This window comes from Sciurus carolinensis, chromosome 7 (genome assembly GCF_902686445.1).
Source record: "Sciurus carolinensis chromosome 7, mSciCar1.2, whole genome shotgun sequence".
NCBI lineage: Eukaryota > Metazoa > Chordata > Mammalia > Rodentia > Sciuridae > Sciurus > Sciurus carolinensis.
In genome coordinates, this window is record NC_062219.1 from 135171297 (window position 1) to 135303582 (window position 132286).

The 132286-nt window shown below is 41.8% G+C and overlaps 1 protein-coding gene across 2 annotated transcripts; it reads left to right on the forward strand.

The window, feature by feature from the left end:
• Positions 1–28536: 28536 nt before the first annotated feature.
• Positions 28537–102801, forward strand: Fam50b (family with sequence similarity 50 member B). 2 transcript variants are annotated; one of them, XM_047559143.1, is made up of 2 exons: positions 28537–28876; positions 101534–102801. In XM_047559143.1, the coding sequence occupies exon 2, from the start codon at positions 101616–101618 to the stop codon at positions 102606–102608; it is 993 nt and encodes a 330-aa protein (XP_047415099.1). In that variant the 5' UTR covers positions 28537–28876; positions 101534–101615; the 3' UTR covers positions 102609–102801. The 2 variants fall into 2 exon arrangements, with proteins under 2 accessions (XP_047415099.1, XP_047415100.1); XM_047559144.1 differs by lacking the exon at positions 28537–28876 and adding an exon at positions 76660–76754.
• The last annotated feature ends 29485 nt before the right edge of the window (positions 102802–132286 follow it).

Here is a 132286-nt window from a genome sequence, read left to right on the forward strand (position 1 = left end):
TGATCCCAACGCCTTTTGAGAGCCCGAGGGTTTTCGGAAGCCGAACTGGGAAATTTGCCCAGACTAGGTAGGCTTTCACAGCCGAGCTTTCCTTAGGCGGTCCCTAATTGGCAGATAAAGTCTAAGGGTAGTTTAAGTGCTGGAAGTTGGGTTCGTAAGTGATTTGAGTGACGACACATTGCCTTGGACGGGTGGGAGACCACGAGAAGCCCCACAGCCTTTACACAATTCTAGGAAATCTACAACACCCAAATGAGCCCAAATGCAGAATAGAAACGTCAGAGCTGGAGACAGGTGTCCTGTCTCTGTCCCCAGTCTGGACCCAGATGTCTGCTCATCCATCTTTTTCAGAATGCTCCAGTGACTTGTGAATATATATCTTTACAGTTCTGTATCAGGGTTTGTCTTTACCCCCCCCCCCCGTTGGTCAGCCTCCCCCTTTACCATGTAAACCTGGAGAAGGTGTTTCCACAATCTAGATCTACCCCCAAACCTCTCCCCCCGCCGGAGGGTAATCAGTGTTTAGTGACTGATAACTGGCCAGAGGAAGGGTCCTGAAGACAGAAGCACTCAGGGAGCTTCCAACTTCAAAGCCCTGTGGAGGCACTCCTGTCTCCCCATCCTCCCTGGATACACACCTGCTTTCTCTCAATGCCCTCCCTTCCCCCAGCAGCATCTCCAGGACTTGCAGGATTATGGTGCTTTTATGAATCCCTTGCTGTGTGCTGTCTTTGCTAGGAACAATCATGTCGTCATTCCCCTGTTGCTTAAGAGGCCTAATTTTGTGAGTCTACCCTTCAGTTTGTACCAGGCATTCCTGGTCACCAAAAAAAAAAGTGTTTTCATGTTAGTGACACGTGTTTGTTTAAAGAAACCTGAAACTCGAGAACCACTAGATGGCCAAATAAAAATAGCAAGTACTGAAAAGTTGCTCAGATTGAAACACCATGAGTTGCCATCTGATTGGTGCATTTTATTTAAATAAGAGAAATTATCCAAATTCTGGAAATAAGATGAAAAGGTTTTCGATGTCATGTTGAAGCATTGTTTAAAAGTCCAAAGATTACTTAATTTCTTAGGATAATATACCATTCTTTTATTTGCTATGTATTATTAACAAAGTGCTAAGACTCTTTGAAGTCATGTTAATTTGTAGATTTGTGCCCAGTAGAGACGCAAATAATTTTTGTCCAGAAAAAAATAAAGTTTTTCTTAAAAATTATCTTTTATTGCCAAACCTGTAGGACATTAACTGTTTTTTTTTTTAATCTAACCAGTGAGCTTTTTAAAAATAAGGATTATATAAATGTAGGCCCTCAAATGGTCTTTGAATCAGCTTTATCGTGTTACAAATTCTCATTAATTAACAAGTAGACTACTTGTTTACACTTATTTGTCAAACTATTTGAGTCATATTTTAACCTGTAAAATATTTGCATGTCCAAGTTTGACAAGAGCAAGTGCTTTGCCAGGGTGTGGAGAGAGAAGGACTTTTATAGCCTAATATTGGTGCATCAGTTGGAATAGGCTCTTTGGAAGGTAGGTTTGCAGTATTTGTTAAATCGAAGTATGTGTCTCACTTGTGTCCCAACAATTCTCTTTTGTATGATTTGATCCTGGAGAAACATTTTCACCTATGTCCTAAGAGAAACACACAAGAACATTCATTGTTGCACCAAAAGTGAGAAGTTTACCAAAGTGAGAAATTGGAAGTGATTTAAATGTTTATTGAAAGGGAAATGAATAAATTATTGACACATAAGGATGATGGTCTACTACACAGCCACAAAAATGAATCAGTTATAAAAGCATGGACTGCTGTCAGTTACAGAATGTCAGTGGAAATGGATGATGGGTATAGTATGGTAATAAAGCTACACATGACCAAACAATAGTAAATTTGGAAAGGGACCTACCAAATCAGTAAAAGTGCTTCAGAGGTGGTGAACAAGCCTGGATGGGAGGGTGTCAAGAGGATTTTTGTTTTTTCTATAATGTTCTTATATACATTTTTAATGAACCTATTCCTTGTGTAATTTTTAATAGGGAATGGGGAGACTGGATGTACATAGCCAAAATACTAGTAGTACTTGACTCTAGATGGTGGGAATAAGTGCTATTAATATTTTCCTCTTAGTATTTTTCTGTTTTTTAAATATTTTCTGAGGATGACGAAGAAAAAGAAGAAAGAATCCCTGAAGTAAGTACAACCCCTGATCCCTTATCCCAAATGCTTGGAACTAGAAATATTTCAGATCTCAGAATTTTTTTGTTTTGTTTTGTTTTGTTAATTTTAGAGTATTTTCATGGGCTTTACCAGGTTGAACATCCCTAATCTGAAAATCTGAATTCTTCAAAATCTCTTAACTTTTTGAGTGCTATCTCGAATGAAGTTGGGAATTTAAAACCAAAATTTATAAGTCTTCAACTGTTGTTAAGAACAATAAAAAAGTTTATGGCAGAAAGTGTGCTGTAAACACCTTTGAGGACCTGTGTTATATAAATGTCAGGAAGCAATCCGGAGGAGCTGGAGTGGTTTCGGGTTATAAATCAAGCTGATTAGCTAGTTCAGTGCCTGGGGCTACAGAATAGAAGATGAAATGGAGAACAAACAGGAGCTCTCTGGGTCACCTGTCCCAGGGCCAAGACCAGTTTAAAATTACAAAGGTGTATCCAAGGAGGAGCCCTCGTCCTAGGTAAGAGCCTTGGAAACCCGACACTTCGGTTCAATTAATAAGAGTAAATAATGGGAATAAAAGTCTTCACAAAATTCAAGACCTTCACTTTGGAAGGGATGTGTGAATGTTAGGTTGATTTTTTTTCCTCTGGAGTTGTTTTCTCTTGGTTTAGTTGTTTGGGGTTTTTATTTTGTTTTCGTTTGCTTGTTTTGACCCTCTATCCTTTCTCCCCAGCTTTCAATGTTAAGAGAAAGATGACACAAAAGTTGACAGTCATTCCTCCAGTTCACCCTCCGTGACCCATTCCTCTGGCATCTAACACAATAGCAGCTCAGTGCTGCTCGAGTCTGCAAAATAAGATTGAATGCTCTGCCCAAAGTCTAGAGCTAGGAGGTGAGACTAGGAGAGGCTGGCCGCAGAGGGACCCACACCCACAGGTTTCACCATTTGTAACCACCCCCACTCCCACTTCACTCTGTCTCCCTCAATGTACAAAGCCTGAGCTAAAGATAGTCTTTTTTCGTGACTACCTGTGCTTGGGGTGAGTTGGAGACTCACAGGATTGATAAGATATTCATAGGTGCACCATGATTTCCATTTCAATGTTTGTCTCTCTGGTTGTTCTAGGAGCAGTAAAATAATTCAGTAAGCATCCCTCAAAGTGCAGCTGGTCTGTGTGTGTGTGTGTGTGTGTGTGTGTGTGTGTGTATGTATGTGTGTGGGGGGGGGTGTGGTGTGTTTCTTCAAAACAACAGGGATAGGATCTCACAGTTGTGAACAGTTTTTCAAACACACTGATGTGATCCTTACAGCAGCCCAAAGGGACAGGGAGGAGATCATTGTTCCTTGGCAGATGTGGAAACTAAAGGTTCCTAAGGGGTCCAGAGTGGTTCTGAACAGAGGACTTGCCCCATACCAAGGACCTCCAAGGCTCTGCTTCATGCATACTCTACCACTGTCTCTTGGCCTTGATCCCAGTCCACCAGCCTTCCTTTACTGTCCCAAAGCACAAAGCACCTTCTCACCCAAAGCCACAAACAGGCCTGGCAGGCCCTCAGTCTCGAATGGCCTTCCTCCCAGATGCCTGGACAGTTGAGTCCCACTCATCCTTCTGACCAGTGCTTCTCAAACTCTAAAGTACCTGGGAATTCCCTGTGACCTGTTAGGCAGATTGTGATGCAGAAGGTCTGGGTTGGGGCCTGAGTTTCTTCATTTCTAAAGTAATATAAGAGCATGTCCTTCTGCAATTTGCTGAAAGTAGCAAGGCTAATCCTGGTATAAACCTCATTTTGTCTAGAAGGCATCAGAGATGTTGTGGTGCAATCTCATAGTACCCTGCGTAGGTTCATAATGATCATGAAATATCCATCAGGTTTTCCTGGTTAGAATGTAATCTCCAGATGATCACTGTCTCATCCATATTTGTATTCACAAGGCACAATGGCTGGCACTCAGTGTGCTCACTAAATATCTGTTCAATAAATAGGTGATTGACATACCTGAATGAATGAACCAGAGAGATCAAACTTGTCACAGAAACAAAGCCATCCCTTGATTTCCAATAGTGAAAATTTCAGAAAGTTTCAGAAACCATCATCAACTCCAGATTTTCCCAGAGACTCAAACCCCAGGCAATGAACCATCTTAAAAGGGACAAAGGCAAATGTTCATGGTGATTATCTCTCAAGAATGTGATTACAGACTTTTATCTTTCTTTGTGCACTTTCTGTGTCTTCCAAATGCAATGCAGTGATTGAGTATTTTGAGTTAATGGAAAAGGATTTGAAAGTTCATCCAAACGTATTCTGTGATTTACATGGTCACTTCTCTTGCATCATTGCTGTTGGTGAGCTAGCTGTAATGGCCACAGTCTATCTCTTGTGCTTAATCTGTCTCGTTTCCTCAACTACTATGTTAGCTTCTGATGCTGTGACAAAATACCTGAGAAAAAGGGGTGAAGTTTTACTTGGGTTCACAGTTTCAGGGCTCCCTTAGCCGTGTTGCTTTGGGCCTGGGGCAAGGCAGCACATCATGATGGAAACGCGTGGCAGAGGAGGTCTGTTCATCTCATGACAGCCAGAAAGCCAAGAGGGAAAGGAAGGGGCTAGTGTCCCAGTATCCCTTCAAAGGGCACGCCCCCAGTGACCTAACTTCCTCCCACTAGGCCCCACCTCCTGAAGATTCCATCACCTCCCAATAGTGCCACAGGCTGAAAGCCAAGTCTTTAGCACACAGGCCTTCAGGGGGCATTGAAGATCCAAACCATAACAACTCTGAAGTGAAGCTGGGCCACAGGTGACCACCAAGATTCTCCCCAGTGTGAATTCCCTATGAACCTGTCTTTTTATGTCTTCTCTTCCTTCTCAGCCTCGCTACTCCAAAGCAAGGCAATCCAGCCCCATTCCTGACTGCCTCCTTTCTACATGCTCCTGCCAAACTGACTTGTGATTCATGCCGCCCCTTTTCTGAGAATGGAATCTCTGATTTAAGGCGTAAATAACAGACTTCACCCTTAGTTGCCTCAGAGGTGTTTGCATGAATTTAGGTTCCTTTTTTATTTTTCTTATTTCAAAACTTCTATTTATACATGGTAGGATAAATCAATTAAGAAGTTATGCCAATAAGAATCAAGACTTTCTGTGAAAGATAAATATAAAATCAAAGAACTAAAAATCACAAGTTTGAATTAGTGATATTAGTATGAAATAATTATTCCCATTTCTGTTTTTAAAATAATCACTACAGTTATCCCTCAGTATTTTTGAGGGGGATTGATTTTAGGAACCCCCAAATCCTAAGATGTTCAAGTCCCTTCTATAAAATGGTGTAGTATTTGCAAATAACCTATGTACATCCTACTGGATATTTTAAATCCTCTCTAGAGTACTTATAACACCTGATATAAGGTAAATGCTGTATGAATAGTTGCTGTATTGTATTGTTTAGGGATGGTGACAAGAAAAAAGCCTGTTCATGTTCAGTACAAATGCAATATATTTTTAATACTTTGGATCTGCAGTTAGCTGAATTTGTGAACATGGAAGGCCAACTGTATTGTCTAGCTTTATTCATTGAAAGGCTTAGACACAACATAAGTCACCATTCTTGAACATCAAGACTCCTAAAAATCAATGAAAACCTGAGAATGTTTAAGACTATCAGCACTAGTCACAGTGTTAAATAATCCCATTGGGAAGAGCTGCTGGAGTTTTACACTTTTCCTATACTGGCATTCCAGTAAACAATCTTAAAGTAAACACGTAATCCATGAGGTTATTCTGCAAACAGCTTTTGGACCGACAAAACTTTTGTACCTCCCCCACTCCCTATAGATCCTAAAGGCAGGAATGCATGAATGTATTAAATGATCAGCATTATTTTTTGGTTTGAAGCTAAGTTTTCTCCCCACCTTTTAGCTCACTGAAACATCTGTTCAACCTACGTGCCATAAGTTGCCAAGAGGAGAGTAGAAACTATGTAGGAAGAATAAAGTCTAAGGTTTAATTTTGAAATATTTGTGAATCAACGTTGTGACTTAAGACATAGGGACATAGTGCTTGCCCATGATATTTGTACTAGGATTGTCTGTTATATTAGGACAAACATTGTGTCTCTTTGCATGGTTAAATAAGAGATCATTGTTACTGCTAGATTCTGCATTTCCTTATATTCTGAATAGAAATAAAACTTCCATGCCTGAATTTCATTCTTACCTGTTTTGAGATAACATAGTGCCTCATATTAAACACTAATATTAAAACAAAGAATACAAATTATTACCACATAGTTAAACTGATAAAGAACAGTGGCATACGTATAGAGATAGAGATAGGTCTTGTTTGATTACACAAAGAATTAAGAGAACTTGCCAAGACATATATACAATAAAAAGTACATAAATCAGAATATAAGGCCTAGAGAAATGTCAAAAAATAAGGAAATGCTCAGCATGGTGGCACAAGCCTGTAATCCTAGTGGCTTGGGAGGTTGAGGCAGGAGGATTGCAAGTTCAAGGCCAGCCTTAGCAACTTAGTAAGCCCTAAGTCACTTAGTGAGACCCTGTCTTGAAGTAAAAAGAAAATAAAAATGGCTGAGGATGTTGCTCAGTGGTTAAGCACCTCTGGGTTCATTCCCTGGCACCAAAAAAAGAAAAAAAAGAGAAAAAGAAAAAGAAAAGATAAATAAGGAGGTGAGGAAAATTAGTTCTTGCATAATGAGCCATACAATTACTAATATGATTTTCAAATGACTTCCCTCCAGTGACTTTCTGTATCAGAATTAAACTCCAGAATGTTAGCTTAGCCTACAAGACTTCCCTGTGACTGCGTCTCACCCTTCCGTCCCCATGTTCCCTGACACACTCACATTCTTAGTCTGCTCCTTAGTTATGCCAAGAAGGCCTCACCTCAGTGTCCTGCAGTTACTGTTGTATCCAGCTAACACTCTGCCCTGTGTCCTCCTGGATTTCTCTCTCCCAGATCTCTGCTTAAATCCACCACCTTATCAAAAGTCATCCTTGACCTCCTCCCTGAAGGGGCATGGTCCTGTCCAGCACTCTTTCTTTGCTGTGTGTCTTTGTCTGTTTTCTGCTGCTATCAGAAAATAACTAAGACAAGTTGTTTTTTAAAGACTAGAGACTCATTTCTTACAGTTCTGGAGGCTGGAAGTCCAAGAGCGTGGCTCCAGCATGTGATGAGGGACTTCTTGTTGTGTCAAAATGTTGTGGAAGGAATCATGTGGTGAAGAAGCAAAAGCAGGCGAGACCAGATCTCTCTTCCTCTTATGAAGCCACTAACACCATCACGGTGGCCCACCTCATGACCTCGTCTAAACCTAATTACCTCCCTAAGGCTTCACCTCCAGATGCCATCACATGAATTTGGGGATTAAGTTTCCAACACATGAACATTCAGGAGACACATTCAAACTGGGTTTTACCTTCCTTCAGAGGACATGACTTGTGTGTGTGCATGTGTGTGTGTGTGTGTGTGTGTGTGTGTGTGTGTGATGTCTGTACCCTGTCCTCTAACTACCAGGTAAACCCTGTGCAAGGAGGGGCTTTTTGTTTTATAGACCTTCCTAACCCTAATCTAACCCTGAGAACAGCAAATGGCTAAGGTCATGTTTGCTAGCCTGGGGCAAAGTGCAGGCATTCTGTTTTGTTGATTGGAGGCATTTCCATGTGCTTTTTAAAAATAGCGACTGAGTATACAGATTGTACAGGCTTCCTTTCATATGGAAAACTCCTGTCTGAATCTGATTACTCCTCACAAGGACGTCTGAGGAGCTTCTCACGTCTGTATGGTGGTAGGGCAAGGAGCTGCCATTGAAAGTTCCAGAGCAGTCCAGCAGCTGCTCTGATGTACGGACAATGGATCAAAGTGGGTCATGGTGATTTGGGCCTCGGGAAATTTCAAAGTTATAGTTATTAATTTTTTTCACATGTCTACAAATATAAACAAATAGATAATACCCAACATAGATTTCTGGTGGCCTCAAATATTTTATTTGTTTTCAAATAAAATATGCCTTCAAGTAACTGAGTTTAGAAGTATAAATGACAATTTCAGCATTAGAATAGTCCCTTAAGCCCTGCTTTCTGGCAATAGTTAGAATGATCCACGTGTCAATATAGTCACTCCTGGTATGTAAAAATAAAACCATATAATGAGCATAAATAATAAACCTTAGATCACTAGGAAAACAAATATAAACAGGATATTAGATGATACTTCAGAATTTTTGTTTATATTTCTATGTGTATGTTGTAGTTTGGGCCTAGAATGTCCTCATGTGTTAAAAGTTTCATCCCAGCCTGTGTTGTTATTGAGAGATGGTGTAACCTTTAGGAGGCGGGGCCTAGTGGGAGGAAGTTAAGCCATTGGGGGTGCACCTTAAAGGGGATGTCAGGACTCTGGTTGTGTTGGTCAACTTTCTATCACCATGACAAAATACCTGAAACAAACAGCTCATATGGGTAAAAAGGTGTTTTGGCTCATGTTTTCTGAGATTTCAGTCCATGGTTAACCCAGTCCCTTTTGGGTCTCTAATGAGGCAGAACATCATGGTAGCAGAAACTTATGGTAGAGGAAGCTGCTCATCTTGTGGTAGTCAAGAGGAGAGGCCCTAAATCGCCTTTAAGGGCATGCCCCTAATGACCTAACTTCCTTCCACTAGTCCCCACATCCTGAAGGTTCTACCACCTCCCAATAGTGCTATGAATTGGGGACAAAACCTTCAACATGGGCCTTTGGGGGACATTCAAAAGCACTGACCCCTTTACATCACTCTCTGCTTCCTGACCACCAAGAGGTGAGTAGCCTCCTCTGCCATAAGCTCCTACCATGATGTGCTGCTTTGCCACAGGCCCCAAACAGGCCATGAACTGAATAACCAGTGGCCATAAACTGAAACCACCAAATTGTGAACCAAAATACACCTTTCCTCTTCAAAATTCATTTAACTCAAAGCAGGACATGGTGACACATGCCTATAATTCTGGTGACTCAAGAGGCTAAAGCAGGAGGATCACAATTTCAAGGCCACCTTCAGCAACTTAGCAAAGCCCTAAGTAATTTAGCATTACTCTGTCTCAAAAATAAAAAATAAATAAATAAATAAAAGTGGTGGAGTTGTGACTCAGTGGTAAAGCACTTCTGGGTTCAATCCCCAATACCAAAAAAAAAAAGATTTATCTACCAGAGGTATATGTTATAGTAATGGAACACTGACTAAGGCAGTGTATCAGTGGTATTTTGTAATAGAAATGTTTTTTAAGGCTTTGTAGGCTGAAGTACTTAATATTAAAGATGTTGTATTGCCTTTCAACTGGCCCTTCAATCAATCAGTCAATTGATCTATTGATGGATAGATAAATACAGATAGGTAGATATATAGATATATGAAGAACTATAGCAAAATGTTAATAATTGTGGTATCTGAAAGAAAGGATTCAGGCCCCATTGTATTATTTTATTCTTTCACCTTTTCTGAATATGTGAAAATTTTTATGCAAAAAGTTGGGGAAGAAAAATAATATATTCTGTTGCATATGGTTTTCCAGTTTTCCCAGCGCCATTTGTTGAAGAGGCTATCTTTTCTCCATTGCATATTTTTGGCACTTTTGTCTAGTATGAGAAAATTGTATTTATTTGGGTTTGTGTCCATGTCCTCTATTCTGTACCACTGATCCACCTTTCTACTTTGGTACCAATACCATGCCGTTTTTGTTACTATTGCTTTGTAGTAGAGTTGAAGATCTGGTATTGCGATACCCCCTGCTTCACTCTTTCTGCCAAGGATTGCTTTAGCTATTCTGGGTTTTTTATTCTTCCAGATGAATTTCATAATTGCTTGCTCTATTTCTGCAAGGTACATCATTGGGATTTTAATTGGAATTGCATTGAATCTGTATAGCACTTTAGGTAGTATGGCCATTTTGACAATATTAATTCTGCCTATCCAGGAACATGGGAGATCTTTCCATCTTCTAAGGTTTTCTTTAATTTCTTTCTTTAGTGTTCTGTAGTTCTCATTGTAGAGGTCTTTCACCTCTTTTGTGAGATTGATTCCCAAGTATTTTATTTTTTTCGATGCTATTGTGAATGGGGTAGTTTTCCTAATTTCTCTTTCTGAAGATTCATCATTTATGTATAAAAATGCATTGGATTTATGAGCATTGATCTTGTAACCTGCTACTTTACTGAATTCACTTATGAGTTCTAAAAGTTTTCTGGTGGAATTTCCAGGTTCCTCTAAATATATAATCATGTCATCAGCGAACAGGGATAGTTTGAGTTCTTCTTTTCCAATTCGTATCCCTTTAATTTCTTTGGTTTGTCTAATTGCTCTGGCTAGAGTCTCAAGGACGATGTTGAATAGAAGTGGTGAAAGAGGGCATCCCTGCCTTGTTCCAGTTATCTCTCACCCTACACAAAACTCAACTCAAAATGGATCAAGGACCTTGGAATCAGACCAGAGACCCTGCATCTTATAGAAGAAAAAGTAGGTCCAAATCTTCAACTTGTTGACTTAGGATCAGACTTCCTTAACAGGACTCCCATAGCACAAGAAATAAAAGCAAGAATAAACAACTGGGATAGATTCAAACTAAAAAGCTTTCTCTCAGCAAAGGAAACTATCAGCAATGTGAAGAGAGAGCCTACAGAGTGGGAGAATATCTTTGCCAACCGTACTTCAGATAGAGTGCTAATTTCCAGAATCTATAAAGAACTCAAAAAACTCTACACCAAGAATACAAATAATCCAATCAACAAATGGGCTAAGGAAATGAACAGACACTTCACAGAAGAAGATGTACAAGCAATCAACAGATATATGAAAAAATTTTCAACATCCCTAGTAATAAGGGAAATGCAAATCAAAACTACCCTAAGATTCCATCTCACCCCAATTAGAATGCCGATTATCAAGAACACAAGCAACAATAGGTGTTGGCGAGGATGTGGTGAAAAAGGAACACTCATACATTGCTGGTGGGGTTGCAAATTAGTGCAGCCACTCTGGAAAGCAGTATGGAGATTCCTCAGAAAGCTTGGAATGGAAACACCATTTGACCCAGCTATCCCACTCCTTGGCCTATACCCAAAGGACTTAAAATCAGCATACTACAGAGATACAGCCACATCAATGTTCATTGCTGCTCAATTCACCATAGCCAGATTGTGGAACCAACCTAGATGCCCTTCAGTTGATGAATGGATAAAGAAACTGTGGCATATATATACAATGGAATATTACTCCGCAATGAAGAATGATAAAATTATGGCATTTGCAGGCAAATGGATGAAATTGGAGAATATCATGCTAAGTGAGATAAGTCAATCTCAAAAAACTAAAGTACGAATGATCTCTCTGATAAGCGAATGAGGACATATAATGGGGGGTGGGAGGAGTTAGCATTAGGTTTAGGGTTAGGTTTAGGGTTAGGGATAAGGAGAGCAGTAAGAATGAAGGAAAGAAGGACTGTATAGAGGGAAAAGAGGGGTGGGAGGGGTGGGGGGGAAGGGAAAAAAATAATGAATCAAACATCATTGCCCTATGTAAACGTATGATTACACAAATGGTATGCCTTGACTGTATGTACAAATAGAGAAACAACATGTATCCCATTTGTATACAATAATAATAAAAAAAGAAAAAAATAATAATATATTCCTACTTCTTATAGAATTCAGATAAGATAAGCATATTTCAAATCATTAAGCTGTACATTTTTGAAAAGAGATGGAAAACTTCCTACTTTCTGCATTGAAAACTCTTTTATTTCTGCTGATATTTTCACTGTAATATTAAGGCTGAAATTTTCTATGAGCACGAGTCATGGGATTTTATCCATCACATTAAAATCATTCTTAAACCAATGGCTATTCATTGAGTCAAAAGTCAAGGAAAAAGAAAAACAAAGTCAATCAATACTGTGTCTTCTATGTAATACAAGTTTATAGTTATGAATTTGTAAGATAACTTCAGAGTATTTATAAAATATGAACAATAACTTAATAGAAGTGAGCTAGACTCCTCTCACCAGTTATGAAGATCAACTCAAAATGAATGAAAGACTTAAACGTAAGACCTGAAACTATGAAACTACTAGTAGAAAATATAGGGGGAAATGCTTCAGGACATTGGAACAGGAAGGAATTTTTGTTTGAGACCCCTAAAGCACAGGAAACAAAAGCAAAAATAGGCAGATTACATAAAACAAAACAAAACAAAACAAAACTTCTGCACAGCAAAGGAAACACTCAACAGAATGCAGAGACAGCCTACAGAATGGAAGAAAATATTTCCAATGTTCAACTCTGACAAGAGACTGATATCTAGACTATATAAGGAATTCTAAAAACCCCATTCAAAACAATCCAATTTAAATGCAGGCAATAGATCTAAATAAACATTTCTCAAAGGAAGTCATTCAAATAACTAATTGGTACATGGGGGAAAAAAGCTCAACATCACAAATTATAGGGAAAATACAAATCAAAAATGCAAAAACATATCACCTCACTCCAGTAAGAATGATTAAGATAAAAAGGTCTAAAGAAAATGACTTCTGGTGAGGAATGGGAGGAAAGGGATCCCCTGCACGCTGTTGGTTGGACTGTAAATCAGTACAGACATTACGGAAAACAGAATGCAGCTTCCTCAAAAAACTAAAAGTTGAACTACCACATGATCCTTCTGGGTAAATATCTGAAGGAAATGAAGTCAACATGTTAAAGAGACATCTACACATCGATGTTCATGGCAACACTACTCACAAGAGCCAAGAAAGGGAAATAATCTAAGTGCATATCAGCTGCAAAGTGGAAAAGGTGTTTCATAGGCACAATGGAGTAGTACTCACTCATAAAAAGAATGGAATTTTGTCATTTGCAACCACATGGATGGAACTGGACAACATCGTGTTAAATGAAATAAGTCAGGCATTGAAAGACAGGTCCTGCATGGTCTCCCTCATCTGTGGAATTTAAAACGTTGATTTCATAAAAGTTGAGGGTAGAATGTGGTTACTGGAGATAAACCACAATGGAGCAGGAGGTGGAGGGATAGGGAAAAGTTAACCAATGGGTACTAAGTTACAGTTTGATAGGAACAGAAGCACCGGGGTACTATTGCACAGTATGGTAATTATAGATAACAATTATACAGTGTATATTATTAAAAAATCAGAAGAAAGGAATTTGAAAGTTTCTACCATGAAGAAATGATAAATATCTGAGGAAATAAATATGTATAACTTAATTTAAACATCATATAATATATATATGTATCAAACATTACATGGGTACCCCCATTAATGTATATAATTTTTTAAAATTCTGGGGTGTCAGCTGGAAATTTTTTAAAACACACAGAAATTTCAAAAAAATAAAATGAACTTTCCTTAAAAATATTTCATGCAGTACTCATAAAGCATGTAGGACAACTTCATAGAATATTTACAGAGCAGGTATGACAATTTCCTAAAGTACTCATGGAGCACGTAAGACAGCTTCATAGTTAGCCACAAGGTGATAGATGTGGCAGCTGCTGTATTTCAAGCCTCTTTATTCCTGATAAGTCCAGGATTATTGCACACCTTCCTCAACAAAAGAGCCCCCAATAAATTAAGTCTAGAATATTACATTTTATACCAAAATCCCCCAAGTTAGACAGTCAACTAAACTTTAACAGAATCACTTAACCTTCTAGCTGAAAGGGACTTTAATCATCATTTAACTGTAGTAAATGTTGGTTGTAAAATTATTCATGCTCTGCAGGGCAGAGATATTGTCCTGAATGCATTAGTTGTATCACATAACTTGAAGACTTTTGAGGCTGGTACTCAGTAAGCTTTTGATTCTATGAGTCAATGAAAGGGGATGTAGTTCCTTCAGGCTTGTTCAAGGAGTTATGGCTGGAGATTTGGGTTGATGCTCACTTCATTTGACATATGCTCATGTCTACACACAAAGCATCTTGTCCATTGAGCGCAGTCTCAGTCTAATCACGTGGTCAGACACTTAGGACTAAGTGAGCAAAAACTCATGGTGTGGAAGACCAAGGATGCATCCCAGTGCCTCTCATAGAGTAGATGCATTACTGAAAAGATGAGGATAGATTTCATTCTTTTACATATATCGGAATAGATAAGTATTTGCAATAGGTGTGTATTTTACCGCTTAACCCCTCCCACTTAAGAGGGCTTGGACTTGTCCCCAACAGCATTACTGAATAGCAAGAACCCATCGTGTTGGAGGAATATATTGTTTGGGCCATTCAAGGGAGGTCATGTGCAGCCATGCCGGGTGTGCTCCTTGAGGCATTTGAGCCATCAAGATCTTGGCCCAACAAGGACAGGAAAGCAGATCCTGGCCATCTGCAGTGCAGGAGAGTGACTGGCTTCCACGGAGCAGCATGGACAGTCCACCAGTTGGTCCTCTTCATTCTTATTTCTAGAATAAGAATGAAGCACCAAGGGCACACCTGCCACCATGTTCCCTGCCACACACCCCAGGTACCTCTAGACATTCCCTTTCCTTTCTTTCTAAGGCATAACTCTTGTTTCTTGATCTCCTGTGATCTTCATTTGGGAATCTCACATTCCAAGGGGAGAAACTTCGGTTTATTTCTCTCTCTCTCTCTCTCTCTCTCTAATTTGGATTATGTATTCATTTATCACTTTTGCAGTACTGGAGATTGAATGCAGGACTCTCTGCCATGGAGCTACATCCCCAGTCCTTCTTTTCTTATAATTTTTATTATTTTTTAATATGTTCTAATTTGTTGTACATAACAGTAGAATGCATTTATACATTTTGATAGATCATACATAAATGGAGTGTAATTTCTCATTTTTCTGATTGTATATTGTAGGATCACATCAGTTATGCTGTCATATGTGTGCATGAGGTAATAATGTCTGTTTCACTCTACTTTCTCTGTATTCCTGACACAATAATTCTGATTCTTTTTGAAGTCTGGTCTAAGGAAGTGGGGAAATTTTACATCAACATAATGCTTGGAGATAGCTTATTACCAATCAAGAGGACTTTAGAGTTCCAGGTGACCCTCTTATGTAAAGAAATAATCACATTCTGATTTCCATTTGGCTTTCATGTATACAGTAGTCTCCCTGTTACCAGGTGGTACCAGTACCAGCCCAGGGAGGAAGAGACTAGGTTTGCTGCTCCAGAAATATTCAGTCTAGTTGGTAGGGAAAAAAAAAGTGTTATTCAAAGCCATCTTTGAAGGGAGATAGAAGAAAATTAATTGCTTCAGAAATTCCAACCAGAAATCCCTGAAGTTAAGCAGAACTCTAAAAGAAGAGACCAGGGAGCAAGACCAATGGCAAGGGGTGTACACATGCAGAGTTAATCAGCTGGTGCTGTACGGGCAGAGGCCGGGGGCAGTTTCCATTTTCAGCTTCTTTGGTGCCCATCTGGTCCCCCACCCAGCGTCTACTCTCAGCATTTAGAAGCCATTCCCAATTTCAGAGAGGGATCCCCAAATTCAGTCTGTTTACACCTCTCCTTACTGCAGAGGATACATTCCAAGATCCCAATGGATGTCTGAAACCACGGAGAGTACTGAACCTGATATATACTATATTTTTTCTATACCTGCGTATCTATAGTAAAGTCTAATTTAAAAATTAGACATAGCAAGAGGTTAACAATAGTAAATAATAATAAAATGGAACAACTACAACAGTATACTGTAATACATTTACTAACTTCACTAGTCTTATGTTTTGGGGTCACTGTTAAGTAAAATAAAGGTTACTTGGACACAAGCACTGTGACACCTTAACAGTCAATCTGATGATCCAGATGGCTACTCAGTGACTAATGAGGAGGTAGTATATACAGAATGGATACACTGAAAAAAAGGATAATTCATAGCCCAGATGGGATGGTGTGAGATTTTGTTATGCCACTCAAAATAGAGTACAATTTAAAAGTTTGCATATTTTTTTTGAGTTTTCTATTTAATATTTTTCCATAGTTGACTATGGGTAAGTGAAACTGAAATGCAAACTTACAGATGGGGAGGAAACTACTGTATTAATATATCTGTACCTGGGTTTGCTCAATGCAGATGACTACATCAGGAAAATCTATAATTTTACCTTTCTCTCCTCATCTCTAGTTGGCCAGAATATTTGTTTTGAAGTATGGCTCAAATTACTTACCTTAGTTGTCTGCATATCCCAAATATCTCAGCTGTTTGTCAAATTTCTGCTATACATTGTCTTGTGACTACGTAGACCTTCTCGGTGGAACTTACATTCTGCTCAGGTGAAGGGTTTGGTGAACTGAAACCAGAAAAAAGTTAAGGGCAATGAAACAAAATCTAGTGTCTTATTCAAGGAGTGACTTTCCTGGACTCCGGTGCATTTGTACTAGTTGTCATGATGAATTGTTCTGACAATTACCCAGGCAGCACAATAATTGAAATTTCTTTTCCCAAGGGCTTTGTAATTCAAACATTCAAAACAACTTGGCCTCGGTCCAGAACAGAAGTCATAGGCCAAGATTGAAAAAATAAGTGAATAAATGTTTAAAGAGCTAGAGAAAGCACTGTCTTCTCTCCAAAAATCCAATTTGGGTCCCAGATTGAAGGACAACTAAGAAAAACTGGAACATCTACTTCCTATTTATCTAATAAAATTAATTGCTTATAATGTTTCTATTGGGCCCCTGAGTGAAGAGTGTGTGAGTGTGTGTGTGTATGCATGCATACAAAGTTTATGCTTCGGGATCTTTATTGCCACTACTCTTGCCAATCCCAAATGTGTGTGTATGTATACATATATTTTTTTCTTTTTTTTTTTTTCCTAGAAAATGAATGCTGGTTTTCATAACCAATCTTGGACTAAACTACAGCTATCGTTTAGAGGCTAAGCATTTGCAGACTACTCCACAGATTTTGTTTTTTGTTAATAACCCATTTCGAAGTTCAGCAGACTGGCATCTCTTTTGATTCTGATTATACTTCCGACTGAAACTCCACTCCAAATTCAGCATCAGCAAATCCCTGTCTGACAGTATATTTTCTTGGTCTGCAAATGCACTGCATTTGAAAGACTGACAACACAAGAGTAGCTGCCTTGACAGAGCCCAAATGCCCCTTCGAGCCACATGGAAAAATGGTTTTGCTTCAAGTCAAGCCTCTGCCGTAGCCAGTCTACCCTAGGCGGCTGTGTGGGAGTGCTTGGCCAACAGCCAAGGTTCACACACTCTCCGCATCTCACACCCACAACCACACCCAGGTACAGTTTAAGCCTGTCTGGTCTTCAGAGGTCTTTATGTAATTTATACTCAATGATAAGAGCTCTTGGTGATGAATTTTGCTGTTTTGGGCCTCCTTGAGGGAAGCAGATTTTGACCCATAGTCAGTATTTTTCAACAGAGAGAAATGGAATTGAGGACAGTATTTTCAAATAAATTAATTCCAGTGATTTTGAGTCCCACATTAGAAAAATGTCATTCTTCCTAGAATGTAACTGCACACATACTGTTCAGTTGTAGTTGTCCCTTGGTGTCCTCTGAGGATGGATTCCAGGATGCCTCAGGGACATGAAAATCTACAGACGCTCAAGCCCCTTTTATGAAATGGTGTAGTATTTACACAGAACCTGTGCCCATCCTCCTATGTAGTTTAAATAATCTCTAGGTGACTTCTAATACTGTGTAAATCATTATTATACTTTATTGGTTAGGGAATAATGACAGGAAAAAATATACCTCTTCATTACAGATGCAATTTCTTTTTGAATATTTTTGATCCTTGGCTGGTCAGATCCTTGGATGCAGAACTCACAGATATGGATCCCACAGACATGGAGGGACCACTACTCTTAATTTCATTCCAAGAAGGAATTGAAGTAGCTTCAAAAAAAAAATGAATACATTTAATAGCTTGGGATATTGGACAGAAACTAGTTCTGTTTGCTTTTTTTTTTTTTTTTTGCAGTACTGGGGATCGAACTCAGGGCTTTGTACTTGCAAAGCAAGCACTCTACCAACTGAGCTATCTCCCCAGCCCGACAAGTTCTGTTTGATTCATTTCATGTCCCTATTGTTGGGTTTCCCATTTCATGTCACAGTGTGTAAGAAATGAGGAAGGGTGACTGGTCTGGGGAAAATAACACTTAAGTCTGGGAATACCCTGTTCAAATCAGAGACTCAGGAAAACAAATAGACCTAAGGATATTCTTCAGGCTATTTTTCCTGCCATTTAACTAATTCATGTAAATATTGGATTCAAAGCATTTTAATAAGGTGGATGGAAATATTTCCACATACTCCAAATTATCCCAAATTAGATACTTGACTGTACAGGTGCTCTTGAAGCCTGCTACTGGCTTCTGCCTCGTGAGGTTTATTCCTTGATAGCTGCGTGTTCCTGTGTGGTGCACTGGTTGTGAACCATGAGGGGCAGCCAGTGTTTTCAAACAAAAGGACTTTCCAGGATCTCTTCTGTCAAAGGAAGGACATGGTCTCCCTGCTGGGGGGCAGTGAGGTGGGAAGTACAGTATGAGGGATGCTGGTGGCCTCCCTGGTTCCTCTGTGGAACAACAACATGGCCGGAGACCAATATTTTTAAAAAAGGTTCTAAGACATGTGTGAGCAGCACACTTCCTAGGGACATGAGATTACTAAATGCCACTGTAACTTTATTGCTAATCTTGAGAGAAGTCTGGTTTTTGTTTTTTTCTGCTATAAATGCAGACACAAAACCGATGTCTATTTTTCCAAATAAGCATATGTATTTTACATGTGTATTTTCCAATTTTTCCATTTAATCTAAATATATTTGTCCAGCACTCTCTCCTTATAAAAGTTTGTTCACACCTTCCCCAAACTTTCGCCACTCATTCATTCATTTATTCAACCAATTTTTATGACGAGGTGGCTAATCATGCGAGAGCAATGCCCATGTTAGTGGAGAATTCTTTCCTATTGTTGGTTGATCCTTAAAGAAAGATAAATGATCGCTCTACCCCTTGAGCAGAAACTGTGGAGGTCAGGATTATTGTTGATATTTTAAAAATTTAGATTTGTCAGCAGATGTAGTTGGGCTCTGGAACGTCTCCTCCCCAAGGTCCATGTGTGAAAAGCTCATTCTCCAGCTTGGTGCCACTGGGAGATGGTGGAGCCTTTAAGAAGTGGGGTCTAGCGGGAGGTCTTCAGGTCTTTGGAGGAGGACCCTCAAGGGGGATTGCGATCTGATCCCTTCTTTCTCTTCTCAGTCCTGACCATGAGGGGACTGTTTTCTCTCTATCACCCTTTGCCACTACGATACACTGTCTCACCACCTGCCCACAGCAACCGGGACAATTAATCGTGGACTAAAATCTCCAAAATGGAGACCAAATAAAGCTTTTCTCTCTATAAGTTATTTCAGGTCTTTATTTTAGTGACATAAAACTGACTAACACATCAGCCCAAGAGATCATGAATTACCTGGCTCTTGGACGCTGCAGGAAAAGAAAGATGATATATTCTAGAAACTGATCATCTGATGTCTCTGATAAGTTCATTATCAATGTTTAATTCCAGCATGGTTTTGTTTTCGGAGTAGAAGAAACTTGTAGTGCAATGTAAGCAATAGCTACTGCATCCCTGACGGTAATCAAAGTCAGTTCTTTAAAATTCTTTCCTATTGTTGGTTGATCCTTAAAGAAAGATAAATGATCACTCTACCCCTTGAGAAGAAACTGTGGAGGTCAGGATTATGGTTGATCTTTTAAAAATTTAGATTTGTCAGCAGATGTAGTTGGGCTCTGGAACGTCCCCTCCCCAAAGGTCCGTGTGTTAAAAGCTCTGACCCTAGGTTGGGGCCATTGGAAGATGTTGCTATCTCAGAAAAATTATTAGTATATATATTTTTGAAACTGTAACTTGTCTGTTATTCTATTCTTTTAGGTATGGATGGTTTATTCACAAATCCAGCCAATCTAGGTACCCATACCATTTCACTCAGTTGGTGCTTCAATCATTAAACACTCTCTCCAAGTTTGGAAATTATTATTCTTTAAATGTTGCTTTACGTTTCATTGGTGTCTGTGCCAGCTTTACTTTTTATAGAATGCTATTACTTGAATAATTAGTTTGGAGGGGTGTGTGTGTGTGTTTACACACCCAGACATCATAATATTTATTTCTATTTTTTGGTTCGTTTTTTGGAATTGAAGCCAGGGCTCCACACATGCTAAGCAGGTGCTCTGTACCACGGGTACCCCAGCCACGCCATTTATTTTGGCTTGAATCTTCTCACCCATTTTAAGGCCTGCTTTCTCCGTGGTAAGGAGCCTACTTATAGATTGCATTCACGATGTGAGAAGCACTCCTTTCAGATCTTTCTAGTAAATTTCAAATAGCACATTGGATTTGTCATAGCAGATCTCTCACGTTCTCCTTATAAAATCCACTTACACCTTCTGTCTTTCAATCAGTCTATCCACTAGGAGGAAAAGAACCATCAAGGAGAGAAATCTGTGGATACATAACTTTATAAACAAGAATGTCCTCAACTTCCAGTTTCATTCCTCTGTCAAGAAGACTATCACCGTGTAGCACGGGTCTGTTGTCAGAATTTCTGCTGAAATATGCTAATAGTTTTAAGCAGTTAAGAGCATTGTGTCTGTAAGGAAGGTAGAGATAGGAAAATATAATCAGCTCTAACAATAGATGGAGGGTAACCATGTCTCACCACAAGGGACAAAGAGGAAAATAATCATTTCATTCTTTTTCTTCCTTTTCGCTTGATTGCCGCAGCTCTGTAGGCATCCCAGGTGCCCTGGATGCTCAGCAGCCAGGCGGGGGCTCATTTGCATAAGGCTTCCCAGAGCTGCACTTCCAGTGGGTATTCTTCAGAGCCAGACTGGACGGACAGGAGGCGGAGGCATCTCTCAGGGGGCAATGCTGAGCCCGTCACATCTTTTCTTTAAGGAAAAGAGCCGTCTGGAGATTTCTTTCTATTTTCATCACTTCCTTGACTAATACATACCCACTGTATTTGCATAACATCTACTTGGTTGCATGTCCGGGCTTCCTGAAGGGTAGGGGAGGGCATTTGAATATGTATTTTATTCTGTGTGATGTCTGAGAATGGAGCCTCTAATCTCATTACCGGCCTGTATGCTTCCAGTGAGTTATTCTACAGCCTTTAGAATCCTACCTCCAATTTGTAAGCCAAACTAACCATTACATTTCCATTGCTGAAGGATGTTAAGTAGAAGAACGCTTTCGGTGAGAATAGAATGAAAAATCTCAGCATAGGGGGTCTCATAACCCCCAAGTTGGCTTTTTAGATTACTCCATACAGGTTTATGTTATAAGATTCCCTTTCTCTAGAACACCCATCTTCTCCCATAAAACCTCAGAGAAACTGCATTTGGAACATAACACTGATTAAACCCAGTCACCAAATGCTCTAACTTGACCACCTCAAAGAATAATAATTTCCAAACTTGGAGAGAGTGTTTAATGATTGAAGCACCAACTGAGTGAAATGGTATGGGTACCCAGATTGGCTGGATTTGTGAATAAACTGCCCATACCTAAAATAATAGAACAATAGACAAGTTACAATTTCAAAAATACATATACTAATAATTTTTCTGAGACAGGACAAAGGCAGAGTCAAAAATCACTCTTCAAAGCTGTTCCCAGCCTCTCTTCTATGGTTCATTGCTGTAGGTTCAAATGCTTTGCCTGGATGCTTTTGTTTAAACCTTACCACAATTCTAGGTAGATGATTTTTTTAAGTCCCCATTATACAGATGAGGAAACCGATGCCAGTAACTATCCCAAGGTCACTGGTAAGAGATAGATCTGAGGTTAGTAATTGGGTGTGTCCAATTGTAATAACCTGCATCTTTTTTTATTTGTTCTTTTTAGTTTTACACGACAGTAGAATGTATTTTGACATGTCATACATACGTGGAGGATAACTTCCCATTCTTGTGGTTGTACAAGATGTGGAGTTACACTGGTTGTATATTCATATATACATAGGAAAGTTATGTCTGATTCATTCTACTGCCTTTCCCATTCCCATATCCACCCCCCACCTCCCCCCACCCCCGCCTATTGTGTGTCAGCACCTGCATATCAGAGAAATCATTTGACCTTCGGTTTGGGGGACTGGCTTACTTCACATAGCATGATAGTCTCTAGTTCCATTCACTTACTTGCAAATGCCATAATCTCATTCTCCTTTATGGCTGAGTAATATTCCATTGTGTATATATGCCATCTTTTCTTTATCCATTCATCTGTTGAAGGGTACCTAGATTTGTTCCATAGCTTAGCTACTGTGAATTGAGCTGCTATGAATATTGATGTGGCTGCGAAAGTATAGTATGCTGGTTTTAAGTCCTTTGGGTATGTGCCAAAGAGTGGGATAACTGGGCCAAATGGTAGTTCCATTTCAAGTGTTCTGAGGAATCTCCAGAGGGATAACCTGCATCTTTAATCCTTGCCTAATTTCTGATCCTTTCCTTCCAGGTCTTCTCCTTTTATTCCAGCTTTCTAGGATCCTCCAGGGTAGCACTACTCTCAGATCTGGACTCCTTCTGCTTTGCCAGCCAGCAAACCCGCTTTTCTGGCTTCTTCTTGCCTAAGGGATCTGCTTTCTGACAAGATGGGTGTTTCCCACGCCAGATTCATCCTCATTATCATCTCAGATGCTTGTTAAAAATAGAGGTGTCCAGCATCTCTCTTGGAGACTGTTTCATGAACCTAGTTGAGAATCAGAAGTCTCCTTGTTTAAGAAGCTTTCTGTGTGATTCTGGTAAGTGACCAAGTGCTATGGTTCAGAAACGATTTGAGTATGTACCCCAAAAGTTCATATGCAGAGACTTGGTCCTCAGCGTGGCAACAGGAGGTGGTGAGAACTTTAAGAGGCGGAGCCCAGTGCAAGCTGATTAGGTTATTGGGGCTGCGGCCCTGGAATGAGTTGGTTTCCATGAGGGTGGGTTTTATAAAATTTAATCTGACAGTGTGCGGTGGTGCATGCCTATAATTCCAGTCACACGGGAGACTGAGGAAGGAGGATAGAAAGTTCGAGGCCTGCTTTGGTAACTTAGCTAGACCCTGTGGCAAGACAAAAAGTATAAATTAAAAGGGATGAGGATGTTGCTCAGTGGTAGAGCACCCTGGATTCAATGCTCAGGACTGAAAAAAAAAAAAAAAAGGAAAAGAAAAAGAGTGAGTCTAACCCCTCTCTGGTATCTTTCTTCCTGTCTTCCTGTCTGATCGTTCTTTCTTTTTTCCTTTAGTTAAATTTTTTTTATTTGTTCTTTTTAGATATACATCACAGTAGAGTGTATTTTGACATATTATGCATACGTGGAGTATAACTTATTCTAATTAGGATCCCATTCTTGTGGTGTATGTGATGTGTAGTTTCACGGGTGGTGTATTCATATGTGAACATAGGAAAGTTATGTCTGATACATTCTACTGTCTTTCCTATTCCCATTCCCCCTCCCTTCCCTTCATTCCCTTTTGCCTAATCCAGTGAACTTCTATCCTCCCCTCCCCACCCCCCAATCTTATTGTGTGTTAGCATCTGTATATCAGAGAGAATCTTCAGCCTTTGGGTTTTTTGGGACTGTCTTGTTTCACTTAGCATGATAATCTCCAGATCCATCTATTTACCAGCAAATGCCATAATTTCATTCTCCTTTATGGATAAGTAATTTTTCATCATGTATAGATACCACATTTTCTTTATTGATTCGTCTTTGAAGGGCACCTAGGTTGGTTCCATAGTTTAACTCTTCTGAATTGAGCTGCTATAAACATTAAAGTGGCTGTGTTACTGTAGTATGCTGATTTTAACTCCTTTGGGTGTAAACCGAGGAATGGGATAGCTGGGTCAAATGGTGGTTCCATTCCAAGTTTTCTGAGGAATCTCCATACTGCTTTCTATAGTTGTTGCACCAATTTGCAGTCCCACTAGCAATATATGAGTGTATCTTTTCCCCGACATCCTCACCAACATTTATTATTATTTGTATTCTTCTTGTATGTGTTCATACCTTTGTGATACCATCTGCCATGAGGCCCTCATCAGAGATAAGAAGAGGCTGACAACATGCTCTTCAGCCTCCATAACTGTGAGCTAAATAAAGCTCTTTTCTTTACTAAGGACCTAGTCTCAGGTATTTTGTTATAGAAACAGAAAACAGATGAATACACCAAATTAGGGGAAAATGTTATTTCCAACCCATGTACCCCTTTCACATACAACACTAACCAAACATTTTCCCAACTTTAGTACTTGCGTTAGATCAATAGTATATCAAAGGAAGTCCTATAAAATGTTTCAAATATATTACGATGATCAGATTTTGATGCATTTTGACTTTTTCTCATTTGAGTGGCTTGTGCTTTTAAACATATTTTAATTTTATATGAAAAGCAATTTAATGATCTCTTATATTGTGCAGGGTTTGGACAAACAACAAATGTTAAAATGAAGGTTGAGAAATAAACCATGTTTAAGGTGTGAAAAATGGACTATGAACTCAATTTTTTTAAAAAATGTTCATATTCGATTTAAAAATGGTAACAGAAGATTACTTTGTTAAATTTTTTGAAAGCAATCAGATAAATAGTCACTATATTTTCTCTTTTAGACAATGGTTTTGAGGAATGACGACCTAGATATCCTCTAAGAATTTCAGTTCTATGGATGTGGTTGGTAACATTTTTTGAGGCTTGTTTGAGGAATGTTTTTTAATTCATACCCTTGCATTTAAAGGTCAATATGCCAAAGGCCTTGTTCCTTTTGCCAACAGCCTACTCTGGGTCTGAGTTAAGCCATGGAGAACTGTGATCGAGAATAACGTAAGACCCGTGACCGTCAGAGGCCCTGTGGTTAACCATGCTCAGCAAACTGAGTGGCAGAGTCTGAGCCCTGCTCCACAGAGGCCACTAGGGCTCACTCGTGACAGAATCTTCATCCAGTCGCAGGCAGGGACGTTGGGATGACAGTCGCTTGGGAAGAGTCGTAGCAGAGATGCCAGCAGGGAGTCAGAGGATCAGCATCTGAACCCTGAAGTCCCCAGGGCAGATGGCCTGCGTTCTGACGTGTGTGTGTGTTGTGTGTGTGTGCATGTGTGTGCGTGCTGTTCTCCTGTCTTCTGCCCAACAGATAGACACAAACAGGACGTACACCATTGAAAACTTCTTTCTGTTTCAAGTGATAAGCTTGTTTCAAGTAGTCCCTGAATGGGTTGTCTTTGGGACAGGGACTGGAGGGAAACCTGGCTAGCGAACTAGGTTGGAGTTACCTGAGCGTGTCAGATGAGGAGTGCTGAGAGGTGTTACCCTGAGTACCCTGAGTAGCCATAAAGAGCTCGTGTGTGTGTGTGTGTGTGTGTGTGTGTGTGCATGCTGGGGTGTGTACAATGTTCTGCATGTACCGTGTGTATATGTTAGGTGTGTGTTGAGTGTGTATGTGTATTGTGTATATGTTGTGTGTATATTGGTTATGTATGTGCATTGGGAATGTGTGTGCTGTGCATGTGTGTGTTTGGATGCATGTGCTGGATATGTATTGAATGTGTTGTTGGTGTGTGTCGAGTGGGTGTATGTGCTGGGTATGTGTGTGTATTGGGCATGTGTTCACTGGGTGTGTTGGTGGGGTTTATATTCTGGGCATGTGTGTACTGGATGGGTGCATGTATGTGTTGAGTGTGTATTGTACGTGTGCTGGTGTGTGGTACACATGCCCCTATGTTGGGGTGGCTGTGACAGGAGCAGACCTGTCCTGGAAGGCCCCTGGTGTTGTGTGGAGGAGGTGCTGTTGGAGATAGTCCTCGGCACGACAGGACAGTGGGCAGCAGCTGTGGACTCAGGAAGTACTGGTGGAAACAGAGAGAGGAGGGACACGGGAAAGGAACCGACGTCAGTTCTGGGCACTGACTAGATGTGGGGATCTGAGGAGGACGGGAGTGACTGTGAGATTTCCTCCCACCTGGTGGTACCTCTAACCCAGGCAGCCGGCTCAGGAGCAGAGCGGGGAGAAGCCAAATTTTGGGTTTGGCTGAGTTCGAGGCACAGAACTTTTGCCCAAAGGAACTGGAAACTCAAGACTTCAATTCTGTTTAATTAAAATACCAAAGAAATACTAGTTGAAATGTTGTCTAAGAGAGTGGGACTCAGGGGAGAAACGCTTCGCTGGGGCAGGGAGGAGTGTCCATATGGAGGTCCCTGGTGTGGTTTCTCTGGGATCTGTGCAAACCCTCCAGGACCCTGGACCAAACCCTGAGGAACTGCACATGCCGGTCATTCTCACCCTCACACTCACACCGCTGCTGGTGGCCACTTCTTTTCTGGGCCTGCAGAGGGTGGCTGAGGAGGGCGGTACACACAGGGTCCTGTGCCACTTTGTCCTATGGCAGAGAATTCCACGGACAGCCTGTTGTGTCTGCTCTTTTCTGCTCCAAATAAATACTAGATCCATAAGTAGTAATTGGCAGCAAAGGAGAAAGAGATGATTTCCAACTCCACAGCACACCCCCTACTACTGAAAACTGGTCAAGAAAGTGGCTTCTCTGTTGTTATTTTCTTTTTCCACCACTAATGTGTAATTTTCATGCACCAGCTTGAAGTCCCTTCCAGGAAAACAAAATGAGATGAAATCAGCAAGGATGTGTAATGACATGCATGGCTAAGCATGTGCCAAAGCGTAAGCTCATCTCCTCTGAGGCCGCTGCTTGCAAAGAAAAGCAGTGTGTGTTTAAGTGAACCCAGCTCGGCTGGCAGGAAAAGCATTCCAGCTTTTAGTCTCCTCCTCATAGTTGAAATCTACTTTTGAAACCACACTTACTTTATTATTTTTACACATCAGTAATGTACCTCTCGTTATGTGTGTGTGTGCGTGTGTAAGTGTGTGTGTGCATTGTTCCGTATCTCCTTCCTCCAAGGGTACTCAAACTCTTCACAGCTGCAGACACCAGAAGCCCAGTCCTGCCAAGCCTGCTGAGATTTGGACAACAAATAACAGCCCCAAAGAGGCAGCCTCCTGTGGGCTGTGGCACTGATCGCTAGCCTGTGATGTTATTCCTCTCTGCCTAGCACGGGGTCATGGAGCGCTGGTTCCCAGCCCCCACCACCTCTGCCATCTAAAAATTAGCAGGAAAGGCAATGTCCTAGTATCTGACAAATTGCACTGACTCACACCCTAATTAATCCCGTAAATGATTTTACTGTTCTCTGCTTCAAATCTTGCATGTCCCAACCAGCTTGAAGTTACTCGGGATGTCTGCATTTGAAGGTAAATAGCGAAGATTTCTTTCTTGGAATGCTAAGACATCCTTCCTGCCCTGCTGGGGGGAAAAAAAAAAGGTATAATTTTGGCACTACCTGAAAAAGTCGCTGCATGCGACATGTCTGTCTCTCTGCAGGCTGCTCGGCAGGCATATGGTCGGGTCTGCTCCATGTCCCGTGGGCTCCTTCCCTCGTGTTTGCTCAGACTCCAGATCACGTTTGTCAAAGCTGTCCTGGGTGTTGAGTAGAAAGCTTGCCAAAGTTGTTCCTTCCTGATTGTCACAGAGCCAAGAGCACTTCCGTGCCCTGGAGGCTGCTGCCCACTCTTTCTGCATGTGCCTCACCTTTGCCATGGGGCGTGAGTGCTTGCCATTCACCTGCCAGGGCACCCGGCACACACCACCATGGAAGGGCCTGCCGTCTGAGGCCAGGTGTTCTTTGCCTTGGATCCTGGGGTGGTGGGCACACGCTCCTCTTCTGTTTACTCCTTCCTGAAACTATCAACACACAACAGGACTTCATCACAAAATACAGGCACATGCTGCCTGATGTCATTTTGGTCAACAAAAGACTTTGTATATGTGGGCCCATAAGATTATAGGGGCCTTGAACCATTCCTATCTTCCAGTGACATTGTAGCCTTCACAACATCAAAACAGCACATTCCTCACTTGGTCATGGAGACACTGGTATCAACAAATCCCTGTGCCACTAGCTGAGTAGCATACACACATGCAATCAGACACTGCGTGGTGCTCAAGAATGCTAAGAAAGGACAGCATAGTTGGCAGTGGGTATTTATGGTTATTGTGGAGTACTCTTACTTAGAAAAAAAGGTTTACTATAAACCGGTCTGTAGTGGGACTCTGGTTGCTACCCTGTCCATCTCGTGTTTATCACTTGTCTTGATTGCATCACGAGGCCACGTGGAGTATGGACCCAGACCATGTAGGTGTGTTGCACAATTCAAAATCGCTTAGCACTGTTTACTGATGTGTATGAGTATATGCTTGGGGACGTGCTCAGACTGGGCAAAGCCACCAGAGGACAGACTGGTCGTTTGCTGAAATGCTGGAGCAGGACCCTGGAGTCTGCCTGCTCTGCCCAGGTCACACTTTGGATGTGAGATCATGGAAGTTTTGGGGATGCTGGGAGGCCCTGGATGTCCAGGGCACAGAAAGGGGCATTAGGGAGAGACCCATGGCTGATTGCCAACCTGCCCGAGAGCACTGCAACCTTGTCACTATTTCCATGGCCTCACTGGGAGGGGACATGGGAGATCTCAGTCCCAGCTCTCACCAGGCCTCTGGTTTCTTTGCTCTCTAACCCACTTCCATTCAGAAGATGTTTGCTGAGCAACTGAGATGAGCCCGGCGCTCTGCAAAGGACAGTGGAGAGGTGAGTGACAGTGTCCTCAGCCCTCACACACCGGGAGGGTGGGGTCTCACACTCCCTCCCTCCCTCATATGCTGGGCTGGTACTGAGTGCAGACCAAATGCCAGTGTCCTTGGGTCACAGCTGCCCTGGAAGTGGAGGCAGGACCCTAGTGGGCAGCAGGTGTGGTTTCACTGAGCAGAAACCCAGAGAGAGGGCAGGCAGACCAGGGAGCAAGTCCTGGAGGGCAGCACTTCTGGAACCTTCTGGAGCACTAAGAACAGTGGGTAAATTAACAGCGATAGGAATCACAGCTCAGAGCCCACTGAGATTGGTCAACCAGAGTGACAAGGGCACCTGAGGCGGGTACCCCAGAAGCAGAACCTGAGGCCGGAGCTTTATTAAGGAGGTGATCTTGGGGAGACTAGCTCACGATAAGCCTGTTTCAGTTCATTTTGTTTCCATAGCAGAATACCTAAGACTAGATAACTTAGAGAAAAAAAAAAAAAAATCAGTGTATTTAGGCCCACAGTTCTGAATTCTGGGAAGTCCAAGATAGGTGGCCTCTTCTGGTTGGCTTCTGGCGAGAGCCTGTGCTGCTTCAGCTCAGGGCGGAGGGCACACATGTTGAGACAGAGCAAGCCATCCACGGAGAGAGCTTGCTGGATAACAAAGCCACGCCCCAGCCGCCCATTAATCCAGGAATGGATTCGTCCACTCAGAATGGCTCCACTTGCTGACACTGCCACAATGGACCCACTATGAATCAAAGGGGACACACCATAGCAGAAACGCCGGGACACCTGATGACTTTTCGGCAAAAGCAAAGGGAAGAGGAGAGTGGAAGGAATGATGTGGGACTGGTTTCCTGCAAGGGTGGTGGGGAGCCAGGGAAGCCGAGGGTACAGAGTGTCTCAGGAGTGGCTCAGCCGTCAGAGAAGACAGCATTCCCAGGAAAGGGGTGGTTACCAGTTCCGCGGGTTCTCACGCTCTCCATCGAAGAATCAGAGGCACAACTGCAGGGGCACAAGACTGTTGGGATTTCTTGCTCCAGCAAGGAAGACACAGCATTGGCCAAGAGTGTCACGCTGGCTCCCAAGACAAAGGACAGAGCTAGTTTTGTTCCTAGGAAAGGTTGACAGGGGTGAACTAGAGTTTAGGAATGTTAATTGACTTTCGATATATTTCAAAAGTGTTTTTCTTTTCTTGGGCGAGCACTGTTAGCTAGTCATCTTGGTACCACGTATGCCATCTCTCGTATTGATGCTGCATCCTGTATTGCGATCCCTGCCTTGGGGTAAGGATGAGCTGTTGTAGCTGTTCAGAGAACACCTAGGTGGGGGTGGAAAGCACAACCATGCCAGTGACACGGTCAGGGTCCTGGGAACTTGCTGTTTCATTGAGTCCTCAGCTGCTTTATCTTCTATGTTGCTGTCCTTGGAGAGTCACGCAAGGGTCTCCTGGCCTTAACCATCTACCTGGTGTGTGAGTTAGCTTTTCATCACTTTGACCAAAATAACTGACAAGAACAACTTAGGATCCACTTAGACTTGCCTCATGGTTTTAGAGGGTTCAGCCAATGGTTGGTTGGCTTCAAGGCAAAAACATCATGGTGGAAAAGTGTGGCAAAGGAAATCTGCTCCTCTCATGGTAGCTGGGAAGTGGGAGGAGAGGATGAGGGAAAGAGAGGAAAAGAACAGGCAGGGGAGAAGATAAGCCCTCCCATGATGTTACCCCAGTGATCTACTTTCTCCACTAGGTCCCACCTCCCAGTGTCCGCTCAGCTATCAATGGATTAATCCACTTAATGTATCAATCCTCTGATGAGGTCAGAGTCCTCATGATCCCCTTATTGCCTAGAAGCCCACCACTGAATCTTACTGCATGGAGAAGTCATGCTTTCAACACTTGAGCCTTTCAGGGGACATTCCAGATCCAAACCAGAACACCTGGTTTCTCAGGTCAATAAGACTTGGTGGTGAGTGAGACGGTTAGCAAGCCAGTCATGGAGAGAGCTTGATTGTCTAACAGAAAATGAGACTTTGGTAGTGAGCAAGAGGGTAGGGAAGGGCACATATCATGTTCTTAATAGCTAACAAGCCATGAGGTAAGGTTCCTAAAGTGGATTTGTCCTTTCTGAAGTGTGGCCAGGGGTTGGGGGCCTGACTCCCGCATTCCCCCTCAGTTTATACTCTTTAATCCTAAGGGATGCTGGTTTTCATGGGGGTCCCTGACTTTTCTCAGAATAAGGCAAGTTGTGTGCTTTTGCCAGATGTATCCCGTGGAAGCAATTGAATGACACCATGTGCCCCTCACAGTGCCAAGAAAGCCCTGCGTGCACGTGATTTTGCCTCAAGGACATGGGCATAGCATTCCTGTTCTAACTCCATTGATGAGAAGGTCAGGCGGGTGACCAAGTCGATACAGCAAATAAGTGGATGAAACTTATTCTTTAATTCTTCAGTTTTATTAGTGATCCCTAACAACGTCTCTTTAGGGAAATATTGCTGCCGTGAAAATATCACAGGAGCCTTTGTCTAGTTGGTTTGTTGCTCTTCCTGCTCTTTAAACTAGTAAACAGTGGCTTGCCTCAGATCTGCAGCTTGTCCTCGGAGCTGAGCTATTCGGTCTTCCTACAGCAAAGCATACAGTTTACTAAAGCAAAGGTAAGGGCATGCACTCAGCACCTTCCACAACAGGAAGTCATGCGTGCCATGGTCTCTTGTATGCCCTTGAAGAGGCATCTTTACGTACCTAAATGGCCCCCAGTGCTGCCTGGCCAGCCCAGGTACGCACATGGAGGCCTCCAACATGAGGTCTCTGCTGTGAATCATTTCCTGAGCTGTGTGTGCAATGCACCTGGACATCCTTGAGAGACAGCAGCCTGACAGTATGGTTCACTTTTAAAAATTGGTTCTTTTAAGTAATACATGACAGTAGAATCCATTTTGATATAATTATACAAACATGGAATATAACTTATTCTAATTCAGACCCCAGGACCTCTCCTTTCACTTCCCCTTTTCCACCCCCAACTTTCTTTCCCTTATTGATCTTTCTGCCATTTACCCATAGTTATTTATTTTTTAAATAGAATTTTTTGTGGATGTACACTGCTGCTTGCCGCCTGCCGCCAACCAGCGGGACAAAGGACACGTACTCTTCAGAAGTTCATGAAGCAGCTTTCTTTTTATTCGGATAACACCCTCAATATATAAGCAGTCTCATGCATATGCAATTGTAACCAGATATGTCCATCCAGTCCTATTAAAGGTCAAGCGATCACAGCTCAAGCACACATGTAAGATATATCTGTCCACGCGCTAGGCGGCTGAGCTAATTATCATTCAGCCAATGGTAAACGCCTCCTGTTTTTCTCAAGGCGCACTCAGCACGCCATTTGACTCTCTGCCAGTCGCCATCTTTGGCTGCATGTGGCGTAACCCTGGGCCACGGGTCTCGCCCGCCACAGTACACAATGTGAGATTCAATCTGGTATAAGCATAGACGTACACATGAACGTTATGTCAGATTCATTCCATGTCTTTCCTATCCCCCTCCCTTCCCTTGATTCCCCTTTGTCTAATTCAATGAACTTCAATTGTCCACCCCGCCCCCTTATTGTGGGTTAGCTTCCATATATCGGAGAAAACATTTGACCTTTGGTCTTTTGGAATTGGCTTATTTCACTGAGCATGAGAGTCTCCAGATCCTTCCATTTACTGGCCATTGTCATAAAATCATTCTTTATGGTAAAGTAATACTCCATTGTGTATATACACCACATTTTCTTTATCCATTCGTATGTCGAAGGGCACCTAGGTTGGCTCCATAACTTAACAATTGTGAAGTGTGTTACACTTATTATTAATGAAGTTGCATAGAATAAGGTGGGATGACTTTCATATGGCACAACAGATGTGTCAAAATAAGACTGTTAGAGAAATACATACATAATCAAAGTCTTGTGTTTGTTTGATGCACTACCTCCTGGCCAAATCAACACACTCTGATTTCTTTATTCTGCCAAAAGACACAATGTGAAATGTGGCATTGGGAAGTGGCATGGTCACTGAGTGACTGGCTTGTCCAGAGCAGCTCCAGTGTGTGCCTGTTGTTCCAACTTGGATGATGTAGCCCATGGTTACCTCTCTTTGGGTTCCGATTGTTTTTCTCATGCTAACTAATTTCAGGGGAGGGACACCAACTTCCTGCTCAAAGTCTTCAAGTCACTCCCAATCCCAAGCTTGGAAAATAACAGGCCAGGTAAGTTTTCCAAAGTGAGAACATCCATAGCCTTCATTTTGGGCTAATTATGCGACTGTGGCAGGAAACTTAAAGTATTCCATCTGTGGACGTGTAAAAGAACAAAGCCAGCTCTCCAGAAATAAACAGGCTAAATTCATGGACGTTATTTCATGAATGAGCAGGATAGTTAGAGGCTTCACTGACTGATTTCAGAGGCCCAAAGGTGTGTCTGAGCTAAAGACCACAAATCAGACCATTGGTAAATAAGACCATCTGCCAGTGAAGCTGAATGGTTCCTTCCCAAGGTGAAGGGGTGGGAAATGTCTTCCTTTTGTACTATTGCATGGTTGGTTTTGGGTGTAGATTTTAGGTTTGAGGGAAAACCCAGGGATTCCTGATTCCATCCTCATCTAAGTTTCACAGAAATTCATTCTCAGGTTCCATTACAGGCGGTTTATGTGTCACCACAATGTCACATTACTGCCTCTGGGTTCCCCATTCCACAGTGAGAGCTTCTACACAAATTCCCTATTCAAATACATTTTAAGCTCTAGAGGATGCCTTGCCTTTGGTGGTCCTCCCCACCAACAAATCGAATGACTGCAGCATGTGCTACGTGCCTCCCGCCTCCGAGGAAATTTCAGAAGGACTCCATCTGGTGTTCTGCGCCTTTATGTTTGTTCTTTTTATGAATAAGTTCTGCGATGCTGTTGGGAGTTAGGCTTTCTGATCATGTGATTCATCTGACTTGACAATCACCCGTTCTTTCTGGATTGATGAAATCTAAGTATTTCCAGGTTCCCCTTAAGCTAAATCATAGCCCAAGATTCTTCCTCCTTGTGTGACTCCGCCTGGCTCCCAGGTTTCTGTGGCCTCCCTGGACAGGCTGTGAGTGTTTTAGTCAGCTTTTTTGCTGCTGTGACTAAATGACCCAACCAGCATAACTGTAGAGGAGGAGGAGTTTGAGAGCTCATAGTTTCAGAGGTCTCAATCCATAGACAGTTGGCTCCATCTCAGGGCCCCATATGACACAGGAACATCAGGGCAGAAGAATGTGGCAAAGGGAAGCAGCTCACATGGTGATCAGGAAGTAGATAGAGAGACTCCACTCTTCAGATACAAATTATATACCCCATAACCACATCCCCAATTAACCACTTCCTCCAGCCACACCCCACTTGCCTCCAGGTACCACTCAATTAACCCCATTAGGTATTAATTCATTGATTAGGTTAAGAGTCTCACAACCCTATCATTTCTCCTCTGAACCTTCTTATGTGGTCTCATACATGAGCTTTTGGGGGATACCTCATATCCAAACCACAACAGAAATCCACATAGAAACTAGCTCCAGAGAACATGAATCAGCAGAATAGACCTGAGGGCTGCCCATGTATAAATAAGCGTAATTTCTTTTGCAACAGGCAGGCCACGTGTTTTGTAGAGCACTTTGTCTTCCTGAGAAGTAGAATTTTTGTTATTGCATCATGAATTGGATATTTCATGTGCCCATCTCTATAGATTATCAATTCTGGCTGTTTGGTTAGAATCTCCTGGGAACTTTTAAGAGTTCTAGTGCCTGAACTTTACCCAAAATGAGCATCTCTGGGCATTGGTTACTGACGTTAGTCAGCTTTTCATCCCTGTGACAAAATACCTGAAAGAATTATCTTAAAGGAGAAAAGGGTTGTTTTGGCTCATTGTTTCAGAGGTTTCAGTCCTTGGTGACTGGGTGCCATCACTTTGGGATTTTGTCCAGGCAGAATGTCATGGCAGGGAACATGTGGCAGAGCAGAGTTGCTTGCCTCATGGTGGCAGGTAAGCAAAGAAACAAGAGGTTGTGGGTAGGAAGGGGCTGGGACAATATATACCTTCCAGGGCATGCCATGATCTATTTCCTGCAGTTCAACTTACCTCCTATAGTTTCCTACACCTCCCAGTAATCCATCCAGTTATGAACCCATCAATGGATTAATCCTCACTATCCAATCACTATCCAATCACTTCCCTAAAGTCCCACCTCTACATATATTGCTGCTTTGGGGAACACACTTTCAACACATGAGCCTTTAAGAGGCATTCCAGGTCCACAGTGTAACAGTACATTTTTAAAAAATTTCCCCAGGTTTCTCCAATGAGCAGCCATACTTGAAAATCAGGTTCTAGGACAGCACTTCTCAAACTTTGATTTGTGCTCAAATCGCCTGTGGATCTTCCTAAGATGTACATTCTGACTCAGTAGATTGGGGAGGGGCTTGAGCTTCTATATGCCTGGCATGCTCTCAAGTGATGCTGGGAACACACTCTGAGTAGGAAAGGTGAGTGTGTAGTGTAGCTTGGTACCAGCTGCTTGTTTTTGTAAAGAATTTTATTGAGACACAACCATACCCTACCCATGCTGCAAAGTCAGGAATGAGCAGTAGCAACAGATTTTGTGGTCAGAAAGTCTAAAATATTTACCATCTTGACTTTTCATAGAAAAAGTTTGCAGGCCCTGGTTTATAACATGCTAATACTGGCATATGTTGGAAACAAAAACCTGGGCAGGTAGGCTGCGTCACTGCAAGAGGATGTGAGTCAGAGGGTCTCCCCCTGCCGGACAGAAGCAGCCACCTGCCTGTCCCCATGAGAGGTAGCACTGCTCATTCACCACATTTCCTAATGGGCAGCAACATTATTGACTTGGCCATGGCAATGGATGTCCATCTTTGAGAGCCTCCTATTGCCTGTCAAAAGCATTGTAGGAATCTTCAGAAGTCAGAAAAGCTTAAAATAAAGTAAAGCTCTGTGTCACTATAATGGACAGAGGGTCAGGGTAGATCTTGAAGTCCCAGGGATTATCAGCATTTCCTACCTCCTTTGGAAATGTTCAGACTTGATTTAAATTTTTTGGTAGTGAACATTATTTTTTTTATGTGTCTAGAATATACCAGAAACAAAGAGGGGAGGATGGTTTATCTAAATGCCTCTGAAAGTTCTTTGACAACTGTTTTAAGTTGTTCAGTCTATGTCTCTGAAATTCATATTAGTTGTCATTTAAATATTTTTACCATTTAAAAATCATACAAATAATGTATGTTTGCTGAGAAGACATATGTGTACACAGTCCTTATAGTCTAAACATCCAGAAATTACCACCATCATGCTTCAGTGTATTGCCTTTCAAATTATTTCCATAAATACATCTTGTGCATGCCAAGAGTGGGCCTTATCTCTAGCCTCATCTTGAAAGTAGGGAAAATAATACCTGTCTCAAAGGTTGTTGTCAGGGTTAAATGAGATCCTGTTTGTAAAGGGCTGAGCACATGTCAATAGCTCTATATATTCTATGTTTTGGACATAGGATTCTATTGTTTCATCAACTGCTCCCAGAAGGTTGTAGAACCAGACATAAAATTTGTACACACCACTTCCATCATCCTTAACTGGAGAGAATATGGTTCTGAGGCCACCCCTAATTCCAAGGAACACAGGAAAACATAGTGCAACTGCATAGGCTGACCCAGCACAAATCCAGGACTGCAGAGGAGAGGTGGAGCTTGTTGGAGAGCTGATCTCTTATCCATTTTTCCATGGGAAGTATTTATCTTTTGGTTTTTGACACATGGGCTCTTTATACATCAATGAGAATAATCTTATGACTTATGTCTATTACAAATTATTCCTTGGTATAAATTTTCACTTTGAATTTGTTTATGGGACTTTCTGTTGTAAAAATAACTATGGGCCAGGCACAGTGGTGCAAACCTATAATCCCAGTGACTTGGGAGGTTGAGGCAGGAGGATTTCAAGTTGGAGACCAGCCTCAGTAACTTAAAGAGATACCACTTAAAAACAGAAAAATAAGAAGAATTGGACATTGTGGCTCAGTGGTAAAGAGTCCCTGGGCTCAAGTCCTAATACTGCAAAAATAAATAAATAAATAAATAAATAAACAAATAAGTAAAACTTTGGAATGTGTATGCACACATACAAAATAGGATGAACTGAAAAACAAATATTACTCAGAATTCTAGAAGTTCAGAGTACAGATGACAACCTTGAGTTCTTGATGTGTGTGCTTCTTACACACTTGGGTTTGCACTGAATAATTTGTATATAGTTTCATATCCTCTTTTTTAAAAATACATTGTGAGAACTTTCCTGTGTCACTGGACTTTATTGAAAAGTATCATTTCAATCACTGCTTAATATTCTATGATATGTTCAAAGTTTTAAGCATTTTTTCTAAGTGTAGACATTTGAATTGTTCTCAATATTTTCACTGTTACCCGTAACGTCTCAGTAAGCATCTTTCGTCACGAATGTTTAACCATGGCTTGCTGCGTGCCGGGCAGCCCAGTGTGAAAAGGAAGACAGATGTGAGCAAAGCAGATGTGGCCTCCCTCCTCATCCTGAGATTTTGTTTGGGTTCTGCTGGTTTTCTAGGGGAATCACTTGTGTCAAAGATGCAGAGAAAGAGGCTGAGGTCAGGGACCTAAGAGAGCATCGCCAACGACAGAGCCGGAACGGGAATCAGTCAACTCCTGCTTCTGAGGGGGCCAAAGAGTCCATGAGGGCTCTGCTGACTCTAGAATGAGTTTCACTGAACTACGCTCTGACGTGCGGGGCCGGCTCCTGCTGCAGGCTGGTGTTTCTTTAAGGTTTGGTCCAAACTTCCCTTGAGGAATAATATAAAAAATAAGCCCGGTATATGTGCCTCTCAGGCCAGAGTGGACTTTCGTGTCCACCATGGAGTCTTCAGTAGAGTGCTTGATACAGTGAAATATATATGCTGTCACTTCTGCCCTTCATGTTTGTGGGGTTTCAGATGAGAGCACAAATGGAAGTCCACACCTCATAGGCCCAAATATTTTATCAAGCTGTTAAAATGGGTTCTTATCCTCCTCCCTTTGCAAACTGACTTACATAATGACTTCAAAAGCAGGTTCAAATTTAGAATTTCTTGCCAGGCCTTGTGGCACATGCCTGTAATCCCAGCGGCTCAGGAGGCTGAGGCAGGAGGATCTCGAGTTCAAAACCAGCCTCAGCAAAAGCCAGTCACTAAGCAACTCAGTGAGACCCTATTTTTACAAAATAGGGCTGGGGATGTGGCTCAGTTGTCGAGTGTCCCTGAGTTCAATCCCTGAGATACACACACACACACACACACACAAATTTAGAATTTTGGAACACTTTGAGGTTAACAGCATAGGTAAGATGTAGGGTGAAAGAAGACAGCTCTCGGCCTGTAGTCTGCTCACCTCTCCTCCACCACCTCAGTGGCCTCTTGTACATAGATGTACATAGACATGAACTCACCGCCTCATGCCCACACTCCATGCATAGCCCCTCAACCGCCACCTGTCTCACCCCTTGGGTTCAGGGGTACAATCACCTGGAGGATGGACCCCAGGGAACAGACCCATGTGGGCCCTTACAGTGGGAACAGCTCAGTTTGGGCAGGAAATCTGGGTCCCAGTTACCTGAAATGTGGTCTAGAGAAAGACACATGGGCCCTGGTGTGGTCCAGATGGGGCCCTATAAAGCCTGGGGCCAGGCAGGGGCCCCTCGTGTGGGTCAGAGGTTCCCTCCCAACAGCTGCTGTTCATGAGCAGGCACTCCGAGCCAGGCTCTGTCCTCCTTGTCTCCATGTCTTGTCATTTCCACATCACAGAGGGTGCCAGGAGCTGGCTCAGCTCACAGCAAGTAAGGGCACAGCCAGGGTTCCACCCTAGCCATCTGACTCCATGACCCATGCTCCTCCCTGCAGGAGTTTATTGCTTCCCATAAAAGGACAGGAAGCACTGGATCAGATTATCTTCGGAACCCACTTCCTTCCCAGTGATGCTCTTCAGCTGTGTGAGCCGACGGGCCCCAGTGTCGCCAGCTCGGAAGAAGAAGGTGGTCCCGGGCTCCAGGCTCAAAGGCTGGCATCCTGTGACTGTAATTTCAGACCTGCTCACTCACATTAGACATGGTCTGGAGACAAATTGTGTCACTAAATATTCCCAGGCTGGCCTCATGGATCATTCATGCCCATGGGTGATGGTGTCATTGTCTGGATTTTTCTCTGGGTTACAACTCTAAGTGGGAGTGTTGAAATGGCTCCAGAGAAGGACCCTTCCCTTGTCCTCGTGGAGATCATGTGGTTCACTTCTGATCTTGGCAAATCACAAGCGTGAAATAAATATATTCCCTTGGAAATGCTCCTAATTCTAAGTTTTTCCAAGATGAAAAGTATTTTATCAAAATAATACTTAGAGGACATGAGGTTTTCGTTTTTGTTTTGGTTTTTTTTCCCCGGAGTTTCAATGTCCTAACTGTCCAGATAGTTTTTAAGCTCCTTCCTTCATCTCTGATTAGGTGCAGTAACAGATCATTAGAAAGATTTATTCTCTGCAGGCCAACTTGGGAGCTGTGATAAAGAACCCAGGAAAAAGATCACCCCATATGGCCCAGGTCAGCAGTAGGTCTCCCTACTGCTTGTGTGCTGCAGAGAAACACAGGATAATTTTTTTTCTAAATTAAATTTGTAAGCTATTTTATATCCCTGGAATTGCCTCTCCCCAGACAGAGTTAGCAGGCAAAGGGCTGAATGTGACCAATGGATGGTGGCACAGCTTTGAACAGTGAGGCTGCAGAGGCAAGTTTTAAATAAAGGCCAGAGTGGGAATGTTTTCAATATGCATGCTTGACTCATGGACTGACAGGAAGGCTCTGATTTACTGTTTTCCCTCACACAGTCGTGGAAGAGTTTATTTCACTGTTTTTGCTTGTTAACATCTTCAGCCCCATAACAACTAACATGGAGGTCTGTTCAGAAAGCCTGGTGAGACCAGAGGGGCTGCATGGGGACTCTGTGCACCTGCTGCATGGGTCTTCTGTGTCTGCTCTAAGCTGAGTTAGAGGCCAAGGTGCTTATTCTCTCAACCTCATTCTTGCTTTTCCCCTCTAACATACGATTCAATGACCATTTAGAGCCTCCCTCAGGATGCCATGAGGAGGATGCTCTGATACTTCAAGCTCTGAGTTCCTAAGTCAGGAGTTCCAGTCCTGTTTTTGCTGTGTCCAGCTTCCATCAGCTGGAGAGATCTGCTTCTCTGTGCCTCCGTTTCACTGGGTGTCAGTTGAAGGTAGCAGTGCTGGCCTCGCCTACCTGCAGAGTCAGGACCATTCCAACAGACATGATGGGCCAACAATGATGATAGGAAGGTAAGCAAGACACAGTCCCTCTCTCAATGAAAAATCAACATGTAAATGACTACGGCCTGGTGCACGGGTGAAAGGAAGAACACAGGGACGTCGAAGTACTTTGCATGACAGGTGATTATTGTTTGACAATTATGGAAAGGCTGTAGTTTAGCAGATTATAAAAATCCCCAAAAGCATTAGTCTGGGACTCTCAAATGCCTAATCAGCCTACGTTAGTACTGTCAGTGGAAGACATTTGCACCAGGCACCAAGAATAAAATCACAGTCTGATAGGAGCTCCTCAAATTGCAGACAAGGTACTCAGGCAGAAATTGCCTCTATGGGTTTGATTTTCAAAAAGCAAATCCATTTAGTCTGAATTTTCCCAAATTGTACTTCATACTCTTGAACAGTATGACATAAAAACATTGGACTGGGGTTCAAATAATTTTGGTAAATATTGTCCACTATGTGCCCCTTGACAATTCCTTATGCATTTTTACAGATTAAAGACCCTAAAAACTGAAAAGTCCTGCATTAAGTACATCTGCTTAATTTTAATTTTGCTTAAGTTCATTTGTGCAAGACTTTTTTGGAGTCCCATTTTATAATATCTGGTTGAGAAATATTCTACAAGTCACCTGTTTGAGAGATGCTGAATGGTAAATGTTAGGTCATGCATGCTGGGTATCAGAGCGATTAGATGAATGATGGTAAATATGTTGAAATGAATTGAGTTCTAAGTAGCAGGAAACACAATAAGCTAAAGCACACGATTTAGAAACTGTGTGTCAGAAAATCAAAGCACAAACCTATATGATTACTGTAGGATTATTTATGGTTGATGCAGAGTAAATCCATCCTGAATTCTACATCTACTTCCTTATTAACTCTCATGGATATTTCTCATTAGACCTAATAATTTTATTTTACTGCTAGATTTGACTCTGTTAACTCTGTACTTTTATGTGAGTCATGGTCCAATGACCTCCTTCAGGCTTCACTTTTCCTTCATTTAACCTGAATGAAGATAAAATCTAACATACTCCTACCCAAGATGTACTTAGCAAAACGTTAACTTGTGTGAAAATGTTAAATATAAGCATACCCATGGATTTTACTGCAAACAAACAGAAACCACAAAACAAAACACCTAATTTATAGCTACTGTGGGGAAGAGGGAAACTACCTGAAATACCAGCCAGCTTTGTGCTTAGTGCATGGTAGGCCCTTTGTAGATGGTGGCTCTCTTCTTCCCTCCAAACTATCACTAAAAATGCCTGTGGTGGCTGTATGTAAAGTAGATTTTGAAATGAAGCTACAACTAATTGCCCAAGGCTGTTGCAAGGTTGAGAAGGAAATTTTGTTTCATGTTTATTCATCTTGTACAGTCAAAAAAGAAAAACCTAAAATGGGTCTCTTGGCTTCTGGTGCCACTTCCTTTTTAACCAAGGACAGGAGACCGGGGGCGTGAGTGTGAGCTCATCAGAGAAAGCTGAAGTGGCTTTGTCCTTGTGGCTACGGCCCACACTGGAGGCTGGTGATAGCTTCGCCTCTGCTGTGGCCAAGGCTAATGTCATCCCAGAGTCTCACTTCCTTCATCCAGGTTTTCCTTTTACGTACGTGTTTATGTAACTCTTGGGGGGAAATTTCTCTGCCAAAAACCCAAAGGGAAGTGGTCTCTATTTCTGTACTTACAGTATCTCCATTCTATATTATTTCCACTATTGAGGGACTTGGGATCATCCATTCATCCATCCTTCTATCCATCTGTCTGTCCATCCATCCTTCCATCCTTCCATCTACCCATCCATCTATAAGCAACACCCAATATCACCATTTACTGAGCACCAACCATGGACTGAGCTAGAAGGTCCTTTCCCTCAGGGAACTTGGGGTCTAGAAGGAATGACTTAGCATCTAAGCCACTTGATGAAGGGCCCAACTCACATAGCTATTTATAGGCTACCATCAGGAACACTTTCCTAAGTTACCAGCAGTCTACATAAGACATGACTAAATCATAGCTCTCTTTAAAAATCTCAAAGTTCATTTTCAAGAAAGTAAATAAATAATGATTGACTACCTATTAACCACTGGTGGTCACTCAGATTTTTTGTCTCCACCTGCCAAGCAAAGTTTTAAGTTGCGAGTTAAAACTTAAACTCTAAGTTTGGAGTTCTCTAATACTGGAGATCTTCTAATACTTAAGAAACCATCTCTGATTTCAAAGACATTTGGGAGGCACCAAGAATAAAGTCACAGTCTGATAGGAGCTCCTCAAATTGCAGACACGTACTCAACACAAGTGCAAATGTTGTTCAGACTTGTGATTTAACATCAGATATGAGACATGGAAATCTAATGTAGTATTTTTTTTAAAAAGTCCAAAGCCTTTATGTAGGCATTTTCTGCAAGACAGCGAAAGTGTCCAGGCTTCCTGTCAATGCCCATGGGAAAGAACTCCTGAAGCATTCCCTGGAGGGTGTGGGAAGTACAGACCTTCTGGAAAAAGGAGAAAAGAAGAGAAACATGTGGGGATGAAAAAGAATGGTTGGGCACTTAACTTCTGGGCATTAAGGGCATTAGTTTGTACAATTATGTCATTTAATCCTCCCAAAGATTCTACAAAATAGGATGTATTCCCCAACTATGAGTCAGAGACTCAGAGAGGTTAAGTAATTGACCAAAATTCCCATTTAAGGATCTCTGCCTCCCAGCCTTCTCTTTGGAAGCTTGAATAAAGGAGCAACATTTGATGAACTAGGCAATCCAGCAATCATACCCCAATCGCTCAACATCTTTGAAGGCTGTAACCCTACTTTTTTGTAGCACCAATCATCTATCTTTAGCCTTGTGGTAAGGGAATAACAAGTGTTAGGTGATTGCCTTTTACCAACTGGTGACCTTGGATTAACTACTCCCAATTATTAGATCTCAGTTTACCAAAAGTTGGAATAATAATAACACTAATCTAAATAATAACTAATCTAAATAATCTAAATAAATAATTAAATAATAATTATTAAATACTATTTAATAATTATTATTATTAAATAATAATAAATATTACTAGAATAGGAGAAATAGAAACAGATTTTAGAGTGAGACACATATGTGTTTGAAGACAGTGTCCACCATTTATAAGCAATGAGACATTGGGGAAGTTACTAAAGTTCTTTAGGTTTCAATTTCCTCATCTGACAAATGGAAAACAATAGTATTTCCCTTGGATTATTGAATCAAGAATTAAATGAATACATGTGAACACTTAGAATAGTGTCTAGAAGACCATGAATTCTCAACAAACGTTAACTACCATTATTACCCATACTGACCAACTCAGAAGACTGTTGTCACTCTTGAAACTTAGTGGTGACATGTATACACAGGTGTTTTGTAAACTGTGAAGTTTACTCTCTATTGTTACTTATCATTAGCAGTGGTAGTAGTTGGGATTGTGACAAGTGCTTACTATTAACAATTTTCTTTCCAGTTATATGCACTAAGAAGGGTCAAATGACTCAGCTACATTTTGGCCTGTAATACATACATTTAACCCAAATGTCCCCGGTTCTCAAGAGCAGACACTGGGTGAGATAAGAGCAAGTTCACCCAGAGAGTCCACTACAGGTGAAATAAACATTTGAAGAAAACTTCAGATCTTCCCACAACACAGGTGCTTTTCTCCCCTAGCCAGTACTGGCACAACCAGCATTCATGAGTCAAGGACTCATGCCAATCTTTTCAGCTGGAAAAGTGTAGCCAAGGAACAGCATGAACATCAGGAACAGAACAATCCAGGTTGGTGTGTGAGTGAGACACCAGAGAAGCTCAAACACTGGAATTGTGCTGGTTTGCCCAGCTCTTCAAGAGCAGATTGTAGTGATTTGTAAAGAAATAAAGGGTTCATAAAACAGGGTGGTCCCTCTCCAGGTTGGGTATGATAAATCATGGCTTACCTGGCAACACTTCCTTCTCCCATACCCATGGAAGACATCACTAGCTGATGATACTCTGTGTTTCTGCTGCATCCAGAATCCTTCCCAACAAAGAAGACCAGGCAGGTGCTACTGAAAAATAGGAGTTTCCACACATGATGAAACCTAATATCCCCACCCCATATCAGCCTGGTACTCACCCAACAATCCCAAGGATGGTGATGATGGTGGACCCTATTGAATAGCTACTATCCTGCTCTTCTTCTCTTTTTTAATTTTTAAAATATGATTTTAATCACACCAATGAAACTTCACGTAAATAAGGAATTTTTAAAGCCCCAAAACAAAAAAAAATAGAATAAAATGGATCAAATTATATTATATTAAATTATATTAATGCTATGGAAAAAATAAAGCAGAAGGAAAATAAGGAAAGTCACAGAAGTTAAGAACAGATACCTTTGTTAGGAATAATACTTAAATTGGAAGAAATGCTTATATTAGAAATATATATTATGTTTAAAAAGGAGTTTGGTGTTTCTAAAGCTGATGTTAAAATGAGAAAAGTGCTCATGTCCAAAATGTTATATCTTAAAAGATGCTTATATTCTATTTATATTAGAAATCATACTTATAAAAAACATTCATTGCCTTGGATACTTACAGTAGAAAAAGAGGATAAAAATGAGGTGTGTATCTAATTTAAGAAAAGGGATAAAGAAAAAAATAAACTCAGAAAATTAGAAAGCTACTAGTAAAGAGAACAGCATAAATCAATAAATAGAGAAGAAATATTAACAAAAATAGATAAATGCCTTTTAAGATTCAGCAAGGTAAAGAAATAAGGCAAAATATTTTAAAATATTTTTAAATATTTTAAGCTCAATACAGATCAGCCCATATTTTAAAAATAAGATTATACTATCATCAATGTTATATAAATCTACTTAAAAAGTCAAAATGGAAAAATTCCTAAAAAAAAAATTATTGAAACTGACTCCAGAAGAAATAAAAAGGGAAAATAATCCTATAACCAATTGCATTGTTAGTTTCTCATTACTATAATGAAATACCTAAGGCTCAGAACTTTAAAAAGAAAAGAGGCCTATTAAGGACACAATTCTCAAAGTTAAGTGCCTGATATCAGCATCAGTTCATGGCGGATGGCATCACAATGGTAGGAGTGCTATGTAAGAGCATATATTGACAGAAAGGAAGCCAGAGTGAGGGAAGAGGTCGTATTTTCTCCCTTTTTATTTGTTCTAGTTAGTTATACGTGATAATTAAGTGCATTATGACACATCATACATAAATGGAGTATAACTTCTCATCTTCTGCCATGCTCTTCTTCTTTCTTGACAGCATCTACATTGCACTATGGAGGCTTAGAATGCCATGTGTTCCACTTTCCAGCCTCCTCTATGGTTATGATGATCACATGTCTAATTCCAACCAGTGGGACACAAGGGGATGTCTGCTGCATAACTTCTGGTGATGGTTTTCTCATGTGTGAGAAGAAACAGCACTTTTTGCAATTGGGACTGACTTATGTGAGGGTGTAGTATCTGAGCTGTTGCCATTGTTATGGTTAGGATATGAAGTATCTCCCGAAAGCTCCCATGTTTCTGCAGGAGTATTCAGAAGTGACAAGATTTAATATGAGAGCTGTAACCTAATCAGACTACCTGAGCTCAAACGAACGGTGGTAGTTGTAGGCAGGTGGGACATGACTGGAGGAAGTGGGTCACTGGGGGCATGCCCTTGAAGGATTATTCTTCCTGTAGGCCCCTTCTCTTTCCTGACTCTGCTTTCTGATTCCACCATGAGCTGAGCAGCTTTCCTCCTCTGGGCCACTTTCCCCACAATGTGCTACCTCACCTTGGGACAAGAGCAATGGAGTCAGTCATCGATGAACTGAAACCTCTAATACTGGGAACCAAAATAAACTTTTTCTCCTCTAAGTTGTTCTTGTCGATATATTGGTCACAATGATGCAAAAAACTGACGAAAAGAGCAATTGTCTTGTAGTATAATAATCAAAGTCTAAAGATGAAAGGCATTGCTCTATAGATGGTGGAGCAAAAAGGACACATCTCAATCTTTAATAACATTATTTGGTGCTAAAGTTACCATATTTGGAAACACCTAATTCTGGACTTCTCATTATATGAGAAAATAAGTCCTTAGTACTTTTTGGTTAAACCACTTTTAGTTGGTATTCTAATTCTTTGCAGCCAAAAGCCTATCTACTGATCTGGATTCTTTTTCCTATGTTTGTGGTATCTTTTACCTTAAATGGTAGAGCACACTTTCCGGTGCCAATTGCTCACTTTCCCAACTTCCTGTGCAATTCAGAACGGGCATATTACCTAAGTCCTGCCAATCAAACACACCCATGCCAAACCTTAAGTCAGAAACTAGTGGTATATAGAAACAGATGATGCAGAATCCATTCTAGTGAAGGAGGCAGGAGCTATGTCCACTTTACATGGGAAACAGTGGAAGAGACTATGGGCTGCAGTTGCAGGCAGGAACTGATAATTCCCCAAATCAGAAATGTGACAGGAGTTGGAAATGTCCAACAGTAGCCATGAAAGTAGGTGGCAGTATTATTGACAGTAGGTGGCAGAGAGGGGTTCCTGACAGCATAATATCTAAGCTTGAATCCCCACCATCTAAGAGTTTGGGGGTTCAATATCCTTTTAATCATTTCCCATTTTGTTTAAGCTAGCAAAATTGTTTTCTGTTTGTTTAGTCTGTATGTGTTACTATAGCAAAATTCCTGAGATTGGGTAACTTGTAAAGAACAGAAATTTATTTCTCAAAGTTCTAGAGGCTGCAAAGTCCAAACTCTGGTAGTGGCAAGTTCAATTGTCTGGTGAAGGCTGCATTCTCCAGAGTCAAGGAGTGCTGTGTCCTCACATGGCAGAAGAGCAGAAGAGCACACTAACTAAACATTGTGCCTCTTCTATAAGGACCTTAATCCCATCCACCAGTAAGAAACTCATGGCTTAGTCACCTCTAAAGCCCGCCTCTTAACATATTGACAACACTGAAATTTGGAGAGGACACATTCAAACCATAAGACTGTTGCTTACAACTCTGCATCCTGACTGAATCAAAACCCCAAATCCAAAGGTCATGATGGGTGATACTATCTGAAAGAAATCCACTGTTAGTAAACTTCTTCCTTGCTATCTCTTCTGGGTATATATACAGTTACGACTCTAAGACCTGGTATCTAAAATAATCAGAACAAATTTCCTTTTATGAATTTAGATTTTCCATGATTAGGGGAGTATAAAGTCAATTAAATGTTGTAATAATTCCCTAAAGTGCACACAGAACAATCTTTTCTACTTCTTGGGGGCTAATAAGAGCTTAGCTCATCTCTCCTTTCTGGTTGCTCAGAATGTCCAGAGTGACCCAGTTCCATAGTTAAGCACTTCCTTTTCAAGGTGCAGCAGTGAGCAGCCAACTCAGAATGTGTTCATCGTATGACTCATCCCTGCTTCTACAGACATCAACTTCACTGTAAGCTCCATGTGTCATTACCCTCTTCCTTTACACCAGCCTTATGCTGCAGAGGTTCTTGAGAACTTGGTGGGAACCAGTGGAGTAGGTTTGGGTAAGAGCTGTTCCTCTTCTGATTCTATTTTAAGTTCTTTGATGGATGAGGCTGTGTGAATGAAGCCTGAAGTCTCAGGTGATGTGAGACTCAAGCAGAACCAACCTCTCCTGTCCAGGTTCTTAAGCTCTTTAGGCTTTGATGGTAGACCAGATGCCTGCCACTGCCCCCTTGAGTTATTTGATGGTCTCTAGACTAAAACCACTGTTTTAAATTTTAGGTGTCTGCTACCTTTCTCATCCCTGTCCCCTATCTACTTCAGTTAATCAATAATAATAATAATAATATCCATCTTTAATAAGTGCATACAATCTTGTGTAATTAATCTAGGTGCATATAATCTAGGTGTAATTTATACATAATTTAATCCTATCTTCTCTGCAAAGTAAGTATTATTATTTTTGTCTTAGTCTTTTTTCTGTTGCTATAACCAAATGCCACAGACTGGTTAATTTATAAAATATAAAGATTTATCTAGCTCATGTTCTGGAGACTGGGAAAGTAAGAGCGTGGAACTAGCATTCGCTCAGCATCTGGAAGGGCCTTCATACTGATTCATGATTTGCTGGAGGTACTGCACGATGAGACAGAGCAAGTATGCCAGAGACTTAATTTTATAACCAAGGTGCTCCAGAGATAACCCATGAATCCATGAATCCTTGAGTGGATTGATCCATTTATAGTGGCAAAACTGTCAGGACTTAATTGCTTCTTAGCAGTCTCACTTTGTCCCACCTCTTAATACTTCCCAATGGAGATTAAATTTCAAATGAGTTTTGGTGGGGACATCAAAACCATAGCAACTTTCATGTCGTAGATGAAAAAACTGAGATGCAGAAAGGTTAGGGGGCTTCTAACTGAGATGCAGAAAAACTGCATGACAAGGAGGTAATCAGTGGTGTGCTAGGAAGTGTTAACCATCAGTCTTCCAGATCAAAAGCTCCAATGCCTACCACTTACCTATTTCCATGTGTCCCTACTCCCCCCATCACTGACTTCAAGCCACCAGTGTGAAGTCACTGGGAAGAGATGTGTGCAAATGGCTCTTACTCCATGATAAAAGTCAGTTCCTGCACCTAACTGGCTTCTGTGGTTTGCAGATGAATATATTAGGAGTCTAGCCCCAAACCTAATTTGCCTACTTGGGTGGAATTTTGTCTTTGTGATCCTCTGACAGTTTGATAAAAACACAGTGACAGTGCTGGACTGGGGATCTGGGGGTGTAACTCAGTGGTCGAGTGCTTACCTACCATGCTTAAGGCCCCAAGTTCCATCCCCACATCACCCCACCCACCACACACACACAGAGCAAAAATCACAGTGTCTTGAGTTTGCTAAGTGGTTGGTGGATAATCTACCCAAATCTTACTGTGACTCAGAGGTGCATCCTAGCTCTGGCTGTGCTCACCCAGTGTGGGACACCCGAGCTCCATGCAGCCCAGAGGAGCAAACATCAGGTTATGCTTAAACAGAGGAAGACTGAGCAGCCCCTGGCAACCCTTCAGTACAAAAGCAAAACCCTTTTACTGTGACTTAGAGTAATTAGGTAAGGATCTTCTTTCTCCCAAGAATGAGTAACCCTAAAGGTATGCAAAATATGTCTGACCAAACTCCAAGTTTAATGATATGATAGTCTTCCTGCCAGCTGTAGACCTTTTCATCATTCTCCTATGTCTGAGATGCTCTTGTTTAAACAAAAACAAAACCCTTCTTGTTTGAGCCCTGATCCAACTTACCACACTTACCCTCATCAAGAGGAATGTGTTGTAAAATGCCACAATTAGAGATGCTGAGTTCTTTCTCCAATGACTATGTGTCGAGCAATAAGTTAATATGCAGATTGTACTGTTTGAAGGGAGTCAGACTTTTTGTAATTTACAGTAAATCTCAAAAGGTTTCACACTTTTTTTTTTTTTTTTTTTGGTACCAGGATTGATCCCAGTTGCCTTAACTACTGAGCCACATCCTCAGGACTTTTTAAATTTTTTTTTAGAGACAGGGTCTTGTTGAGTTGCTTATGGCCCCACTGAGTTACTGAGGCTGGCTTTTAACTCGAGATCCTCCTGCCTCAGCCTCTAGAGCCACTGGGATTACAGGCATGTACCACTGCACCTGGTTTCTAAATCTTTTACCTCAATAAAATTGGAAATATCTTGCAGCTTAGTTATAGAATGGTATCAGAGGTATGCATAGATGGCTAGGGACCTCATTCATTCTTCCAATGCACTTTATTTTTGAAGTCCACCTGCCAAAATACAGGTTCAACGTTTTTTGCTTTTTAAAATTTTTCTAATCATATACATGATAGTAGAATGTATTTTGACATATTATACATATATAGAGTATAACTTCTCATCCTTCTGGTTGTACATGATGTGAATTACATTGGTCATGTAATCACACACAGGATGTATATATAGGATAGTAATGTCCGATTCATTCTATTTTTACCATTCCCATCACTTCTCTCTTCCCCCCACTCCACCCTGTGCAATCCAGTGAACCTTCCCTACCCCCACAACCCCTACCTATTGTGAGTCAGCATCTGCATATCAGAGGGAACATTTGGTGTTTGGCTTTTTGGGATTGACTTATTTCACTTAGCATGATAGTCTCCGGTTTCATCCATTTACTGGAAAATGCCATAATTTCATTCTTATGGCTAATATTCCATTGTGTATATATACCACATTTTCTTTATCCATTCATCTATTGAAGGCACCTCGGTTGGTTCCCTAGCTCGGTTATTACGAATTGAACTACTGTAAACATTGATGTGGCTGTGTCACCGTAGTATGCTGATTTAAAGTCCTTTCGGTATAAACTGGGGAGTGGAATAGCTGGGTCAAATGGTGGTTCTGTTTCAAATTTTCTGAGGAGTCTCCATACTGCTTTCCAGAGTGGTTGTACCAATTTGCAGTCCCACCAGCAATGTTTGAGTGAATCTTTTCCCCAACATCCTTGCCAACATTTATTGTTGCTTGTATTCTTGGTAATTGCCATTCTGATTAGAGTGAGAGGAATCTTAGAGTAGTTTTGATTTGCATTTCTCTAATTGCTAGAGATGATGATCATTTTTTCATCTATTTGTTGATTGATTGTATTTCTTCTTCTGTTAAGTGTCCAGTTTCTTAGCCCATTTATTGATTGGATTATTTGTTTTTTTTAATGTTAAGCTTTTTGAGTTATTTATTTATTCTGGAGGTTAGTGCTCTATTTGAAGAGCAGGTGGTAAAGATTTTCTCCCATTCTGTAGGCTCTCTCTTCACATTCTTAATTGTTTCCTTTGCTCTAAAGAATCTTTTTAGTTTGATACCATTCCATTTATTGATTCTTGATTTTACTTCTTGTGTTTTTGGGGTCTTGTTAGGGAAGTCAGTTCCTAAGCCTACATGATGTAAATTTCGTCCTACTTTTTCTTCTAGTAGTTGCAGGGTCTCTGTTATAGTGCCTAAGTCCTTGATCCACTTTGAGTTGAGTTTTGTGTAGGGTGAGAGATAGAGGTTGAATTTCATTTGGCTACATAGGGATTTCCAGTTTTCGGGCATCATTGATTGAAGAGGCCATCTTTTTTTCCAATGTATGTTTGGACAGCTTTGTCTAGAATGAGATTACTATATTTATAGGGGTTTGTCTCTGTATCTTCTATTTTGTACCATTGGTCTATGTGTCGGTTTTGGTGCCCATACCATGCTGTTTTTGTTACTATAGCTCTATAGTATAACTTAAAGTCTGGTACTGTGATGCCTCCTACTTCACTTTTCTTGCTAAGGATTGCTTTGGCTATTCTGGGTCTCTTATTTTTCCAAATGAATTTCATGACTGTTTTTCTATTTCTATAAAGAGTTATTGGGATTTTAATAGGAATTGAATTAAAGCTGTATAGTACTTTTTGTAATATGCACTTTTGTTGAATGTCTCTTAGGTGCCAGACACTCTGTATAGGCCTGGGGAAGTAAAACACAGGCCAACATCTGGGTTGAGGGATGCTATTCAGAGGTTGGTGAAGTTCTGCCTGAGACCCCAGCCCACACTGAGGGGGATTACCAGAACACAGCCACACCTGTTCATGTGTCCACAGTCTGTTGTTGCTTGAGTAGTTGGAACAGGGGCCATGTGTTCACAGCTACAGTCATGTGCTGTTTGATGACAGGGATCCATTCTGAGAAATGCATCTTCGGTGACATTGACATTGTGCAAACATCGTAGAGTTTACTTACACAAACTGTTTTACAATGAGCTTTTTATGTTTTGTAGGTAGGAGAACACTCTAAAATAATGATGAAAATATAGCATTGAAAATACACAAACCAGTAATTTAGTTGTTTGTTAAGTCAGGGATTATGAACAGAACATAATTGTATGTGCTACACTTTTATGTGACTGGCAGGTGTATTTCTACCAGCGTCCCCACACACTCGTGAGTCATGAGCTGTGCTCTGGTGTCAGGATGACCACAACAGCACCAGGTCATAGCAATTGTTCAGTTCTATTAGTCTTACGGGACCATCGCCACGTATGTGGTCCATCTTTGACTGGAATATCATTATTCAGGGCATGACTGCATTTATCTGGCCCCAGAGAGGAAAAGTTTGCCACCCACCACTCTAGGGAGAGACGATGCAGACCCAGACTAAGATGCCCGTGGGAATAAAGAGGAGGAGACAGAGTTGGATGAAATTTAGGAAGTGGAATCCACAGGGCAGGGAGGGGGCTGCAGAGGTGGGTAGGACAAGGACAGTTGAACCTGTTGCAGCCCAGAGGGCGGGACCTCCGCTTCCATCTGTCTCCTTCCCAACCCGGGGCCCTGAGTACGCGGCAATAGGACAAACTATGTATTTTTCAAACGTACCCTTCTATACATATTTATGTTTTCCCAGAACACCTGGGACAATATGTTTCAAATGTACATCTCTTTTTTTGAGTTAATTGTTTACCAGAATATTAACTGTTCTTTTTAAAGCTGCCCTAGGAATCAAAATGAGGACATCCCCTTAATAAATAGAGCAACATTTAACTTGGCAAGTTAAAACCTATAAAAATGTTTTTCATGATCATTATCATGATTATACTTGGCCAAAATAAAGTCCTATCAGATAATTTAATCTTCTAATACATAAAAAATGAGCAAAGCAGCAGCTAGGTGATTTGACAGTAAATCTTTGCTTTATCTCTTTATCTTAATTAGAGAATTAACGATAGGTTAAAGTTAGGTCAGTAAAGCTGTTAGGAGAAAGATGACAGCGGGTACTTGTTAACTGTCTCCCCTTTAAACCATTCCTCCGAAGTTCAGTGAGAATGTGCGAAGAACCCAAGCAAAACAATCTTTGTGAATTGTGTCCCTGGAAGTTCATTAATGCCAAATAACCTTAATGACTATACTATCCAATAAATATTATTGAGGCCTACTGGGTATAAGGCATTGCTATGCCCATGCCTTGCTCTGGGGTGGCAGAAGCCAAAAAGACCTGAGGGTGATGGTGTTTACCTATAAACCCAGTGATTTGGGAGGCTGAGTGGAGAGGACCACAAGTTTGAGGCCAGCCTCAGCAACTTAGCAAGCACCTATCTCACAAAAATAAAAGGAACTGGTGTGGTCACTCAGTGGTAGATCATCTCTGGACTCAATTTCCAAGACAAAATAAAAATTTTTAAAGAGAAAGGAACTTTAGCAACAGTAAATGTTAACCCTTTCCCAGACTCACAATCCAGTGAAGAGAGGACGAGTTCAATGTCCAAATAAGTCAAATGTGATCCCTTTTCAGTAGCACAGAATCATCCTGCCATTGGTAACCGATGTTTCACTTTGCTTCACACCTTCCCAGTTCTACCAGTGGTCCCAAGGCCCTCCTGCACCCCTGCGCTGCCTTGCTGTTGGAGTGGAAGCTGCTGCTAAACACCCAGTGTCCCGGCCTCGCCCACTCAAACCGACTGCCTCCTGCTTCCAGCCCCAGGAGAGTCCAAGGGTCTTTCCCAGGGCTTGTTACACTGATGCTGAAACTGCAAAGCCCCCGACAACCCAGCTGTGAAGCTGTAGACTAGAGTCTGACTCTGCCCCGCTTGAGCTTTTCCTGTGGACAGATTGAGACAATAGACCAGGGATGTTCAGAGAGAAGTTGAGAGAGTTGACAGATCCCTATTCCTGGTGTCCCTGCTCTTCCCAGTTTGGTTCTGAGAATACAAAATTGCCCATTTTTGCATAAGTGAGTCTGAGTTGGATTCCTGGTCTTTCAAAAAAGAAAGGAGAGAGAGGGAGAAAGAGAGAGAGAGAGAGAGAGAGAGAGGATGGAAGGAAGGAAGGAAGGAAGGAAGGAAGGAAGGAAGGAAGGGAGGGAGGAGCTGGAATTTTCAGCTGAAAACTTGAAGGCTGAAGAGGGCATCCACCAAAAGGCAAGAAAGGGCACACCTGGCAGCTAAGCAAGGGAAGGAGAGGTGTGGAGGGTGTGGAGGGTCAGGAGAGAAGGCCAGGCTGACATGATGGGACCTCTTACAGAGAAGGAGAAGAAAGAGAAACAACTCAAGAGGCAGACGGGAGAGCCCAGAACAGTTGCCACAGGCTTTGACCGCAGGTGGGTGCTCCTGGAGTCCAGTGCAGGCGTGCCATCTGTTTAGCCTCTCCTGGGGCAGAAGTCACGTTCGGCTGGGTTTCCTCACTCATTCCCCAACTCCCACTTCATGGCCTCTCTGTAATTAGGGCTCACTTACCTGTTCCTGATTTGCTGAGGTCAGTGACAAGATATTCAAGAGGAATGGGCTGTTTAACAAGCTCTACTCTGAAATATGGTATTTGGGTTGGGTTTCATTCGCCCAGGGCAGCTGCAAAAGATTTAAAAAATATACATGCTGGCTCTGGCCCTGGGAATAGAGAAGCTCAATGTGAAAATGCAGTTAGTTTTGTAGCACGTTCACAAATGAACGCAGGCAGTCGCTCAAAGAGAAGCTGTCTCAGGTATCTGGCAGGAAGGGATTTTCTTCTTTTTTCTGGAAGCAGAAGACCTTTAGTAAAAAGTACTGTGTAATTCTGAATGTTGTAGAATCCTACAAAAAACTACAACAAAAAATAGGAGTGGGGCTCAAGCCAGGACTTCCCTACTGTTTTTGCAACTTCCTATGAGTCTATAGTCACTTCAAAATAAAGGTTTTGGGCTGGGGAGATAGCTCAGTTGGTTGAGTGTTTGCCTCAGAAGCACAAGGTCCTGGGTTCAATCCCCAGCACTGCAGGAAAAAAAGAAAAATTACTCTCAAAATAAAGGTTTTGAAGTGGGGCAAGATCTGTGGCTAAATAAATCCGGGAAACGCTGGGTGCTCTATCCCACAAACCACAAGCTTATTCCAAAGATTCAGAAAAGTCTTGTAGCAAAATAACAAGATTCCTGTTTTGGGGTGACTTAAAACTCACTTCTATAATAGCTACATGCCATGTGATTGAATTGCTTGATTTCTCAAGGGAATCCGTCTTTTTTTTTTTTTTAATCGTTCGTTCTATATGACAGCAGAATGCATTTTGATTCATTGTACACAAATGGGGTACAACTTTCATTTCTCTGGTTGTGCACAATGTAGATTCATACCATTTGCATAATCATACATGTACATAGGGTAATGATGGTGGATCTCATTCCACCATCTTTCCTTCCCCCCGCCCCCTCTCTTCCCCTCGTTTCCTTCTACACAATCCAATGTTCCTCCAGAAACCAAAACGTAATGCAGGGAGACCACGGGTGGAAATCGGGATTCAAGCAAGAGTTCTTGGCTATCTCTGAGAAGGGTTTTGAGTCAGCCTGTCCTGTCCTGTGCTGGCCAAAGTGCATCCACAAAACACCTAGCACTCTTTGCCATTACAAATTCTGCCATTTGTGAAATTCCCAAATGCCATGGCCTGCTGTACCCCTGTGAGGTCACTGGGTTAAAGTGAGCCTGACCCAAGCTCAGGACAGGGAGACCAGAGCAGAGAGAGCAGCATTCCAGAAAAGTAACGGGAATCCAAATCAGACCAATGACTAACCTCTTACATAACGCTGAGCATTATGGCGGAACAGGGTAGCTCCTGACTTTAAGAAGCCTTACATCTAAATGAGTGGAAGTGAAGGGCTAGATTAACCCAGGACACAATTATCTGCATTATAAAGATGCATATGAATTCCCCATCAGAGACATAATATGCTGCAAGGATTCAAAAGGGAGAAATCATGATTGTCTGAAGCGGAACTATCACAAAAATCTCCTTAAAGGAAGTGTCATTGAGGTCTTAAAAAGGGATGTCCATCCTAACATCAGTTAAAAGTTACTACTAACTATAAGGGATGGAAACCATCGCTGACAGGGTTAACCTAACTAAGCATTCAAGATACTTAATTATCACATATGAAGTCTGGAGGTCAATGGATGAATCTCAAAAATACATTAAGAGATGAAAATACACCCAAAACATTGCATTCTACATATCTCCAATTATATGATATTCTAGAACAGGCAAAGCTATAGTAACAGCGTGACAGAGAGTAGTGGTAGCCAGGGCCTGAGAGAGGCAGAGGATTGACTGTTGTAGGGTAAGGAGAATTTTCCACCACCCTCTCAAGGCAGGTTTGCTCAGCTGAACTGATAATAGACAGATGAAGAGGAGAAAGGGCATAGAAAGTCATTGATGTGCCTGAGGGTGTCACAGGAAGGCGATTACCCACTAACCCAGTGAGATTCAGAAATGTATATGCCCTTCCTGGTAGAAGTGGGAAATGGGAGAATGTAAGCATGTTTGAAGAAAGTAAATAACTTTCAGGAGAGCTGAGTGGGCCCAAAGAACAGATGCATGTTTGTGAACGATTCTCTTTGGAAGTTGTGTGGACTAAAGAACAGACCATGGATGGTGACCAAGTGTGTCTTGATAGGACATTCCTTAGCCTCCTGTCCTGCAGCAGGAGTTGAATTTTAATGAAATCTCAAGTAGAGGATCAAAGACAATTGTGTCCCTTTGGGTGATCTTTGGGAGAAAAAGGAATTTTAGAGAAAAGCCCCACCCCCATGTCTTGGGGAGGGGAAGAAACAAGAGGAAATCAAAGAGATTTTACTTCTAAGCCAGCTTCCAATTTTCTTTAATTCAAATGATGTCAGCATCATATTTTGGAGTATCATATTTTTTTCTTCTTCTTTTTTTTTTTTTTTTTTGGCACTGGGGATTGAACTCAGGTTCACTATATCACAAAGCTGTATCCTCAGTCCTTTTGTTGTTGTTGTTGTTGCTGTTTTTGTTTTGTTTTGAGACAGAGTCTTGCTAAGTTGCCAAGGCTGGTACCAAACTTGGTTCCTCCTGCCTCAGCCTTCTGAGCAGCTGGGATTACAGGCGTCTGTTACCACACCCTGCTTTGGCATGGAGAGGGAGGTGATCAGGGTTTTCTGAATCCACTGCCACGCTGTCATTATGACTCAGCGCCAGGGTGTGGAATTCACCTGAAAGGAGCAACTGCTCATCTTGGTTGGGAATCTTCCCATGGCTCACACCGTCCCTACCTGGGGTGAGTAAGCAGGAGGTTTAAACTCCTGAGCATCAGCCCCACATGAGCTGTTTCAGCCGAGGGATGATTCTTCTCCAGTGCCTAGGTTCTTGGTGCTGCTGAAACAAATTACTATAAACTGGGATGCCTTGAAGTAGCCGAGAGTTGTTCTCCCATAGTTCCAGAGGCTAAAAGTCTGACCTCAAGGTGTCAGCAGGCCTCGCTCCCTCTGGAGGCTGCAGAGAAGGCCTAGCTCCTGCTTCTGGAGTTGGCTGAGCTTCCTTGGTTCTCCTCAGCTTGCCACAGGGTCGCCTGGATCTCTGCTTCTATCTCCACGTGGCTTCTTCTCTCTGTGTCTCTGCCTGTGTCTCTTCCCTTCTTGTGAGAACATAGGGCACATGGGACTGAGGACCACTCCAGTAAAACCTCCTCACTCGATGAACTCTTCAAAGACCCTATTTCCAAATAAGGCTGCCCTGACAGGTACCAGAGGATAGGACTTCAGCCTACTTTTTTTAGGAATCTTAATTCAACCCACAACAATGATTTTGCTCTCTCTGTCCCAGACTAAGCCAACATTTCACAATGACTGTTCATAATCACAAAACTTTATCACAAAACACACATCAAATGCCGACCACCTGATTATCTAAACCACTGATTCTTAACCGAGGGGATGCTTTCCCCCTCAGGGTGCATTTGGCAAAATCTGGAGGTTTTTTGATCGTCGTGATTGAAGGCTCTCCTCTAGAGGGTGGCAGCAAGGATATTGCTCACCCTCCAACGATGCACAGAACCTTCCCCAAACACAGGAACATGTAGTCCATAACGTCAGTAGTACCGAGGTGGACAAAGCCTGATCTAAAAAGAACATCTGACATTGATGAGGACTTCATCATATCTTATTGGAGTATATCTCTCAACCCATTGTTAATTTCATTAGCCGATTTAATCTCCTTCTGGTCTTACCTTAAATTAGGCATCTGAATCATTACTGTGATGATAATGGCTTCTCCAGTGCCAGGAAGTTTTTTTTTTTGGGGGGGGGGAGGGGGATGAGTAAGAACTTGACATAAGAGGAAATGAGAAGCTTTTATTTATTTGTTTGTTTGCTTATTTATTTGTTTTGGATACTGGGGATTGAACCCAGAGGTGCTTAACCACTGAGACACATCCCAAGCCCTTTTTAAATTTTTTTATTTCCAGACAAGATCTCACTAGGTCGCTTAGGGCCTCACCAAGTTGCTGAGGCTGACCTTGAATTTGTGATTCTCCTGCCTCAGCCTCCTGAACTGCCACATGTCCCACCATGCCCAGCCGAGAAGCATTTATTTAAAATTGTGAATATCAACCATTGATTTCTGTCAATACCTACAGCAAACAAACTAACAGGGCTGGGAGCAGAAACAAAGACAAAATGCCATTCCATGTTGTGTAGTTTGGGAAATGCTGCTTCATCTGGAATCCTGCGGCATTCTATGCTTTTGGGGATTGAACTTGCCTTTTCACTACAGTATCACCTGTACCCAGAATGGTGACCCAGGAGGTGCACACCAAAGGCTTGTTGAGTGAAATAACTAGTGTCTCAGGGAGGAGTTCTGAGGAAAATTCTTGACCCTGAGGACCCCGTACTGTTCAAAACCCTTCAGAACGACTTGACTCCATTTCTTCCAGGAAATGGAAACAGGGTTTCTGAGTATGAATTGCTGTGGGGCAGATTATAGAGTAGAAGCGTGTGCATGTGTGTGAACTGTATAAAATACTACTCAGGTCACATTTAAATGTATACAAATAATTGCATAATGCTCACCCTATAAACTTCCTAAGGCAATAGTGAAGAGGATGTAAGTTACATATGAGAAGCCGGAGCTGATGGGGCAGGAAGTGCTACCCTGCCCTCATCCTGTACTGCCCAGGTGACCCAGCTAAATGTCTACCCCACCCTAATCTTGCTTAACCTTGGGGATGGGGAGCCCAAAGCCCAGAACTCCCTCTTCAGGTGGTTGGGCTGAAACTGGTCAGATCCAAGGTGGCTGCCAGAGTATTCACCAGACAACCTCCAGCCTCATTATAATTCCATCTGCACACTAAATGACACCTCCCAGTTCCGTGACCATTGACCATCACCACAAGATGTCCAGAAAGAACCATAAAAGGAGCCAAAAGAGATGGTGCCCAAATTCCCAGAAAATCTGTACTCAGGGGCAGAAAAGACATGAATATTCTTCCCCTTTTTGAGCCTATACCTCCCCGTCATTTCTTTTACCATCTATCTATAACCTCCCAGTCCCTGGTGGGTTGAGAGATGGATTTGTGTTACCTCCCACTTCTATTCTCGACCAAGAATAAAATTCTCCTTCACTGCACAGTCAGCGCTCAGTCTCGATATTAGTTCCCACAATTCCAAGAGGGAAAAATGACCCAGCTTTGGGGGTCAAAAATTAATAACAATAGTGCCTAGAAGAAAATATCTACACCAGCAAGAAGGACGATTTGTGAGGACAGGCCCTGTGGTGCAGACCAGGTGGCTCAGGGGCCACAACTGACTGACTATGGAACAGAAGTTCATGTTCCTGGCCATGGTCTTCCTTCCCACCTCCTGTCCTGGTGGAGCCTCTCCCCCTGTGCTCTCTTCCCTGGGAGACTCCCTCCCTGCCTGTCTCCTTTGCGATCTCTTACACATACAGGTGGAAGGAGAAAGTAAGGGCCATACAAGAGACTTGGGGAACCCAGAGGTCTTTGCCTGTTTTCAGTAGTTCTTAGCTGGCCGTGGGTAGATCTATCTGCAACCAACTGAGGTAAAGAACTCTCCTACTGGGCCATGCAAGGCTTTTAGCTTTGGGGTTTTGTAAAGCACGGATGGGATAAGGCCAGGGCAACAACCCTGGGAAGACAGCCCTGGTCCCCATGCCCTTCCAGGTGCCCTGTTGATCCCAGGAGCGCCTGTGCTCACACTCAGCAAGACCAGCTCTCCCCCCATGCGGGAGCATCTTGTTCTAAAGTCCCTGACCAAGATTGGCCTCCCCTGGGAGTCCAGGAGGACTCCGCCCTAGGGACATGACTGGCAAATGGCCCTGGCAGGAATAGCCACTTCTCTCTCAGTCCTCTTTACTGCAGCCTCCTCCTTAGCTCTGCCTCAGGACCTGGTTGGCTGAGAGGTCCAGACCCTGGCCCTCAGCATGCCTTAGACCCAGCTGGGTTCCAGGGGCAGAACAGCTGAGGCATAGCATATTGTTGCTACAGATATTAATAATAGCAATAATTGTGACCCTGATTACATGCATAAACCCATGTGAAAGTTCATATGTGGAGCTTGGTCCTCAGCATGGGAATGCCAGGAGGTGGTGGAAACCTTAAGAGGTGTATTTTAATTAGATTGTGATGTGCTTCCCTCAAAAGCAATTAACATGGTTCTTGTGGGACCCCAGTTCATTCCCTAGAGAGTGGGTTGTTATAAAAGGGCAAGATTGGCCCCCTTTCCTGCTCTGAGACTTACTGTCTCACTATGTAATCGTGTGATCTCTCCTTGCTGTCTCATATATGCTCCTACCATGATGTGACACAGCCGAGGGACCCTCACCAGAGCTGAGCATGTATCAGTGCCATGCTCTTGCATCTCCAAAACTGTGAGCTGAGTAAACTCTTTTCTTTAAGCATTATCTATCCTCAGGTATTTTGTTATAGCAAAAGAAATGGGTTAATACACCATATCACTCCTCAAGACCCTCTGAGACAGGTGATGGCACCACCATTTTACAGAAGAAACTGAGGCACACATCAGCCTTTTTTGACACAGTAATTGAGTAGTAAAAAGAAGATAGTAATAAATGTAAGACCAGGTGGAGGTAACCCAAGGACAGGTAGGCCAGATGTAATTTAAAAAATAATTTTATTGGGAAGACTCTCAGGCGAGGTTCACTGGTCCTCTGGGGTGAGGGTGCGGCTGGAGGGCTGGAAAGTCGCTTCAGTGGAGCGGCATTTTTGTAGTACGGGATGGGTGGCGGTGAGGGTTTAGTGCCCTCCTGGAGTTGACTGGAGACCCTGCAGGGACTTTTGTCCTTTTAGGATTGGCTGGAGACTCTGCTGATTGACAGGCAGTTGGGAGACGCCATCAGGGTTTATCTGTCAGCGCCTGATTGGTTGTTCCCCGCACATGCGCGGGCTGCCTGATGCCCTGCCTCCGTCCAGCCTCCTCAGACTGCCTTAACAATGAAAGATAATTAATAAAAATAGACTAAATACATTTCTGTGGGTTTGTTTGAAAAGTTCAGCCTCCATTTATGTGATACTATCTCTAGGGAACAATACTTATTTCCTAGCAAGTACTTCCTAAGAAACTTTGAATCAAAGTCAACCCCAGGTCTTTATACTCTTACTATGACTGTGATTTGGGGGCTCATAGACCCACTGCCCTTCAGATCCCCCCACAGGGCCATTACTTCCTCCCTCATGTCCTCCCTGTAGCTCCCCCACCCCCACAGTTTCATAAGGAACAAAGTTCTGAACTTTCTCACTCAGATACAGCTTTCAACAGGCATATCTTTCTTAATGGAAGAAATTGCCATAAAGAATATTCCTAAGTTTGCCAAAATGATGAAGTAAGAATGACTTTTCTTTTTTTAAAATAATAAATTCTGGAATCAGCAGCCCTACCTAGGAAGTTGTTAGTAAAAGGAACGACCATTTCAAGAGGGAAGCGATGGCAAGATTCCAGGAGAGTGGAGGTGAAAGAAAACAGATTGAAAAATGCATCCAGAACAAGTGGGCTGAGGAGTCTTGAGCTGGGAGTGCCCAAGATGGTGAGGTCATTTTACATGAATGAGTCAAGTTATAACCCCTAGGCGGGGTTATAATATCTCATGTTAGAAAGTGTGATTTATTGTCTCTAAAGGAATGGATAGAAAGATCCATTGCATCCTGCATTGGAGAGACTTGGTCTTCTTATGTTACAGGAGGACTTGGACCACTCACCATTCTTTGGGCCATTTCAGCTTAGATTCTGTGAGTTGGAAGGGTTTGCCAAGGAGCAACATAGAACTGAGCCACAGATGAAGGAGTTTTAATCATGTTGTAAGAATGCACTATTTATATATTACGGCTGTCAGGTCAAACAGAACTCCAGAGGACGAACGATTTAGTGGAACCATGAAAAAGCAACTGAACCAGCTGCAGGACTGGGATGCATTGAGCAGAGGCCCTGTCAGCTCTTGCAAGAACAGTTGCTTGGACAGGGAGCAGGGTGGCTCTGTTCAGGTGGTGGTACCCAGTGCTGGCCAGAGTTGACTTGTGAGTGTGTTTGGGTACATATGTGCAAGGGGGTGCTTTCTCATAGTTAATCACAATGGCACCTGTTTTGAACATGTGCTCAGCTCCTGGAGATGCCTGTGGAGCAAGTGTGGTCTGTAGATGGCTTTCCCAGGTCTGAGCTCCTGGGGCTCCAGTTGTACCAAACTAGGGTACGGCTGGCCACTGGCGACTAAGCGGGAAAGAATGTCTCAAGCTGGATGTGCCTCTCTGGGCAGTTGCAGAGAGAAATATGGTTGGCTCTCCATATCAGCAGGTTCAACATCTGTGAATTTAACCAATCACAGATTGAAGATGTAATGAATTCTTTAATGATCAAATTTGTACTGAACATGTACAGAGTTTTCCCCTTGTCATTATTATCCCAAACAATATAGTATAACAATGATTTATGTAGCATTTACTTTGGATCAGGCATTATAAACAGTCCAGGGATGATTTAAACTACACGGGGGAACGTGCGTAGGTTCTATGCAGACACTACATTTTATATAAGGGACTTGAGCATTCACAAAGTTTGTTATCTGTGAGGGATCCTGGAACCAATCCTCATGAATACTGAGGGACAACTGTATACAACTTTAATCCAACAAGAAAAAGTACAGAACAATGCACATAGTATAGGACTTTTATGTAAGAAAGGGAACAAATAAGAACATGTATTTGGCTGGGGATAGAGCTCAGTTGGTAGAGTGCTTGCCTAGCATGCACAAGGTCCCGGGTTCAATAACCAGCGACCCCCTCTAAAAAAAGAACATGTATTTGTGTTTGCTTGTACTTAGATGGAAGGGCATATAAGAAGCTAATAAAAATCATTATCTGGAAGAGGAAAAGGTGGGAGCGATACTTCTCAGTTTACAACTTCTTAAAAATTTAGAGTTTGAACCATGTGACTTATTATTTTAAAAATTAAATGATAAACAGATGAAAAAGCAAAAGGTTTGCTCCATTCGATGTTTGCCGCATATGGGGAGAGAGGTGAAGGGATCAGGGGTCCCAGCGCTTACCTAAAGTCACATGCTTCGAATCCAGAGCTACCACTGATACTGATACCTGCCCTCCTCACACCTCTCCTTGGGGTAAGAGGCTTTGTATTTACTCCCAGGCCCATTTGGATGGACTAAAGATAAATGAATTCCCTGATCTTTTCTTACCATTTAGCAACTTCCAGAAAGTGGATGTATAGGAATGGGAAAAACAAACATCGCTTCCTGCTTAATAGATCCAACCTTGGGGTTTTATGAAGGGCTCCTCCTGTGTAGACATTAGGAGCTAGGCTTCTCCCACTCAGTGGGGTAACCGCCTCCCATCCCGCAGCCCACAGGATACAGGTGCTTCCTGCCCTGGCGCCTTCCACTGGTGACAGTAGAAGAGAGAGCTCCCGGGAGCAAAGAGGCCAGGGAAGACTGGCCCCTTGAGGCCGCCCCAGAGATAATGCTCCCAAAATGGATTTCCAGCTTCTATCCAGATGGGTGCTGCAGTCCCTTGTGTTTTAAAATGACCGGCATTTTTGCTTGAAAGTTGCCTGAGAAATGGTTTAGATCATGGTCCTCAAATGCTGTAGCCTCATTACAGAGAATCCTCTGGGGTCTTGTTACAATGTAGATTCTGAGTCCTGGATCGGCCTGTGCCTGAGAGGCTGCATTCTACCACTGTCCCAGGCTGAGACCGCACTGGCTGGCCGCCTTCAATTTATGGGTGAAGAAGAGGAAGTCCCAAGAGATATGGAGGCACCAGCTCCTGCCTGTCTGCTGAGAGGAAACATTCCTACTGAATAAGCAGGCCTTGAACTTGAGCAATCTGGGACCACTTTCATTCATTTTTGTTTTACTAGGTTCTAAGCTCTAGGTAGACAGGAGCAAGAAGCCCTGGTGTGCTATTGTGCCACAGGGTGACTCTAGAGAACAATAGTGCACTGTACATTTCAAAAAACTGGAAGAAAGGACTTTGAGTATTTTCACCATAGAAATAATAAACAATTGAGGAGATAGATATGTTTAACTGATTTATACATTACACAATGTATACACGTATGAAAACACCACAGGGTACCCCAAAAATATTCACAATTTTTATTTTTTATGAATCAAAAGTAAATTTGGGGGACTGGACATGTATTTAAGTGGTTGAGCTAGCACATGCAAGACTGGTCCCCAGTACCACCAAAAATAAAATAGCAAATAAATGAATGAATAAATTTAGGGTTGGGGACATATTTCAGTGGTAGAGAACTTGCCTAGCATGAACAAGGCCCTGGAATTGAACACCAGAATTGTGAAAAAAAATAATAAAATTTAAAAACAAAACAAGTTAGGTCACAATTTTAATAACACTTTTATATTTCTAGTTTTAAATATATCAGGATAGTGCACAAACACATGCTCGCACACACATTTCAACCCTAACATTTCTGTTCCAAATCCAGAACACTTGTTTTTTTTCAGGACTGCAGATTAAACTCAGAGTCTCACACACACAAGGCAAGAGCTCTACCGCTGAGCTCTATCTACAGCCCTTTATTAATATTCTTTTAAATTTTATTTTGAAACATAGTCTTCCTAAGTTCATCAGGCTGGCCTCAAACGGGATCCTCCTGCCTCAGTCTCCTAAGTAGAATTATAGATGTGTGCCATGGTGCCTGCCTTCCCTGACTCTTGATGGTGCTGTTTATCAAGATCTATGCCCATGTTCTGCGTTGACTGCTGGCCACAGTGTCTATGGAAGCTAAGTCATAATTTGCAGATTTGGAACAGAAACCCTATTCATCTGAACTTCTCAAAAGCACTTTAGAGAACATTAAGACTTGGATAGGTTTGGGCATCACCTGAGCATAGCCCTTTTATTTTACAGGTTAGATACACAGGGAGAGAGAGAATTTTACCAGAATATTTACTAGTAGATGGCAAACCCTGGTCTCCAGAAGGATCTTTTGACCAGAACCTGTGAAATACATATCACATTTCCTAGTAAGACTGTAGCTCTCTTTCATTCGTATCAAAAATCAAATCATTGAGAACACTTTTTGCTCATATAGCAAATATGTCATAGACCAACAACCACCAGAAGCTTTTACCATATGTTGTGCTGGGAAGAACATTAGCTAGGCAGTGATTCACTTAACAGCTTTGGGACTTTGCGGGTAAACTTAAGTCTCATCTGTACCATGCAAACGAAAGGCTTGTTATGAGACTCCAATGCGACTGTGTACATAAAAGCACTTAGCATAGTTCCTGAGACAGCTTAAGTGTTAAATGAATATCAGCAGCTATTATTGTGCTGTTGGTGGTGCTGCTATTCTTGTTATTATGTGGATTAATCCACTTCCCATGCATATGTCCTGCCCTCTCCCCTATTGACCAATTCCTTAGGAGGAGCCTCCTGTCCCCACTCTGAATTTCTGTGTCTCCACATCTATTACCAAGCATGCTGAAAGTCATTTACTCTCTTGGACTCCACGATTTGAAAGTTTTTGTCTACCAAATGATATTTATTGAGAAATACTTCTATTTCCTAACTCTGGTGGAATGAAAATGACCACAACTTCTTTCTGCAAAGTCAAGAGTCATATGTTTTCTCTCATATGTGGAAGCCAAAGAGGAAATAAAAAGCAAAAGGAGATGATCTCATGAAAATTGAAGGGAGACCAGTAGAGGAAAGGGATCTTGGGGAGGGAGGAGGGGAGGGAAAGGAGAAATACTGGGAAATGATATTGACCAAATTATATTGTTTTATTGAGTGCATTTACAAATGTGTGACAATGAATCCCACCATTGTATATAATGAACCCACAAAAATATGGAAAAAATTCTCCATTCCTTGAATCTGTGACTTCATTTGATAGTAGAATATGATAGAAGTGATGTGCAACTTCCAACCAAGACCTCAAAAGACCTATTGGCTTCCACTGGTAGTCTCTTAGAATGTTGCTGTTACATGTAAGAAGTCTGAGTGATTATTCTAGAAAAACAATGAACAGCCCCAGCTCACGAACAGCTGTGGAGTGAGGCCATCTTAGATCAGACCTTGTGGACACCCCAGAGGACTTCAGCTACATGAGTGACCCCACACAAGATGAGTAAAAACCACCCAACTGAGCCAAGACCAAACAGCAGAATCTTCAGCAAATAAATGATGGTCGCTTTATGCTACTTAATTTTGATGTGGTGTGATACGGAGCACTAATAGATAAGGGAGAAATTGTTTATAGAAGTGAGATACCAAAATAACAAAAAACTGTAAGCCCATGACATCATCTTTTAGAATACTTCAGCTGAGTCTGGAAAAGTGAGGAGGTTGTAAGGAATGGTTGGAGCAATGGCAAACAGACTGTTCATAGAGTTTGGAAAACCAGTGAGGAACTGAGCATGGTAGCACAAGCCCGTGTAATCCCAGCAGCTCAGGAGCCTGAGGGAAGAGACCCATAAGTCCAAAGCCAGACTCAGCAATAGCAAGGCCCTAAGCAACTCAGTGAGACCCTGTCTCTAAATAAAATACAAAATAGGGCACAATCCCCTGTACCACCCTCCCCCCAAAAAGACACAGAAAAACAATGAAGAGACTCTCATAACTTCAGATCAATATCCCTGATGAACATAGATGCAAACATTTTCAATAAAATTCTTTATTGAAAACTCACATACAAAAAATATTAGAAAGATAGTGCACCACGATCAAGTGGGGTTCATCCCAGGGTTCAGGGTTGTTTGAACATACGGAAATCAATGAACGTAATTCATCATATCAATAGACTTAAAAGCAAGAATCATATGATCAACTCAATAGATGCAGAAAAAGCATTTGACAAAAAACAGTACCCCTTCCTATTCAAAACACTAGAAAAACTAGGGATAAGTAGGAACTACCTCAACATTGTAAAAGCCATATATACTAAACCCAAGGCCAACATAATTCTAAACAGAGAAAAATTGAAAATATTCCCTCTAAAAACTGGAACAAGAATGCCCTCTTTCACCACTTTTATTCAACATTGTCCTTGAAACACTAGCCAGAACAATTAGGCAGAAGAAAGAAATTAAAAGTATATGAATAAGTAAAGAAGAACACAAACTATCACTATTTGTTGATATGATTCTATATTTGGAAGATCCAAAATATTTCACCAAAAATCTAGAACTAATTAATGAATTAAACAAATAGCAGGATGTAAATTCAATACCCATGAATCAAATGCATTCCTATACATCAGTAATGAACCCACTGAAAGAGAAATAAAGAACACTACCCCATTCACAATTGCCTCAAAAACAAAAAATTAAATACTTTGGAATCAGTCTAACAAAGGAGGTGAAAGACCTGTACAATAAAAACTATAGAACAACAAAAAAAGAAATTGAAGAAGACCTTAGAGGATGCAAAGACCTCCCATGCCACTGGATAGGCAGAATTAATATTGTCAAAATGACCATACTACCAAAAGCACTATACAAATTTAATGCAATTCCTTTTAAAATCCCAATGAAGCAATCATGAAATTCATTTGGAAAAATAAGAGACCCAGAATAGCCAAAGCAATCCTTAGCAAGAAAATTAAAGCAGGAGTTATCACAATATCAGACATCAAACTATACTACAGAACTATAGTAATAAAAACAGCATGGTTCTGGCACCAAAACAGACACATAGACCATGGTACAAAATAGAAGACACAGAGACAAACTCACAGAAATACAGGTATCTCATGCTAGACAAAGGTGCCAAAAACATTCACTGGAGAAAAGGTAGCCTCTTCAACAAATGATGCTGGGAAAAATGGAAAGCCACATGTAACAAAATGAAATTAAACCCTAATCTCTCACCCTTCACGAAACTCAACTCAAAGTGGATCAAAGACTTAGAAACTAGAACAGAGACCCTGTGACTACTAGAAGAAAAAGCAGGCCCAAATCTTTATCATGTCAGACTAGGACCTGAATTCCTTAACAAGACCCCTAAAGTGCAAGAAGTTAAATCAAGAATCAATAAATGGAATGGACTCAAACTAAAAAGCTTCTTTTCAGCAAAAAAAACAATCAACAATGTGAAGAGAGAGCCTATAGATTGGGAGAAAATTGTTACAACATGCACCGCAGATAAAGCATTAATCTCTAGGATATATAATGAACTCAAAAAATTTAACACCAAAAACCAAATAATCCAATCAGTAAATGGGCTAAGGAACTGAACAGACACTTCACAGAAGATAGACAATTGATCAACAAATATATGAAAAATGTTCAACATCTCTAGCAATTAGAGAAATGCAAATCAAAACTACACTGAGATTCCTCTCACTCCAGGCAGAATGGCAATTATCGAGAATACAAGCAACAATAAATGTTGGTGAGGATGTGGGAAAAAAGTACACTCATACATTGCTGGTGGGGCTGCAAATTGATGCAACCATATGGAAAGCAGTATGGAGATTCCCCAGAAAACTTGGAATGAAACCACCATTTGACCCAGTTTTCCCACTCCTTGGCTTATCCCCGAAGGACTTAAAATCAACATACTACAGCAACACAGCCACATCAATGTGTATAGCAGCACAATTCACAATAGTTAAATTATGGAACCAACCTAGATGCCCTTCAGCAGATGAATGGATGAAGAAAATGTGGTGTTTATATATATGATGGAAGATTACTCACTTTTAAAGAAGAATGAAATTATGGCATTTGCTGGGAAATGGATGGAGTTAGAGAATATCAATCTAAGTGAAACAAGTCAGACCCAGAAAACCAAAGGCTGAATGTTTTCTCTGATATGTGGAAGATAATTCACTATAAGTGGGAGGGGTAGGGAAGAATAGAGTTACTTTATAATAGGTAGAGGGAAGTGAAGGGAGGGGAAGGAGTATGGGGGAAGGAATGATAGTAGAGTGAAATAGACATTTTTACCTCATGTACATGCATGCCTGCATGACGGATGTGATCCTGCATCAGAAAAATGAGAGATTACACTCTATTTATATATGATCTATCAAAATGTATAAATGCATTCTACTGTGATTTACAACTAATTAAAACAAATAAAATAATTTAAAATAAGATAAGAAATAAGAAATAAATAAAGTTGAGAAAAAGGCAACAGTACATGTTATGTAGTGGTGGAACAAGTGGAAAAAATGTCATCTGTGGCAACTTATAATTTGAAAAATGTATTTAAGAATTTGTAGCCCTGGTTAAGGACCTCTCTACATCGAATGTTGAGGGTCAGTTGAATATTCTTAGCAGCATATGATTCGATACTTCAAAGAAGAGACAAACTAAGAAGAAACTTTTGGCTTTGCAAGCAGATTTAGAGGAAATATGGAGGGCTCAGGACTTAATGGGTGGGAAAGTAAAATTCAACTCAACAAAAGGGCATTGTCCCAGAGTGGCCTGACTTGGCTGAGTAAAAAGAGATTTGTATCAACACAAATGTACACTGTGGCTTTTGGAGCATGGAATGAGCCCTATCGGATTCATGGGAAACCTACAGAGTCTTTAAGAGAGTTGTCCTGGTAAAGTTGTACCAACTCAGACTAAAATAAACAAACAAACAAAAAAAAGTTCCATCCAAAACTCCAGACTTCCAAATTCTTGTGCGCAGAAAGCAGATTGAGAAAGATGCTAAACTGCAACCACAGACTTTTTTATGAAAAATGGGATCCTGGGATGGGTAAGCCTATTTTTGCAAGGGGAAATGATGTAAATCATCACAGTCAATGGGTTTAATGGGGCAAATTAGAAATACCACAAATTCTTTGCGGCTTCTTCCATCAGGAGATGAAGTTTATTCCCCACCCCTTGAATATGACCCAGACTTCCCACTTGCTTTAATAAATAGGACATGCCAGAAGTAACAGTTATACAGGTTCTGAGCAAGGTCATGAGAGATCTCGTGGCTTCCGTGCCTCCTCTTTTGGAATGCTGCTGCCGCCACAGCATTAACACACCTGGACCCACACGGCCACGTGGAGGAGAACCAAGGATCCTTGGCTGACACCACAGCAGTTGCTCAGATGTGTGAGGGAGGCCATCAAGGACCATCAGGCCTCAGGAACCCACAGACAGCTGCGACTGCAAGAGTGACTCCGGGCAAGACCCTCAGAGGACTCTCCCCGCAGACTTTAGCCCAAACTGCTGAATCACAGGATTGTGGACAAATGGTTATTTTAAACCTGAAGTTGTAGGAAGTCTTGTGACATGACAATAGGTCATTTTGATCTGTTTTAGTCATTTCATTGCTGCAACCAAAAGACCTGACAAAAATTTCAGAGGAGGAAAAGTTCATTTTGAGATTCACAGTTTCAGTCCATAGACAGTTAGCTCCTCTCTTCAGGGCTTGTGGTGAGGCAGAACATCATGGCAGCAGAGTGTGGTAGAGGGAAGTGACTCAGAAAATGATGATTAGGAAGTGGGGGTGGGGAGAGAGAGAGAGAGAGAGAAGACAAAATATAAAACCCAAAGGCATGTCTCCATCAACTCAGCTCCTCCAGCCACACCCTACCTGCCTAGCATCACCACCCAGTTAATCCCTAGCAGAAGATTAATGCACTGATTAGGTTAAGCTCTCACAACCCAATTTTTTCACCTCTAAATCTTCTTGCATTGTCTCACACACGAGCTTTTGGGGAACACCTCATATCTCAACCATAACAAGACCCATGAAAAAAGACTTGCTAACACAGGTGATCTTTTTCCAAAAATGCGAGAGATGTGACATTGCCTTACATAATTTCACTTAGCCAACCCCTTGGCCTCTTATCTCTATGGATGCTGCAACTCAGGGGAACCTCAGAGGGAATCATCACCTTCATTCAGTTTCCTAACCCATGAGTGCGTAAGGCATGCAGAGATCTGGAGGCGGGGAATATATCCTGATTCTCAAACTTTGCTGCATGTTAGAAGTAAACATCTAAAGTCAAACTCCTGAAATTTTAGTGTAGGAGCAAATCTCCCAGGGACCTTCTTAAAATGAGGATTCTCATGGAGCATTCTGGGCTCTGATACTGCCTTTTCAGTAGGTTCCTGGGTGATGTCCACACTGGTGGTCCACCTGTAGCACCTGGAACGGTGATGAGCAGGTAGGGTGTGAAGCCAGGAGCCAGCGGGGCTCAACCTGAGCTGCACGTTGGAATCGCCTGTGGAGCTTCACAAACAGCTGACGCCTTGGTGCCCTACCTAGAATTTCTTTCTTAATTAGTGTGGAGTGTAGCTTGGGGTCATGTTTCTAAATGTTCCCTTGGTGATTCCAACGTGCTGCCCTGGCTGAGGACTCCTGCTCTGCACAGAGTGGTGCTGGCACTTTGGGACGGGAGCTCCATTCGCTCTGTAAATACTCCCGGCTCACAATGGAGGGGCTGGATTCAACCTGTTGGGACAGTTGGAACAAACTAGAAGTTTGCCAGGGAAGGTGCAGGCTTAAGACCAAATGATGCACTCCTGGTAACTGAAGCAGAGCACAGGGTTGGACAGGGTTGTTGGTCCTGGATAATCCTTAGCCTCTCTCAGCCTCACCTTCTTCACCTGTAAATAAAATCTTCAATCTACCTTTGTACGAGGAAACACATTCCAAGGGTCTGGCGCAGGTGAGAGCCTCAGTAAATGGGAGTCTTATCCACAAATAGGGCATCAGTAGACCTAAACAACCAGGGAAATGGAGAGCAGTTGACAGCTAGAATTATTGTTTGCCAATATGAAATCCCCAGATTGGAAGATCTGGATTCCTAGATCCCTTCTGGGAAATGCCAGACCCTCACTGTTATCTGTGTTGTAATATATTAGTATTGCTTAGTTCTGTCCCTGCCATGAAGTTGAGGATCTAAGTGGCTTAATTTTAAAGATTCTAACTGCAATAAATAAATAAATAAATGTTTTTGAATTCAATTTCCTTTTTGGAATGCACTTCTTCCAAGTTTTGAGGTAAAAGAACCTCATTCAAAAACAAAACAAAAATATAACTTTATTATGTAACAAGGTCATGGCAGAAATTCCACATCACCTCACCTGGAAGCTAGGGAGATGGTAGATTTATTTGTTCACAATAAAAAGGCAACTTTGTAAATAATTCTTGTGAGGTTTGTGTTTGTCCTATTGCTCATGAAACATGTAATGTTTGTCTCTAGGTCAAGACAAACAATTCTAGCACCCAGGGCCTTACAGACACTAGTTTGCTTTTGGTTTTGTTTTTGTTTTGTGCGAAGATTGGAAAGAGGAGGGTACTATGGTGGTGTCTGCTGAGTGGTGGTGACCATCTGAGAGACAGAGATAGAGACAGGGACTAGGTGTGTTAGTCAGCTTTTCATCACTATGACAAATATCTGAAACAATCAACTTATAAAGAGAAAAGGTTTATTTGTGCTCACAGTTTTGGAGGTTTCAGTCCATGGTTGATTGGCCTCTTTGCTTTTGGGCCCATGGTGGGCAGCACATCAGGGCAGGGAGCACATGATAGAGCAAACACCACTCACCTCATGTCAGAGAAGTGAAAAAGAGGAGAGGGCTGGGGTCCCCCATCCCCTTCAAGGGCACATGCCCAATGAGTTAACTTCCTCCAACTGGGCTTCACCTCCTGAAGGTGGCTCTCAGCATTTAGTATATCTAAGACTCACCTGGGGAAATTGTTACTAAGCAAATAATCCTGGGGCTTGATACCAGGCCAGGGGGTGGTTTGGAGTCTGAAAATCTTGATTTTTAACAAGCTCCCAGCTCAGCACAGTGTTTTGTGCCAATGGTCATTGAACTCTGCTTTAAGACAGGCTGCACAGAGGTATCCAGTGATAACAGCTCTAGGGGGTTTGTGCGTGACCTTTCATGCTTATCTGTTTATTTATGCTATGTGACAGGGAACACAAATGTGTACATACACACAAACACAGTGCTACATACATATGGTTTACATGATTCTCCCTGTCTGCTCATGGAGCCATAAGCCAAGCCCCCATCTAGACAAAACCAACACTTCATTCATTCAACTGTCGAAGGTACCTTGGTTGGTTCCATAGTTTAGCTATTGTGAGTTGAAGTGCAATAAACATTGATGTGGCTGCATCACTGCAGTTTGCTGATGTTAAGTCCTTTGAGTATAAACTGAGGAGTGGAACAGCTGGGCCAAATGGTGGTTCCATTCCAAGTTTTCTCAGGAATCTCCATACTGCTTTCCATAGTGGTTGCACCAATTTACAGCCCCACCAGCAATGTATGAATGCCCCTCAGCAAATGAATGGATAAATAAAATGTGGTATATATACACAATGGAATGTTACTCAGCCTTAAAGAAGAAGTAAATTAGGGCATTTGCAGGTACATGGATGGAGTTGGTGAATATCATGCTAAATGAAATAAGCCATGCCTGAAAAACCAAAGGCTGAAGGTTTTCTCTGATATGTGGATGCTAATTTCACAATAAGGAGGTGGATGGTTAGGAAAGAATAGAAGTACTTTGGATTAGAGGGGAAGAGAAAGAGGAATAGAAAAGGGAGTAGAATCAATTGGGCATTACTATCCTTTGTGCACACATGATTACACAACCAATGTAATTCTACATCATGTACGCCAGAAGAATGAGAAGTTATATTTCATATATGCATAATATATCGCAATACATTCTACTATCATGTATAACTAATTAGAACAACTTTTAAAATTGTTTAAAAACCCAGCACTTCACTACACAAATTAAAAGAAGATCTAGCGCCTTCTCCTAGACTGCCTTCTCTCCTCTGTCTGACAAAACCTGCCCAGAGTCACATAAAGCCACCCCTCATTGCCAGTGACATGCTGGAAGTTCTGGCTGGTCTTTATCTGCAGCTTGCAACAGATTAGGCTTCCCGCTGCTGGGCAAATCACCTTTATCCCATCCCCTGGGTAAATATTTTATGGTGAGCAAATACTTTGATGGGTGTTCTGTGTGCCTTACTAGTCAGAATATTGGAATTAGTTTCCTAATAGGAACCAGCACACAGGTCCCAGAGCAAAGGTCTTGGGGTCAAAAATATCCAAACTGAATCCACTGCTTCCTTTAATCAGCTGTATGCCTTTGGACAAGTCAATGAACCTCAGGACCTCAATTTTCTCACCCATTCAATGGATAAGCAATGCTTCTACTTACAAAATGTCATGAGGAGGGCTGGAGATGTATCTCAGCAGTACTTAGCTAGCATGTGCAAGGCCCTGGGTTCAATCCCCAGTATTGAAAAAAAGTCACAAGGGCACCTGTTTATGGCACCTGGCTAGATTGCTAGCCAGATATTATTTTCCTTGGCTCTGAGTGGTGTTAGGACTGCAGGGGCCACAGTAAGCCAATAAAAGAGATGGGACCCTGCTTAATGGAACTCACCATCTGGTAGTACCTGCCATTATCATTATTACTTCCAGGCATCCTACTATCCAAAGGCTGTAGATTGACTATGTGATGGAAGTAGGCGAGGAGGCCCAGCTGCGTAAAAGGCAAGACATTTGGGCACCTCGTCTAGGAATCAGGAGACAAATGTGCAAACCTTATTAGAATTGATCACAATCTGTGTGGATTCATTCAGATTTCCACACATCTGACTCTAGCCAAATGGCTAAGTATAAATCCATCTGATACCCACCAGAGTAGTCAATTCTTCAAGCATTGAAGGAATATTGGAGGGGCAGCTCTTGGTGGTCTCCCACCACCAACCTCAAATCCAGACCCCCAAAGCGGACCACCAGTGAACTGAGATTCAGCAATCACTTAATGTGTGGTATAGGATATCCCCTGGGGCTGAGTGATTTGTTTTATTGCATAAATTTTCAGCTCTTAAATATGTATTCAAGAAGTTGTGTCCAGAGAAAACTCAAGAGATAATAAGGACTCCAGAAAAAAAAATGGAAAATGTTTTTGGAGTAGTCAAAGTCAGGAAAAATAATTTTGAAATCTATTTTGAACAAGATTTGGTTACTTCAACTTTGTATGTGTGTGAATGACTAATTGTAAGCCAGTCACAAGAGATGGAAAAACTGAAAGTCGATTCCAAATACAGTACATTTATTTTATTTATTTATTTATTTATTTTGGTACTGAGGATTTAAACCAGGGGTACTTTACCACTAAGTTATTCCCCCAGCCCTTTTTATTTTTATTTTTAGACTGAGTCACACTAAGTTGTTTAGAGCCTCATTACGTTGCTGAGGCTGACCTTGAACTTGCAATCGTCCTGCCTCATCCTGGGGAGACCCTATGTCTGGATCCAGCCCTGTTAGGTTGAGGTTCCAGATGACCTGTATCAATAAGGTCTCAATAGATCAGGTTGGGGCACTCACTGTCTTAGTAAACCAGTGTTTTCGTATTTTATGAATTAAAAACACATTTATTGAGCACCTATTCTATGGTATATTCTAGGAATGCAAAAATGAGTTAGGCTTACCCTGTATTCACAGAGATTTTGGAAGAGCAAAGAGAGAACTGGAGGTCAGTGTGATGTTATGGGACCTATTAAAAACCAGCCCCGCTGCACGACCCAGGCAGGGCTGCAGGAAAACAGAACAGAGGTCACCGCTAGCCAGACTGCCATCAGTCTACCAGGGGAGGAGACCGGGAGGTGTCCACATTGTCGGCCAGTAAAGGCTCTGTGGTTCTGTGAGGGGTGACACTGGGCCCTTCCCTGGCAGCTCTCTTGCTTTAGACCAGGGACATTTTTGTTTTTAAGGACCAGATGGTAAACATTTTGTCTTTTGCAGGCCCCTAGGTCCCTGTTGCTGCTACTACACCATTGCAGCCCAAAGGCAGCCTCAGAGGGAGGTGGCGAAGAACGTGGCTGTATCACAGTAGAGCAGAGTTTACCAAAGCAGGTGGTAACCAGAGTGCAGTTTCTGGACCTTTGTGCTAGAGCGAGGTCATGGGTGACCAAAGAGAGTCACCGTCCACTGCTCCAGGCCTGTTTATTTGTTGATGCAGATGCTATTGGATGACATCATCTTAGTAAAGAGAATGAACAGGATTCCATCTCTCTCTCTCTCTCTCTCTCTCTCTCTCTCGTTAATGCATAGCTGATTGAGGCTAAGCTTCCATTCTGATGTCAACATAGGCTATAGTGTGTGACCTTGGGCGAGGCTCCGAAATCCTGTCATCTGTAAAACGGAGGTACAATCGCCATTGCCTTCTGGTCCTGGGTGAGTCTCAGCATGGTGTTCCTCCCCTGCCTCCTGCTTGCTCACTGACACCCTGCGCACTTGCCCCCTCCTCAAGAAACCAGTCGAAACGTGTTCCCAGGGCAGGAGACCAAATCTCCAATTGCCCTTGAGTTGGAAGGACCTTTATAAACATCAAGAGACTATTTTCCAAAACCCATTTTAAAAAGCCGAGGCGCAATAAGAGCACATTGTGCGTCTCCGTGTTTGTCTTGAGGAAATGTTTTCCCACTGGCGTTGGAACCCTTCAGGGTTTTGTTCCTTCTTTTATTTCTTCTTGCGTCCTTGGCAACAGCTCCGCATACCGACTTTCACCCTTTCCTGGCTCTCGCGGGCAAGACTTCCAAGATTGAGTTCATTGTACTCGGGAGTTGGCCAAGCAACCAAATAGCTTCTGTCTCCTGTGTTTCCAAATCCTCACAGCAAAGAGAACTGCATTTTTCCAGGACTGGGGACAGCATGCCAAAGGGGTGACATCACAGTCCAGCTCAGTTTCCTGTTTCTTTCCTCCTGACAGCGTCATGAATCGTATCAGCTTTATCATTTTCTCCGAGCTCATTTCCCTGTTGCACAAATGTTGGGAGTGACAGGAGGTGGGAGTCAAAACACCAAGTCCCGGGTTGCTTTTTCTTTGCAAAAATGGAACACATGTTCTGCAGTCTCTAAAGAAAGCATCCCATCTGGCTTAATTTGGAGTTTTCTGGCTGAGCACTTGGCTTCTAGGTCAGACAGTGGTGATCTCATCTGAGAAGCTGGACGCTCACTGTGCCCAAGGCAGGCCCGGTCCCAGCCAAGGTAGCAGAGCCCTGTGTGTGTCTACTCTTGGAACACGCAAACTGCGCGCTCTAGGGGAACATTTCCCTACAAGTAAACCCAGCTGAGTGTTTTAAGACTTTTCTCAAGTAGACAGCAACCTGTGATCACAGTTAGAGGCTTTCCAGTGCAGCTTTTCCCATGATTCTGTCCCTCTGCATCTCACTATCCCTGTCCTCAGTTAGGAAAGGAACTAAAAATTTAGACACATGAATTTAAAACTAAAACATCAATGACTTGTACACACAAAGAAAGTATATGGTGGGTCAGAGGCAGGAGCAATTCAGACACTCTGGAAGGGGTTCTTATCTGCTTACACACACATATTGCAAAATTGATTGAGCCCTTACTATATGACAGGCTCAGCTCTCAGAGTCTTGCATTAACTCACTTTATCTTCATAACAACCATGTGAGGTGCATACAGTGGTTGTTACATTTTACAGATGAGGAAACTGAGGCATTGGGAGGCATCTTGCCGGAGGTCAGATAAATACACATCTCGGAGCCTGGTGAAGATTCTGAACAACTGTGATTATGGGTGTATCAGGTGATAGAAGAATATAATATTATAAGTAAGCCTATTAGTTATTAAAAGGCATGCATGTATTTCAGAAATACCATGAATATTTTATAATGATAGAACTGGGCATGAGATCTGACGTATATGTTTATTAGAGCCACACGGATGTAATGTGAAATGCACAACTCTATACCTGTACAATCTAACCATGCAGGTGTGCAAATAATATTATCATTTAACTCCCCAGATGCTCTGTGTGCCTGACTTGATGCACATGTCTCTGGCTGGTTCCAGAACAGTCCTCTGACACTACCACGGTAATAACTCCACACACTGGTGTCTGGGCTGTGATGCTACTTTGACTGAGTAATAATGTTGACTGTTTCCTGAAAGGTGGTTGGGCCGGGCTTGTCCACTGGCTTCTCTGCATCTTCTGTGGTTAACAGTTATTTTGAAAGAGGTTGTAATCACTGAACACAGATTCTTCCCGCACTTGTCTCACTGCGGGGAGGAGGCCTTCATTGGCCGGTGAGGCCTGTAGAGGTCAGACAGTAGCGACTTTAATCAAAGTGCTGTGGGGTCCCCCCCACCAATTGGTAATTAACCCCTCGAGACCTGAGCTTCATCTTCCCGCTTCACCCGCCTCTGCTGCAGCTGTTCTACATCCTCTCGGGGAGACAAGCTGTGTTTAATTTTTATTTTAAATGAAAACCTTCAGATCATAAGTGATCCTTTTACCTCTTGGCTGTGTTTTGGATTCCTTTATTTTTTTGTTGTAGTAAAATACACATAACATAAAATTTATCATCTTAACCATTTCTTTGTCTGATCTTAATTTATTCTGATGCATGCTGGGGGGAGATCCTACTATAATTACTTGTTAAGTGCTATGGGTATGTAGTGTTGACCTCTGACTTACATTAAGCAAAATCTCATTCCAGACTCTGTGAATTTTTTTTTTTTTTTTTACTTTTCTACCATTTTTTGGTTTCGATTTTATTTCTTTTTTTTTTTAAACTTTTAGTTGACTTGTAATAATCATAATCATACATATTTTGGGGATGCAGTGTGATATTTCAATACTTGTATACAATGCATAATGAACAGATCCAGGTAATTCGCATATCCATCACCACCTCACCTCAAATAGTCATCATTTCCTTCTCTTGGGAACATTTCAAGATCCCTGCTAGATCTTTTAAACCATACCACTAAGCATTGTCCACCATAGTTACCTGAGTAGTGTAAGACTTTAGAAGTTATTCCCCCGTCCAGCTGTGCTCCTGAATCTTACCCACTAAGCATCCTCTCCCACACCCCCTCAAACCTTCCCAGGCTCTGCTAATCAGTTTTCTACTCTCTGCTTTCATGATCAACTTTGTCAACTTCTACATATAAGCGAGCATGCAGGACATTTGTCTTTCTGTCCCTGGCTTATTTTTCTTAACATAGGGTCCTCCAGGCTCCTCTGTGTCACACAGATGACAGGACTTTATTCTTTTTATGGCTGAATAGTATTCTATTCAGAATGTGTACATACATTTTATCTATTCATTCATCCAATGATTGACACTGAGGGTGACTTAACTGTTTGTAAGTGTGCAGCCTTCTCCAGAACTCTCTTACCTTCCAAATAGAACCTCTGTATCCACATTCTCCCTTCCTCAGCCCCTGGAAACCAGCCACCATTTTGCTTTTTGTCTCTATGAATTCGACTGTTCTAGGTAACTCATATAAGAGGTATCATTTAGTATTTGTCCTTTCTTGAGTGGCTGATTAACATAATGTCTTCAAGTTTCACTTAACATAATGTCTTCAAGTTTCATATATATTCTATCATGTGTCAAAATTTCCTTCCTTTTAAAGGCCAAATAATGTTCCATTGTATGTATATACTATATTTAGTCTGTTCATTCATCTGCCAGTGGACACTCAAGTTACTTCCACCTCTTAGCTACTGCAAATAATGCTGCTATGAACATAGATGTACAAATATCCATTTGAGTACCTGCTTCCAGTTCCTTTGGGCATATACCCAGAAATGGAATTGCTGGATCACACAAACATTCCGTTTTAAATTTTCTGAGAAACCACCATAATGTTGCATTTGTTTTTAAAAAAGTTTCAGTAGGATGGGCAGGTACCTTTGCAGGTTCCTATGAATAAATCTAAAAGAAACATTATAATGAACTTGGTTATCATGACAAATTTGAAGTAATTCAACAATGGGACTGAAGTTTTGCCTTTTCTTTCTCATTTATCTGCTTATTTGAGAAGTTTTACAAGTCTCCCTCTCTTTAAGGGTTCAAAGTAGACTCTGTTAGGAATAGAATAGAGTCAGTATATAATATAAAATAAGACTTTGATAGTAATTCCAAGTCCAAACCCAGTCTTCCAGGTCATGATGAAAGCACAATTGTGTGTGTGTGTGTGTGTGTGTGTGTGTGTGTGTGTGTGTAGGGAGTGGGTACTTGGGACCTAATCCAGAAGTGTTCTACCACTGAGTTACATCCCTGCCCCTTTTTAATTTAATTTTTTATTGGTTCTTTTTAGTTATACATAACACTAGGATTCATTTTTACATAATTATAAAAAGGGTGGAATGTAATTTGTTCTAATTCAGTCTCTAGTACTTCCCCTTCCCCTCCTCGTCTCCCTCTCCCTGTTCCCTTTCCTCTCTATTCTACTGATCTTCTGTTAATTACTTAGTTTTTTAAAAATTAGTGTCTGGTGGATGTACCCACTAGTGAGATTCACTCTGGTATATTTATATATGTACATAGGAAAGTTAGGTCAGATTCATCCCACTGTCTTTCCCTATCCCATCATTTTTACCTTCCGATCATTCTGTTTCATCTGCTCCACTAATCTTTCTTCCATTATTTATCCCTTCCCCCCTACTTATTTTGGATTAGCTTCTTCATATTGAAGAAAATATTTGACCTTTGGTTTTTTGGGATTGGCTTATTTCACTTAACACGATAGTCTCCAGTTCCATCCATTTACTCACAAATACCATTAAGCCATTCTTCTTTAGGGCTGAGTAATACTCCATTGTGATTATACACCACATTTTCTTTATCCATTCATCCGTTGAAGGGCCTCTAGGTTGGTTCCATAGCTTGGCTGCTATAAACATTGATGTCACTTTGTCACAATCTTTTGGATATAAACCCAGGAGTGGGATAGCTCAGTCATATGTTGTTTCCATTCCTTGTTTTTTTTGAGGAATCTCATACTGCTTTCCAGAGTGGTTGTACTAATTTGCGGTCCCATCAGCAATATATCAGTGTACTTTTTCCCCATATCCTTTACACATTCATTATTTATATTCTTGATCATTGCTATTCTAAGTAGAAGGAGATAAAATCTCAATGAAATTTGCATTTCCCTAACTGCTTAGACATGTCAAGCATTTTTTCATATTTGTTACTGTATTTATTCTTTTGAGAAGTGTCTGTTTAGTTCTTTTGCCCATTTATTGATCAGGGTATTTGTTTTTATGGTGTTAAGTTTTTTGAGTTCTTTATATATCCTGAATATTAATGCCCTGAGGTGCAGGTGGCAAAGATTTTCTCCCATTCTGCAGGCTCTCTTTTTATGTTCTTAATTGTTTCCTTTGCTGTGCAGAAGAACTTGATAGCATCCCACTTATTGATTTTTTAATTGTATTTCTTGTGCTTTAGGAGTCTTGTTAAGGAAGTCAGTTGCTCTGCTGACACGTTGGAGTGTTGGGCCTACCTTTTCTTCTAGCAGTTTTGTAGTTTCTGGTTTAATTCCTGGGTCTTTGATTAAATTTGAGTTGAGTTTTGTTCAGGGTGAGATACAGGGGTTAAATGTGATTCTACTGCATATGGATTTACTTGGCCCTTTTTAATTTTTTTATTTTGAGACAGGTCTTGCTTCATTGCCAAAGCTGACCTTGAACTTGTAATCCTCCCGACCTCAGCCTCCCGTGTAGCTGGGATTACAGATGTGCACCACCATGCCTAGCTGAGGGCACAATTTTTAAGGAAGGAGGAGAGAACATATTTATTTAACTGTTTACTAGCATCATTTATAATATTCAACTTATAACCCTTTATCTATTTAGAAACATGGTATACAGACCATTTGTCCATACTTGAGCCCAGGGTCCAACAAATATTAGGAGTGCAGCTGGGTCGCAGTTACTCTTGTTCATGATTGTTTTGGTCACTACTGCCAGGTAACTATTGCTCCCAAACACACTGGCATGATAAAATTATTTTATTATACTCGTGGATTCTGTAGGACAGAAGTTTGGACAAGGCACAGCTTGCGTCTGCTCAATAATGTCCAGGGTCCCCATTGGGAAGACTGTGCTGGGAGTGAGTCTACAGTCAGGTTGTGTGTTAGATGGGAGTTTCCAGGGAGATAGGACGGAGAGGACATAACTGTAGATGCATGCACAGCAATGGAGTTAGTTGGAGGATTGGCTCATAGGACTACGGCTGCTGAGAAGGCCCATAATAGGTCATCTGCAGGCTGGAGACCTTGGATGCTGGAAGCAAGGCTGTCTAATTCCTAAAGTCCCAGAACCAGGGAAGCTGATGCTGTCACTCTCAGTTAGAGGCTGAAAGTCTGAGTCCCTGGGGACAGAGCTACTGGTCCTGAAGCCCAAAGACCCACAACCCTGGAATTCTGATGCCCCAAGTAGGAGATGCAGGTGTTCCAGCTCTCAGAGGGAGATGTCACTTTGCCTCCTCTATTTATTCCCTCCAGGCCCCTAACCAATCAGATGGCACCCGCCCACACTGAGGGCAGATCTTCCCCACCAAGTCCACTCAGTCTCACATTCTGATCTCCTCTGGAAACACCCTCACAGGCACCCTGGAATTAATGTGTTACCAGCTTTCTTAGGTATTTCTTAATCGAGTCAAACTGACATCTAAAATTAACCCTCACAGGCTGGGATCAAATGGAGGTGTGCACACTCATGCTTGGGGTGGGCCTGGCTGTCAGCTGGACCCGGGACATGAGTGCAGTACCCATGCCCCACTTCCTCAAAGGAGGGCAGCTGCAGAGAAGTTGGACTTCTTACAGGGGTGTCAAGACTCCAGATGTGAGTATCTCAGGGAATGAAGCAGCAGCTGCTTCACCTTTTCTGTATTCCATGGATTACAACCAACTCACAAGTCCGTACAGATTCAAGAAGAGGAGGTGGAACCCACCTCTCAAAGGGGAAAGCATCAAAAAACTTGGAGATCATGTTTTAAAATCACCACATAGGTTAAAATATTGTTAACCATCTGGTGTTGGATTGACTTGCAGGGGTATATCTAATGACCATTTAAAGAGCATTTCATGGCAACTTTAATTCTCCTGAATAAAAAATTCTATCATACGTGATAAACTACTACATTTCTTAGTGGGATTCTATGAGGTTTCCCCCATATTTGACAAAGTTTAAGTAATAAAATGCGAAATGTTAGCTCTTGAATAAGTGCTTTCCCTTTTTTTCTTCAGTTACTAATTTAGAAATAAAATTATAACAACTTATGACATTGTCAGTCCTGAATTTGTGAAATTGAATTTTTTTTCTAAAATAGCAATCATGAAAAGTTATTTTGATCAACCAAAAGACCAAAATTTTAACAAAATTATAGGAAAGACTGAATTATATCGACCTCTCTATGGAAAACATTATGAAAGTGTTCCCATAAAAAATGTGCTCTGAAAAGGTGCAGGTGATCCAGGCTGTCACATTGTCTTATGAACCTTTTTCATGCTACCTCTGCTCACAAAGTAGTAAAGTAGTCATTAATCTCAAAGAAGGAAAGACCCACACAAGCAGCAGCAGTCCAGGAAAACTTTAGGGGTGGAGTCGAAGGAGAGCGGAGACTGGGGGCAGGGCTGGCTCCTGGTCCACCCCAGTTGGCAGTTACACTTGACTTCAGTCTGATGGGCTCAGCCTGCGTGCTGATTGGTCAATACCTGCCATAGCAGTTGGTAAATGTTTTGCATATTATCCCCATCTGTTAGGGAGCATGATATTAGCAAAAGCACCAAGAGGGAGTCATGCCGATCCACACATTGAAAGGTAAGAAAATTGGACTGGCTTGAGTCTAGCTGTGGTGATTATGGGAAGTACAGACCTTTAACTATGTAAAACCAATTGTCAAGGACATTGATTGCTAAGCAAAGGCATTTGGTATCTTATCCTGCAAGTAGGGGAGTAATGAACCCTTTCAGTAAAAGTGACTTAAAATTTTTATTATATTTTAAGGAGACTTCTATAAAAGTTAAATGAAAAGAAACTAGGAAGACTTATTATGTTTTAGGAGGTGAAATATCAAATGTGTAGGAAAATAGGAATTTGAGTTTGTTTATGTATCACTTCCTTAACTCAAGTTTGGTATCGTTGGCTTATAATGGCTAATATGTTGAAGATTTCTGGTGATCCTCTTAAAATGCTCTGGTCCTATCTCTTTTTGCCACTGCTGCAATTCTAGTCAACCGGCTTCAAGCTGGAGTACCTGAGATTGTCTTTTCTCCCTTCCCATTACTGCCTTCCCTGAAGCAGTGTGGGGGTATCTGGATGTCTGAGGTAACTCACAGTGTTCTTACTCACATAGGGTTGTTAATATACTATGGAGCAACCATCAAGCACTGGAGTTGGGAGATCCCTTTTTTCCCCTTCCCATGGTCTTGAGATTCATTCAGAGAACTTTCAAAAGATCCTGTGGGATCAAGCAGTTACTGTAATTTGGATGTGGAAAGTCCTCCAAAGACCCACGTGTTAAAAGTTTGGTTCTCAGCGTGGTGGTATTAAAAGATACTGGACCTTTAAGAGGCGAGGCCTAGAGGGCCTGGTGGGAGGTCTTAGACCATGGAAAGCTTGCCTTTGAAGGAAACTGTGGGACCTTGGTTGACATGAGATGAACAGTTTCCTGTGCCATGTGCTTCTGCCATGATGTGGTGCCTCATCACAGACCCAAAGCATTGGAGTCAATTGACCATGAACTGATACATCCAATATTGTGAGTTAAAATAAAACTTTTCTCTTTATAAATTGATTATATCTGGTGTTTGGTGTAGTAATGGAAAGTTGACCAACACCAGCAGTTACCAATAGATACGACTACTTAAGATTTTCCTCCCCAGCCTCCTACCTCATTTCCCTGGCCCTCCCTTCTTTGACCACATTCCCAAACAGACCATCCACACATAAGCCTTGGCCCCATGCTCTGCTTTGGGAGAATTCCACTTCCTTTCTTGAATTCACCGTGTTGAAACTTATATAATGTCCTGCCTCTATTAAGAGCCTCGAATCCTCATGACTCACTTTACATTCAGTTGATAAGATCTCTTTTTGACCTTTTAATTTTTAAATGATTTGTAGAATTAACATAGTCTCATATGCTCAGTAATGGCTTTCAGTCTGTAGGGAGGTAATTTAAAATACTGGAAAGAGCAAAGAGTTCAGTCATAAGATCTAGATTTGAGCTTGGTGAGTGACCAAGGGAAAATCATGCATGGTCTTCAAACTCTTATTATCTCCATCTGTAAAACAGAGAAGTTAATGGTTAGCACCTTCACAGGGTTCTTGGGACTGTCAAACAAGAGCATGCATATGGTGAGGATTTGCTAATTTGATCATCAGCTTTCTTTCTCTATTTCTCTTGGTTTATGTGACACTAATTTTTGTTTGGATGGATGTCCATCTTTCCCCAGCACATCCCAGGTTTCACTACCCTGCTCCAGGGTGGGTCCTGAGTGACTTCATCTAAAAAGACTACCGTTTTTCTGGCCACAATGATTGGGAAAATCAGAGAAATTATTTAGGAGATCTAGGAATGAACTCCCTCACCCTTCAGAGAGAGCAATCAAATGAGATAGCACTTAGCATCCAGAAGCTGCTGGGACCCCTTGTGGCCCTATGGAGTACTAGACAAAAGATGAAGCAGAAGCCCGGCCTGTGGCACACGCTTGTAATCCCAGCCAGAAACTCAGGAGGCTGAGACAGAAGGATCACGAGTTCAAAGCCAGCCTCAGAAATTGAGTAAGGTCCTAAACATAGTGAGACTGTCTCAAAATAAAAAATAGAAAAGGGCTGGGGATGTGGCTCAGTGGTGAAGCGCCCCTAGGTTCGATCCCTGGTACCAAAAAATAAAAATACAAAAAAGAAGAAGAAGAAATAATGAGGGAAGACAAGGAGAAATGCCCAACTTCTGAATTAAGCCACACACGTAGCTCATCTGACCACAAATCTTTTCAGATAAGTGAGTCAGTAAATATTTTGTTGAAGCCAATTTGAGTCAGACTTTTTTTCCCCTGGTATAGAACAAACTCTCAACTGATAAGATTTGCAAACAAACTTTGTAACTTATAGATGAATATAAAACATTCATTTGCATTATTTTTATTTTTACCAATTAGCAAGAATACCTGTGGCCCGTGGAACAGGTTGAGAAAAAATTTTAAACTTTTTTTTTTAACTTGTTTTTTGGTACCTGGGATGCTTAACCACTGAGCCACATCCTCCAGCCCTTTGTATTTTTAATTTTGAGACAAGGTCTCACCAAGTTGCTTACAGCCTCACTAAGTTGCTGAGCTGGCCTTGAACTTGAGATTCTTCTGCTTCAGCCTCCTGAGTCATTGGGATTACAGTTTAAGTTTTTATTTTAATTTAGTTCCTTCTTTAGGAAAAAAAAAAATTAGATCCCTGCCTTACAGTACTTTTAGGAATAGATCCTAAGTAGAATAGTAGAATAATTATATATGTACAAAAAATACACATGTACAAAGAAATATATAGAGATAGATAGATAGATATATCATTGTGTGTGTGTGTGTGTGTGTGTGTGTGTGTGTGTGTATCTTTATCACAAGTTACCTAGGAAAAGACTGTCAAATTAGGCTAAATAAAAATATAGGACTCATATGGTGGCCAAAAAATATCCTCAACCTATTGCAACATAAACAAAATAAAGATGTAAACAACAGGCTAGGAGCAGTGCCACAGGCCTTTAACAACAGCTACTCTGGAGCCTGAGGCAAGAAGATTGCAAGTTAAAGGTCAGCCTTAGCAACTTAGCAACACCCTGTCTCAAAATTTAAAAAAAGAAAATTAAAGAAGGTCCGATGATGTAGTTCACTAGTAGAGCACCCCTGAGTTCAATCCCCAGTATGAAAGAAACAGAGAGAGAGAGGACAAACATACTGGGAGAAATGGTTACATAACAGATCAAGGTTGGTATTCTCTATATACAAAGAGTTCTTGTAAGTCAATAAAAAAGGACAAATCTCAATAGAAAAATAGGTAAAATGTTTGATCATGAAATTCAAAGAAGATATAGAAGATGCTAAACTTAAATTCAAAGTCAAGGGCTATCAGGCTAAAAAAAAAATATTAATATGGGCCTGGAGGTGAGCTTGGTGATACAGCATATACCTAGCATGAGTGAGGCCCTGGGTTTGATCCCCAGCGAAGGAAGGAAGGAAGGAAGGAAAGAAAGAAAGAAAGAAGGAAAGGAAAGGAAAGGAAAGGAAAGGAAAGGAAAGGAAAGGAAAGGAAAGGAAAGGAAAGGAAAAAGGAAAGGAAAAAGGAAAGGAAAAAGGAAAGGAAAAAGGAAAGGAAAAAGGAAAGGAAAAAGGAAAGGAAAAAGGAAAGGAAAAAGGAAAGGAAAAAGGAAAGGAAAAAGGAGAGGAGAGGAGAGGAGAGGAGAGGAAAGGTGGGAAGGAGGGAGAGAGGGAGGGAAGGAAGGGTGAGTTTACTCAGAATTATAACTTACATGTTTTTAAGTGATTAAGTGCCAGTGCTATAAAAATTATTTCACAGAGGTATATGTATAAGAATGATCTTTTTAGAGTTAAAAGAAAACAGATATCAACTATAGAAAGTTGATAAAATACTTATGATCCATTCTTATCTGGAAATACTTTGAGGCCATCAAAAAAGATCAAATGGACCTTTGGACCTTTAAGTGTTACCATGGGAAACAGTGTGATAAAGTGTTTAAGGTTTTCAAATGATGTATAGAATAATCTCATTTATATTAAAATACATACTCACATGTGCATTTAAATTCTGGAAGTAAGTGCCAACTAGTAACAGTGGTCATCTCTCAGACGTAGGATTATAGAGATCATTTATATTGTATTTATATTGTATTTACAAAATTTATGTCATATGAAAATATTTCATTTTAAAATAAACAATTAAGTGATCTATAAATCAGAGGGACTTCCAGGTTGGCGGTTGAAAGCAATCCCTCATCCCAGGCTGCTGAGTGCCAAGGAAGCCCCTGGCAGGTGGCAGTGCTGTCACATGTGGTAAGGAAGGAAGGGTGGGAAGAGGGTAGGGCTTTCCAGGGAAGAATGAGAGAAGAAAATATCTCCCTGTCCAGGAAGTTAGGAATGGGGAGGTTTCACAGGGAAACCTGTTCAAAAGGAATGGCAGGGATTTAGTTTCTTCTGTTCATTTCCCTCACTTAAGCTCCTGCCAAAGGTGTTCAGAACTGGCTCCTTGAAGACCCTGAGCAGTGGGCACTGCTGCTTTGTCAGCTTCTGGCTGGGAGGGCCAGTGGCCTTCTCCTTCCCCTCCACTGCCCAGCAAGGGGTTCCTGGGCCTGTCTTCCACCCTCTCCAGCCCTTGTGACTGGCCTTTGATCTGAGTTGCCGACACATCAGCCCTGTTGTGAATGGAGTCTGATATGACCCTAGATCTGACGCTTTGCAGGGCTGACATCTCCCCACCCCCAGAAACTGGAGTTTGGACTCTAGATAACCAGTCACCAGAGGCATCACACAAATACCTCCGCGAGAGGCTCCCTTGATCCCTGTCTTGTGATCAACCTAGAGGAGTTTCAAGAGCATTCTCTTGTTGAATCTTAGTCCTGTCCAACTGCAAAGGAGTTTCTGATTATCGAGGAGGAAAAACTAAAAGTTAGAGCAGTTGCATGACTTCCCCTCAGTCCATAACAGATTTGCATTAGCACCACCGTGAGGACCCCATCCTGTCCCCGGCGGTCTCCTGACTTCATGCCGTGTGACTTCCTTGCTGCCACACCACATCTGTGATGGCCACGTTTCCAGGTGCAGGATTCCAGAGCCTCAGGGATTTATAAAGAGTGAGCTCTGATACCTTCAGTAAAGAGAGAATGAAACACGAAGCAGTGCCGTGTGAAGATGTGAAGATTTTTACTGTGGTACCTAACATTGTCACTACAGTAGCACCTCAGTGTCACATGCTCAAACAGCACAGTCATTCCTTCATCAGATGTTTATTAAACACACAATAGGCTAAGTCCTAGAGCAGAAAAAGAAGACCACATGGCACTAGAAAGCACCATGTAAACAGGCAAAAGTTTCAAGCTGTATGCCCTTATCCAGCCCACTGGGCCCTGCCCAGGGGACCCCTGTCCAGGGGATCCCTGCCCCTAGGTCTTGGTAACCCTTGTACAGAGAATTATCACATCGTTGCAGAACACTCAATTTGTTGAAGACCCTCTGGCCACATTCAGTTGCTATCCACGCTTGGGTGCAAACCTGTGACTGGTGGCCCCGGGTGCTGATCTCCCGCAGTCCTAGACACAGTCAGGAAATCTAAGGAACTACCACCACTTATATCTCATCTGCCTCTGGATTCTCAGCATCCTTAAGACACTCACTGCACGCTAAGCCAGAGAGGACAAGATGCATCCTCACCTACAGGCCAAGACCCAAATCCAACCCCTGGGACAATGGTGGATAGTCCTGCTGACTCAGCAAAACCCCAGCTAGTGAATCTTGGTCACAGAGCAAGCATGGCTGTAGATTAACAGTTCTCACACCAACATCCTGTGAAGAGTGGGACTGAGAACGGGCTTTCCTAGTGTCAGAATGGCCACCAGTGCCTCTCCTGAAGCATCTGGGGAAGTCCCAAGGCAGGCTGCCCTCGGTGGTCTGACCAGTAACACTGTTGAGAGCAGATGGCTGTGTGTCTTAGCATGCAACAGACTGTGTGCCGGGGTCAAGGACAGGGGGACACATCCTGGCTGGTGTCTTCCATTGTTTTCTGCAGTCTCTGACGTCACCTCAAAATTCTGACGGGTACAACTCTGTCTCTAACATGGACTCACATGACAGAGGGCAGGTTCCAGCTGGTTTTTTAGAAACCTGGGTGACAGGTTAAAACCAACAATGTTGAAGGAAGTTTAACATTCAGGTGATGGGAAAATGATACTGAACTTAAAATATGAAAATTGAATCAGAGTGGATCATAAATCCCAACATAAAACTTTAAGAAGGAATCTCAAGGGAGCATTTTCGTAACCTTCGCTAAGGCATAAACACCAAAAGTATGACCCATAAATGAACAGCTGGTGAATTGGAATTCATCAAAGTTAAAACTTTTGGCTCTGAAAAATGAAAGAGAAGCTAGATACTGATAGAAGTTATTGTACATCCCATGTCTGATGAGGGGCTTGTACTCAGAATACGAAATCTCAAAGTTCTAGAGTAGTAAACACCCAATTAAAAATGAGCAAAAGATTAAAACAAGACACTTCACCGAAGATGTATAATGGCAAGTAGGCACGTGAGAATATACCCCAAATTATTTGTCACTTGACGAAATATAAATTTAAGCCACAAATACCACTATTTCACATCTATTGAGTAGAATGGCTAAAATTTTAAAAAATAAGTAAAAACACACAGCCAAGTGCAATTGAGAATGCAGAGTAAGTGGAACTCCTACATACCATTAAGAATGCAAAATGATTCCGTCTCTACAGAAAATCATTTGGTAGGTTTTATTAAAACCTCACCATCCTGTTCATAGGTTGGGAAATGAAAACATGCCCACATGAAAATCTTCTGCAGGAATGTTTTAGTGACTCTCCATTCATACAACAAGCCAAATGTCTTTCACTGTGTTCAGGGATAAACAGTGGTGTCTCTGTGCAGTGGAATACTACTCAGCAATAAAAAGGATTGAACCACTGGTACATGCAACAACAAGGGGAACTCTCAAAGGCACTATGCTTAGCGAAATGACCGTGACTCAACAGCTTACGTATTGTATGATTCTATTATGTGACATTCTGGAAAAGGCAAAGATACAAGGTATGGAAAGCATATCAATGGTTGTCAGGGGAAGAAGTGGGGGAGAGTGTGATCACAAAGGGAAAATGCAAGGAGCTTTCTGGGGTGACTTAACTGTTCTCTTCCTGACTGTGATGATGACAGCCATCCCCTGCTATCCATAGGAGATACATCCCAAGGCCCCCAGTGGATGCCTAAAACTGTGGATAGTACCAAACTCCATATATATACTATATTTTCCCCTAAATATACATACCTGTGATAAATCTTAATTTATAAATCAAGCACAATTGGAGATGAACAACAAGAACTAATAATAAAATGGAACAATTATAACTACATACTATAATAAAACTGCCAGCATAACTAACTACTCTTGTGCTTTGAGGCCATTATTAAGTGAAATAAGAATTATTTGAACAAGAGCACTGTGATACCACCACAGTAAGTGACTACTGAATAACTAATGAGCAGGTAGTGTATATTGCATGGATACACTGGACTGAGAGATAACTCACATCCAGGGTGGAATGGAGCAGACCACAGGAGATTTTATCACACTACTCAGAACAGCATGAGATTTAAAATTTATGATTTGTTTATTTCTAGAATTTTCCATTTAATATTTTCTGGACTATGATTGACTGCATTTAATTGAAATCATGAACAGCATGTATAAAGAAGAACCACTGTATGTGATTTTATATATGCTAAAACTCAGATAACTACATACCAGAAAAGAGTCAATTTCACTCCATTTGAATTTTAAAAACTTTTAAAGCTGTTGAGAAGAGTTTTTTATTATAGGACTTCAACAAGACTGCACACATATTTCCATGGGGAAGCAACAGTCAAGCATCCTACTTCCCTCCCTTTCCCCAGAAGTTCAAGCCAACAATTAATATGCTGAGACTGCACTAGAGAGGCAGGAAGTCATAAGCCAGAGTTTCTTCAGAATAAATGGTAACCCAAAATGTGCTATTATAGCCAGGGCTTGGGGGTCACAGTATATGATGACCATAAAGTCCAGGATCTCATCAGTTGGAGCTGTGTGCCTGCCCCACCCTCAAAGTGTAGAGGGGCAGAGCGCCACCTAAGGGCTGGGCTGGGTACTGTGGATCTCAGCAGGCAAACCCCACACTCAGTCATCAGAAAAATCGGCTCATAGGACCCAGAGGAGGCTTCTGAACCTCTTGTCAACTGGGATGAGTAACAGGAATTTTCCACCCCAGGTGCCCCAACCAGCACCTCTGAAAATGAAGTGAAAAATGAGCATGATTTATACTTTGTCAAAAATTATAGAAATGTAGACATTTGTCAAAACTTACATTACTGCACATCAAAACAAGTGAATTGCACTCTATAAACATTTAAAAATTAATTGAAAAAACTTTAAGGAAAAACCTATAAAGATAAACTTTAAGCAACTAGCTCATGCCTTTTCATTTTTCTGGCCACATATTAAGGTGATAGGTGTCAGGAATATATACCAGGAAGTTGTTTCTTCTGAGATTTGATTTATTCCCACAAACAATGGGGCCCTGACAGAAAATTAAATTCTGCAGAGAGGTTAAAAATGGAGGAGGTGGGAGGGCAGTCTGACCAGTTGGGAGTCTCAGCATTACTTGTTTTTTTAATATATCACACAACTCTCCTGTCATGTTTGCAGTCTGTTTAAAGAAAAAAGTCCTAACAATGATAAGCCAAGTAAAATGCACAGCAGTAGTCACAGAGGATATCAACCCTCCCCGGGACTGGCAGATCCCTGGATGGTCATGATAGCCCTGGGAAAGTCAACTGAGCTGGTGTTCCAAGAAGTTTGAGTGTGAGTGAATTTTCTCAAAAGTCCCAGGGTGCTCCAGGGTGGTCATTCCCTGGGCAGGCAATCACAGGTGGACATTTGGGGCACTCTGGTTGGTATTACCCAACCCAGTTTGGCAACTCATCCCACAAAAAACCCAAAGTCCGAGAGATGAATGCTGGGATGAGAAAGGAGGGCTTTATTCAGTGGCCAAAGAATGGAGAAGAGGGAGCTTTGCTCACACATCAGCTTGTCAGTCCCAGGGAGGCTGAGGCATCACAGATGTAGGAGAGGAATAAGGAGAGAGAGAGACAGGCTAACAGATGGAGCAGATGTTCATGTCTTTTCTGGGAACAGGCAGAGATCTTCCAGGAACTCGGGTGCCACCTCTTTTTACTCCTTTCATGGTCTGGTGTTTCCAGTCCTGGTGGCTAGAAGGTGTCTTTAGCCTTGAATGGGGAGGAGAGAGGTTAAGCAAGTCTAGGTCAAGTGAGCCCTGCATTATAGTTTGGGACAAAACATTCTTAAATGTTCCGCCGCAGGTCTGCACACAGCTGGGTAGATTCTGGCAAAAGGTCAAAGAATCTAAGGAGATAGTCACAATACGAAGACAGAGATGCCAGGCCTCTTCACCCTTCCAGTCACCCACGGGATAGCCACAGGCCCACGTGAAGAGTCGGTGTGTTCTGCAAAAGTGGCCTTCAGGTCCCTGGAGAGTAACCTAGACCACATTCCCATCATAACCTGCCCACCAGAGATGTTACCTACAGCAAACCAGTGGGGGCCAGTAATGTAGCTCCCCGCGGTATGACCTCCAAAATTAGTGATTTTAAAGTAAACTAGGAGCAAGAAAAGCTGGAGGGTTTGCTTTAAGGTTTTTCCCTAGTAGCAGTGTGAGGGAGTTCTCTACAGTGACAAACCTAGGAGAACAAGGTCCCATGGTGTAAGTAGCACCTTCGGTCTTTGTTGATTGTTATAAAGTGGTCAGACACTGTAAAAAATCCAATGTGCATGTTCACACTCTGAGACTTCTTGGGTTATTATGAGAAGTCAGCATTTTTCTGGTTTGCTTCATCCTCAGGGTCCCCAAGATTGCTTTGTACTTTTAAAAAAAATTTTTGATACTAGAGATTGAATCACTACTGAGCCACGTCCTTCACTCCTTTTTTTGTTATTTATTTTGAGTCAGGGTCTCAGCTAAGTTGCTCAGAGCCTTGCTAAGTTACTGAGGCTGGCCTCAAACTTGCAATCCTCTTGCTTCAGCCTCCCAAGACACTGAGATTACAAGTGCATGCTGCCATAGCTGGCTTCTTTGTCCTTTACCAGCTCATTCAAGGTCAGCACTGAATTTCCTGAATTTATTGGGCAATCATTCCCCATTCAAGTGCCAAGAAGTTGGTGTCTCAGAGTAATTTCCCTCTACCTGTCTCATCATCCATGAATCCTATGGTGGTCATTCTGGAAAATGACCTCAGAAACAGGGTTTCCTGCTGCAAACCCAGTTCATCCCTAGGCATGCCGGACTGTGACACTTCTTAGCACTGGCTGCAAACAGTATGATCTGTGGCCACCATTGAGCTCCAGTGGAATGTCCCACAGGGCAGGAGCCATGCCTCTGATGAGGTTCTTCACCCAGGACCACTCCAAGTCGGGAGAAAGTTCAAGTTCTTAGGCGGTGAGGCCGCTGCTGTCCTTTTCCCAGGATCTGACCCATCTGCTCTCACCATTTAGCAAAGCAAGAAGGACATGGTCGTGTTTAGAAACCCACAGTCTTCTCTGGTGGAAATATCTAGAACAAAAGGAGATTGGCAGAGTGCCAGAGTTGCCTTAAATGCACATTTTTAAATCACTTATACAAACGTCAGCAGAACCAGGCCTCACTCTGCGATGTAGATGAAAAAGCACTTGCACTGCACTTTCATAAACAGAAAAAGGCCCTGGGAACAACTGACCAGTGTCACACTGTAAGGCTTTCTGTTTCTATATTAAGCAACACTTCCCCTTCTTCCTTTAAGTGACCAGGGGAACTGCAGGAGGGGAGTACCCCTAACTTGTTTAGAACATGTCCTTTTCTAGGCAGATGCTACAGTTTGGATCTGGAATGGCCCCCAAGTCCCATGTGTTAAAGGCTTGGTCCCCAGCCCATGGCATGACTGGGAGGTGGTGGTGCCTTTAAGAGGTGAGGTCTAGTGGGAGGTCTTCATTCACTGGAGTCGTGGCCTCAAAGGGGATGATGGGACACAGGTGAACCCAACTCCCCTGCCACAGGTACCCCCAAGAAAGGGGTCAATCAGTTATGGACTGAAGCTTCCAAAACTTTGCACCAAAATATACTCCTCTGTATAAGTGGTTTTATCCCAGGAATCTGTCACAGTGACGGGAAGCGGCAAACACAGCTGACCTCCGACTGCATTTTTCTGACTTTTCCTCTGCAGGCTCAAGCACCTTGCTTTCTGTCATGCCCCTTCATTTCCCTGGCGATACTTTCAACAACTTGGTTTCAGGTGATGCTTTGAAATCTCAAATCCAAAGACGCACCCCCTTTGAGAGAGGGTCAGGGCTTTCCTCCATCTCTGCCCATCATGCAGCCAGTGCTCCCAGACCCATGACCTCCTCCCCACCTCCACACGTCCCCGGCTTAGAACGGCTCCACTTAACAATATTTTGACATTCCGGCAGTGTGAAAGCCATAGGATTTAGTAGAAACCATACTTTGGATCTTTCCTGGGATAGCGATATGAACCCTGATCTCCTCTGGTGACACTGGGCAGTGGCAGCAAGCTGCAGCCACCCATCAGCCACAAGATCATGACGGGAGCCACTGATGCTCTTCAGTGGGCCGAGAGGCTAAGCCAGGGTGCCAGGAGGTCAGGGGTATCAAACGCACTTTCTTCTCGGGATATTTTCAATTTGCTACTGGTTTGTCCGGAAATGACCCCAGGGTAAGTGGAAGAGCGTCTGGGGTCATTTAGCTACAAAACTCCCCGTGATTTTGTTTTTCAGAAAATCATAAAGGACATAAAAGTATATTGCTAAATGTGGCATTTGCCCTACATTTCTCAAAAACACTTTTTATCAAGTTAAGGAAGTTTCCTTTTAGGTCTAGTTTGCTGTTTTTTAAAAAAATTTGTATCTGCAAGCATAGAGATATTCATGGTAAATGATATATATAAAGATTTTACTGATGAGCTCTCTTATCCCTGTCTCTTTCTATATTCAATTTGATATTATCTGTGTGTGTGTGTGTGTGTGTGTGTGTGTGTGTGTGTGTGGTGTTGGTGATGAACTCGGGGCCTTGGACATGCTAGGCAAGTGCTCTGCCTGAGTTGCATCCCCAGCCCTGTTATTATCTTACTTAGGTTTTTAAAACAAGATCACAAAAGAAAATTTTAGATATATAAAGAATAAATAGGTCTCCCCTAGAAATACTAGTGTCATCAACAGTAGGTATTCCTCCAGAACCTGCTAGGAAACCACCCAACCTGGACTACTGGATTCTAAAACATAACAAGCCATAAGGTGTTTTTGCAGATAAAAGATTATGGACAATATGTATAATCAGAAAAGTGAGAGATTACACTCCATTTATGTATGATCTATCAAAATGTATAAATGCATTCTGCTGTCATGTTCAATAAATTAGAATTTAAAAATCTTTTTAAAAAAGAGTATGGACATGAAGTAATGATTATGAAAATAGACAAAGATGTGTGAAAGAATAAATATGTAAGAACCAAATTTATTATTTGTTTATTTTTAGTAATGATCACAATTGCCAGCAGAATATAAGAGCTATGATAATTAATGAATAAATTATTTGTAGATGCAAACAATGTTGCCTTAACATGATTGTTCTTCTGTCTCTATATTCATAATTAGGTCTGGTGTATAATTTAATCCTGTGCATTTTTCTTATCTGGCTTAAATATTGACAACCTCCATAATAAATACCCTCCTATTCATGTAGTTGGCCAGACATTTTTATCTCTCATAGGGAAAAATTAAAATTTCATCCACCATAATAAGAAGTCAATAATTAAAATCTAAAATTGATTCATCACAAAAATAGCAATATAAGGATTATTTTTTAAAAAGGTAAATACCAGAAGAAACATCCAAAAGGATTGAAAGTGGTTGCCTCTAAGAATGAGGGTAATAAAAGAACTGCTTGACTTTGTGTTAATCCCTTTACTATTACTTTTCATTTTAAATCAAGAATACAAAATTTTCGCATTCTCTTAAAACTTTTTTTTTTATCAAGCATATACTATTTTGAACAAACGAAGGAAAAAATTGATCTCACAAAACTTAGAGACATTTATGGTACAGAATCTATTTTGAAATCTGTAACATCTTCTCTTAGGTTTAATTTCTCCCTTGCTTGGTCTGGATTTCTTTTCCTCCAGAGAATGCATTTAGAAGTCACGGGTTGTTCGTTTAAGCTTTGGTCAACTAGTATATTTTGCACTTCCCTGTCTCTGAACATGTGAGAACACTTCCCCCCTACCCTGTAGCATGCTAAAATATTGGCTTTCTACCAAGCAAATGTTGGAAGGCCTGTTTAACCTCCCATCAGAAAGCACACAACAGCTCCAGCTTTATATTCATCTTTAAATATCCTGTGAAAGACTCTTGGTCTGATGTCAGAATTCTGTAGAGGCCACATACTAGTTCTTTGTGGCATCTGGTTGATTTGAGATCCTATGGCTTTGCTTTGACAATGAGTTCAGAATTCAGTGATGGTGTTGGAGAGAATCCTTGAACGAGAACACAACCAGGACACACCCTAGACCCAATCTGGGGTGTCAAGGAAGGGCAGACCCTGGCCTGCTATCAGCTGTTTCATTTCAAGGCTGACTCTGGAGAGAATAGCGCTGTGAATCTGCCACTTGGAGAATAATCATTTTAAAACAGAATTCAGTTGGTGGATAGGAAGTTGAAACTGATTATGGCAAAGAAGTTCTCCGTTAAAATTTACTGTTTTTACTTGCATCAAAAACAGAGTCCCTTTTTCCTGTTAAAATAGTTTAAAATTTTCATTTTGTGGGATTTTTTTTTAAAAGTTGCTGTTTGCATGTTGTTTTACCTTGTGACTAAGCCTGAAGGAGTTCACATTTTCTCTAAATTAAAATTTGTGCATTTAATCAATACTTTCTGCTTATTGGAGAATATTGCTATTCCTGCCCCTATTATATCATCCTTGTTATTGTTGATAACATTTAAAACAGTTTAAAGTAGTAGTTTTTAATTTGGTAGGAAACATTTCACTGAGAATCCAGCCACAAGAGGAGTTTACCATCTTGGAACTGGAGAAAAGTCTAAAGAGTGGGATGTCAGAGTCCTGGGGTAAATTTGCTCCTTTCTGTTTCATTTTGATATTTTTTTTTCCTTGTTAAACTTTTCCAAGCGTTCCAAGCTAAACCTTTTAATTTGGGTCCTGGTTACAATGTTTGAAGGCTGTGACTAAATTAAGGGGGTGGATGCTAGATATTGGGAGGAGGGATGGAGAGGTTTAGGGACGACACTGACATTCAAGTTCAGATTACTGGAGAAAGGACAATTCTAATGGGTGCAGCCAACTATAATCAATTGGATGAAAGTGTGAGTGACTAGATTATGAAATGGAAAAAGAGGTGGCCAGGCAGTCTGCCTTATGTCAACTGACATAAAGGTAGTTGGGAGAGTATTGGCAACTGCGTGCATCTGTGATTGGTGCTGGTGGTGGTAGAAGAAAGGGATGTGACATTTGACTTGAGCCTGAAGGTTGGCACAGGGGAGGACAGGACTTTGAATATGTGCAAAGTTAACAGTAATGAAAAGGTGTTCTCTATCCAGGAACAGTGTTGTTCCATGCGGCTCTGCCTGGCATAGGATGCTGGGGAATGGGTGGGTGGCTTCACTTCCTAGAGACCTTGTAGGACAAAGGGATCCTGATTCAATCCTCCTGAGGGAGAGTTGGAAGAAATCTTCAAGTATGAGAGTGACATTATCAGGATCCCAGTAGACAGCATACAGAAGAGAGGCAAGAATGAGAAGATAGTACTGTTGGGTCTACAGTGAGAAGGCTTCAGGTGGGAGAAAAAGTGCCAATTTCCTGGATTAGGGCAAGTGACAGGCAAAGAGATAAAAAACTAATAAGACTTGATTATATGTGTACCAGAGTAGAAATGCCCAAGTTTCTAGTTTGGACAATTTGGTGAGTGGTCCTTAGGTTTCCTTGTGGTATGTAGGTACCATGTTTTATCATCATATGATGAAAAGGTTCTTACCAAGGTAGTGCCCACAGGTGTCACTACTAGAAGAGGTTTGACTGGAAGACTGGCATACATTGTTGTTCCACTCTCTCAGTCATACAAAGCATTGTTTTTGGCAAATGTTAGATATCCTAAAGGGGTAGAAACACTTAAAAATCCTGTACTTTTCAGGTAGAAACATGAAATTCTCTACCCCTGCCCCCCGACAGGGTCCCTTGGCAAGGTACGTTGGAAACAATCATATTAAAGGCGTACAGTGACTCAGAGTTCCCCATAGTTATTTGAGTTTAGAATTCCTTTTTTCACAGAACACATATTTGGGGATATTGCTGTGTAGAAGAGATCTAATAAATTGAATGCAGTCTCAGTGTTATGACATTGAGGGCGGCTAGGATTCCATTATTGAAGAATAGTAGTGTAGTGTTCTGGCAAAAAGTTTATTAGCCCCCTTGGGGTAGGAGGAAGATGTGAGGAGACATGGGAGGAAGTACAAAAATCAATGTCTTGGAAAGCAGGACAGCAGAGTCCTCTGAGCTGCAGGTGTAGCTCAGTGGTAGGGCATCTGCCTAGCACGCGTGAAGCCTTAGGTTCCATCCCCAGCTCTCCAGCACCAGGAGATAAAAACAAAGGGAGCCCCCCCTAGGCAGCAGAGGTCATGAATTTAAAGTGAGAACAACCAGCTACAGTTTGTACTGCTTTCTCCAACAATAGTCAGTTACCTGGATTCAGTTGCTGGAAAGACAGGGGCTGGGTTTAGCCAGGATAAGGTTTTTCAGGTGAGAATGAAGGCAGGGAAGGGGGTATGAGGGTGTTAGGAATAGGTTCCATCTTTGAAGGGGAGGGAGGAAGGAAGTATATGAGGGTGTGATGATCATGGAGAAGGACAAGCCTTTGGACCAGGAGCCCTTGAGCTATGAGAAGACAGCTGTGCTCTGGAGCACTGGAGTACAGAAATGGAAAGGAAAGGAGACGGGACCAGAGACTTCAGATGTTGAAGATGAGGCACGTATGGCAGTGATAATGGAGTGTAGCCACGGGGTAGAGGAGTGAGTGAGTCTAGTTAAGAGGTTATTAGAAGAGATCAAGGTGCTGTAGACACCCAGAACTGCAGTGCATGCAGAATGGAGAGGAAGGCAATTGAGCTTCAGAGGAGCTGAGAACACTAAAGAAAAGAAATGCTTTTGAAACAACAACCCTAGTCCTGCATTAAACTTAGAGATGTGGAATATCAGAGGAAAAGAACCTCGGCTTTAGGGAGCCACAGGAACAAGAGGTGCCCTCAGGGAACAGCGGGGCTCCAGTTAGAACCAGAAGGTAAAGGGAAGGTTCCAAGAGTTTCCAGAAGGCACAGTGGAGGGGTTTACGAATGTGGAAGGGGTGGGGACAGGTTGGATGAAGGGATACCCACTGTTCCTGGGGATGACAGTCCATCAGAGATGATGGAGCTGCAGGGTGAAGAAGACTAGTCCAGATGGTTAGCTCAAGTTGAGTCCAGTAAAATCCTGCAGAGGCCTCACTCTACTTTGGCTGAAACCAAGAAGACAATTTTGTACTTAGCCCTCCTTTACTGTAGATGATTCCTCTGATGCCTTACTTCCCATAGCAAGTGACTCTGGGTCCACTGGCTGGGTCCACTTAGCATCTGCACAAGCAAACTCAACAGTCACTGTAGAAGGGATTCCCCAGGAAGAAGCAGGGACAGCAACTAACTCGGGCTTGCCCTGCCCATAACATTGGTCGGAACTTGAGCTAGTATCACCATCCTCTACAGAGGTGCATTCTGGAAGGTGCTTCCATTTGACTCTTCTTCCCTTGCTGGCACCCAGATGTTCTCCCCTGCGGAGAGCAATTCAACTGAAGAGACAGGTGCTTTTCCTCCAGGCTAACCTTTCCCACCAGGGGACACATTTTCCTCTCAAACTCTCTCCCCACCCTTACGCCCCCTGCCCAATACACAAGAACTCTGGCTCAGGCTCTCCTGATGCTCTGGTTCTTACTTTTCTGTGTTTGGGCACCTGCACGGCTATCAATGCACCCTGTGGGCCAACCCTCTCCACGTGCAGGTCCCAAAACGGAGCCCTGAACTGCCCTGCAGTCACAAGTGGCTATTTCTATTTAAATTAATAGAAATAAAAAAGAAAACGCAGTATCTGGACGACTCTAGCTGCATTTCCGGTGTACAGCGATCTCACTTGATTGGTTACCATACCCGGTCAGCACATGGCAGAAAGTTCTTTTCATAAGGTGCTGGTTTAGGCCATTAATAAAGATGATATGTGGATTTCTTTCAAGTTCATGTGTTTTTTTCTTCTTTGCTGCAGAATTCATGGATTAGCCCAGGAACTCCAAGGTGTGAGAAAGGAACTGAACCCAAAGCAGCCTGGGCTGTGCTGAGCTCCAGGCATGGCGCAGTACAAGGGCACCATGCGGGAGGCCGGCAGGGCCATGCACCTGATCAAGAAGCGCGAGAAGCAGAAGGAGCAGATGGAGGTGCTGAAGCAGCGCATCGCCGAAGAGACCATCATGAAGTCGAAGGTGGACAAAAAGTTCTCGGCTCACTACGACGCTGTGGAGGCCGAGCTCAAGTCCAGCACTGTGGGCCTGGTGACCCTGAACGACATGAAGGCCAAGCAGGAGGCCCTGCTGAGGGAACGTGAAATGCAGCTGGCCAAGAAGGAACAGCTGGAAGAGCGCCGGCTGCAACTGGAGCTGCTGCGCGAGAAGGAGCGCAGGCTGGAGCGCAAGCGCAAGATCTCCAACCTGTCCTTCGCGGTCGACGACGGCGACGGCGACGACCGCAAGGAAGGCGGCAGGGCCGAGGCCAGCAAGAGCAAGAAGAACCTGGGCAAGAATCCCGACGTGGACACGAGCTTCCTGCCAGATCGTGACCGCGAGGAGGAGGAGAACCGGCTCCGAGAGGAGCTGCGCAAGGAGTGGGAGGCCAAGCGCGAGAAGGTGAAGAGCGAGGAGATGGAGATCACTTTCAGCTACTGGGACGGCTCGGGGCACCGGCGCACAGTGCGCATGAACAAGGGCAGCACGGTGCAGCAGTTCCTGAAAAAGGCGCTGCAGGGGCTGCGCAAGGACTTCCGCGAGCTGCGCTCGGCCGGCGTGGAGCAGCTCATGTACATCAAGGAGGACCTCATCCTGCCGCATTACCACACCTTCTACGACTTCATCATCGCCAAGGCCCGGGGCAAGAGCGGGCCGCTCTTCAACTTCGACGTGCACGACGACGTGAGGCTGCTCAGCGACGCCACCATGGAGAAGGACGAGTCGCACGCAGGCAAGGTGGTGTTGCGGAGCTGGTACGAGAAGAACAAGCACATCTTCCCGGCCAGCCGCTGGGAGCCCTACGATCCGGAGAAGAAATGGGACAAGTATACCATCCGGTGACAGGCACACCACAATCCCCTGGCATCCTTCTGCCCATGCCAGGAAGGACTCACCTGCAAAGGAAATACTCAGATTTCTAGACCCTGTAACTTCTAACATCACTTGACGAGCTTCATTTCTTACCTGAAATTTAATAAAGACAAGGGGTTTCCATTATTCGAATTTGGTCATTCTGTGACTGATGTTATTCTTTGGTTACTTGTTTGATTTTTTAGAGGTTTTTTTTTTTTTTTTTTTTTTTTTAAGTTGTTGCATGGCTTCATTGCATGGCCCTGTTATACATTATGTAGTAATATAAAGGGTACATTTTTGGCCAAGAAGCTATGAGGATAGACTTTGCAGCCAGAATGACTGGATTTGATTGTCCACTTCTGCTTCTTACTGTGTACTTTTGGGCAAGCTTGTTAAACTCCAGAACCTCGGTTTCCCCACCTGTAAAAGGAAATGACAATAGTGCCTACCTCCTAGCACTGATGTGAGGAGTAAAGCGACTATTTGTAAAACACTTAGAACTGAATAAATGTCTGCTATTCTTATGGTCTTGGTTACTTCATTGAAAGGTTTGCTATGACCCAGTTCTGAAATGTCTGAGGCCAAAAGTGGCCCATCACTATTCCCAGGATCAGTGTTTAGGAGATGGGAGGGGACTCACATAGCTGAGACAGCAGCTCCACCTCGGATTTTCCTTAGCTGGTTGGTTAGCCCTAGGGATTAGGAGGATGGAAATCGGGCACATGTCTAAAGGATAAGTATGTCAATTTCCTTTTTGCCAAACACACCAATATGGCTGACTCCACAAGGCACTGCTATAGATTGCCTTCGTTTAAAATTTTTATATTTCATTCATTGTTGACTCTGTGTTAATTTTGATTTTAAAAAAGATTATATTAAAATATTGTTCATCTGCTACTGAGTTTTTAAGTGTCCCTTCCCTTTAACCTTACAGCCCAAGGCAGGTACCTCTCTCAACTTACCTTAGTCCCAGCATGGACTCTAGGAGGGACACTTCTCAGAGTTTTTACCCCAAACCGTAAACAAGAACTTCCAACCAATATTGGCCTTCCAGGATAGCGGGTTCCAAAGTTAGGTTGGTCTCAGAATCATCAGGGAAGCTTTCAAACTTCTCAATCCCCTGGCACCCAGGGCCAGATCTCAGGAAACAGAATGTGGGTGTCATGGTGAGTTGAAGTTCCCCTGATGTGCGGTCAGGTTAGACAAACGCTTAACACCTTCTATCCCTCCCTGAGTTTCCATGCAGCAAGCACTCCTGGGTCCAGGCTCAGGACACACCCTTGATTCTAATTCGCTTTAGTGGAAACAGGTCCTTACTACTGGAGGTGAAATCCTTGGCCCACAATCAGCTCTTGGGAGTTGGTTAGAAAACAGAATCTCAGGTTCTACCACAGGTCTACTGAATCAGAACATGTGGGCCAACAGGACCCTGTGGTGATTCACATGCATACTCAGATCTGAGGAACCTCAGGCTAGCCAGATGTCTGCTCTTTGGCCTGCACTTGCAGCATGCCATCTTAGGACCTAGACTTGGGCATGCTAACCCTAGATTTGTAGGCCCAAGCCATGTTCTTCAACCCAGCTTTAATTTGGAAGTTGATATTCTAACCACAGTCTGATTCCTGCATCTACTTATTATTATTGCTGTTTATTTTGTTATATTTTGACAAATTACAGTCATATATATTCATGGGGTGAAAAATTGTATTTTTTTTATTATTTTTATTTAGCTTTTTTTTTAATTGTAAACAAATGGGATACATGTTGTTTCTCTGTACATGGCGTAAAGGCATACCATTTGTGTAATCATAAATTTACATAGGGTAATGTTGTTTGATTCATTCTGTTATTTTTTCCCTTCCCCCCACCCATCCCACCCCTCTTTTCCCTCTATACAGTCCTTCCTTCCTCCATTCTTGCCCCCCTCCCTAACCCTAACTCTAACCCTAACACTAACCCCTCCCACCCCCCATTATGTGTCATCATCCACTTATAAGCGATATCATTCATCCTTTGGTTTTTTGAGATTGGCTTATCTCACTTAGCATGATATTCTCTAATTTCATCCGTTTGCCTGCAAATGCCATAATTTTATCATTCTTTATGGCTGAGTAATATTCTATTGTATATATATATATATATATACCACAGTTTCTTTATCCATTCATCAATTGAAGGACATCTAGGTTGGTTCCACAATCTGGCTATTGTGAACTGAGCAGGTATGAACATTGATGTGGCTGTATCTCTGTAATATGCTGATTTTAACTCCTTTGGGTATAGGACAAGGAGTGGGATAGCTGGGTCAAATGGTGGTTCCATTCCAAGTTTTCTAAGGAGTCTTCACACTGCTTTCCAGAGTGGCTGCACTAATTTGCAGCCCCACCAGCAATGTATGAGTGTACCTTTCTCCCCACATCCTCGCCAACACCTGTTGCTGCTTGTATTCTTGATAATCACCATTCTAATTGGGGTGAGATGGAATCTTAGGGTGGTTTTGATTTGCATTTCTCTTATTACTAGAGATGTGAACATTTTTCCATATGTTTGTTGATTGCTTGTAGATCTTCTGTGAAGTGTCTATTCATTTCCTTAGTCCATTTTTCGATTGGATTATTTGCATTCTTGGTGTAGAGTTTTTTGAGTTCTTTATAGATTCTGGAGATTAGTGCTCTATCTGAAGTATGATTGGAAAAGATTTTCTCCCACTCTGTAGGCTCTTTCTTCGCATTGCTGATAGTTTCCTTTGCCAAGAGAAAGCTTTTTAGTTTGAATCTATCCCAGTTATTGATTCTTGCTTTTATTTCTTGTGCTATGGGAGTCCTGTTGAGGAAGTCTGGTCCTAAGCCAACATGTTGAAGCTCTGGACCTACTTTTTCTTCTATAAGATGCAAGGTCTCTGGTCTGATTCTGAGGTCCTAAATCCATTTTGAGTTTAGTTTCGTGCATGGTGAGAGATATGGGTTTAGTTTCATTCTGTTGCATATGGATTTCCAATTCTCCCAGCACCATTTGTTGAAGAGGCTATCTTTTCTCCATTGCATATTTTTGGCACCTTTGTCTAGTATGAGAAAATTGTATTTATTTGGGTTTGTGTCCGTGTCCTCTATTCTGTACCATTGATTCACCTTTCTATTTTGGTACCAATACCATGCCGTTTTTGTTACTATTGCTTTGTAGTAGTTGAAGATCTGGTATTGTGATACCCCCTGCTTCACTCTTTCTGCCAAGGATTGCTTTAGCTATTCTGGGTTTTTTATTCTTCCAGATGAATTTCATAATTGCTTGCTCTATTTCTGTAAGGTACATCATTGGGATTTTAATTGGAATTGCATTGAATCTGTATAGCACTTTTGGTAGTATGGCCATTTTGACAATATTAATTCTTCCTATCCAAGAGCATGGGAGATCTTTCCATCTTCTAAGGTTTTCTTTAATTTCTTTCTTTAGTGTTCTGTAGTTCTCATTGTAGCTTTTAATTTTTTAATTTTTTATTGTAAGTAAATGGGGTACATCTTTTTTCTCTGTACATGAAGTAGAGGCATACCATTTGTGTAATCATACATTTACATAGGGTAATGGTATTTGATTCATTCTGTTTTTTCCTTAGCTTTTGATTTTTTACAGACTGCATTTTGATTCATTGTACACAAATGGGGTCCATCATTTTGTTTCTATGGTTGTGCACAATGTCGAGTCACACCATTCGTGTAATCATACATGTACGTAGGGTAATGATGTCTGTCTCAGTCCACCATTTTTCATACCCCCCTCCCTCTCATTTCCTTCAACATATTCTAAAGTTCCCCCATTATTCTCTCATTCCCCACCCTCCCACCCCCATTATATATCATCCTCCACTTATCAGGAAAAACATTTGGCCTTTGGTTTTTTGGGCTTGGCTTATTTCACTTAGCATGATATTCTTCAATTCCATCCATTTATTTGCAAATGCCATAATATTATTCTTCTTTATGGCTGAATAGTATTCCATTGTGTATATATACCAGAGTTTCTTTATCCATTCATCTGTTGAAGGGCGTCTAGTTCGGTTCCATATTTTAACATTTTTTGTTATAAGAACATTAGAAATTTACCTTCTTAGTGATATTAAAATATACTCTACTCAATTATTAGCCATATTAAGCATGCTGTGCAACTGGTCCCCCCAAAATTGGACTTATACTTCCTATCTAACTGAGGCGTTACTACCTTTGATGCCCCCTCCCCATTCCCCTCACTCCTAGTCCCTTGCAATCAACCATCTTATTTTCTATTTTCTTCTCCTATGAGTTCCATTGTTCTAGATTCCACATGTAAGTGAGAACGCGTGGTATATTTCTTTCTGTTTTGTAGTTAAGTCATGAAATCACCACCCTCTGAAGTGATTTGGTAGCTCATGCAAGACTGAGTCTCCAGAAAGCAGGTGGTTATGAAAAATTGAACTTGCCTTTCTGCCTTGCCATGTGATCCTTTCTGCACATGTCCAATTCCCTTTCTGCTTCTCTACCACATTGTGACACAGCTAGGAGGGCCACCACCAGACCTGAGACAATACTGGCATGATGCTCTTGGATCTCCAAAGTTGTGAGCTTAAAAAACCTCTTTTGTTTATGCATTATCTGGCAACTGCTATTTTGTTTTAGCAAAACAAGATGCACTAAGACACACCAGCCTTCTGAAATTCTCCTAAGACCTCCCTACTGCCACAGCCATGGTAGGTACGTGCTCTCTCTCCCATGTGCAGCAGGAGACCACAAGACTGAACCCCTGGGTAGGAAGGGTTAAATACATGCTCAGACTTCCACATATGTCAGATTACTTGATAAACTGTATTTCATCTAATAATCACAGCAATACAAATTATTTGTATTATTTACCTGATTCAGAAATTGAGTTCAGTGGATCTAAACCACTGGGATTATGTTGCAACTGGAATGTTGTGGTATAATAAGAAAGATATTTGGTCTTTGTCCCAGGTTTCTGGCACAGAACTCCTAAAACCCTTGGAATTTCCTAAGCGTAGACATGTCTTTGTTGTTCATAATGAGCATCTGTCAATCACACCTGAGTTTATGCTAATTAGATGACTTAGGATAGGTCACTTATCCCAAGATGACCTTCAGGATGAAGCTGATCACCAGAAAAACCAAGTGATTAGAGGACTGGAAGCTTCAGCTTCATCCAAAAAACTCCAGGAAGGAGGAGGAGCCTGTAGAAAAACTCCTGAACAGCAAGATTTGGTGAACTTTTGGGTAGTGAACTCATCCACTGCAGGAGAGGTGGTGTACCCCAACTCCACAGAGCTAGATACCCTATGTTCAGGACCCTGCAGGAACTTGCAACAGTCATTCTGATTGGACCAATATTCACGTGTTTACAATATTATCATCATAAATATGCAGCATTGTTTATTATCAACAATCTTTTGTTTTTTTTCTGGAATTATTTTCCATTTTGATTAACTTTCTTTGTTCTTATTATTAAATCAACTTCATATTTCCTGTCAATTGTTTTCATCCCTTTTAAATAAAACCCTTAGCATTTTCAACCTAAAATAACAAACAGAGAGAAATCTTCTAAAGATAGCAGGTTTACTTGGAGTGAGTGACAGTAGTCTGGGATAGGTACTGCCATCGTGAACCATGCCACAGTCATACCCAGGGAGGCAAAGGAAAGAAAGGATTTGTAAAGGCAAGATGGAGAGAATTATATAAATTGTATTAAGACACAGACAACATTGGAAATGGAGGATTATCTCAGGAACTGAGGCAAATGATATTTTAGGACCTTCCCTTTGTGGCCTGAATCTGTTTAGTCAGGGTTTGACAAGGTGACTTGTTTTAACCAGCTTTCCATCACAGTGACAAAATACCTGAGAAAATCAAAGAAGGGAAAATTTATTTGGGGTCATGATTTCAGAAATATTAGTCCATGGTCACCTGGTCCCATTGATTTGAGCCTTTGACAAGGCAGTTCATTAAAGGGAGCATGTGGTAGAGCAGAATTGCTTACTTCATGGCAGCTGAGAGAGCAAGGGAGTTGCGGAAAACACATTCCCTTCCAGACACCCCCAGTGACCACTTCCTCCAACTAGGCTCACCTCTTAAAGTTCATACCACCTCGCAATGATGCCATCGAAATAAGACGCCATCACTGGATTACTCTACCGATAGACTCAGAGCTCCTCACGATCCAGCACTTCCCCAGAGCCCCCCCTGTGAACATGGCTGTACTGGGGACCAACATTTTAACTCTTGAGTCCAGAGTTGGCTGGACTAAGGATATTGCCCTTCCTTCTGGTCAGGTAGCCTCTGACAACCCATCAGGTTAGGTTCTGGTTGAGAAACTAGGAGTTGAGGAGAACAGAGTGCTCTGGCGTACTTTAAGATGTTTCCTTTTCCCCGGCATTGCCAGAAGCATGCAGGGCCTTTCCCTCCATACCCACCATGAGGACCTGGCCAAACTCTTAGAGGTAAAGCACAAATGTGCGGGCCCCTCACATAACTGGGTATCCTTGAAGTTTCTTAATGTGCAGACTTGTCTACACTGAACCTGCAGCAATTTGACAATTACAGTCCAGGTTTTCCTAGCCTGGCACTGTGGGTTTATGATTGGCTACCTCTGACTCTCTATCCATCTGTCTGTCTCTCTACTTTTTGGGCCAGCAGTTTATCAAATGGTTCTCCTCCTCTGATGGATCTAGGAGTTGTCGATTTTCAAGTCATTCAGTATTTTGCTTGTTGTTAGGATGGGCATGGTGACTTCTAACTTCTAAATCCTTACATACCAAACTGGAAAACAGAAGTCCCCCCACCTCAATATTTAGGAACATTGAGCATTCTAATAATCTCAGATTCTTGAAAAGAGATCTTCTGAAGTCTTCCGACTTAGTGCAGTCTGGGTTGGGTGTTCTTCACTGCATAGTTGATGTTCTAGAACTTTCCCCCACTATTGTCCTGAGAACCCCCACCCCTGGCATATTGAATCACGTGTTTCCTAGATCTTGGGTGTTCATATTGAATCACGTGTTTTCTATATCTTGGGTGTTCATATTGAATCACGTGCTTCCTAGATTTTGGGTGTTCATGGTTGATGGTATATACCTTCCCATTGCTCTATGATCAAGGATGTTTGAGAAGTGTTTTTAGAGCTTGAATAGCCAAACCCTACTTCCCTTTACTCTCCTACACATTAACATCATAAGATCATAATTGAAATTCCAGCAGAATAGAAATAATTTTCTTTCAAAATGTTAAAGGCATGGCTCCAGAATCTTGTCATTTCCTTTCTTGGTAGTTCTACTTAACATACTCAGCAGATGTTCAAGTGTAGGAGTAATCACGCTAAACCAAGGAAAACCACAAAGACAACACCCCCCCAACTCTCCACGAAGGAGTGGCCAGTTCTGCCTCCCTCTTCTTTTCACCCCTCACTTCCTCTGCACTTGTAAGCTGTCTGCTCTGTCTGCGTAGTGCCCCATCAAACAGGGCTTCTTCTCCAAGAGAGAGGCTTTGTTGAGTCATCCAATGTCTCATTCTTTTTCTCAGAAGTCTTCATCCAGATGTGAGTTCACCCACTATTATGGTTTAGATATTAGGTGTCCCCCACAGCTCATGTGTAAGATAATGCAAGAAGGTTTGGAGGTGAAATTATTTGGTTACACCAGCCATAACTGAATCAGCAAATTAATCTTCTGATGGGGATTAACTGAGTGGTAACTGAAGGCATTGGGGCTATGCCCTTGGAGTATATGTATTTTTTCTGGCAAGTGGAGTCTCTCTCTCTCTCTCTCTCTCTCTCTCTCTCTCTCTCTCTCTCTCTCTCTCTCTCTCTCTCTCTCTCTCTTTCTTCCACCATGATGTTCTGCCTCACCTCCAGCCCCAAGGAATGGAGCTGGCTGTCTATGGAGCTGGCTCTGAAACTTTGAGCTTCCAAATAACCTTTTCTTCCTCTAACATTTTTCTTGTCAGGTCTTTTAGTCCCAATGACAGAAAAACTGACTAAACCTCCTGCCTTCATGCATTTTCCAAGGCACTGTGTACTTGTCATGTGATCTGTATTGGGCTGTGCTTTTTCTGTTATCTCTGTGTTCCTTTACAAACCCCTTGAGCCCAGGAGCCAGGGCTTTCTGATTCCTGTCTCCCCAGAGTGCCTGGATCACAGAAACTGTTTACTTGGAGGAAGGCAAAATCTCCCAAAGATACCCTTACCACAAAAAGAACTGCTCGTGCCCAGATTCCACATGGCCCCAAACCTTTCTGAGCAGATTTCAAGACTGAGGTAGATAGGAGACATAGTTTTAGTGGCTCCCTTACAAATGAATCTAGCCGGAAAAATAGAGGTACCTCCTCAGGTGGTACTAATAATAGTCCATCAGAACCCCAGAAGCCAGCCCATCTCCCTCCCACCGTTCTCCTGACCCAGGACAACACCATGGGCTCACTCTGGTCACTGCACCACCTCTGAGACAAGGTCTGTGTTCTGACGGAGGCATTGCTTTCATAATCCACTCTTACTGGCTTGTGTATTATTGGCCAACTGCCCAATCCTTAGCTTGCAGAAACTTACAAAACACTAGGCATAATAGGAGCCAACATTCAAAATAGGGCAGGAACTATTTTAATTAATTCTATCCTCATGCAGATCCTATGAGACAGGTTATATTATTCCCACTCTACAAATGAGGAACAGAAAGGCCTAAGTAACTTCCAGAAAGTTACACAGCTAATAAGGACAGATGAGGAATCAAGTCCCTACAATTCACTGCCTCAATTTTTGTACCAAGCCTTCATTTAGATTGTGGTCCAGCCATTTTGATGACTATGGGTAATTCTCCAGACTGGACATACTGTTTTTTTTTTTCTTTCAGGCATACATTCCTCAATTTTCTTTTGAAGAATCACCATGTCACCTGTTATCTGGCACAACTTAGGAACAGACCGATCACCACTGAGAAGTCCAAATTTGAGAGTCTTTATTAAGCCGGCCGGCTGACTATCTCACACAATGCCCCCAAAAATGGCTATTGGGAGAACAGCCCCAACCACAGGGTTGTAGGGGTTCTTATACCCAAAATTACATTAATCATAAGTGTCTGTTGCTATGATCCAAAATTACACATTAACATCATAAGATCATCGACAGAGGGGGAAGTGGGTCAATATGACCCTCACCTAGGTACAAACTAAAGAATGGTTACTAACATCCACACAATCACTGTTCACATGGTACATTGTTTAGGAGCAATAGGGATCAAAAGAGAGCAATTCTTTACTACATAGGAGTTGCCATTGTATATTATTAAACATGTCACACCAAGTAACTGCTGATGGGCACAGAGGTGGGGTGTTCCCATGGGAGAAGCTTATTTCCTACATAACATGGAGTCTCAGAGCAAAATGGAGTCTGTTTAGTCATTTCCCTTAGAGTCTGGCCTGTAACATTCTCATGGAGTCAGTCCATCACATCACCCTAACTGTTGCTCTCTGTGACTCAGGAGGTAGGGCGGTTACTTCTACTGTGGCTCCAAGTGGCTAAGGAATGGTGTGCCATACCTCAGGCTGAGTAACCCACCTTATCCTCTTCCTGGCCACCGCCTCACATGCACCTTGTGTGCTGTGTGGTGCTAGGAGAGGGAGAGAGGGAGGGAGGACAGCAAGAGAAAGGACGCTCTCCATCGCCTCTTAGAAGGACACCAATTCCCTCATGGGACCCCACCCTCATCTAACCCTAAATTCCTAAAGGCCCTACCTCCAAATATAATCACACTGGGAGTTTGGGTTTCAACATGTAGTTTTGGGGGGAGACACAACTTAGTCAATAGCACTGATCAGTGGCTGTAGGGGTTTGGACCATACAGGAGAATCAATTTTAAGAGGAAGTGGTAAATTATCCTGGTGAGGCATATCAGTGGGTGAAAGGGCACTTGGGTACAGACTTAAGGTATTTTTACCTTCGAAAATTTCTGAATAAAATGGAAGAGTCTGGACAAGTAAAACTTAGCACCATTAGTTACTAACATCTCTGAGATGATCTGGCAGCTAAGCCTGGGGAGTCAGGGGTGGCCCTGAGCGGGAGGGCCTAGCATGGGCTAGTTCCTGGTTTGCCTCCAGGAGCCCTGTTCCCTGCAGCCTGCTCAGGAGGCCTTGCAGCCTTAGGTAAACACCATCATGGTCACACACGCTCTCAGAGAGTCCTGGAATGTAAAAGCAGAAGGGGCCCCGCAGAGCCTGTGCCTGGATTCTGAAATGCTGCTCTGTGGCATTTTCAAAGGTCTGTAAGGAAATAAAAGCAGTAAGAATAATAAGTTTTTCATAAAACAATTTTTTTTCTACTTTAAGGAATTCATTTGTCTAGAGATGTGCATTTTTCATTCTTTTTTTGGTATTTAACATTCTTTATAACAAAATTATAAATCATTGTAGATGCTAAATTTTTGTTAAAAAAATCTTTATTTGGCAATAATAAAAAATAATCACTGCGTGGAACTTCTAGACATTCTCAGAAGGTCTAGAAACCTCTGAGCCAGTCCAATTCTCTCATTTTTCCAAATAGGAACGAGTCCTATTGCAGAGACATGACTTGTCCAAGGTCATAGAGCTGATTAGCAAAAAAACAAAACAAACAAAAAACAGCATTGAACCAGACAGCCCTGATGCTCAGGTTTGTTCCCCTTCTCCCCTTCTGTGTTAGTCAGCTTTGGGTTGCTGTGACCCAACATACTCAACAAGAACAAGTTAGAGTAGGAAAAATTTATTCTGGCTCATGGTTTCAGAGGTTCAGTCCATGGTTGACTGACTCCATTGCTCTGGGCCCAAGATGAGGCAGAACATCGCGGTGGAAGCGTGTTGCAGAGGAAAGCAGCTCAGGACATAACAACCAGGAAGTGGAGAGAGCTGAAGACCAAGGAGCCAGGGATAATACAACCCTCAAGGGGACACTCTAGTCACACCCTACTTGACTACTGTTAACCACTCATGAATCCATTTCAATTATTAATTCATTAACTGGTTTAATCCACCTATTATGTTACAGCTCTCTTTATCTAATCATTTACCTCTGAACATTCCTGCACTGTGTCACACATGAGCTTTTCAGAGACACCTCATACCCAAACCATAATCATCCCACCTCAGGGACACTGGTGTGATATGAAGAAAACTGGATTTACCAGCAGTCTCACTGGGGGAGATTTCTGATGAGTCACAAAAATGTTTGAGGAGAGTCAAGGTCTCATGTTGATGTCAGATGCTAAGAGGACTCCATCAGTCGTAGTCCTGAGGTCCCAGCATCTAAGCAGCTCTATTCTTTCCTTCTCCTGACATTTCCATTCATTAATGGGTACTTCTGTGTCTCCTCCCTCTACCGACTGGAAAGCTTTTGATTCATTTTCAGTTGCTTTTCGTAATGGAGAAGATAATCCTCATGCACTAAGGACAAAGTAACACTCTTAGGGTCAGCAGATAAACTGCTCAAACTTGGTGTCTCCCCATAAAATCATGTGGGGCAAAATTCACTTACATATGAACTCTTGGAGCTCATCACAAAATCATCCATCTTTTCCCACAACCCTAATTGAGTTACTTCAGGAAATATTGATAAATTGACAGACCCTTAATTAGCCTGATAAAAGCAGGTGCCACTAAATTGATTTGAAAACATTACTGGGGGGTTGGCCTCAGGGTCTTCTTTGTGTTTTCCTTGATTCCTCAACATGAGAAACTGGATCCTCTATGTTCCTAATCAGAGGGTTGCAGTAGGGAAAGGCGTATCCTATGGAGTAATATGTTTGCCAAGTAAATGTCATAGTAAATGGTTATTTGGAAGGAAAAGAAAAACCATATGAGGTTTCTCATATTTAACTTGTGCTGGGAATTTATTTCTCTAGGAGAATCCATTAAGTCAAACTTAAAAAATAACATGTTTATGCATGTGCGTATGTGTGCATATATGTGCATTTGAATCCCCACCAGAAACTCAAACTGCTCCTTCATAGGCCTCAGGGATCACAGTGGTACAGTGTCTTTAATTAGGGTGGTGTTGAGTAGTAGTTATGACTAATGAGCTGGGGAAGCTGAAGTCACTTAGAAGCCAGCAGAATTTAATTCCCACTTTTGGGAACAAGCTTCCAAGAGGATCCTCAGTGATTCTTTCATCTTGGTTTCCCACCCTTATGCAATCAATAGAAGTTTGATAAAATGACTGTGTGTGGCATAGAAGACTTGGTCATAAAATGCAGGTACCTTGCTCCCTTAGATGGCTCACTTTGAGCAAAACTAGCCACCATGTTTGCAGATAATCAGAAAGTGGAAAGGGCCACTTGGCAAGGAATAATGAATTAAGGCCATCCACTCACAGCCAACACAAACTGAGAATCAGAGCCTCAAGCCCCATCAAGAGTTCAGATGACTACAGCCCGATCAAGAACTTGACTCGCCCCAGGAGAGATTGTAATGAAACTATTTGTGTTGATTGACATGGACTTCACACACATACTATACCCATTTAAAGTGTGTGGCTCAGGGGTGTTTAGTCTATTCATGCAGTTGTGCAAACATTATCACAGTCACTCCCAAAACAAACCCTGTGCCCATCACCAGACATTATCCCACTCCCACCCTCATCCCCAGCTCTAGAAAGCCACTAATTATTTTCTGTGTTCATAGATTTGCCTATTCTGAATATTTATATAATGAAATCAGACAATTTTTGGCCTTGTGTGTCTGATTTCTGTCACTTGCCATAATATTTTCAAGGTTTATCCATGAAGTAGCATGTATCAACATTTCATTCCCTTTTTTGGCCAAATAATATTCTAATATATGTGTATGCCACATTTTATTTATCCATCCATTTATTGGTTTGTAGAAATTTGGGTTGTTTCCATTTTTTTTATTTTTATCAACAGTGCTGTTAATGAATATTTTTGTATAAGTTTTTGTGTGAACATGGCTTCAATTCTCTTAGGTATGTCTAATTTCATTCCCAGCAGAAGTATATAAGGGTTTCAAATTCTTAACCTCTTCACCAAAACTTATTATTACCCATCATTTTTATTAGAGTCACTCTTGGGGTGACTAAGTGATATCTCCTGATTTCAATTTACATTTACATGATGGTTATTAATATTGAGCATTTATTTTGTATTTTTCACAATTTGTGTATCTTTCCTAAAGAAATGTCTATGCAAAGCCTTTGCCATTTTTTAACCAAGTTACCTGTGTTTTCATTGAGTCATAGGGGTTCTCAATACAAACACACACACACACACACACACACACACACACACACATATACTATATATACCATATCAGATATATATTTTACAAAAATATTTCCCACTCTGTACATTATATTTTTACTTTCTTGATGGCATTAGTGGGCACAACAGTTTTTAATTTTATTGTAGTTTAGTTCATCATTTTGTTTCCAGTATATTTTGTGTAAGAAATGATTGCCTAATTCAAGTTCATGAAGATTCACTCCTGTTTTCCTTTGTTTATACTTTCACTTCTTATACTTATGCCCTTGGTCCATTTTGAGTTGTTTTGTATATGGTGTAGGGTGAGGATACAGTTTCATTCTTCTGTCCAGACCTGAAAAACACAGAGCACCTTGACTGTTCTGTGACCCTACCAGTTGCACGTTTTACCCTACAGCCTTGAACCTACACCAGGTCCTTGAACCTACACCAGGTCCTTAAACATTTCCACTGGTAAAGGTGCTCAGGTTCTTGCATAAAACACTGAAAGAAACTGACCCTGACCCTGAGCCAAATTCCTTAAGCTCTGCTGTGAACACCATGCCCCTTTGTTGTAGACACACCTAGGTAAAGCATGCCTCCTGCTGTCTGTGATGGGAACAACAGCACTACTCCAAAAGCAAATTTCCACCAGGGATGCTTTGGAACCATCACCCTGATGTTTAGTGCTTCTTTTCTGGAACCCCACTGGCTCATCTCAGGATGGTTTCGGACAGTCCCTTTGGTGACTCTTCTGCCCCAGCTTTTGGGGAAACTCAGCCTCAGGTTTGACTGGAGAGAATAATCTTGAACACAGCCTTTAGTCCTCCATTGTTTTTGATGAGAAATCAGCTTGTAGGGACTGAGTCAACTCACCTTATTAGGGTTCCTTTGTGTATGCTGGGTCATTTTTCTCTTGCAGCTTTCAAGATTGTCTCTTTACTGCTGGCTTTCAATATTTTTGACTATGATGTTTGGGTGTGGCTTTCTGTTTCAATTCTACTTAGAATTAAGTGAGCTCCTTAGATGTGTAGACTATTTCAGTGATTTGGGAAGTTTTCAGCCATTACTTCTTTGAACATTTTTTTTTCCGTTCCTTTCTCTTTCTGGCACACTCGTAATGCATATGTTTTTGTGTTTAATGGTGTCCCATATTCCTCTGAAGCCCAGTCTCTTTTTTCTTTCCTCTTTGCTCTTCTAATCTGTATTGATCCATCTTCAAGTTTGCTTATTCTTTCTTCTGCCAGCGCCAATCTATTGTTGAGTCCCTCTAGTGAATTTTTCCACTTCAATTATAATGTTTCTCAACTCTAAAATTTTCATTTGGTTCCATTTTATCACTTCTGTCTCTTTTATTTTTTCTATTTGATGAAACATTATTTTCATACCTTTCTTTGATTCTTTAGACATTTTATTTACATATTTACTTATTGGTACTGGGAATTGAACCCAAGGACCCTCTACCACTGAACAACATCCTATCCCTTTGTATGTATGTATCTATCTATCTATCTATCATCTATCTATTATCTATCTATCTATCTCTCTGTGGACAGGGTCTCACCAAGTTGCCCAGGCTGGCCTTGAACTTTCAATCCTCCTGCCTCAGCCTCCCAGGAAGCTGGAATTACAGCCATGCACCACCATGCCCCACCTTTTTCAGTTCTTTGAACATATTTATAATTACTTCTTTGAAGTCTTTTTTCTGTTTTGCTTAACATTTGCAGACTTAAAAGGCAGTTCCTGTTGTCCGTGATTTTCCCCTCTTATGAGTCACACTTTCCTGTTTCTTTGCATGTCACTTAACTTTTGTTGTAAACTGGACATTTTTATATATTGTACCAACTCTGGATAGTGGTTTCCCCACACTGGGATGGTTGTTTGTGTAGTGGCTTGACTTGGCTACTCAACAACATCTGTTTTCCTTGCACATGTGCAGCCTTTGATGTTTACTCCAATTTTTTCCCCTCAATTTTATCCTTAAACCTGGTTATCAGTAAGCTCCTAATTTGCCAGAGGTTGTATTTAAGTCCCATGAGCCAGAAAGGTGTTCATCTTTTACCGTTGAATCTATGTATGACTTGGAAACTGCTTTCATGGTTCAGGGAGTTTGTGAGATTGCCCCATGATCTGTTAGAGACTAGGAGCTCAGAATTCCCCCACTGTTCTCTTCAAAGGAGTGAGCCTTGGACATGCACTGAGCTCCTGATCACCTGGTAGGGGTTTAGCAGGTCTCTGTGACTCTTCCCTTGATCTCTCCATTAAGCTTCTGGCTAATCTGCCTCATTAACATTACAATAAGTTGTAATTCTCCACTAACTGCTACCTGATTGCTCTATTATTTTCAATAATGACCTGGGGGCACAATTTGTTCCCTGGTGGGAATTGCTGAGACTGGTCTCAAACCTGCAATCCTCCTGCCTCAGCCCGCCTCAGCCTCCGGGGTAGCTGGGCTTACAGGCCTGCACCACAGTGAGCCTGGCTGTGTTACCAGTTTGATGCTAGCTCCAACTTATCCCTGGCAGAAACTTCACACTATGGATCTGGATGGGGAACTGATGCATCACCAGCTGCACCACTTGGATCCTCCCTACTAAACAGGAGTTCTGTGTGTGTAGGAGATAAAAACTGTGCCGCCGCCACCCAGGATAGATTATCTGCAGCCCAAAGCTGGGGGTGGGATTGGCCAATGCTACCAGTTGCCAAATCCACCTGGAATAGCTCTTCAGACTCAGGAAGCTGAAGGAAATAGAAACCACTAAGTTCAGCAGGACAGTTCTTCCCTAAGATGGTGCTTTGAAAGAATAGGGACTGGACTTTTCATCAGACTTACCAGATCCTTTCTGTGTTGGAAGGAAACAGGTACTGTGGGGAAACAGTCACTATTTCCTGCTGCCACCGCCCAGTGCAATGAGACAAGGAAATAATAGAAATTGCTATAGTTGTGTGTTATGTAGTAATAATAAGCTGCATTTGGTATTTACCTGGACTTGTAAAACTAAAATCATAAAAGGTGCCTGGTGACAAACTTGCTGTGTGGCAGGATGACACTCCTGAACAATGCCGATACGAACCTTTATCTGTGATTTGAGTGACGGCTCCTAGTCTAGTCGTGTTCTGGTCTTTATCAATGAAGACCAGAGCATGACTGGGCTGGAAATCACTACTGAAACCCCTGGACTTCGGAGCAAACTGTCAGCAGCACCGTGACCAGAGGACTCCACATTGCTCTGTCTCTTGACTGCCCCGGCTGCTGTCCACACTATTGCTGATTGCTGATCGACCTTTGTCACCGAGGCCAGATGACTGACCACCTCTCCCGTGACGACGACTGCCATCTAGCCTCTGGCTTATCGGACACCGGAGGACATCCGAAGACATCGGAGGCGCTGAGAGAGGCTACTGCTGAGAAGAATCCCCTCGGTCTTATTGATTGACTTCTTGGCTAAGAGATGTTGCATTGAGTAAGTCCATGGGGATTGGACTCTAGGTGAATAAGGAAGTGAATCTTCAAAGCGTTTGTGACTTGCTATTCATGTTAGGTTGAGTGTGCACTGCATGAGTAAAACCCACTTGTTGGAACCAAACTTGATTCCTCTCCTACTGCTCGAGGCACCCATGCAGTGCAGGACTCCTGCAGCAGGGAGCGGTGGGCAGGGCGCACTGAAGGTCAAATCCCCTGGGAATAGCTCTTCTACCCCAGGGAGCTGGGGACGATGGGGGCTGCCCAGTGGCTTCCAAGCCCTCTAGAGCAACTCTCCCAAAACACAGAGCTGTGGGAGGGTAAGTCAGCCCCCAGCTCAAGTGCCACCGCGTCCCACTGTTCTCACTTATCTATTCCTGTAGATTTGCTGAATATATGTTTTTTTCAATTTGTTGTAAGTACTTGGAGCAACCTCCAGAGATTCTGATTTACCAGTCAGATTTTGCCAATTTTACCCCATTTATTAGAAATCTCTCTGGAGGGTAGTTTTCCCCAAGCTTTTCTTACTGCCTCTGCTTCCAGATATGTTTTTTAAGTGGGGAAAAAAAAAAAAAAAAAACAAGATAAAAAGACAATATGCATTGTATGCCACCACTTATTAAAGAGAACAGAGGAAGAAGGAAACAGGAATGTTCTCCAATATGCTGTACTTAGAATGTCTCTGGGAGGACACACAAGATTCTAGAAACTATTGTTCAGTGCTGTGGAGGGGACAGGATGTCTTGGAGACAAAAGTGTTAAAGAGACTTTTCACAATTTATCTGGTTGTACCTTTTGGATTGTAAACCTCACAAATGTGTAAGCTTTTAAAATATAAAACATAATTAAAATTCAAACTCAATTTTTTTTTTTTTTTTACAAATTGCAAACATATCCTAAGTGTTTGATAAAAACCTGGTTTTCAAGGAAGGAGGTTGGTAACTTCAAGATACATTGGCAGATTATTTTTAATGATTTTCTTTAAAGAGGCATAACTGATAAAATCAAATGGTTCTCTACCATTTATGTTAAATAGGAGGGCTTCCTAGACTTCAATGGGGGATAATCTCTCCACTCTGCAGTTTGTTCTCCATGAGGGAGAAGACTCTGGTAGCAAGGGTTTTAAGTAAATTCCAGTCACTTTTCATGGCTTTAGTGATGGATACCTGATTGGATTTTAAAATAAACATTTTGCAAAGGCAACTGGGTTGAGTTTTAACCTCTTTTCCTTTTAGAAAGTTCTCTGACCCATGTGCAACTTTGCCCACGTTTCCCTGAAAACTTCACACAACATAACATAGGTACAGTGATGTATGCCCAAGACTCCTATAAAAAAAAAATCCCAGCATGCTCTTTCCCTAAAATAATTACTACTGGCATGCTTTACCCTGAGTATTATTTTTGTGGTATTACTTCCAGACAGAAGAGTCCATCATCACTAATCAATTCTTATTTGGAGACATGAGAAGATCTTCAGATCTGAAGATTTTAAAAACCCAAATTGAAATGCCCACCCTAATAGCCCAGACCTTAGAAATATCTGTAGCTATGTATTTAGCATAAATTTCCGAAGCAGAGTTTCTGGGGACAAAGTGAGACGAACATTTTGGATAAAGAGAAAAATATCCTGAGTCTTAAAAGAAATGCCCATGAGCCACTGAGATGCAGAAAGCACAGTTTTAAATCTTGAGTGACAGGCCCTTGGCCCAGACCCTTGTAAAATGAGGAAAACACTCAAGCACGGGGAAACTGGCCTGAAATTATGCAGCTCTGTCTTGATCCACCTCCATCCAGTCTGGCTCTATTTACAGGCCTTCTATAAATACTGGACCCCAATCCATGGAGGGACTTCTCGCTCTTGAGATAGCCCAAATTCCCCCTTGAGTGTGTATCTGCTTCTTAAAATTGTCTATGCTTTTGTCTGGCTCATGCTAAAATTCTTTTCTGTCAAATATGCCAAGAACCCTGCTGGTCCTGAGTCAAACTCCCCATCTCCTCTGGGAACTTTTTGGACACTTCTCTGGAGACATCTCTTCTCCATGACAAGAGGATATACAAATACCGGAGATTTTAACAAACCTTGCCCAAATATGTTTTGTGCCCTATTGAATTTTTCAAATAACATCACAATAACGCCAGTGCAATGAGGTGGTAGTAACAGTGTACCCACATAACAGTTAATTTGAATTGGATTAAGAGATGCCGATGATTAAGAGGCTTCTGGGTGTGTCCGTGAGGGCGCGTCTAGGAATGATGGAAATGTGGGATAGTGAACTGAAGTGAAAACTCTCCCTAAGTGTGGGAGGCTCCGCCCAATCGGATGGTGGCTTGGATGGAATAAAAGTTGGGAAGAACAAGGAAGCAGAGGCAGATGCAAGCTCGGATCTTCTTGAACAGGTTCTTGATTACTGCTTGGATCATATAAGGACATTGGACTCTCACTTCTTCACTCTTCCAAAGTGGACTCTGCCAGTGATTCTCCAGGTAGTTTCCAGAAGCCCTGGTCTCAGACTAGGGTAGTACTGTCGATCCTTCCTGTTCTGGGGCTTCCGCCTCTTGGACTGCACAGCTGCTTGTTCTTCCAGCTTTACGGCTGCAGACAACCATTACGGACTATCCAGCTTCTAGTCATGTAAGTCAATCTAATAAATCCCCATTTTATAATCATACTTCCTGTTGATTCTGTTCCTCTAGAGAACGCTAAATAATACAACCCATGAATGGAGCTTTTTAAATGAAACCTAATAGGTTTCATTTCCTGCTTCTTACAATATGTGCTTTTGAGACATAATCTCTTTTTTTCTTAAACGTCTCCTTACTTTACTGTGAAGAGCCATGCTACACACACAGGCCATGTGTAATTCTTCAGTTGAGCCCAATCTGAGCTCCCTGCCCTCTGTTAGTGCCATCAGTCAACCATGTGAGGACACCATCTTGGATGCTCCAGCCTAGATGAACCACCGGATGACTGCAGCCCAGCCAACAGCATGCTCAGAGAAGCATCATCCAACCAAGTCCAGGGAATCATAAGAGACAATGAAACACGTGTCACTATCATTCATTGTAAGCTTCTAAGTTTGGAGGTCCTTTGATACACACACAGCAAAAGATGACTAAGATGCTTTTCCAAAAGACTATACCTGCTTATATTCTCAGCCATAGCTTATTAAAGTGCCTCTTTTCCTAAACGCATACCTATACTTTTACTTTTCAACTTGGCAATGTGATAAGATTCACTTCAATACCTAGATGAATTTCAATTCTGAAATCCTGAATAGGATTCCAAGGGAAACTGAGGTTCTTTTTCTTGTTTTTTGCCCTTAGATAGTTTTTCTGTGAGATGCCTATTCACTGTTCACCTTTTTTTCTGTGTTTTCCTTTGAGTTCTTTCATATTGCAGTGTTTTATTCAGTGTTTATATTTAACATTGTTTGTAATTATATTGTTATACTGAAGCTTTTCGTTTCTACACAAATACCATCCATCCATCATTTTGTGCCTTCTGCTATAAACTCACCTCGTGGCATCCCAGACACATGTGGGACTATTAATTTCTTACATATATTATCTTTGCTGATGTATATGAGCCTTTGTCAAACCTCATGCTCTGTTTTCAAGTGTGTTTTCTCTCCCTAATAAGCTTCAAGGAAGGGCTTCTGTACCTGATTACATATTTTCTTTCTGTGGGTCTCCTGCCTGCATCTTATACCTTGGCCTCACAACCTGGCCTCCTCAACTCCAATGCCTTTGGTTTCCTCTCTGCTTCAACCACTCATTTGGCAATCTATGGCTTAGAGATCAACATTACTTGTCTTGCCCTAATTTCAAGATGTCCATTTCCGATTGCCCTCTGACCTTCCCTAATCTGACTTCCGTATGACCTTCAGTTCACACTCAGGACCATCTCTGGAGTGCTGGCCTCACTCTACGGTCATTTCTGCACCAGTGCATTCTGGGCATCTTGACCCTCTCCATATGCAAGAACCCCGCTCTTGATCTTTGGAAACTACCCTGCCATGGCCATGACCACACTGCATCTTCAGGCAGACAACAAAATGACCAAGGACATGGGCTCAGGGCATGGTCATACAGATGTGAATCTTCCTCTGCCACATACCAGCCGGCAGCCTTGGACAGGTGACTTCGCCTCCTGTGTGCTAAGTAACTGTAGAGCTGCACCAGTTTGACAGACAGGAACCACACATGGCTCTTGAGAACTTGAAATACGCCTACTATGAACTCAGATATGCTGTCTGTGTAAAGTACATGCCAGAATCAAAGGCTTAGGACCCCGAACTGATGTGAAATATCTCATTTTTATATTGACTACATGTTAAAATGATGTTTTGATATTATTTACTGTACTAAATAAAATGTGTTAAAATAAAAAGGAGAGAAAGATGCTGAACTGGCAAATCATGGCCATCACCAACCTGTCAAGTAAGAGAGAAATCCAAGCAAATCATGGCAGAGCTGCTGTTCTACACTTCTTCCTTTTTTTAATTTTTTAATTTATTCTAATTAGTTGAACATGACAGCAGAATGCATTTATACATTTTTATAGATCACACATACATAGAGTATAATCTCTCATTTTTCTGACTACATATTGCAGGATCACATGGGTCATACAGATTCATACATGTACACGAGGTAATGACATCTGTTTCACTCTACTATCCTTCCTTTCCCCACACCCCTTCCCCTCCCTTCACTCCCCTCTACCTTATATAAAGTGACTCTATTCTTCCCCATTCCACTGCCTTATTGTGGATTAGCTTTCACATATCAGAGAAAACATTTGGCTCTTGGTATTTTGGGTTTGGTTTATTTCGCTTAGAATTATATTCTCTAACTCCATCCACTTACCAGCAAATGCCAGAATTTCATCCTTCTTTAAAGTTGAGTAATATTTCATCATATATGGTGTGTGTGTGCGTGTGTGAGTGTATGTATCATATGTATATATATATATATATATATATATATATATATCACTTTTTCTTTATCCATTCATCTATTGAAGGGCATCTATGTTGGTTCCATAGTTCAGCTATTGTGAATTGAGCTGCTATAAACATTGATGTGGCTGTGTTGCTATAGTATGTTGATTTTAAGTTCTTTAGGTATAAACTGAGGAGTGGGATGGTGGGTCAAATGATAGCTCCATTCCAAGTTTTCCCCATACTACTTTCCATAATGGTTGCACCATTTTGCATTCCCACCAGCAATGTATTAGTGTATCTTTTCCCCCAAATCCTTGCCAACATTTATTGTTGTTTGTATTCTTGATAATTGCCATTCTGATTGGAGTGAGATGAAATAGTAGTTTTAATAAAACTAAGAAATAATAAGATAAATAAGAAATAATAAATAAATAAGAAATAATAGAGTGAGATGAAATGAGTAGTTTTGATTTGCATTTCTCTACTTACTAGAGATGATGAATATTTTTTCATGTATTTCTTGATCAATTGTATATCTTCCCTTGTGAAGTGTCTGTTCAGTTCCTTTGCCCATTTATTGGTTGGGTTATTTGTTTTTTTGGTGTTAAGTTTTTTGTGTTCTTTATATATCCTAGAGATTAACACTTTATCTAAGGTACATGTGGTAAAGATTTTCTCTCTATCTATAGGCTCTCTCTTCACATTATTGATTGTTTCTTTTGTTGAGAAGGTTTTTATTTTGAGACTCCCATTTATTGAGACTTCTTCCTTCTTGGTCCCTGTGTTGTCTTTGTTGGTTTGTTTCCTAAACTTCCTTTCCGATATCAAATGCATGGGCTTTCCCATACCACAACAAATTCTCAATATCAACTGAGGATCTGCAATTCCATTTAATTCTGACACTGTCCAGAGGGAGAAAAACCTCACAGTTTAAGGACATAGTCTCACAAGACTGCCTCCACCTAAGATGCCAACCACCAATGGGTGCCACGGCTCCCCAGCACTTCTGCCCAGGCAACCACAAATTTGGGCATTCCCATGACCTGCCCACCTTGCGTTTGATGATTCACTCACAGAACTCAGGAAAACACTCTATTTACATTCGCTAGTTAATTATAAAGGATACAACTAAGAACAGACAAATGGAAGACAGGTACAGGGCGAGGCATGGGTGGGAAGGCGGGGACCCAGCTTCCGTGTCCCTTCTGAGTGTGCCCGGCTCCCAGCACCTCCCTGCATTCACCAACTGACCTGGCAACTGATCTGCCTTCAGTAGAAACCATACTTGGAATTCTGAATCTAGATCTTTTCTCCAGACAGCGATCTCATCTCATCTTCTCTCCTCCTCCCTTCTCTCCTTTCCTATTTTCTTCTTTTGATGCTGGACGGTGGCTGAGAGCCACAGCCCCCAGTCAGCAGCATGATTACCAGGGAACAACCCAAGCTCCCCTTTGCACTGTGTTGCTAAGCCAGGATGTTTCGCAGGCGAAGTGGATTAAATGCATTTTCCACTTAAAATATTTTCCAATGACCACGAATTTCTAGGGATTTAATCCCATCCTGAGTCAAGGAGCATCTCCATATCTCTTCTTACATCACAGCCCCATGTAAACAGTGATCACTTAAAGCAGAGGTTTACAAACTTGCTTAGTCCTGACCCTTAATATGTTTTACATTCCAGTCAAGTACAAAAAATATATACAAAATCAAGATTTCATACAAGTTCTAGCAAATGGTACTATCCTTTACTGTATGCAATAAACTGAGATTTTCAATTCAGTTCATCAATTCCTATTCCAATCTGTTTCCCTCTCTCTCTCTCTTCCTTGGTATTTTAAATGCTGGCTTCAGATTTCTTGACCTAACAATGTGTCTTAAGCCACAGTGTGAAATGCTGTGCTCTCAAAAGCCAAAACTCAGAGTCATCTCTGAGACTTGATAAAGCAAAGAAACACAAAGACACCCTCTGCACAGAAAAGTCAGCTCCTGGACCAATTAGTTGAAAGAGATGAGAACATGCAAAGAGAACAGAGCTCAGTGACTGTTGACAGATAGAAAGCAGGAAGGGAGCAGATGATGGCAGAGGAAAGTCTGCAGTCATCCCCCCAATCTATGGGAGAAGGTTCTAAGATTCCCAGTGGATGCCTGAGATAAAAGATAGCACCAAATCCTGAATATACTGGTTTTTTCTATACATACGTAACTATGTTAAAGCTTAATTTATAAATTAGGCACAATAAAAGATTAACTCTTAATTTTAAAAAACCTTAATAATAAAAGAGAACAATGAAAACAACATACTGTAATAAAAATAACATGAACATGATCTGTCTCAGAATATCCTATTACATTGTAGATCGCAGCCAATAACTTCAAACTTTTCACTTAAAGAAAATATGCCTTCTCTTTGGCATATCTGAATTATCAGCATCATTACTCTTATGTTAAGTAAAATGCGGGTTCTGTGAACACAAGCACTGTGATACCATATTTGTCTATCTGATAACTGAGATGGTTAAGTGACTAATGGGTGGGTAGCATATACAAAGTGGATACAGTGAGCAGATGGATGATTCCGGTCCCACGTGGACACAGCAGGATGATGAGAGATTCCACCACACTATTCAGAATGGTATGCAACTTAAAACTTATAAATTGTTTGTTTCTGAAGTTTTCCACTTAATATTTTTAGACCATGGTTACCAGAGGATAACTTTTTCCCCAGAAAGTGAAACCACAGGTAAGGAATTTCTACTATAAGTCCCTTTCAAACAAACTTCTCCTCACAGAACTTCTAGAGGCATGTTTTGCAGACAGTCTCTTGTTTCAGGAACCCCCAAACAGTGCGTAGCAACTGTCTTAACCACACACTGCCCTTAAGTTTGCTTCTGAGTCCCTATAACCAACACAGTCAACCCTGGACCTAAGATTAGTCCTGAGAAGGACAACTTCATTGAATCTGGATGGACTCACCAGCTGACATGCAAAAGCGACAAATGGACCACTACAGAGATCACTGTTTAGACTGCGGACTCATTCAAAAAAAGGATCCTGTCCTAGCAATGGACAAGGCCTTTCTATGACCATGAGTAAACCTATTCCAGAAAGGATGGTGGAGAGGTTCACTGACCTTGAGAATCTGAAAACAGAGGTTGTTTGTTTCTCTGCAGAAACATATGGCTGTGACACTTTCTTTATTCTTCCCTGGGTCAAGTTGCTTTGGCTTCATCTCACTTCTCCTAATGGGCCATGTCTAACATCTGTACGATTACAAATGGGGTGTGCCCATTTGTGGGCTTATGGAACTTGAATAACATCAAGAGTTCTGAGGACTTCCTGCCCCACGCAGGAAGGAGAGGAGCAGGCCATGACTGGAGTATGGATTAGTCTGTTCACCAGCAAGAACATGATGGAAGTGATGGGAATTCAGGGGGAAAAGTTCTGGCTTCCTCATTCTGGAGTGCGATTTAACCTGGCCTCTTCTCTAGACTTTGTATATAATTTTAAATTGATGTTTATAGAGTTTTTTCGTTCATATTGTAAATCTAATATGTGCTTATTGTAGAGAATTTTTTAAATACAGGAAAAGTAATGAGTCCCTCATAATTCTACCACTCAGAGGAAACAATTGTTATTATTTCGATATTTTTGTCACAATCATGTGTGGTTTACTTGGTATCTGTCTTTGTCATTAAACTGTACATTCAGTTTGTGGTTTGTTTTTTAAGTTGATCATTACCTTGATACATTAATGTGCAGTTCTCTCATTTCTAACATCCTTCTCTTCTCCCTACCCCTCTAGCCATTGTTAAAGGCCTAAATTCTATTTCTGCATGTAGAGACAGCTTTGCCTCTGTCCCCCTACCACAAGGGGACAAGGAGAAATCAGGCACTAAGATCTTCCAAAGTCATTTTATGAACCCACCAGGAGAAAATAAGGTGATATTCAAACCAGGCCCTTGTGTGACTTTGAATGAGTGTGTTCAATGAAGCAGTAAGTGGGAAGCTTCAGGGTTTGTCCCGGGCCAGGAAAGGTGGCATGCGATAAATTCTTTCCCTGTTCCTACGGATGCCTGGGAACCAAGGACCCAGAACAGCCTTGGAAGCCTGCATAAAGGCAGTATCCTCCTGTAGGGGGGTCCCTTATGATTGGGGCTAAAGAGTGAACACTCTCTGTTGTCATCAGAAGGACTCAGCTGTTGAATCCATGCTACAAAATACTGTTTGCAGAGAGAAAAAGGAGCAGGTTCCCTCATGGCCAACACTCTGCACGCAGGACCCTGCTTGATCAGAATCACAGGAGACTTGGATAAGGACAGAGCAGGTTTACTGGGGTTCCTTCACAGAACAGAGTCCCCCAGAGTCTGCATTTCCTGCTGAAGTTGACCTCAGCCAACATTTCCACCCTTCCCGTCTCCTGAGTCTCCCCCATATCTGCATCCCTGGGAACCCCATCAGCCACATCACCCCATCCCCCTCACACCCCATATACAACTTTCAGATTTAAAAAATGCCTTGACTGGGGTCCGCATGTTAGTTTTGTGTTTCTTTTTAAAGAGAGATATGATTTTCCAAGACAGTACACTTCTGACTGTATCAACCATCTAATGCCACCGATAAAATCTGATGCTGTTGGTTATGAAGTGACAGAGATAAATGCTTTCATCTTCCAAACCCACTTCCGGCTTTGCACAATTGTTTCCTTCAGTGCCACCGTCCCTGTGCCAGTTATTAACTGGGTCAGATGGATCATTCTGATCTGTGTTATTCAGAAGAGATTCAAATCTCTACCACTGCCGCCTTTCAGATGTGAAGTCTAAAGAAGCCCAGACTAATCTCAATTTCAATTATGAGTAGTTAGCCAAACAGGAAAAAAAGAAGTGAGCTCAAATCTCTGTCATTTTCTTCAGCACAAAAACATGTGTTTGTGTTCCCTCTTTTTCCTTTCTCATGGTATACGATTTCACATCATGAGAATTTCTGTTGCAAATTAGATCCAGTTCCGCCTTTGAATGAGTCACCAAAATACAGTGTGTTGGAAGCTGGGCCAACTCATCTATGAGGCCAACCCTGAAAGTTGAGCTGGTGGCTCTTTCATGTTGGTGAATATGTGGCGCATGCCTGTAAACCCAGTGACTCGGGAGGCTGAGGCAGGAGGATCACAAGTTCAAAGTCAGCCTCAGCAACTGAACAAGAGCTTCAGCAACTTACTGAGACCCCATCTCAAAATCAAAAAAAGAAAAGGACTGGTGTTGTAACTCAGTGGTAAGGGACCCCGGTTTCAATCTCCAATACTGAAAAAAAGAAAGAAAAGAAAAATGTTGGTGAACAAGAGTCACAGGGACACTCCTTAAGATCCTCAGTCCTGTCAGTCAGACCCCCCTCCCAAAGTTCAGTTCAGACCTTCAAGTGACTCTTGCAAACAAAAGCAGAACCCATTGCCTACTACCTTGGTGAGGAGGGACAAGAGGTGGCGGCAGTTAAGTTTAAATATCTTTTTAAAGAAGTTTATAGATGGAAGAAGAGAAATTGAGCAATACCTGAGGCTGGCCTTGAACTTGTGATCCTCGTGGTGGATGTTGGAAAGAGGAAGGCTATCGTATCTTTTGATTTTAAGGATGGAAAAGTTTAAGTGTTGTGTTTATGCTGAGATGAAAGGGCCAATAATGATGAAAAGGTTGAATAAAACAAGAGAATGGAAAATGGCCAGTGGAGATAGGTCCCAAAGGTGGTGAGCTGAGTTGAGATCCTTCACACCCCAGGGTGAGATCAACAAGCTTTGCAGAAGCTGAATAAAAAACTTTTGAGGTGAGACAAAAAGAATGGAAGGTGTCATCTACACACAGTTACACTGCTGGCCTACAACAGGGCTGCTTGGTAGTTTGACTTTGCTTAAAATGTTGTTATGGGCAAATAGGATTTAGAGAGAAAATATATTCCAAGAACAGCTCTAGTTCTCAGCTCCAAGAAGTGGTCTCTAGTGCTTGGGAGAAACTGCTCTATCTACTCCAGAAAATAGGGCAAGAGGAATCCTAGCCACTCTTTGTGGTTGCTGTCTGGTCCTCTTATCAAAAACATCCTGGGAGGCTACTCTGTAAGTTACTTGAGACCAATGACCCAGAAACTCTCAACAGATAATATTTCAGAAACCTCTAGGCAGTGCCAAACAGATTTAGTACATCACTTTAATTTTGTATATATAAAAGTGCATATAGGATGTGTATGTATTATTATATAAAAATATGTCTCTCTTCCAGAAAATTTAAAAAACAGAGACAAGCAGAAGGCACAAGGAGGGGACACTCAGTGCTACCACACAAAATCTTTGGTGTTGCTAAGTACCAAGATGGCCCCAACAACCCCTGCTTCCCAGGCTCACACTCCTGCATAGCATGCTCCCACACGGGATCAGGCTGGCTTTGAATGGCCACTAGAACATGGAGAAAGTTACAATATGAAGTTTCTGAAGTTAGACCATAAAACATTGCAGCTTCCACCCAAAACCAGGGTTTTTCAACAACAGCATCACTAACCTTTTGGATCAGATAATTATTTATTGGGGACTGTGATGCATATTTAAGGTGTTTATCAGCACCCCTGGCCTTTACCTATCAGATGCCAGTTGTACCCCCTGCTCAGTTGTAGAACTCAAAACTGTCTCCAGACAGTACAAATCCACCCTGGTAAAGACCTACCTACTTAGTGTGTGAGCTCAGGGGGAAGTCAGCCACCCAGCAAAGTGACAAGCAAACAGCATGTGACAAGAGCACATGGAGAAGAACAGTGGCTGGCACCAACTTGCTAGCCAAGTGAGGAGGGCCTGCATAATGCTCCTGTCCTTGTCAAGCTTCAGGTGACGGTGGACCTGCCCCAAAACTACAGATTCATGAGAGACTCCAAGTCAAATTCCTCTCCCTTGGAAACCATGACTGATCATAAATAATTATTATGTTTTAAAGGACCCTAGGTTTAAAGGTCATCTGCTCAACTGATTTTTTTTGTTGAGTGATGAACTAACTGCCATCAAGAAGTTCCTACTGTCTCAGTGCTCATTAATTCAGTCTCTGACCACCACACCTTCCTCACTACTTTTTTTTTTTTTTTTTGTACTGGAGATTGAACCCAGGGGTACTTTACCACTGAGCCACACCCCCAGCCCTTTTTATTTATTTATTTATTATTTTGAGACAGGTTCTCACTAAATTGCATAGGGTCTCACTAAGTTGCTGAGGCAGGCCTCCAAATTGCTATCCTCCTGCCACAGCCTCCCAAGTCACTGGGATTTCAGGTGTGTGCCATGTCATCTGGCTCCTTCCTTACATTTTAACTAGCCCAATCTGTGTCTGTTTTCATTTTATCTCCCAAATATATTTGAAACGTTCACCAGCAAGGTGTATAGTCAACCCTCCTCTATCTCTACAGATTCTACAACTGCCAGTTCAGCCAAATAAGGATCTAAAATATCTCCTCCCAAAATACTTTTGTTGGAACATGGACAGACCTTTTTCTTGTCATTATTCCCTAAGCAATATAGCACAACAATTACTTACATAGCACTAGAATTTATAAGTAATCTAGTGATGCTTTAAAGTGTATGAGAATTTGTATGTAGGTTCTAAGCAAATACCATGCTATTATTTATATAAGGGACTTGAGCATCCTTAAGTTTGGGTAAACTCAGAGGAGTCTTGGAACCAATCCCCTGCAGAGACACAGGGATGACTATAACTAACCTTGATATTTGAATACTTGGTCCATTTGAAGCAGAGATGCAAATCCTTTTTCTATCTTTGAGAACATTTCCCCAGAGTCTAAGTCAAGAGAGAAAAATGAAGATCAGCATGATTATTTACTTATTACATAAAACTATCTTGTGGAATGAAATTATTCATAACATTTCAATTAGTGGATAGACAGCTTGTTGCCCCCAAGGTATATGGTGGAACAAGATGCTGTCCCCAAAGTACGTCTCCACTGTCACAGTCTGATTTTTGTGAACTAAGCCCCTGTCTCC

Bases quoted from the DNA above. Each gene is read 5' to 3' on its own strand.
- Fam50b (XM_047559143.1), top strand. From the start codon at position 101,616: ATGGCGCAGTACAAGGGCACCATGCGGGAGGCCGGCAGGGCCATGCAC.